This window comes from Falco biarmicus, chromosome 11, assembly GCF_023638135.1.
Source record: "Falco biarmicus isolate bFalBia1 chromosome 11, bFalBia1.pri, whole genome shotgun sequence".
In the NCBI taxonomy this organism is placed as follows: Eukaryota; Metazoa; Chordata; class Aves; order Falconiformes; family Falconidae; genus Falco; species Falco biarmicus.
Window position 1 is genome coordinate 27,960,453 of NC_079298.1, and position 124,345 is coordinate 28,084,797.

Here is a 124,345-nt window from a genome sequence, read left to right on the forward strand (position 1 = left end):
AGAGCACTGGGACTCTGGCCAGCTGGGAATTTGGGAGTCACGTAAGTCCCGCGTCCCAGCTGCAGAGCCACCGAGTTCCTCGACCCTGAGCATGAGGCCTGAGAACAGCCGGTGCTGGGACACGGTGCTGCTCCTCATGCCTGCTCAGTGCCAGCAGCAGGGACCTGCTCCCCTTCCAGCACCTGGGCAGCACAGGGCAGGGACAAGCCCACGCCGACACGTGCATGGGGCTGGCCTCACCGCTGGCACACACTGAGCACCCTTGGGAACACAGGGCCAAGCTCGGTTTACTTGTATCCGTAAGGAAAGCCCAGAGGAGCCTGTGGGGACAGGCATTTTCAAGTCAACGCAAGTATTTGCATGGTGTTTATGCTACTTAAGTGATAGCCCAGGACTGAACACCAGCACCCCCACAGTGGCCCCTCTGCACCCAGAGCAGATTGGTGAGGGCAGGCTGTGTGTTTGCAGCCACCTACTGCAGGCAGAGCCACCACCCTGGGCACCTCAGCAACTGCTGCTGAGCTTCCCGGAGCTCCACTATCCATGTGGCACTGGTGCCAGCAAGTGCTCTGGGGGGTGCAGCCTCAGCGTGGGCAGCCATGTGCTGTCCCTGCTTCCCCATGTCCATCTACAGCATGGCCCCTTGCCCACGTGCATGCCCTGAAGTGTCTCCAAAAGACATGATCTGTGAACAGATGCGGTTGGGCTGGCAGTGTGCAGGTGACAGACACAATTTCAGCACAAAGTTAACACAAACAGAACAGTTATAGGACTTTATTTAAGCCCTGAATTCAAGAAATTGCCTGGATTACACCATTTTACCTGGATTCACATGCTGGATCCAAGTAGCAGAGCACATTGTTTCTCCTCACCCACCAGCCAGCACCCACATTTTTGGTCGCTTGACAGTATCAGCTGCCGTGCAAAGAAGTGCACCTCTACCTCCACATTAACACAAGCACCACGCTCCCCTCCCATGCGTGCGTTAGTTCTTGGCCCAGAGGAGCATCTGAGCAGTGAGTCAAGCTCTTTCCTGCCCATCCTTTTTGCCCTACGTGCCCTGCTGTGGCACTGCCTTTCCCAGCTCGTGGATGGCCCTGTTCTCCAGCACCTCCACCTTCCCCTTGCCTGGCTGCAGCACGCTGGCCACCATAGCCCTGGCCACCGTTTCCACAGGCACTGAGTAAGCGGTGGGGAAGACCCAAGCCACGACACCCAGAAACTGCTGGGCTATCCACTCCGCGGGCCGGGACTCCTGACGCTTGCACAGCAGCACCCTGCAGAGCAAGGAGGTAAGGTGGGTCAGGCTGAAACCATTCCCTGGGGAAAAGCTAGAGACTGGGTTCTCCAGCTGCACTAGGGGCAGCTTGCTAAACCCACATGGAGGCTGTGCGGCTGTAGCAGGGCCCTAAAACACGACTGAGCTGAGCCCAGGGACACTAAGCTCCTTTCCCTGCAGTGCTGCACAACCAGGATGCTAGTTCTCCCGGGCAGCAAGAGCACAGTACAGCTGAAGGGATACAGGTGAGTATCCTCACTGCATGAGGTCAAGGTCTGTGCGGAGAGAAGCTCTGGCCTATGTCCCCCAACCTCTGCTTTCAACCCAAGCCTCTTCCTGCATGGCGTGTGACGCTAGGACTGGGACTGGCTGTGGGAAACTGCTGTGCATGCTCCCTGCAGCATTGGGAAGCAGTGCGCTCATCCAGGAGCTGCATTTGCAGCTGGTGGCTTTTTCCACTCCCCCGCCGCCTCCCAGCCCTAACCTTATGCATCCTTTCTCTCTCTCTCCATTTCCCAGCCCCCTGCCCTGGCAAACCCTCCGCTCAAGCCCTCCTCCACCGCTACTCACGCTGGCCGGAGAATGGTACAGCGATCAAAACCAACAGCCTGGACCAGGTTCTCCACTTCTCCCTGTGAGAGCGGTTAGGCAGGATGAAAGGAGATGAGGGTGACTGCAAGCACCATCCCCGCCGCCCCATGAACTGGCAGGAGAGCGCTGCTCAGCCGCGAGCAGGATGGCATTAATGCCCATGCAAAGCAGGTACAGGCCAGCCAGCCAGCAGCTCTCCAGGGAAAGGCAGGACTGGGTGAGGGTCTGGACCACTGACTGTGGGTCACCAGCGCACCCTTGCAACCATCATGCTAATTGCAACTGCCTGCTCCGGAGAGGTGGCATCAGGACATGGTGTCCAGCCCTAGGGATCCTGGCAGAAGGCACTGGCAGACAGCGCTGAGCCCAGCAGGTGTTGGGAGCTGCAGCACATGATATACGGGGAAAAAGAACATTTGCAGTAGGTATGGTGCCCCTCGGGGAGCCTGTGGGCTCCCCATCCCCGGACACTTCATGTTTCCCCTGGACATTCCCCACCTGGCTGTGAAGCTATCCCAGCTTGGGGCTGGGCTGGAGACCCCAGAGGGTGGTTTGAAGCGGGAGACAGAAGCCGCACGTGGGTGTTGTGCCGTTTTGGGCAAAGCCATTCGCGTGGCTGCCCAGCCAAACCCCTGCCCTTGTCCCTCAGCACCAGCAGGACCCCCCGAGCCACTTGCATCCCTTGAACCCTCATCTCCTGCTTCGATCCAGAGCATCCCCGCGTTCTGTGACTCCTGCAGAAGCACCGGGAGCCCCCCCACAGCTGCCCCCTCACCTTCACACGGAGGTAGAGGAAGCGGCTGTGCTGGTTTGCCCCCCGGGAGGACTGCAGGACAAAGTGCTTGCAGCCCCCTGCCCGCGCCAGCTCCGCTGCCTGCGCAACATAGTCCCGGTCCACGCGGACGAAGCCGTCCTGCAGGCAGAGGGGAGACGGAGGGTCAGCATGGCAGGGGAGGGCAGGCAGCCCCCCGCCCCCCCCAAGGGGGTCCCACTCACCGCCCCAGCCTTGGCCCTGGTGGTGCCCAGGCAGCAGAAGCCGACGTCGTGCCCCTGGAAGGCGGCGGAGTGCTCACTCAGACGCTCGAAGTCCACCACCGCCTGCTCCTGCGGGGAGGCCGAGGCTCAGCGCGCCCGCCGCCGCCGCCCCCCGCCGCCCCGGGACCCCCGGCCCCACGCACCACGGCCGCCTCCGTCTCCTCATCCAGGCTCAGCCGGCGCCGGCTGACCAGCGTCACCCGGGCAAAGAGCCGCCGGGCCAGCAGCTCCCGCAGCAGTGCCCGGCCAGTCGCCCCCGAGGCGCCCAGCACGAAGCAGGCCCTGCCGCCATCTGCCGCCATGATGGGGGAGCGGAAGCAGGCCCGGGCGGGGAGGTGTGCCTCCGGTCTGCCTCCGGTCTGCCTGCCGCCTGCCTCCGGTCTGCCTGCGGCCTGCCTGCGGCCTGCCTGCCGCCTGCCTGCCGCCTGCCTGCCGCCTGCCCACAGGAGAGCCGCCAGGCAGGCACAGCAGCCCTTTCTCAGGGACTGGGGGAGGCTGCAGGGTCTCTGTGTCCCCCCACGCCTAAGCAAAGGGCTGCCCCGGGGGACCCCCCTCTACCTCACTGCTGCTGGTGTCCCCTCTCCCGTCCCTGCGGGGCAGAGCCCATGCAGAAAGTGTCCCCGGGGGGATCTCCGTGCCCCTCAGGCCAGGTGGAGGGGCTGTGTGCCGGGGGTGGCTCAGAGGGTCTGTGACCTGCCAGGCAGACCCTCCCTGAAAAGCACCGGGCTCAGTGCCACGGGGCGCCCTATAGCTGTGTCCTCCAGGCAGGGGGTGAGTCACCCCCCCTGCCACCCGCGCTGGACCTGCCACAGCCGTGGCAGCTTCCCTGGTGACTCCAGTGTGAAGCAGCTGCTGGTGCCTGAAGAGCAAGGAGATGGAGCCCACTCCCCAGGGGACCCTCGCTGAGCAGGTCCTGGGGTGTGCTGTTAGGCACAGAGGCCCTGCTCCAGATGCCCGCCCGGTGGGGATGACTGCCATCGTCCCCGGGGCAGGCCGGGTCCCACTGGGGCATAGCTCGAGCGGGCATGTGGGCACCCGGGCGCTCGGTGCAGCTGCTCCCATGAGTAGCATCAAGGAGCCCCATGGCACCCCAATCCTGTTTGTCCTGATTCCTGAGGAGGGAGGTGCAGGGGCCTGAATGGCTGCTTTCGGGATCAGCCAGGCGATTTTCCAGCCTGGCGTGTCTGCCGACAGTTCCCCCTGGCTGAGGATGAATCTCTGATGCACGTGCTACCTGCGGGGCAGGATGCACGTCATGATCATCAGCGGGTTAATGGCCAGCATCCCGCTTCACCTGCCAGTGTGCCGCTGTGCCGCTGGCACCCACTGTCGAGCGCCCCGTCCAGCGGGCTGCACCCCGCAGCCGCAGGGAACACAGGTGGGTGCAGGGGCTGGGAAGAGCCAGGGGTAGCAGGATGAGTGCTTGAGAGTGGGAGGGGAAGCATACGGTACTGGCAGCAATGCCTATAGGGCACGTGGTACGCTATAGGATTCCATGGGGTGGTGGGGATACCCCTGGGGAGGGGTGGGACCAGGATGCGTGGGGGCCACACAGTGCTCCTGCTGCTCATGGTCTGCTTCTCCTCCACAGCAGGGCTCGGTGGGCTGGCCAAGTGCCGGGGCAACCGCTCTCCCGGCAGCATGGAGGTGCAGTGCCAGCGCAGTGCGGCATTTGACTGCACTCCCCAGCCGGCAGCCTGCTGCCCTGACTGGATGGCAGGGCTCCCTGATGCCCTGCCTCTCTCCCGCCTCTCCATTCCTGGCACCCACGACTCCCTCAGCTTGTTTGGTGGCCAGCGCCTGCGGTGCCAGAGCTGGAGCCTGGAGGCCCAGCTGGCGGCCGGCATCCGCTTCCTGGATGTGCGCTGCAAGCTGGCACGGGGCGAGCTCCACGTCTACCACCTCTGCACCTTCCAGCGGGCCAGCCTGCGGGGGGTCCTGCGCCGCACCCTGCGCTTCCTCCGTGCTCACCCCAGCGAGGCCGTGCTCATGCGCATCAAGGAGGAGCTGCCCATCTTCTCCCAGCCTGGCTTTGCTGCCCGGCTGCACCGCTGCTTGCTAGAGGAGGGACAGAGCTGCATGTGGTGCCGGGAAGAGGTGCCAACGCTGGGCCAGGTGCGGGGGAAGATTGTGGTGCTGGAGGCGCTGGCGCGGGAGGTGCTGGGCATTCCCTACGAGCAGCTGAGCATCAGCGACGCCTGGAACGTCCTCTCACTGGAGCGCAAGTGGGCCCGGGCCCGGCGGCACCTGGAGAGGGCAGCCAGTGGGGACCCGGCCACCATGCACCTCACCTTCTGCTCAGGCAATGGGCTCTTCACCTGTCCCGAGGAGGTGGCACGCTTTGTGAACCCCCGCTGCTACCAGCACCTGCGGCGCCGGGGCAGGCAGCCCGTGCGCTGGGGAGTGGTCATCATGGACTTCCCTGGTGCAGGGCTCCTCCAGCTCATTGTGGAGAGCAACAGCCCACAGACCAGTGGCCCCATCACAGCAGCCCCTGGCACCCCCCCAGTACCCTCACGGCACCCCCGTGGCAGAGGGGATGGGCGCCACAGACAGCACAGCTCCACGCGCTGCTCACGCCGGTGCCCATCAGGACGGACACTGCTCCCGGCCTCACACCTCCGCCGAAAGACATCAGCGCCCAGTAGAGCAAAAGCATGTTCCTAGCTCTTGCTGGCACCAGGAAGCCTTCATGTGACAATGGTGTGACAGCGCCAGAGGCAGCAGAGGAGGGTTGGTGGCTTCGGGTGGTCTGGGGAGCTGCCCCCTGCACGCAGCTCTCCCCTGAGGAGCTGGGTACAGTCCTGGCAGGGCCTGGGCTGACTGAGTCCCCAGCAGAGCAGCAGGGAGAGGCAGAGGGAAAAGGTCCTGCCAGGCCTCCTCTTGGGCTGGCGAGTCCACCTGAAATGCCTTTCTGCAAAACAGCCTTTATTCCTTTCAAGGGTAAATAAAATTACTCTAGGAAAGCACTTTCTATATTGCCTTCCCTAGCAGAAAAAAGTGCAGAAAAGACCTTTTGCTTTTGCTGCTCAGATGTGAAAGAGCCCGTACCCCTCTGTCCATGGCTGAAGCACAGTTAAATTGGTGTTTGTAACCATCTCGCTCTTAAAGTAGAGCTGTGAGAGAGGTCAGAGGAGGAGGAATTCACTTCAAAGATGACAGTAAATGGTTAGGAACATCCTTCCCCTCGTTATTTTAGCTTTTGTTTTTTTCTTGCAGGGCCTTGCCCCAAAAGTCAGGACTGTTAGAGAGAGGTGACTTCAGCAAGCGCCGCTGGCCCCGTGCACGGAAAGCTGGATGGCCACAGCTGCGGCAGTTCAGATGGGGCTACCCCCTCCCTGGGGTCACACAGCCGGGGGATGCTGCACAGGACAAAGCCCAGCAGTTTGCAACAGCACAGGCAGCGTGGACAGGAGAGTTTGTAGATCCACAAAACCAAAATGTGCTTAAAATGCACATTGTGCCAGCACCTGCCCTACCTGCAGAAAATAAATCCGCAATTTAAATAGACCGGCGAGCCACAGGACACAGTAGCTCCTTGAAGCAGAAAGATAACTGGGATCCCAGGGGAGAAAGCATCAAACTGCCAGCTGCACTGAAGCAAGGAGGTGAGAAAGAGAAGAGGAAAACTCAGCCCTGTCCTGTCAAAAGGTGAAGAACACCCTCAAAGATGCTTCTGTCTCAGGGGAAAAATGCAGCCTGGCACAGTGCCTGCCAGAGGGCATGCTGCAGGATTTCCTGGCCAGAGGCAAGGACATTGTTTTCTTTGCAGGGCCTGGCCCTGGCTGGAGACACAGCCCTTGGTGCTGAGCATGGTCATCTGCTGGCCCTGGGCGGGCTGCGGCGGCGCTGGGCTGGGCAGGCAGCAGGGGAGGACGGAGCCTGTGCTGCCATGAGCCAGGACGGAGGGGAGTAGGCAATAGCGCGCAGGGGATGTTGGAGGTGACAGACAGAGAAATCTGTTTCTGGACTTGCTTTGTGATAAATCTCTGCATTAAACTGGACATGTGACAAAGCACTGGTGATGTCTGGGGTGCCAGTGGCCTGTTCCGTTGGCTGTCAGACCTCCACTGCCTGGGCCGCCCCTGTGCCCAGCCAGCATGAAAGCTCTAGGTATTGCTCTCATGCCAGGAAGATGGGTGCTATCAAGGGAGGGGCAGTCAGATCGGTGGCCTGTCCCAGCTTTCCAGGGATGCACGGTGCCATGGGGAGCCGGGCAGGGTGCAGGCAGAGCAATCACAGTTCCCAGGAGCATCTCTGCAGGCTGGGTGGTTCTGCTGTCACTGAGGACAAGGGCTGCCTGCATGGCAGCAGGGCTGTGGCACATCCCCGCAGCTGCACCCCAGCAGCCAGTACCCACCCTGTGCCCCAGTTCACTGGCAGGGCAGAGGTGCTGCCTGGGGTTCCATGGGTGGGTAGAGCTGCTTGTTTACTCCTTACCACACAAGCCGTGAGATAACTTCGGCATTATCTACGCCCCCAGCATCCTGTTTGGTGAGCCCTTATCTGTGCCACATGCACGTGTTGCTGCTACCAGGCGCCAGGGATTCAGCAGGCAGCATGGGCAGGAGTACCCAGCTGGTAGCAGTGCACAGTGAAAAGGGTCTCCATCACTGGCGTAGTTGGGGAAAGGCATGAGACAAAAAGCTGTCCTACAGCTGAGATTAAAGAAATGTCTCTGAGAGGGACCAGATGAGGTGGGCAGGAGTGATTTGCCCAAAACTACCTCTGTGTCCCGTAGCCAGGGCTGCTCCAGTGCCATGAGGTCCCTGTGGGTGGGGGGTGCAGGGTGCCACAGCCCCTGGGCTGTCTTGGAAGCAGCCCCATGCTTCTGGTCCTGGCTAATCCTTGAAACCATCTCACACCCTGCAAGCCAGGGTGGCACACAGATAACACACCTTCCTGTGGGCAAACACCCAAATTGTGAGAAAGATTTTATCGGGTGCCACTTTCCTCTGGGGCTGTCACAGGAGGATCCAGCTGCTCAGGCTGCAGGCCAGGCGTCGCCCTGGGAGACATGCCCAAAGGCACCCTGCCGCTCAGGGACACCCTTTGGGTCAAACACCCCTTGGGGGGCACCTGTGGTGAGGGGGAGCCGCCCCCTGCCCACACTCAGGAGGTGCCTCTGAAGCTTCAGAGAGAGCAGCCTCAGTCCCCAGGGTGGAGCAAGGGGATGGCAGCAGCGGGGCTGTATGCTGATGGGATGTGGGTCCTCACCTCCTGCAGGGGCACTGCTTGGGTGCCCCCTTGCCCCGGTAGGCTGCTGAGCCCTCCCCAAGCAGCAGGGGCAAGAGGGGCTCCCCAGGAAGGTGCCCCCTGTATCGCTGGCAGCAGCCAAGCCGGACAGGCTGTGTCAGGGTGACTCGGTTCCTCTGCGGTTTGCAGGGAGACATTGCACAAGGAGGGGAACAGGCTGTGCCAGCGTCGGGTGGGAGCTTCTAGCAAAAACAACACAAGCGTTCCTCTGTATGGGGCAGGGGTTGATGGGGGTGCCCCTTGCACCCCCTGCCCCAAGGGTCTCACTCCACCAGGTCCTGGGCACTCCCCGGGGACACATTGCAAGGCAGAGCCTGGACTTGGCCCTGGGGCATCTGCCCACCTCTGCCAGTGCCCACCTCCCCATGCAGCATGTAGAGCCCCTGGCACCATGGGTCCCATCCACACCTGGGTGATGCCAGCACTGTCAGGATGCTCATGCAAGCATTGCACCCTGCCCTGCACGTGGCACCCTGCCCACAGCACGGCTGAGCACACTGAGAAGGAGCAGAGCACCAGGCTGGGTGGGCAGTGATGGCTGCAGCGGCCAGGCTGCTTTGCCCCAAGGAGCCCTGCAGTCACAGCCTGTGGGTGGGTTGCCCAACGCCACCAGCTGCATGGCACCCTCAGCAGTGGTTTGCAGGTGGGAGTGGAGCACACTGTCCCTTCCCCACAGATACAGCCCATGGGAGGGCTCTCATGGGAGAGAGAGCATCACCTCTGTCTGTGGCTCAGGACCCAGGCACGGCAAAGGAGGCACATTTCCATTGAGATACCTGTAGAGTATAGAGGGACAGTGAGGAGGTGACACAGGAAAGTGTCTTTGTACCTGCTCCCTTGAGCCCACTCCAAGCAAAGCCCTGGCTTGCAGCTTGTGCTGTACCCTTGGAGGGGTGGCTGGGGGGACAGGATGCACCATCCCGCCTGGAAAATGCACCATCCCATGGGAAATCCCTGGGCTGCTCAGCCAGTAAGGCAGGGATGGGCCCTTCCTTGGTAAGCGGTAAAGCAGGAACCCAGCGGGGAGCATGTGCCCTACAGCATCCTGAATCCTTCATGCTGGGCCAGCCTGGAAACCCCCTGAGATGTGGAAGGACTCCTGGTGATTAGCCAGCTCCCCACAGAGCTGCAGAGCTGACTGGGTTCTTCTCTCCCTCCCACCATGTGTACCTTTTTCCACTACCTGCAAAGCAACCCCCAGTAGCTGTCCTGCCTTGCAGGACCCTCTCCCTGAGCCTGGGTACCTGTGGGCATGGGGTACTTGCCCATGTAAAAAAGAGCTTTGAACTTGGCCACATTCTGCCCTTTGCAGCAGCAGCCTCTGGGTCTCAGCCACCTTGCTTCGGTTTTTAAAACAATACCAGAAACTATTTGTAGTTACAAAAATAAAGGTGGGGATTTTTTTTTTTCCTGCTGCTCTGCCCTACCATGTCAGGTTTCAGCAGAAGTGAAACTGGCAGGGGCACAGCCTGCTCCCCCACGAGCACCCCTCTGACCCAGTTGGTCTCCCACCAGCCCAGGTTTGGAGGTGTCTCCTGCCCCAGCAGCTGCCCCTCAGCCTCTCTGCCTGCCTGGCTGCTTCTTCCCTTGCCATAGTTGCACACCCTTTGCACGTGCACTGCTAGAATGCGAGTGCTCCTGAATTACTGGATATGTAGGCTCATCCTCAGCAATTCCATAAAAATAGACAATTGCAGTAAAACATTTTGTAAGGAAGGTATCCAGAGACAGGAACTGAGTTTCATTTACATTGGCAAAGTATAGTCATTGTAGTGGGTTACGGCTTTTGTGGGATGGGTTCCTCCTTTTGTCTAGTGTAAGTCCTCTTGGAGCAGCATCAACTTCTCTGGAACTGGAAAATGCATGTGACCTGCATGGCTCTTGCCTGGCTTTAGCTGGAAGTGAGCAGAGCAATTCCTGCAGAAAGCCCGGCCAAGACAATTTTATTTAGAAGCAGAACAGGGCAAGGAAAATTTATGATGATTCAAGAATGATCCAAGGGGAGGTGGACACAATGAGACATGTCCCTGAAGGATCAGTGGAAGTTCCTAAAGGATATTAACAACTCAGGGAAGTTCCTCTGGCATTTTCATGGCCCTTTCTCATACAGATTTGAAGGCAAAGACAGGAAAATACCTTGTGTAACTTTATTGGTATATGAGGATTCATAGCCAGAGCAAAAAGCCTGCAAGTGAGGAGAGCATCCGGCACAGGAGCCAGGAGGCTGCGAGCCACGCTTCTGCTCAGCCCCTGTGGGAACTCATCACACTTCATCCCTCCTCTGTCCTCTGATTGCTGGTGCAGGCACTGCAACGTGGACATGGTGGGTCAAAGAGGTCTCAGTGCCCTGGGCACCTTGGGCTGGGGCTGGACCCCCCTGGGGGGACCTTCTCCATCTCCTGGGGGGCTCAGGCAAGCTCGGCTCGTTGGCTTGTTGCGAGTTGGCTCCTGTGGCTGTCATGTGCCCATGGCAGCGTGGGGATGCACGCAGGTCCCTCGGCAGGGCTGTGGCCAGGGCTGCCCCTGCTGCTCCCCTCTGGCTCTGGGCTGGGAGCGGGGTCTCTGGGGGTGGGAGAGCCCTTCGGTGGGGAGGCGGGGACGCGGGGCAGGATGCGGGTGGCAGCGGGGCTGGGGCGGGAGGGGAAGAGGCCAAGGGCAGGGAGCGGTGCTGTGCGTGGTTAGAGGAAGTGTGCGCGCTGCTGCCCGCCGACAGCCAGACGCACTGGTGCTGCCGGCAGTCGGGCAAGGTGCGTCTGCAGCACCGACATGGTAGGTCCCACTCCTCTCCTTGGGCACGAGTTGGGGTCTGCCTGGAAAAGGGGGTTACGGGACAGCAGGGCTGCGGGCAGGTGCTGCCAGGAACCAGCAGCGCTGCTGGGGACCCTTGGGACGGACCCAGGCTGCCCCTGAGACTCTGCCCCGAGCAGCGAGGCTGTGCCAGGTGCACAGAGCACTGCCAGGCACACTGCTATGGAGGCAGATACCAGCCCTGGGTGGGTGGGGAGGGGTGGGGGGCACAGGGCATGCCCTGGACTTGGGGGCTCCCCAGGAGTGAACTGCACTGCTGGCACAGCCTCCCTCACTGTCCAGCTGTGCTGCAGGCACAGCCCCCACAAAAGTACCTCGCCGGAGGGGCCCTTTCTGCAGCAGAGCTGTACCCGGCTGGCAGCATTGTGCGTGCCTGCATGTAAGCTGGCACAAGCGACATGCGTTTGTGGCTACCAGGACCACCCGGCAGCGGTGTGGGTGCACTGTGGGGTGTGTGAGCCCCCGTGGAACATGCATGCTCACACCTTCCTCCCTGGCATGCAGGGCACTGCTGCGGGACTGCGATCTGCTGGGAGGACGTGGGCTCTGAGTTCTCATGGCATCTGCTACCTGGGCATCGCTGCCATCACATGGGGTAAGCCACCTGCTGCGGGCGTGGTAAGCCCAGCGGGACCCTGTTGCCGAGGAGCCTGCAGGTCCAGGAAACTGGAGGAGGACAGCAATGTTATTCTGGGGGCTTATCAGTCATACTCCCTGCAGCTGCTAGCCCAGGACTGGCTCCTTCTGGGCTGGGAGGGGGGCCGCATCTCTTGGGGCCAGCTCCCCCCAGCCAGACCTATTGCAGGACCATGCTCCCCCAGGGAGGATCAGGACACATGTGGTGTCCCCACAGGGTTCCCCAAATGCAGTATGGCAGCTGGTGCATTGCACCGTGATCTGGAGAAAGGCAGCAGCAGCTCGGCTCCCTGCCCATGCCCATGCTGCAGAGCTGGGCACAGCCACAGCCACAGGACCCACAGGTGCAAGGGTTGGGAACACACCTGGGGCAGCACCACACAGAGTTAAAGCTGCTAACTAACATCAGGAAAAGACATCAGAGTAGAAACTAATTTGGTTTTACTGCCTGTAGGATATTTCCTTCATTTTGGCATTGTACAGAGCAAAACCTGCCGATGCCTGCTTTGTCCCTAGGGATCCTGCAGTGAGCTGGGTTATTTTCAAAGGACCTTTTGTGATTGAGCTAAGGAACAGAAGTAAATGCAGAAGTTCCAGGGGGAGGCTGAGATTTAGCTCTGAGGGGAAAACAAAAATGCAAAGGCACCCCAAGTGCTGTGGATGCTGAGCACCACCCTGGGCAGGAGACTTTGGGGGCTGCCAGAGAAGCCAAGGGGTCAACACGTAGGCAAACAGCACCCACCATGGGGTTCAACTCCAGGTGGGGCAGGGAGAGGTAATGTAAGGCTGAGGGGAAGGAGTGAGGATGAGCTGTGCTACAGAGTTGCTAGGGGAGCTGGAGGAAAGAGGCAGGAGAGCATATAGAGGATGGGCTCCCTGGGTCCTTTTTGTTTTAGGGATGGGGTGTGTGAGGGCAGCAGGGCAGCTGCTCTGAGCTGTGCTGGGGAGGCAGCGAGGGCCAGAAGGTGGGTGGTGGGAGCTGAGGCCAGGGCAGGCTCCCAGGAGGTGCCCTGAGCTTCTGTTCTGCAGCTCCAAACTCCCAAGGGGTGAAGAGAATGGCTGTTGAAGGCCACATTTTCCTCAGTTTTCTTGAACGAAGTGGATAGTTTGCTCTTTCACAAGGAAAACTAGACAAATTATGGGAACTCTGCTTAGAAAACTGCATAACTACTGACCAAACCAGAGCCCTAATTAGACTTTGGAAGCCCTAGATTTGCATCTAATCTGCAATGCCCAGGCCCTGGCCTGCATGACCACAGTGTGATATGCTCCCCTGAGATGCAGGGTACCCCAGGCCAGTTATTTGGAGCGATCTTTGATCCCCATCTAATTTTCTGCGCAGATAGAGATACAATCCCCATATCACTTTCTGTAGTTGTGGAGATGCATGCTACTGGAGAGGAGGGAGGAAGACTTTTTTGTGGCTTAAACACTTAGATTGCATCAGGTTGTGGTGAGAAATGCTGTAAATAAGAGCAGGAGAACTTCTGGGTGTGGGTTCCAGTTAATCTCTGGCTTTGCCCTGCATGGTGGGCATGGCTAGGATGTGAACTTCAGTGTTGCAAGACAGTTGTTTTGCAACACTGAATTTTATAAGACTCTTTGACCATCTCTGGCTCAGATGAGCAGCTTGGGATACAGATGCTTTTGGGGGTGAGGCCATGCTCGTTCCTCTGCCTTGATCTAAGCTAACTCTCATGTAGAAGCATAAAGCAGGAAAATTGAAGTGGTACACTTCTGTGCTCAAGGAAGGAACCACATTTAAGGAACCATCTTGATGTTGGGTCTTCCCCTTTGGGAAACCTTTCTGGGCAGGGGGGCAGGGCTGTGGGGCTGGGCTTTCACCCCTTGAGCAGGAGGAGGCATCAGCACTTGGGACTCTTCTGCCACCTGTGCTCTGCCCACCCCATTCCATGCTTCCCTCTGTCTCAGCCTTCACCCCGTCTCCTCCACCTTCCTCACCCCCATGCAGTCCCCGCTCTGCCCTGCCCAATCCACCCACATCTCTGTGTACCCTTAGAGCACCATTATTGCCCACTCTTATCCCTTCCTCCTGTCCCCTTGCCCAACTGTTCACTGGCATCTCTTGGCCCTGATGCCAGCCCTAGCCCACCCTCATGTCCCAAGGGACCCCATCCCCAACCTGGCTCCCATCTTTCCGGCATCGACCCTGGACCTCACTCTCTCTCGCAGGTGTGGTGATGCGGATGGAGGTGGGTGCCTGGAAGTACCACTACAGTGACCAAGGGGACTACACGTGGGAGCAGGCCAGGAACTACTGCCAGACCTTCTTCACTGACCTAGTGGCAATCCAGAACAAGCGGGAGATTGAGTACCTCAATGAGAGCCTGCCCTTCCACAACCGCTACTACTGGATTGGCATCCGCAAGCTGAACGGCATCTGGACCTGGGTGGGCACCAAGAAGGCACTGACGAAGGAGGCGGAGAACTGGGCAGCTGGGGAGCCCAACAACCGCCGCTCCAACCAGGACTGCGTGGAGATCTACATCAAGCGGCCACGGGAGTCGGGCAAGTGGAACGATGAGCCCTGCAACCGGAGGAAAAAGGCACTGTGCTACCAGGGTGAGCGGGGGGACTGTGGCACAGGCCCAGATCAGGTGGGCTGGGGACCTCAGAAGGGTGACCAGTGGCTCCTGATGACCATCCTCTGTGTGCACAGCCTCCTGCCCACCCATTCCATGCAGCCAGCGCGGCGAGTGCGTGGAGACCATCGGGAGCTATCATTGCGAGTGCTACCCTGGCTTCTATGGCCCCGAGTGCGAGGCTGGTGAGGCAAACATCCCCATCCCTCCATCCATGCTGGAAAGCCTGAGCCCTGGCATCAAAGCGGGCAATTCTGTTGTGCTCCTAATGGGCTGGCGGTGCCACGTCTCTCCCAGTTGTGCAGTGTGCTGAGCTTGAGCCCAGGGGAGCACGCATGAACTGCAGCCATCCCTACGGAGACTTCAGCTACAACTCCACCTGCGTGTTTGGGTGCCACGAGGGGTTTGAGCGGCAAGGGGCTGGCACGCTGCGGTGCCTGCCTTCCCAGAAGTGGTCAGCAGACATCCCCACGTGCACAGGTAGGGCCTGCCAGGGGGTCTCAGGGATGCAGCATTGATGCTTTGGGGGGGTCAAGCCCCGTGTGCCCAACACTGCTCAGGCAAGTGATGGGCTGCACTTGCTGTGCCCCAGCCCTTTGCAGAAGCGGCTCCCGGTGTTCCGTATGGGGAGCAGTTCCCTGATAAGACTGCAATGGGCAGAGTGGCTGTGAGCTCTGGATGAGCCCCCTGCTTGCCCTGGCTGTCCCAGTGCTCTTGCTTGCTGACCTGAATCCCACCCAGGTGCCAGCACCCTGCATGGTCTGAGCATGAGGGCAGGAGAGTGTCTTGGCATCTCCATCATCCTGGTGGCACCATCTCCATCTCCCCCTGCTCACCCCAATCCACTTTGGGAAGGTGCTTGGCATCTCAGGAATCCTCAGAGAAGATCAAAGGGTGGCTGCTGTTGTGGCCAGGGGAAGGGTGTATCCCAGCGGGGCTGGGCTGCCTTGAGCGGCAGCAAGGGCCTCTGAGATGAGCTTAGGTATAAGCTGGGAGGGACAAAACAGGGCAGGAAGCCACAAAGGAGAGAAAGCTGCGGTACATCATGCTGCAGGGAAAGTCTTCCTGTCAGCGGCTCAAAGGTTCACAGCCAGGTGCCAGGCATCCCAGAGAGGTGCTGGGCTTTTTTGGGGCGTGCGAGAGCCTTGCTCCACCTTCCCTGTGCTGTTGCGTGGTGCATCTGCAGCCTTGCACAAGGGTGGGACAAAGCAAGGACTGGAGCAGACACAGAACACAGCTGGGGACCCTCTGTGTTGGGAGTCCCAGCAGGAGGGGTCGGGGGCAGGCAGGGTCTCTGTATAGATATTTAAAAAATAAAATCCTGCCTTGAAGTTACTGCTGCCAATGATACTTGTTCTGGCTGGGCCTGTGGTCCAGCCCGGGGCTTGCTTTAGGCAGCTGAGACCAGCAAATCTTTCTGTGGTTAAGGGGAACGGGCATGGAGATGTGACTGTCCCGTGGCCAGCAGCCCCCACAGTGGCAGGGTCAGAGGCTGGCTCCCAATTTTGTGGAAGTCCTCCCACACAAGCTGGGCTGAGCCTGCCTGCTCCAGGCTTTCCAAGTTCCCAAAGGTTTGCTTTCCCAGCTCACTGTTTTTTCCTGCTGGCTGTAAGTATGATTTATTTTTCTTTTTCGCAATGAATCAGAAGAGTCAGTCAGCCGCCTTTGCTAATTACGAAGCTGCATTAGCAAACGTTGCCAGTTGGGTTTACTCCAAAAACAAGCAGAGGTTCCTGCTGCAGTGAGGCTGATGCTACTGCAGACACTATAAGGGGCAAGGCTGCCTGCCCTGCCCTCGCACGCGCTGCCGGGTGTCTGCCTGCAGCCCTCACGCCCTCAGCATGCCCTCCCCACGCTGCAAAGGTAGAGCCTGGGCTGCCTGCTGGAAGGTGCATCAGTGCTGGGTTTTGGGGCCCCGATAGACACCTCCAGGGATTCTGTGGGAAACCAGGCTTGCCTGTAAAATAGCTGTGAAAGGAAAAGTCTGCCAAGGAAAGTCTTCGGTGTCAGCCTGAAAGGTGTAGGAAATGGGGTCTGTCTCACCGGGGCTGGGTGCCGGTGATGTTAGGTGTGCTCCTGCCACTAACCTGCGGTGGTCCTGCAGGCAGGCAGAGCCGCTCGCCACAGCAAATGTTGGGTGCTGCCATGGCATGCAGCGAAGCACACCCCAGGCACAGCCTGGAGGGGCTGGCACGCAGCCCCTGTAGCCATCCCATCCCCATCCCCTACAGCCCCAAAGCCACCTGGGTGTCCTTCCCACTGCTACTGTGACAAGAATGGAGGCAGGTCTCTGCTCCAATCCAGGGAGGGAGGCGAGTAGGACTGTAGCAGCCATGGTCCTTCATCCTGGGGGCTGCAACGCCAGGGTAGTGCAGGGGATGAACAGGGCTCTGGCAGAGCAGCAACTTCCACCACCAGGAAATCATTCCTATGGCAGAAAAATCATTGCACCAACTACATTACTACTGTTTTTGAAGAGATGAGACTTGTCTGGGTAGGAAAGGCAAATCAGAGACATATCACCAGAGGTTTGGTTTTGCCTGATCAGGATTCAGCCCTAATCCTTAGATTTAACCTCATCTATCTTGTCTCTGAGACCTGCTCTCCCATTGCAGCCATCACCTGCCCAGAGCTCAGTGCTCCAGACCGGGGAGAGCTGAACTGCTCCCACCTCCACGGGGACTTTGCCTTCGGCTCCACGTGTTCCTTCTCCTGTCAGATGGGGTTTGAGCTGATGGGGTCAGAGAGCCGAGAGTGCACAGCCACAGGGACCTGGACAGGGGATGCCCCACGCTGTGAAGGTAAAGCTGCTTCTAGAGCAGAGATCAGGGTGTCATTGGCCTTGGGGAGACACTAGGATGTTCCCCAGCCTCTTGGTTCCAGCAGTTTAGCCTCCCAGTCCCCAAGATCCGCTTGAAGTGTGCCCCTTTGCCCTGCAGCCATCACCTGCCCTGTGCTCAGCGCTCCAGACTGGGGAGAGTTGAGCTGCTCCCACCTCCACGGGGACTTCACCTTTGGCTCCACGTGTGCCTTCTCCTGCCAGGCAGGGTTTGCACTAATGGGGCCAGAGAGCCGCAAATGCACAGCCACAGGGACCTGGACTGGGGATGCCCCACGCTGTGAAGGTAGAGTTGCTGCTCGAGGTGTCCCAGACCTTGGATTGACCCTGGGATGTTCTCCAGTGTCTTGATCCTCTCATTGCAAGTTGAGCCTCATAGTCTCCAGGCTCCTGCTGAAGTGTATATCTATCCATGCAGCTGTTGCCTGCCCAGTGCTCAGTGCTCCAGACCACGGAGAGCTGAACTGCTCCCACCTGCATGGGGACTTCACCTTTGGCTCCACGTGTGCCTTCTCCTGCCGGCCAGGGTTTGCACTGATGGGGCTGGAAAGCCACGAGTGCACAGCCACAGGGACCTGGACTGGGGATACCCCACGCTGTGAAGGTAGAGCTGCTGCTAGAGCTCAGGGTGTTGCTCCCTTTGGGTGACAATAGGATTTTCCCCAACCTCTTGTCCCCACACTTTAACCCTGTAGTCCCCAGCTCCTTCTTGAAGTGTATGTCTGTCCCTGCAGCCATCACCTGCCCTGTGCTCAGTGCTCCAGACCACGGAGAGCTGAACTGCTCCCACCTCCATGGGGACTTTGCCTTTGGCTCCACGTGTGCCTTCTTCTGTCAGATGGGGTTTGCGTTGATGGGGTTGGAGAGCCGAGAGTGCACGGCCACAGGGACCTGGACCGGGGATGCCCCACGCTGTGAAGGTAGAGCTGCTGCTTGAGGTGTCACAGGCCTTGGAATGACCTTGACATGTTCTCCAGTGTCTTGATCTTCTCATTTCAACAGTTGAGCCTTGTAGTCCCCAGCTCCTGCTTGAAGTGTATCTCTGTCCCTGCAGCCATTGCCTGCCCTGTGCTCAGTGCTCCAGACCACGGAGAGCTGAACTGCTCCCACCTCCATGGGGACTTTGCCTTCGGCTCCACGTGTGCCTTCTCCTGCCAGGCAGGATTTGCGCTGATGGGGCTGGAGAGCCGAGAGTGCACAGCCACAGGGACATGGACTGGGGATGCCCCACAATGCAAAGGTAGAGTTGCTGCTCAGCGTGTCACAGGCCTTGGGATGACCATGGGATGTTCTCTGGTGTCTTGGTCCTCTCATTGCAACAGTTGAGCCTCGTAGTCCCCAGGCTCCTTCTTGAAGTGTATCTCTGTCCCTACAGCCATCACCTGCCCTGTGCTCAGTGCTCCAGACCACGGAGAGCTGAACTGCTCCCACCTCCATGGGGACTTTGCCTTTGGCTCCACGTGTTCCTTCTCCTGTCATACGGGGTTTGCCTTGATGGGGTTGGAGAGCCGAGAGTGCACGGCCACAGGGATCTGGACTGGGGATCCTCCACACTGTGAAGGTAGAGCTGCTGCTTGAGGTGTCACAGGCCTTGGGATGACCTTGAGGTGTTCTCCAGTGTCTTGATCCTCTCATTTCAACAGTTGAGCCTTGTAGTCCCCAGCTCCTGCTTGAAGTGTATCTCTGTCCCTGCAGCCATTGCCTGCCCTGTGCTCAGTGCTCCAGACCACGGAGAGCTGAACTGCTCCCACCTCCATGGGGACTTTGTCTTTGGCTCCACGTGTGCCTTCTCCTGCCAGGCAGGGTTTGCACTGGTAGGGATGGAGAGTCGCGAATGCACAGCCACAGGGGCATGGACTGGGGACACCGCACAATGCAAAGGTAGATCTCATGATCACATGCATGTCTGGAAGTGCTCTGTTGCAGCAGATTGCTTTCCCCAGTGTCCCCTTTCCCTTAACACCCCTGGTCTGTGGCAGCTCATCCCCTGGCTCCCCAGCCCACATGTCCCCACCCCACCACCATCATTCCTGTCCAATTGATGCTGCCCCTGTGCTTTATCTGCAGTCATCAGCTGCCTGGTGCTGGACCCCCCCAGCAGAGGCCAGCTGAGCTGCTCTCACACGCATGGGAACTTCACATACAACTCCACGTGCACTTTTTCCTGCGAGGAGGGGTTTATTCGGAGGGGAGCAGAGGTGCTCCGATGTGCGGCCACAGGGAACTGGACTAGGCATGCCCCTGTCTGCACAGGTACGATGGGACTGCTTGGTCCTCTAGCACGGGGGGGGGGGGGTGTCTAGCTTCCTGCAGCACATCGTGAACATGGCAGGGGGGCAACCCCAGAAACCTGGGTGCTGTGACGTCCTTCTGACAGCTTTCTAACCTGTGGGTCTGTGGATCTGTTTCAGAGGACGGTGCCACCTTCTTAAAGGAAGTCTTGGCTTACAGCAGTGGCACAGCTCTGGCAGTAGCCGGCATTGTGCTCTCTGGGATGCTCATTGCCCTCCTTGCCAAGCGGCTCAGCGACAGAGGTACAGAAACACCTCCCACAGCACACCGTCGCTTTGGCCAGGGGCTCTCAGGCAAGGTGGTTACGGAGTCCCAGAGAAGGGTGGGATGAACAGAAGAGTTTAACAATGTGATTGCCTCAGTCCACATGTCTCCTTTGCTGTGAGTTGCGGGGGTCCTTGGCAGTTCGGCCAGCTCAAAGGGTCGGCAGCCAGGTTTGGAGAGCCAGAAAAACACCTTCATTGCAAAGGGGAAGAAGGCAAATGCTTCAGCCCCCACTCCCCCCTCCATCCCATGCTTGCCAAATGGTTCAATTTCAGATGCCGCTGCTGGGGCTTCCCACACCCTTCCCTAATCAAATCTGGTTATTTCTTTTCTATCTGCTCTGTCCCCATGGATGTTTTGACACTGTTACCAGATGAGAAGAAGCAGCTCCTGAACCCCACCAGGTGAGAGCTGTGCTCTGCGGGAGGGTGGCTCTGCCCGTGCCCATCACAGCCCTGCGGTCACCCCGCTGCCACCCAGACCTGCCTGGGTGAGGCTGCTTTTATAAGTGGGAGCATCTTCAGGGCTGAGCCAACCCCTGCCCTTCACACCCTGCACTCTCCCGCACGGCTGACACCCTTGTGCTTGCCTTCCAGTGACCTCGGATCACCAGGCATCTTCACCAATGCAGCGTACGATGCCAACCTGTAAGGTGAGCGCTGGTGAGATGCTCGCAGCACCTTGCCCTCTCACGGCATGCTGGCAGCGTTCCCCCCTGCGCCTGCTTGGCAGGCACCCGTGGAAAATTCACCTGAGCAGCTGCTCTCCTGGCTGGGGTGCTCCCAGGTGGGGACACCCCTTGGGAGGGGAAGGGGGGGTCCCGCTGCTTTGTACTGCACCGAAGGAGGTGACGGCTCTCCTGTGCTTGCAGCCTGGCCGTGACCAAACCCCACCGCGACCGCCGGTGCCGCAGACCCGGCGGGAGTTACTGCCCGGGCCCGGGGGGCTGCGTGCCCCCGCCAGAGCCCGGGCCGCCGCTGCCAGCGGAGACCGCAGGTGCGCCCCGGCCCCCGAGGAGCGGCGCCGCCTCCCCGCAGCACCCACCCACGCACGAAGCCCTCGGAGGACCCGCCCGGGCCCGCGGGGCGCCCACCCCGGCCCTTCCCCGCAGGGAGCGGCCTCCTGCCCGCGGGCCTCGCCCCGCGGCTCCCCCCACTCGCGCTTGTGGCGACGGGCTTGTGTCAGCGGGGCCGGAATAAACGCCTGTGTGTAACGAGCCGCCTCTGTGAGCTGGGGGGCGGGCGAGGGGTGGGCGGCCCCCTTGAGGGCCCGGGGATGAGCGGCGGGCGGGCGGCCCTCCTGAGGGCCTCCGTGGGCCGGGGGACGCGCGGGGGGGCCCGGGGGTGAGGGCGGCGCAGGAGGCCGCGCCCCGCGCTGTGTCCGCCGGCGGCCGCCGTAGCGGGGCGGGGCGGGGCCCGGAAGGAGACGTGTGTTTCGGGAGGAAGGCGGAAGCGATGGCGGCGGCGGAGGCCGAGTGGGAGCCGGCGGGGCTGCTGTCGGGCCCGGGGACCAGCCTGGACTGGGGTGAGCGGGGGGCCGGGGCCGGGCGGTGGGGAGCGCCCCGGTCGGGCCGGCGCTGAGGCCGCTGTCTCTTCCGCAGAGGCCGTGCTGGGTGAGGAGCTGAGCGAGCTGCTGGGCGCCGCGGAGCCGCGGCGGGCCCCGAGGGACGAGCCCGACGTGAGTACCGGGGAGCACGGCGGGAGGCCGGGCTCCGTGCCCCGCCCCGGGGGCTGGGGGTGCGGGCGGGGGACCCCCGAGGAGCGGCGCTGTGGCTTCACGGCGGAGCCGCCCCCCGGCCGGCGGCTTCGCGGCCTTCACCCGCCCGCCCCGCCTTAGCTGCCGAGGGGCAGAGCTGCCAGTCGCTTAATAAATTGTCGACGTCGAAAGGGATTCGGGCGCCGAGTCTAAAGGGGAAAGTTCAAGGTGAAAGTTTGAGGTGGTGAGCGCAGGGGTAGCTGTGCTGTCGGTGGCCCCGGGAAGGGAAAGCCCCCTGAAGGCAGTGCTGGGGGGGGAGGGGGGCTTCGTTGCATGAGAAGCAGACAATATGTTACCGCTGCACCCACCACCGCTGTGCTTTATCACTTTGCCTATAAGGTGGTTTCTTTTCGTGTCTATTGTAGGATTTTCCCCTAAAATTTTTGCTTGCAACCTTATGCGTTGATCCCCTTGCTTTTCAATGATTGCACGTACTGCTCTTTCTGTCCTGAGACAATTGCCTCCTGGATTCTCTGCTGTGCGTTCTTTCCCTTGCCTTCTCTCTGCTCACCGTGTCGTAACCCACCTCCAGCACAGCCCTTCGGTTGTCCAACATAAACCCCAGGTACTGAGCGTATTCCTACAGGTGTTGTGGAACCAGGCGCTGGAGAAAATGTGGGAACTGCTTGGCTGTACAAGGGGAGGGTATTGCTTGCCAGCAAGTCAGCATTAGTTACCTGCGTGGAGGCTCTTACTACAGAGCTCGGGCAGTGGGTTTTGGTCATTCTTCCTATAAATGCACTCTGATGTGCTTTCTCTTCATCCTAGCTTGCAAGTACTAATATCTGTGCACTCTGCAGACTTTCTGAGCCTCTCTTTATAAGGCAAGTTGAGAATGTCAGGAAAGGTATGTTTGCAGGATAGTTTTTAGCAAGAAAATATTTGCTGTATATTTGTATAAGTCAGGTATGTGATATCTATATTTTTCATGCCAAGTGCTCATAAAATGCCACATTTGAGTAGGGAGCTGAGACTTACAGATGCATCAACAGGAAAAATGGATCAAAAAACCCCTCAACATTGCTGTAAAGGTCATACAGTCAATAAAATGTGTGAAGTGATTTTAGGGGCTTTTTTTCTTGGATTTTTTTTTACAGTTTTGTTGGTGTGTTTGGTTTTTTTTCCTGTCTTCCCCTGCTGGAAAAGGAAACTGGTGCCTCAGGCTTTAGAAGATGATGACATCACTTTATGCAAGTATAGGGAGACCTAATCCATATTGTTCATCAGATCTTGAGCAAATCAGTCCTTGTGTCTCTTTTCCTGCTGGTAAACTGCCCCTGGTGCTGCTTTTGTTTATAAAGTGCTTTGAGATGTGATGATGGAAGGGCATTAAGTAAATCTTTTGGTGCAGATGAGGGAGAAGATGGCAACAAGTTGCTAAAACTTGTGCTTTATATAAGGTGGTTCAATGACTGGACTTAGAACTTTCTTTTTACAAATTACTGATAACAGGGTAATAATTAGTGATGCTCTTAAACTGACATGCTCCTTTCCTACAGGTCTAAGCTTTAAAAGAAGCCTTGTCTTGTGTATTCCAGTTGAGAATTGCTCCCTTAAGGGCATTTATCTCTTGTGTGTCTTAAGGCAACTGAAGTGATCATTGTGTTGGTTTTGTTTTCCAGAGCTGTAAGAATGTGAACATAATGGCTGGTGGCTTCAGTGTATACTGTCTTTTTGTATTGTTTCTTTTTCTGAACTGTCGTTTCAGGAAAATGATCTCTATAACTTTCATTTTGATTTGGATTTGATGTCTTGGGACTCAGACCTTTGGAATATTACGAGCCATGCTTATACAGGTAATTAACCTTCTGCATTTTGCAGGCAGGACTATTCCTCCCCACCACACCTGGTTGAGTTGCCACAACTTAAGGATGGTGGTAACTTAATGAAACTATTTGATGCCTTACAGCATTTAGCTCTGTGATGAGAAGTCATGATGTGTTTCTGTAGGATGGGTGCAGCTGGCGAGGGCTGCCTTACAAGCTGAGCCATTTAGTCTCACTATGTTTTCTGCTATGTCTTGCTTCAGGAATTAAATAGCTGGTGTAGGGCAGTGTATCCTTTACTGATCTCCCATTAACAAAACTTTGTACAGTAAAATTTCATTATCTGTCTCTTGCAGATTCAAGTGTGAAGACAGAACCCTTGTCACCAGCCGCTTCAAATTGTTCGGTCCCTTCTCCGTCATCTGTGGACTCTCCAGTGCAGAATGTGCCTGTACGCAGAAACCTCCGTGTAACAGATAGCTGGCTCTGAGTGACTGCTGTTGTGACAAACAGAAAGCCCAGTGGTTTACTTCTCTGACCAACTTCATGGCATAAGAGGAAACAGCTTATTTTTCCAACCCTTGAAAACCAACTTCCCTTCAGTGATGTTTTCTTTCTTCTCCCGCTGTGATCCAGTCTAAAAAGAGCATGTTCAGTTCTGTTTCCTCAGCTGTGTTTATTAGCCTGGTTGCAAACAAAATGCCTTCTAAAGGCTTCTGAACCTAGCAGTTGCTGGCCTCTGCTTCCCATTGCTCTGCTGATAGGGAGAAGTACTTGTTTGGTTTTCAGTGATTCTGAGCGTTGACCAAAATAAAACTGCAAAACAAAACCTTTCTCCTGTTTGCTGCAGCAGCAACACAGATGTGATGAGAGGCAGTTATAATCTGAACTGCTGGTAGGCACTTTTCTGTGTTTCTGAAGCATTAATTTCATGTACTTTCTGCCTGCAGGATGATGTGGACTTCAGCTGTAGTTCCCAGATGTCTCCCATCTCTCTCTACAGCAAGAGTTGCAGAAGCCCTGCATCCCCCGAAGGAGATGGAGGGAAGAAGCCTGCTGTCAGCATCACTCCTCGGTCTGGTATGAGAGACCGAGTTACTTTGATTCCATAGAAAATATGCATACTGTCTCGCATATGAAAGTTTAACTAACAGACATTAGTATATCCTGTCATTGCTGATTTGAATTTGTAATCAGATGTGTCTGTTCTTAACAAATGCTATAGATGGGTAAAAAAACCCCATACCAAAAGCCATGTTATTACTACCCGAATTCTTCATTTTATATCCTCTGGTCCAACTCTGACTCTTTTTCCTTTCCTAGCGAATAATTCTGCGAAGACCCTGAAGAGGTGTGGTCAGGCAGCGTCCAGGCCTTTGATACAACCCAAACCGCTTTTGCCAGCTGTACCTGAGGCTCAGGCTAACATTGGCATACCAGCTAAAACCATCATTATTCAGACTCTTCCCACACTTGTTCCACTGCCAAAGCATCAGCCAGTTGTTAACATCCAGCCAGCACCTCCTAAAGGTAGATGAACTGTTTTGACTGAGCCAGGTCTCAGGGGTAAACACCGCACCTGTTTGGGATGGTCACTAGAATGAAGTTAGGTTTTGCAGGTGAAATGGGGAGGGGTAGGAGAAAAGAGGGGTTCTACATGCTTTGTCGAAAAAGCTTTAGGCTGAGAAGATGGTTTTATTCCTCTCTCATATAATTATAAGGGAAGCAACACTCACCTGGGCATTATTTACTGGAAGACAGTAAAGCAGAAGAGACTATGCTGAGCACTGGCAGTTGTGGGGATAAAACTGTTGATTTGGAAGGATGTCTGGGAACCCTTAGCTCTGATCTACTTGTGGTGGCAAGTGATGCGTAAGGTGATAATGGTGCTACTCTATGACAACCAAAGGAAGATCCAGCAGGATCAGTTAGGATGGATTGAATGAAACTTGAAAACTTGGGAGGAGTGATAAAAGTGTTTTTTTCCCCATGTGACAATCTGCCACAGGATGGTGGAAATATGAGTTTATGGCTTTTTATCTGGCTAAACAACATTAAATAGGGTGTTGTGAAATCTGCACAGAGAGGCATGTCAGAGGTCAGAAAAGTTGCTTATAGCTGCAAGCTGATGTTAACAAGAGGCAAGTGATTTCCAGTCCACTGATAATTATTCTTTCCTCCTGTTGACCTGTAACAGATACCTGAAGTAGCTTGAGCCTTCGCTTCTGAATCCAAAGCATTGTTTTGCTCTTCAGCTAAGGCAGTAGGGACGTTACTTGCATTGCTGAAATAGTCAGATGCAGTTGCTCGTTTTCACCAGCTGATGGCTGCAGCCTCTTGCCGTTGACTCAGACGTGGAGGCATGGAAGGAAAATGAGACAAATACTTAATGGCATGTATCTAGAAATTATTGCAATAGTGAAATACTTGTCTCCATTACTAATTGCTCTTCCATCAGGCGTTAAGCCATATCTGGAGGCACTGACATTTGTTACAACATGCCTAAGATTGTTAGACCGCTTAAAACAGGTCAGCACAGTCAGCATGACCTAATTTTTACTCCTTCTGATGTTCCAGCTGATAAAATACCATCTGGAATAAGGAATGTTGGCAATATAGATTTTTTGGATATAAGTATAGTGAAATACTGTGAAGATCAACTTCTCTTTTTCCCTGAAGAAAAGTCAGGAGAGTAATTTTTGTGAGGCACTATAGAGAAAACACTTCTGGGAAAGTGTTTCCATGCCATGTATTTACTTTATCTGATAGTGTGTTTAAAAATTCTGTTGTGCTGCTTCCATAACAAGAACCATAAGGATTTTTTTTTTAGTTCATCAAAATCTCCTGCACATGATGAGTTGGAGCTACCAGTTTGAAATATGCCATTATCCTCAAAGGAGCATGAGGAATGATACTTTTACGGTCCTTTTCATAAAAGCTTAAAGAAGGAAGCGTGATCTTTATGCATTAAAAACAATTGTCAAAATCTCAAACTCACCATTTGAGGTTCTTAAATAGGGTTGTACTAACTTCAAGATTATGTCTGCAAAAAAAGGAGATCTAATCTTACACCTCATACATAAAAGATCTTGGCGCTAGGTAAGTTACTTCATTTGTCACTTTCCAGAAGGTTGGGTAGATGCTGTAATACATTGCCGTGCATTTTGGTTGGAATGCTCAGCTGGAACATGCTGTTTCTGAAAGGTGGTGAGGTCATCCTGTTACAAAGGATTGGAGAGATGTTCATGTGTTTTCAGACAACTCAAGCACCTGCTTAAGTTAAATGTCGTTGTTGGACTGAAATTTCTTGGAAGTGATTGTTTTTAATTCCATTTCAGACTGTCAAAATTACCTCATTTTTCCTGCTTGCCTTTTTTTAAGCTCTGTTCAGCTTGTGCATAAAATTTCTTACACGAGACATTTTTCAAAAAGAAATTGGTCTTGTCTTGGTATGAATTGAGGCTTTAACTTACGTTTTGAAAGTGTAACTGGCATTGCTCTTTCTTTTTCATCTTCTTTCTCTATGCTGTTTCTGAATTGGTTTGTATAGTATGAGTCAGTTCAGTGGAAAACTTACCACACAGAATACAGCAATAAAGAAGGGACGGACAAAAGGGAGGAGGAGGATGAGGATTGAGGTAGACCGGTTAAGTTCTTTGAGGAAGTTGCCCAAAGCACATCAAGTGTTAGCAATACTGAAATGAGTAATGTTTCTAACAAGTGTTGACTTTTATTGACTTTGAAGAGCTTTTGGGAGTGAGCTTGATTTATTGGATCCCTTTAATATGTGTGGTTTTGGCTTACAGGGTGGATTAAGACCCCTGCAAACTTTTGAGGGTTTTGGGTTGGGTTTTTTTATTCCTATCCTGTGGAATATACTAGTGCTGTAGAATTGAACTTGAGATATATTGTGCAGGGCAGGAGAGGAAGCAAAAGCTTTCTATGTCCTACCTCAGTATTGCCCTACAAACTGGTCATGTACAAATCCATTTCATACTATACACTGAGCACTCCTGTTTGTTCTTGTGTTCTAGGTCAACTGGTGGTGCTCCCCCAGCCCACTATGGTACAGCTCCAGGCTTCTGGGGTGCTTCCTGCCTCCCAGCCAGTCATTGCCGTCCCTGGAGGGACCACACCACTTCACAGTCATACAGTGAATGCGTTGCCTGCAGCTGCTGCGAATGGCTCAACAAGCGGCAAAATACCAGCGACTAAGCCCCTGCTTCAAAGCACCACACCAGCAATGGGGCTGGATGTAAGTTCTGGCTGTGTGATGATAGCTAATAACTGAAGCTCAGAAAGAGTTTTCAGTTATCTGCGTCTGGGATATGATGGGAGAACCATGTCGCTTTAGAGTCTTCAGGAGGACAGAGCTGCAGTTGGTCTTGTCTAATAGGATTTCTAACAGTAAATGGAGTTTGGCAGCTTGGCAAGGAGTGGGGAGGAACAGGTTGATATCTGCTGGCCTGCCTGGAGTTGCAGACCAGGTGTGCAAGCACTGTGGCAGAAGACAGTGCTGATACATTTTTTTTTTTTTTTAAATTTCCCCCCCCCCTTTGTTTGTCTTCTCAACTGTAGACTCTCAGTGACTGGAGCTCTCTTACATACATGAAGGTTTGATATGTCTGCTTTTTGATCAGTGCTAAACCATTTTTCTAATCCGTGTAATAAAAGCACTGCTTTGGAAGTAGATGAATTGAAGTGTCAGCAGTAGGCCTGATTCTTCCGTGCTGTTTATCTTCCCAGATTTTATTAATGATTTTTAGAAACTTCAGATACCGAGTTTCATATGATCCTGATCTCTTCAGGCTTCCTTTTGATCATATGCTGAATGAGTAGAAAAGGGGTAAGCTCTCGACAGTCACTGCGCAAATAGATATGTTTTTCCACGGTAGTTCACAGTAAGCAGTAAAGAGAAATAACTTTCGAGATGTGCAGGGGTTTTTTCCTCCTTTAGCTTTGACATCTTAACTAGCTAGGAAGCTGGGTGTTAACTTGATTTAGTTCCAAGTAGTCTGGAGCTGCTTTGTTGCATTCTGTTGTCCGAAAGAAGGCATGGTTGGGAAGAATACAGAAGCTTCTTGTTTGTGGCTTTTAAACTCTCAGGGTGTTGTTCTCCAGTGTGGTGTTCCAAGTGCTGCTGTCATGAGCTGAAGGTCCTGTTGCATCCCTCAGTGTGAGGGAGAAAACACTGGTATTCATTCACATGAAATTTTGCCGTGTAGTCACCTGCTTATTAGCAGTGCAGGGCACTGCTTCGCAAAGGCATGTGTCTTCTGGCTTCTTTGGAGGGATGTTGTTGTACGGTTTCCTAGTGTCTGGGAATTGCCACTCATGCTTGATGTTAAGTTTTCCTCACTATTCATGTTTGTGTGTGGGCTGCATTTTTAAATGAAAAATTATTTGCTACAAATAATTCAGCACTCAGACTGCATTGTAAACCCAATCTTGAATTTTCAAGAAGCTGACAAAGGTCTGTTAGACCAGTTAAGAGCACTGCATTTTTAAATGATAGTTGCCTGCTGTACAAAGCCAAACTGAGGAGACCTGTCAGCAGTCACTAGGTTTGTGACTCCCTGTAATCAGGACTAGCATGGCACCTTGCCATTGTCTGAATATAAGGTTTAATTGACAAAACCGCCTAATTGTCAGCACACTTCATATACGCATCTGTTGACAGTCAGTAGTCAAACATGTAGCTGTGGTAATGAATAGCTGTTTGTTTTGAATGATGGTTGTGTGGATATTTCGACCTGAAGCTGTTTTAGGGAGGCAGTTTTTAGACTTGGTATCAGCCTAAATGCTGCGTATCTTACCTGTGCTTATTGAAACATGAAAAAAACAGTTGCAACTGCTCATCAGCACATACTGTGTCATAGCACTTTGAAAAAGAACAAATGTTTCAGGATACAGCTGGTGCCAGTGGGGTTAAAAGATCTTGAGACCGCCTTAGATGCCATATGTGGTGCACAGAGCTGCACAGATGTAGCTGTCATTTGAGCTCTGTAACAAGTTTTATTGTTTGGTAATCTAAGCAGATGTTGCAGGATAAAAAGAAACACTGCAGGACTTTCTTTTGGGTTTAGGAGGGATAAACTGTTAGCTTAACACTCAGCCCTTCCAGTGGCTTAGGCTGAGATCGGCTGACAGCAAGCTGTACGCTGTGAGGCTGTACATTGTGCGTGTCCTGATGGCGCGTGTTTACACAGCTTGCCAGCCCTGGGGAAGTGCTAGGCTTTCAGTGCCGTCACTCTTCGCTAGGAAACTGGTGAAGAACTTCCCACTAGGAAATTGGACAAAAGAAATGCTGCCTAAGCAAGCCACTCTTCCAGATGAAGGAAGGAGGCTCTTAATCAAATAAGCAGATTGCCTTTCCTGTTGCTGTGAAGTGATATGAGGACATAAACAGTAGGTGTGTGTGGGAATCCAGTTTAGGTGTGTCCTTATAGGGCCCTTTTCTCATGTTTCCACTCTGTAGCAAGAAAAGATTTAATTTTGCCTTCCAGTTCTGTTGATAAAAAAGTATTGAAAATTTAGAAAAAATTAGTTCACACTTATGTATGCAAAATTACTTCAACATTTCTATTAAAGAATCCTGTTTTATGTGCTGTACTTTAGGTAATTTTCATATGAAATAAACTCGTTAGTCAAGTTGTGTTCTGTTGAGTTAGAAACAAGAAAACCCAGGTCTTTCATAAGAACAGAAAAAACATTTGCGTAGGTTTTGTGTTCCTGCATTTAAGGTGCATCTTCGAAAACAGCAGCTTTCATAAGTTGAGGCAGGAATCTAGCCAATGTAAAGTTGAAATGGTTTGTACTTTCAGCTTTCTGTTAACTTTCCCAGTGTGTGTACCAAAACCTGCAGTGCGTGGGAGACATTCTTAGTGCCTTGTGCTAGAAATACAGTTAGCGTTGGAATGGAGATTAAATTTTGCTCAGAACTGATTTTTCTTTGGAAGACTGAATTGAGGTAGCGGTGTTTATTTGTAAAGTGTATGACTCTTTGCAAAGACTCTGAAGTTAGAGGACAATCCGAATCTAGTTGGTAGTTAGAAGCAATTTTGCAATGAACCTTTCACCTCTCAATATTTACAACATATTTTTTATGTGTGTGGTGGTGTAGTTTTGAAAGCTGGGTAACAGAAGTTGCAGCACTGATTAATGTTTGATTTTAATGCCGATGTTTTCCCGTTATGGTAGGTGTTTCCTGGGAACCAGAAGTTACTATCTTGAGTGGTAAATTAATACAATACAACCTACAAAGAGGGAGACTGCAACAGAGTTGTTTGCTACGTTGAGTCTTTGTTCAGCACTTGTGTAAAGCAATGTTGGTCAAGCAGTCTGACTTTATATATTATAATGTTCCTCTCTCTCTTCTGATTACCAAAATGCAAAGGGCATGTTTATCTTGATGCCAAGCCAGCTATGTAATGCTTAGTGCCATACTGCTTCCAGGTTCAAGCATTGTTGCACTGTTTCACACACAGAGCTCTATTTCCTGCATCAGATTTAGGTAGGATCAGGTAGTGTGACTTTATTCCCCAAGGAAAGGCAGACAAGTGCTAGAGGGTTGACCAAGGATCTTAAACTGTTTTAGGGATTTTCAATTAAAACAAAGTAACTCAAGGACACAACAGTTGGGTTTCATTTAAGCAAGCTTAAGAAACGAGTCAAAGTGAAAGTGGTGTGGCATAGACTAAAATGCAGTTATTTTGCAGGGTACCTTGAATCGGACTGGAGAGAGCTGACAGCATTTGGAGAACACTGAGTAAAGGAGGACAGTTTAGATAAATGCAGCCTGAAATGTAGCTGGTGGTGTCTGAAACAACGATAGGTGTACCTTAGGATGTACTCTTAGTGTACAAACACTGCACTGGTGCTTTAACTCCCATGTTTTCTCCAGGGCAGTAAGGAGATTTGTCAGAGGTTCCAGATGCTTAGTCAAAACCTCTCCAGTAGTGAGTAGTCCTAAGCAGGTCTGCAAACAAGAATGGCTGTAAACAATTTGGTCTTCTCTGTTTGACTTTGTGATGAAAAACTTCTTTTTAAAAAGAAGAAGAATGTAACTACTTGTTTGGAGTATCACACAGCTGAAGCCAAAGCTGCTGCATGAACTCATTCCTTATTATTTCATCTCAGTTGAAATGATCCTGGCTCCAGAATGGTGTGTTCTATACACTGCGGTCCTTGGCTAGCCTGAATCTTTCTTTTTTTCCCCCCCCCAAAGTTTTTATACGTCTGCAGAAGTTTTCTTATGTTAAGTATTGTAGTACTTAACAAATTCAAGACAAAGCTTAGTGTTAATGAAAGAATGTTAAAATCTTTTCCATCTCCACTCTCTGCTAGAGAGAGAAACTGGATTAAGTACAAACAGCTTCAGAGATTCTTCTTGGTGGCAGCAGACTAGACATATAATAAATGATCTTTACAGAAAGCAATTAGATCAACATGGAGACAGCCCAAAGTGTTAATGCACTGTAATGTTTTTTCTCAGTCTCTGTCACCAGACTGCGGTATCGTGAAGAAGAATGACTTCTTCAAACAGCCTGTAGCCAAATTTTCTTGCAGACACCAAAGCCCTAGAGCTCCATACTGTCTGTGTGTGGGTATATATAGGGAGAGAGTTTAAGCAGCCGGAACTTGACCAGAGCACACTGAGTTCGTTAGTGTTACTATTCTGTGACTTATTTTTTCTATAGACTGATATTTCTAGAATAGTTCTCATCTTTTTTTTTCTTTAGTTTTTATGCTCTAATAGATACAGTTTACACCGGTGCATATGTTGGTAGCTACTGGAGGATATTCAGTTCTGTGTAAGACGTGGCATTTCAGTTCTTTTTCAATGTATACATCATTAAGACACATTCTGTTCTAGCTTAATAATGTGATGGAAGTCTTCTGTTTTTAATAAAAAGAGTTGCTGTTGCTAATCTGTGAGGGAAAGGAAATCAACACAGTAGTATTTAAACTTAGGATTTCAAGTAGCTTTGTATAGCTCTGCAGTATCGATCATCATTATCCTCGTCAGCAGCAAGATGCTTTCAGTCTAGATTGTCCCACTCACTCAGTGCAAACCAAACCACAAAATGAGTAAGTGGTAAAAGATGATAGGCTGTTCCTGCTTGGGGAAAAAAAAATCACGTCATCAGGACTGCTGGAGGATAGGGAAGGGTTACTTTGAACTGTCCTGGTCTGGTCGTGCAGACTGAATGCCTGCTAGTGGTTGGAGTGAATTATGTGCCCTCCTGGAGTTTATTTGCTGGTTTAGCTTCAGCCAGAAGGAATCCAGTTTGTGTGCTCTATCAGAGACTGTTCTGTGATGTGAACCAAAGCATATTCAGTGGGACACTCAGGAAATGTGCATCAAAGCCACACACCTGATCTGAATTAAAATGCTAGCATAGATGCACCCAGAGAGTGCATTTCAACTGCCATGTAAGTGCTTGATACTCAGAATGTGCAGTCTGAGGTCAGCATCAGTATTCAAGATGTCAAAAACTATATAGCTTAGCTGCAAAAGGTACAGACACAGGTGTGATCAGTGTGGAAATGGCTTCCATACAGGACAGACTAAAAAACCATAGAACTTTCCAGGTAAGAAAACAGATGACTGATTGATTGTGGCCTATAAAATATGGTGTATGGTAAAGTCAAGGTGAAAGTCTACCTTGCACACCTGAAGGTAGGTATTATCTGTCTTTGTGATTTGGTTGATCAAATAAAACTGCTGCTCAGGTATATGTTTTGTGTCCCCTACACCTAGGAGGCTAACTCTGGAGAAAACAAGACAGTGTAAGACTTGTTTTTCATTGTTCGTGAGCTATAACTCTTGGAGGTGTACCATGATTCCTAGTTGGCTCTGTGCTGACCATTTCAGCTCATTTGAAGCAGAGTGCAGGAAGCTATCTGTACAAACTTTTGAGAAAATAGAGGAGCAGAAATTATGCATGAAATAGAGACACTTTTAACTTGTGGATCATTAACAGGCCTCCGTATTGTCAATCTAGATCAATGTCTTGAGACGGCAGGAGCGCATGATCAAAAACCGGGAGTCAGCCTTCCAGTCACGTAAGAAAAAGAAAGAATACATGTTGGGACTAGAGACGAGGCTGAAGGCAGCCTTACTGGAGAATGAGAAGCTCAAGAAAGAAAACAGCATGCTGAAGAGGCAGCTGGATGAAGTAGTATTAGAGGTAAGAGATTGTCCCACCTTCTCAGGTGGGAGGCACTTGAACAGAATCATGGAAATGTTGACTGGAAGACCTTTGGGGGTTTCTAGCCCAGGGCTCCTAGTCTGAGCAGGACTTTCACCAGCTCTAGGTCAGGACAGCTGTCACATCTATTTGACTTTCAGTTCTTTATTTCATGGTACTTCTGAAGATTTCACTGAGAAGATAGACTGGATAGAAGCTAAATATAATGCACAAACAAAATAGTTTTAAGTAGTCCTGGCTTGTATTCATACATAATCAGGCAAATACAAATCCAAAGAGCAAGAATAATTTGGTGTGTTCAGCTTCTGACATGACATACCTTTGTATGTCTGTGCCCCTTTTATATTGCACGTCTTCTCTGGTTTTTCCTGTGTAGAACCAGAAGCTCAAAGTATCATCTCCAAAGAGAAGGACCCTGTGTGTGATGGTGATACTGGCTTTCATAATGTTGAATTACGGTCCACTGAGGTAAGCTGCCTAAGAATTCCTCTTTGCATAGCAAGTTTGCTGTCCTGCAATTTTTGTTTGAATCTTTAATACAGGCAGTGTTGTGTTTTAGTCTTGAGCTTGAAACTTGACTTACATCCTTTGCTCTCCTCCTGCATAGGGGAAGACTCATCTGTATAATAGTTCCTCTTTTGGAATCCTTCTGCCCACAAGAGATAGGTTTTGTACTTTTATTTTCTCTTGGCTTGGCACTTTGTTAATCAATACAGCGTACAGCAGTTTGTCTGCTCCATTTATACCTGAAGAGGTTACAGAGCTGTGTTTAGAATCCTTTTAGAAAAAAAGGCGCAGACTTTGAGAGCTCATCTGCTTGTTTATACTTGTGCTAATGTAAGTAGCTGAGTTTAAGCTGCTTCTAGTACCCAGTGCAGGAAATCCCACTGTTTGTTCTAGTGCTTTGCAATCCTGGCCGTTAGGTGTGTCTTGCTGCAGCCTTCCTCATTACAGTGTAAGCCCTGTATTATTTGTCTTCTAGATCTGGTGAAGAGGTGGTTTCCTCTCCTTAATTAGTTGAAGCGGTAATCAGAAACCTCTCTTATTCAAACTGTATCAGTGGGGCACAGGAACCAAGACAGCGGGAAGGAAATGCTGCGTTATTTCCCAGACACTTGATAAAGAAACCTGTGGAAGAGAGGAGACTAAAAAGGGATACTTCTTACACATATCTGTCTATTTAACCTGGCTTTGGAACATAGAGACCTTTTATTTGAATCTGTTCGCTTTTTCAGAAGGGGAGAATATTTCAGTAGATTCCCAGTCAGTGTCTCCATTTGTTCTCAAAACCCCAGTCAAGCTGAAGGAATGGGATGGGATAGATCTGGAGGAAGATGCTGTTTCTGACTCTGATAAGCTTTTACAATGTTGGTGTTTGTACATTTTTAATAAGATTAGAAAAATTGCTAAAGCTGAAATTACTTTTGAAGTATTTGCACTTATTGTAAATATTGTTTATCTCTGGCAGTGAAATACAGCTGATGAACTCATCCATATCAAGGTAAAATTAAGGTAGACTGTTTCTTAGTGCATTTAGGGTTTGTATTGGTATTTTTGACAATCAGGCAGAAAAATCAGCTTCCAGATACTAAATCAGATACTAAGTGATTGATTTGTACGTTTGTGCTAAGCAATCTGCATTTGCAAATGTTACCACACACTTGAGAGACACTTGGTGAGAACTAATAGAACCAGTAACCTTTCTGAAGCTGGCAGAAATTTTAGTTGCCTCCACATTACAGTGAGGAGTTGGAATGCGTGAAGCTCTAGTTGGTTTTGAGAGGCTTGGAAACATACAGAAGATGAGTGGAAAGTCTTTTAGCACAGTGCTTTAAAGTTCCTGTGTCAGCTTTTCTACCCTCAGGAATGAGTAAGGTGTTGAGCTTGATGGCAAGAAACTGCTGTCAAAGTAGGCTGAAAGGTCGGTTTGTGTTCATACCTTTGCAACAATTGGTAACTGTAGAAATGTTACGGGGTTAATGTCGTGACCCATTTGATGTTTATTAAAGTAGATAAAAAGAAATTTCTTGCCGGTGTAGTAGCTGAGCATATCCGTGTGATTGCTGTACCTGAGCTAGGTGGTCTGCATCAGTGCTGGATTTAGGCAGTGAAGAGCAATGTAATTGCAAATTTACAAGTAATTACTCTTTCTGCTTTTTTTTTTTTTTTTTCCCCTAGCAGAGTAAATGCTTGCATTGCAATTAAAATACTAGACTGTATCAAGGTGGTATGAATGTTGATTGTGCAGTACTCTTTGGAAGGCCTAGAATGTGGGATATGCAAACCATGACTTAAGATTTCACTCCTCCCATACGCATTTTCTTCCTTTTATAGAGGTGTCACTGAATAGTAGCTCCACGAACGTGATAGTCATGATTGCTGTTCTGCTTGGTCCTTAACAAACAGGAGCTTCCAGTACACGTGATGTTTTTCCATCCCTGCAACTTCTTACAGAAATAAGTAATCTTTTTTTTTTTTATAATACATGCTAGCTTATAGTTCAGCAGAAGTACTTTTCCCCCTGAGTTAGCTAGCTGTGGAATACCTAATTTCTATGCAGTTGTCAACTACGATTTGAAACTTTGACAGTGTTGCCATTTCTTTTATGTAGGAAACCATTTCACTTGCAAACCTGTATGGAGGTGTGACAGCATTTGGGCATGGGATATTTTGATTCAAATATATTAGCACTGAATGTTTTATTATTTAAAACCAACAAACCATTGCAAAAGGAGAGTTACATCAAAAAAAAGCAAAATCATAGGAAATTTGCCCCCTAAATTAGGTAGCAGACTTTAAAATTCCCTTAGCTGGCCTTATTGTAAGATGCTTCTCAGACTCTTAATTGGAAGGGATAGGATTCTTTGAAGGCTGGAGGTAGAACAAAAGGACAGATATATAGGTTTTCTCTTTAGTTGCCCATTTCCACCAAATCAGAGGAAGCAGGGAAGTGATCTGGTTGTTCTGGGACAGGGATGTGAAGCTGAACAACAGGGAGTTCTGCAAAAAAAAAATCTGAATGGTTGGCTCTGTAGTTAGTTCTGTGTTTGCTGTTGCACTAACACTGGTTCACACGTAATTTTGTTTATTGGTCTTACATCACATTGACTGCGTAGGTAAGTGGTGGGATGTTTGTGATGTTTCATGGAGGACTCTGAGGCTCTGCTGTTCTGTTGCTTTAAGATTATGGGAAGCAGTCCAGGATGTGGCAGCCCTTGGCAAACAAGTTTAGCAGATAAAATTATTCTGCTGACACATTTTTTTCATGCTGACAAATATACTAAGTGTATGGGTAATCTGTAACATTTAATTTGGGAATATGGGAGCGGCACTGAATGTCTGGTAGGGAAGCTGGCATATCAACCCAGGAAACCTGTTAAGAAAACATTGGAGGGAGAGTCTAGTCCAGTCTGCTTAATTGCCATCAAGCTTTTCAGAACATCCTTCAGTCTTGGACATGGCACCATGTTATCTCTGAGAGAAGAACGCAAGTTGAATTAAATATAAATCTAATGTAAATGTGAATTGAATACTTTCTGGTCCTGCAAGTGGCTTGTATAAACGGTAACTCCGCGTTACATGGTACTGTGTTACTAAACTCTTTTGGGTTTGTTGCTATTTTGTATAGAAAACTGCTTTCAATTATTAAAAGCAGAAGTAATTCAGCAGGAATTATATTAGTGTAAGTTTCTATTTTATCTGTTTGTCTTATACCAGAAGAAAGGCGCCCAGATATTTCCCGTCTGTGTGTCAATGAACTATTCTCTAATCTTTGTGAATTATTTGGATTTGGTTTTAACATCTATAAAAACTTCCTTTTATTATTATTTAAGAATGATTGGTGAGGTGTATGAAGGGAGAAGGGTACATTTTGATTCTGTTGCTTGCAGAGGTCACCCCTTTGCCCCAGTCTCACGTACCATGAGGTGTAAGACAGGAATTGGCAGCCCTGCAGTATTTGCACAAAAGGCAGTGAGCCCACAAACCTTGGCATGCAGCAGGGTTGGGAGCTGGAACCATGACATCTGGAGACAGGTATCTGTGGGAGGCAGCATCTCCTGCTTTCACACTTGCCTTTTGCTAGATAGCCAGTGCTGGTCAGCAAGGCTGCGTTCTCAGCTGACACAGCACCCCTGAAAGACTGCTGACTTCTGGCATTAAGAAACATCTAGTTAGCTGTGCTGCTGTTTTTTTTTTTTTTTTTTTTTCCCCGAATTACTTACAACATGAAATCTGAAAATTTTCAAACTATTACGATCCCTAGGTGCCCTCCCCCCCCCCCCTCCCCTCCCCCTTGTTTAATTTTCAAATTTGTGTTAGGCTGGGCCTGGGTAGTAACCAGATCTGAAAATGTGTTAAATAAGCACAAATAATGCTGAAACAAATGGAAACCAAGCACATGTTCTAGTCTAAACAATCCATGCATTTATTTTTTGAATATTTTTCTTGTGTTTCTCTTCCTGGTGCCCAGTTGAATATAGATTGGTTTTATTATTTTTTTGCATTTATTTTTTTGAGTATTTTTCTTTTGTTTCTCTTCCCTGTGCCCATTTGAATATAAATCGGTTTGTGTGTTTGGGTTTTTTTTTTTCATACAAGTCCTACATGTGACGGTAAGATATTTTCCAGAACCTAACCCAATAAATGTGTAAGAAGTAAGAATGGAGAACCATCATGGAAGATGCAAAAGGTGAATTTTTATATCTCTGCTTTTTGAGCCAGCAGCAGCAAAGCATGCAAGCTGGGTACTTGCTAGTGGCCCTAGCATTATTTTCTTGGCTATGAAAAATGTTCAGCTAGTTATTTTTTCCCCCTAATCAGTCTGCTCAAGCTTACTTTGGTGGTCATTGTCTAGAGCATTTATAAAGGTGTCAGCCAGCCAGAATGTGTCCTAACTACCATTTCAGAGATTTAATGATGGAAAACAAAGAAAAATGTGAAGTTAGGGAGGGGAAAGGCAGATCTGCAAAGAGATTGGAACAGGGGGTTTGAGAAAGTGGTGTGATTTTTTTTTTTTTTATTAATTTTATTTTTTATTACAAGTTGGCCACCTCTGTATGGCTGGAACCCCTTTCAAACTGGAAAACAGACTTGATGATGTAACCAAAAATTCTTAAGCCATATTTGTGGTGGAGGATGACTGAGGTGGTGATTGATGGAACTAAGTAAAGCTGCTGCTTCAAAATCTCTTGTGTCCTGTTGACCTACAGCAGCTGCACTAGAATTGCTGGCCTTTTGTAGAAACTTCATTGCAGTTCCTCTCTAGAGTGTCCTGATGGCTTTTCCCCTACTTTCCAGGACTATCCTGGAAACTGAATAATCTATTAAAAATTTAGATCCATTGAGCAATCTGCAAATAAAGACACACCAGCCTTGGTAGCTGAGAAACGTGATTTGGCTGCTGTTGTCATAAACTGCAACAAATGAAGAAGCACTGATTTCTGTCTCCTGATAGACTTACAGGTGTGTCTCATTTCTTAGGTAGTAACACAAACAGTGGGGCAAAAAAAACCCCCAGAAGTGGTTAAGATTAATCCTCTTTTACTAAAAATGAGGAAATAGCTCAGCTGCATGCGATCGCAATTGCTGCTTGTAAGGATGAAGTAAGTAAACACAAGTCTTTCACCAGCACCCAGATTAGCATCCCACCTAGTGTGCAGGCTGCTAGTCAGTACTAATGTTGCCTGCTGAGCTTTTGGAGCACATGTGGTTTGGGCTGCTGAAAGCACCATCCGTGGAGCGCAGCTGTTTTGGTGTCAGTATGGTTTAGAGCCCTTATTCAGGCTGGGTAGTCTTGAGTTGGTATGTGAGAGAGCAGGTTAATTTGGAGGCTTGGTGCATTCAGCAGTGATTTTGTGCAAGTTTGCTGTCGTTTGAGCCTTAATGCCGGACTCTGTGATTAAAGAAGCAGACTTGTCTTACAGCAGGCAGGAGCCTAGGGATTACCTTGGTTGGTGGGATGTTGGAAAGTTAGAGAAATAATTTTGTAGTTCCCTTGAAGTGGACAAAGAAGCTAATCTTGTCACCATAACATCACATGCAGCAAGTGTTGTGCTGCGGCAGAGATGTTTGAGCTGGAAGTTGTGTGCTCAGGTTTGTCGGTGCAGATCCCACCCACAGCAGCCAGTCCTGGACTGAGGTCTCACTATGGTCTGGATCCCATCACTGTGCTGCCCTGGCAGGTGAGCTCGATCATAAGATCAAGCAGCATCATGGCATGTTTGAAAACACTCGAAATGTCCTGATGAATAATGTGGCCTAAAATGAAGGGTAATGACTAGCAACTGAAATGCATTTTTTTCTTCCTGTTGCCTTAAAATTTCTTCCTGATTGTGTGTGTGCTTCTTCCTCCCTCCATTCCAGTGCAAAGTTGGGCAGGTTACTTGAAACCACCCATGGCTTGCAGTGCAGTGGAGGAGGAACTCCCCAGCCAGGCTCCTTGCTTGCCTGTTGCCACCTTCCAGCTCAGCCTGGTTTGGGAGCGGCGCTGAATTGTGACCATTAAACATTGTACCTGTGGCCTGTGATTTCCTTCAAGCTGCAGGTTGGATGGTGTTGTCTAAACACTGACTGATTAAAGCATCTCTAAAAGATGTTCTGAGAACAGAGAACCACTAATTGTGGGCCGTACAACAAGGGTGAGTTTCTTAATCTCAGTTTATCCAATCCTGGGCTTTTTTGCACTTGGTGAAGGATAGAAAAGGATTATTTCTCTGCTTTTTGCAAGCCTCAGTAGCCTTCCATATGTCTTCTGGAGGTTGATAGTCTTAAATGTAATGTGTACCTGAAGTATGCTAGGAAACATACATCCAAATTTTGACAGTCAAAAGGCTATTCATTTCTTACTAGTAGAGAAGAACTGGTGAAATGCGAAAACTATTAGATGAGTGCAAGCGACATGCAATAGTGCCACGTTAGCCAGCTCCTTCTGGCTGCTGAGGAAATACAGAGCCCTCTGAGTGTTTTAGCAAAACCAGCAGAAGCTCTGGAAGATGTTTGTGTTATTAACACTTTTAATACAGGAAACTTACTTTGATGTTTGTGACACTGAAAGAATATGTTTCAGTGCTGAGTTGAGTGTACATTTGTGTTGGAGGTGGCCCAAAGCCAGAAAACTGCTTCCATAGCACACCTTTGGTCGTGTGGTGTAGTTTCTCCTTGAAAAGAGGGAGAAATTGAGAGGAAAAGGGCAGGCTGAGTGATTTGGACTTGGGTTCAGGTTCCAGACCTTCAGAACCTCTCTTGATGGATTGGTGCTTGAATAAAATGGAATACCCTTGATTTTCTTACAAACTACAACTTCAGGAGCAGGAAGTGATTCCTTTCTCTTTCCTTTACTGATCACAGCCACACGTTCATCCTGGCAGAGTTCTGCCGTGGCCTAGCTGTGCTCGCTTGCCTTGGCCTGCTGCCACTGATACGGTTGCAGAGCCTGCGCAGAATGCCAGGTGCACTCACTGATAACTTACCCTTTCCTCCGTGTGTTCATCTGCTGGGTTGGGAGTGAAGCGCAGAAAGTTTTTGCCCTGAATGAACGTTGCAGTTGAGACTGCTTGCATAAGGCCTGCCCAAGCTTTGGCAATAAAAGCCAGCCCACTTCCAGATAACTGTATATCATTTGGAAGGCAAGAATAAATGCTCTGGGTGTCGATACTTGCTTGCTTCCTTTCTTTTCCAAGAGCTTTATTAAAAGTAAATTGTCTTTTAAAGAAAAGAACACAAGAAAAACATGGAGGTTTTGAAAAGAACAAAACACAAAAACCTTCCAGTCTGGGTTGCTTTCCTCATGGTCCTCGGCAGAGGAAAGAAGCTGGGGTGCTCTTGCCAGCCCAGCGCTCGCAGAGGGTAACTCTGGAGCAGCCTGGCAGGAGAAGGTAGCGCCTTGCTGTCAGCAGATGGTGCCCTCATCGGGAATAAGAAAGGAGAAATACTTTCCAGACAGCATTTGGCACTGCAGCAGCCTTGTCTGGAATCAGTTAGGAAGAGGACAAGGTCCTTGGTTGGTGTCTCCTTGCAATGTCAACTTTAGCCCATTGGAAGCATCCCAGCTCATACTCAGAGGTGGTTCTGTCCCCAGAAAACTCTTTGTTATGATATCACTATTGGCTTTCATCTACAAATTACTGTGCAACTTAAATGTCAGTATTCCAAACTTGAAGCACACAGGGTTTGTTCAGCCAGAAGTTCAATTGAAATTTAGTTCGGGCTCCTGGCAAGACTTGCTTTCACAGTTATCAAACTGACGTTCAAACCAAAGAAGTAAAAATACAGCTAAAATATCAGGTGCCATTGAATGCCTGGAGAAACCATGACAGGAGTGTTGCTTTTCTCTCCCTCCTATAATCAGATTGATCTACACTTCTGAACAAACATCTTCATGAAGTATTTAGTGATTCTTTCTTTTTTTCCTCTTGGATCTGGTTTTGCATCTTAAACAAGCTGATAGCTCAGCCAGCTTGGACAGGGTGTTTGTGGCTGTTTGGAAACCCTGTACTGCTCACGATATCTGGGATGTCCAAATGCAGGCTGCAAAGCCATGGTAGGCACCCCAGGTATGTAAAGTGTGGCCAAACAGAAGAGGTTCCAGCTTCTAACTGCTCATCTTGTCCAGTAAAGCCATTTCTCAGCTTCAGTCTTTCTTGACTTCTAATGTAGAGCAGTAACTCCATTCCTGCACGTGGTAGGACTTGCTCAGGGCAGATAAGTGCTCTTTCTTTTCCAAATTCTCATCTTGTAGCCCAACAGAATGAAAAAAAATTTTCCATGTATTTACCACCTGTCATATTAAAATTTTTTTTTGAAGTGACTATTGATATCTTAGCTGAAAATACTGTTTTTCAGAAGCCTTTTTTCCCCTGAATGGGATCACCTACCTTTCTTTTTCACTGTTTGTAATGTCTTCTCCCTGATGCTTCTGATGGTCAATATTGACTCAATCTTTAGTGTCATGCTACTGGGGAGCTGTTCTGTAGACCCTTGCTGTTCTGGCTTGTATTGTTGCTGTTCTGCGTAGCACTTGTAAAGCTCAGTATGCCTCAGGTGGGCAGGTGTTTCCAAATGTAGCTCTGCAGGAGAGGTCTGTCCTTCATCCCAGCTGCTCTCGCTGGTCCTAAATAATGCTTTTCCCCCCATGTTAATTTGAGATGTCCAAGGAGGAATATTTCTGATACCCTGATATCATGCCCTCATGTACCCACTTGGCAAGGAAAGGTCTTTGAGAATGAGGGATCAGAGGGTATGGGCAGTTACCTGCATGTCCTCACCTCTCTGTCACCCGAAGATGGAGCCTTGTTTACAGACAAACTCTACAAGTGACCTCTCATGGGAGGAAGGAAGGAGAAGAAATGATACAACAGAAGGACATCTTCTATTCAGATGGGCAAAAAACTGACAAAACTCCCCAAGTAATTACAAGGTAGAAGCAGGACAGTATTTCAAGTTGCAAGGGTTTTCCTTATCCAAAATGGAAGTTCTTTTGGTTTTGGGTCACTGCCACAAACCAAAGGAGCAAGGAAGGGGAATTATGGGGTTTTTTTTAGACATATTGAAGACTTCCAGAAGGAAGCTTTTTCTCATCTTCAAGGTCCTAAAAAAAGAATGGGAAAGGGGAAGCAAATGTAGCCCATGTAGCTTAGGGCAGAAATTTCTGCTAGCCCTGCTTCCAAGGAAGCATTTTGTGGAAAAAAACTATCCCAATAAGGGAAATGACATTGGAATAAATACTGTAAACAATACCATATTTTGTCGTCATTTGGTGCCCATGTTCTCAGAAGTGAGCACAATGGTTTGTGCCTGTAAGGATGTCAAAACATGCTCTGTTTGCCACCTCTATTGTCTTTTATGGCTGAAGATATCTTCGTTCAGGTTGAAACATCCCATACTTAGCTGGTGCCAAAAGTGAAATTTTAATTTTGATGAAAAGATTAGGATGTTGTAAGCATAAGAGGAGGGAAAATAAATGTCTCCTCTCTACTAAAGCTGATACAATCAAATGAGCAGCTGTGTGTGGTTTTGAGTGGCTGCACAGCTAAAATGACTAAATTACAAAAACTAAGAATTAGTTGTGATTGAAGAGTGGTACTTATCTTTATCCTTGATGTACTTGGTTTGGATTTCACTACTTTTGTTCAGAGCTCAGGGTGAACTGGAGTAGCAATATGTTACATGTGGCACTTCACCTCAAACTAGTCACCGTGCTAACTGGAACCTGAAATAACAAGAACTGCTTTTGCAGAACGAGGCAAATAGGAAGGAAGAATCATCATGGAAAAATGCAGATTTGTTACACTTCTGCTGATTAGGTCTTTGTTAGTTTCTCTGGTTCAACATGTCATTTTGAACAGAGAGAAGTAGGGTAGGATAAAGCGCCAGACCCAGGAGGGCTATGGACACACTGGATGGCTGATATACGTCAGGCTGTGGAGAAATGGTTTGCAGGAGAGCTACAACTTTCAGATCTTCTGATGGATATTCTTGGTTTAATGAATAAACTTCCATATACTTTTAGCTGTCTAGAGTCATGGCTCTAAGTTAGCTAAGAGTAGTGACATTTCACAGATGAGTGACTTCCAGCACTTTAAGCATCAGCCTTAGTTTTGAGCTCTGGTTCTGGGCTTGAGATGCTGCCAGCTGTGCTGATGCTTTCATTGGAAGAGAAAAAACATGATCTCATAAAATACAGTAGATAGTGGGGATTGTTTCAGTAAAATTAGGTAGCCTGCTGTTGCCTGATCTATGAGGTTGTGGATAAACCATCCAACTTTCCATGCTGTGCAGTAGAAGCAATGAGATGTTTGGATGCTAGTGTACGTATACACTAAGGAAACTGTATTTTTTCTGCCCAATGTCACTAGTGAAAACAAAGCCTTTCTTGTAGCATTTCTGCTGCCCTGATTCTGTGCTGCTGCCCGGAAACCTGAAGGAGAGGAGGCAGTCAAAGCGACGTCAGCTGGATCTGGTATTGCCCTGGCTCCAGCGGTTCTGCAGAACGTGACACAATTACTCACAGGGAGACCTGGGTTACTGCTAACAGGAGCACAGATGTATTGGCAAAAGAGAGAGGATTGCTAGGCAACTATGTCTGTGTGCCTTCTGCTTAGTTGTGGAGTATTTAATCTGCCCTCCTTGCTAGGCCTTGCCTTTCTCTGTTATTACCATTTGTATTCCTTGCCCGTTGCAAAATAATGCCATATAACAAATAGGAAAATGAGATCTTCCCCTGCAGAGTTTATGCCCTGCTGCACAGGAGAGGTGGGTGATGAATTAAAATGTACTCTGTAGGTGGTGATCAACATGCATGGCAAAGATCTCACTGGCATGCTGGGGTCTTCTTGTATTTGTGTATTTCCACTGTGTTGCTGCTGGTGATGCTCTGCTGTTGTCAGCTAAGAAGTTAGAACTTGGTTTTGTAAAAACACATCTTTCAGGAAGCAACCATGTTGACAAAAGAGTAAAGCTTGGTCTCTGAAGAGCATGTATTGAAGTATTGCTTTTGTGCTTTCAAGATTTCTCACTTGTAAATCACCCTTCTGAAGTGCTCCTGCCTGGCTCTGCGTGGAGAGCAGCGCAGAGGTTCCTATGCCGCGTGGCTGGCTGGCCGTGCAGCCCCCAGGGGGAGATCCTTTGATCACTGCCAGCCCAGACCAGGGCGACAGGGTATCTGGGACCATGGCCTGCTGCTGCTATGTAAATGGGGGTTGTCAGCCCTGCCAGTGTTTCTAAATCCAAGTAGAATTTAACATGTGTACGTTTGTATATGGTTTTGTTAGATGTCTGGCATAATACTCCAGGCTTGCAGCTGCATGGAATTTGGTAGCTATATTTTTCTTACATATTGTATTCATATAAACTATGTCAATTGCGCTTTGAAGCTGATGAAAGTTAAAGTTCAGGGGTACTTTGATATGAATATAGGTAATCTTCTTATGCCTGCAGATCTAGGTTACAAACAGACTGATCTCAGTTTCATCAGATGAAGCTTATAGGGGAACATGAAAACCAAAGCATCAAAATCCTTCGAAGAATTAAAACTGAGGAAGAGAATGGAATTGCTTTTCTGTCTACTAATGCTTTACACAACAGTAATATGACACAAGACATCACATTTTTACATCGGCTATGACATGAACCTTATCCATGTAACACAGCAGCAGCCAGAAACTTACTCACCTGAGTATTTAACCTTAAGTGTGTTGCAGAGCCTTTATGTATGTGTTATGTTTTGCTATGGTTATTATGTTTTCCAGTGTGTTTGAAAAGGATCCCAATGGAGTTGATTCCACTGGAAGTTCCAGCCACCGGACCAGAAATCTTCTGGAGTTCTCAGCTAGACAGGAATCCAGCACAGCTCAGAAAATACCTGGGGGCATCATTCCTGAGAACAGCAACAGGTGAAATGAAAACGGTTAACATACTTCAGGTGGCAGAGGGCAGTGGTGCTTTTAGACCTCACTGTTTGCTAACCTTTTTGGCCAGTGTTATTGCTGTTCTTGTAGAACAATTGAATTTACAAACACAGTGTTTTGAAAGCTGATCTGTTTTATTTTTCTATTATTTAACAAAATTTGCAATGTTGATTTTTAAATGAGTATGATGTTTTGTCTCCAAGAGCAGCCAATATGCACAGCTTCAGAAGTCTACACATGGCTATGTTGTATGGTTAGGGACAGTGTGGTGGAAGAGAGCATATAAACACATGTATGTCATGGAGATTTTCATGATCTTCTTCAGTTCTTCATCTGTCTGCTTTTTCCCCTGATATTTATTTTCGCTTGCATAGTTACAGTATTTGTCATGTTAACTACATGTTACTTTTCAAGCTGGAGTATTTATTTTTGTAGTTGCTCAAGAGAAGACTTGGGAAGTTTACAATTAAGAACATACTCTGAACTTAGCACTTCATTCTTTTTTAGAAATCTCGGACTCCGTCCTTATGCTTATTATTTAATTATGTAGTTGCTTTCAAGCTTCCTAGATCTCTAGCACTTTCAGTGCATAAGCGAACATATAATTGTCTCCAGATTGAAGTCTGGCTAATCCAGCTCATGTTTTCCCCTTACAGGATTTATCCTCTCAGATTGTCCCTTTCCAGTAGAGTGTTTTGGCTGGTTGAACAAAGCCAGGCACAGATGTGCAGAAAAGACCTAATGTATTTTGCCATGCAGAAAGAAGGCAATAAATCAAGATCGTGTTAAGGCTGTAGCCATGGTGAGGGCTTTGTGTCCTATGTGGCACATTTCAGACCATGACTTAAGTGACGTAGTAGTAGAGTGGCTCTCTTGGGGGGATATGCTAGTGCCTGTACCTCCTCCTTTTCTTACACTCTTTCACCCTGGTTTTTGGCAAGCTGTGAGCTCTTTGCTGCATATTCTCCTTTATCAGTTCTAGATGCAGTAAACAGGAGAAGCAGGCATGAAGATGGAGAGGAAGCTGGGAAAGGGAGGGGAATGTGAATAAGGCTTTCATCAGCTCTTACACCTGGTTCTTCAGGAAGAAAATGAGGTTTAGGAGCTACAGGTCTCTGTCAACGCCAAGAGGAAGGTTGTTATATTGGTACCCTATCAAGAGAGGAACTTGTAATAGGTATTTGGTGTTAAGCAGTTAACTCTTGACGAGGTACAGATAACCAGGAGAAAGGAATATTAGTCTTTGCTTTGTGGCTGAGAGTGCTGTGGACTTTTGTATCGAAATACATGCTCTTTTTCACTTTTTATCAAAGCCAAGCTAGCTTCTGGAGATTGTTGGATACAGTTTGTGGCTGCTCCATTGTCATGTAGCTCACGATCTTTACATCTGCATGATTTTAGTAAATAATAAATTTAGTATTTCTGTAGAAAATCTTGAACAGCTCTGGAATGAAAGAAAAAGCTGCTTCTGCCGAGATCTCATAGTTCACATATTATAAGGAATATTTTATAAGCTATGTTTTTTTTCAATATCTGGCCTGTTTGGGAAGAGATCCAACATATGCTAATGCTTATCTGTCTTCCCTGTGTTGAGTGCTATCAGACCCCTTTGGGGAATTGACTGAGACCATTGGATGTTTGATACAAGTTGTTATTCACCTGCTTCAGAGGTTCCATGGGAGCAGCTGTAACTTTATGGATTTGTCGATGGTAGTGCTTATTCTCTGGTTTTGGTCAAAGATTCATGAAAAACTATTTTAGGGGATTTCTTGATGTCTTTTTCTTTTTTCACAGGTATGATCATTCTGTATCTGATAACAAAGCCCTGATGATAGTCTCAGAAGAACCACTGTTATATATTTCACCCCCTCCACCCCCCTGTCAGCCTTTGATCAACCGGACAGAGTCGCTGAGGTGAGCAAACAACCTTTATTGAGCATTTAAGCTTTTATTAGGATACAAATTGTATGTTGAGTGTGTGCTGCTGTACAGACAACTGTGAATGATGTTATTGCCCATTCATAGTGTTCATCCAGTATGTGACCAGTACCTCTATAAGTGTCTGCGCCATCCGGTCTCTACTGCCATAGAGACAGAAAATCGACTTGGATCTTTGTAACCATTTATGTTTTTAGTAATGATTTTCACTGTTTTCACACTGGTCATCTGCAATAACCTAGTAACAATTTTCTGATTGCCTGGAGGTTGTTCGTGACGTGAAAGAGAAATCACTCCATATGTAGAGATGTTCATGTTCATAATATGGAAATCTAGTCCAGCTAAAAGCCTGTTCCATCTGAAATACATTAAAGATAGTCTCCTACTTTTCAGCTTTTCAGCTTTTCAGCTTCCAATACAAGCAGACTGCACCTGACGTTGCAGATGTGCTTTATTCACTGCTAGAGAACACCTAGCTCCACTTTTTCCAAAGATACAAGTGTGTCACTAACCTTATCTCCATTCTGCTTTGTCCATTCTTTTTCTCAAATTTATTTGTTGTATTTTAGCTTTCTTAACCAATTGAATAGAATCAACTTTTGATTTTAAATTTCAGTAGTCCTTCCAGTGATTTCAGAATTTCTGTTCATTGGGGAAAAAAAAAGTACTCTATCTGCTTTATGTTGAATATCCATGACCCCAGTACTTTACAGATACTTCCTTACGAATTCCATCATAAATTTAATTTTGTAGTTATATTTTCTTATTCTAGCATTAAAAATAAATTATCATAAGGTAAACAAGTAGTAATTTACAGTGTCTTTATAGTGACTAGTTGAAGTGTTCTCTGAAATAAAAACTTCTGCCACTGTTCTTTGAAACATCTGTCAATGCTGTGGGTTTTTCTAGGCTGAATCATGAACTTCGAGGATGGGTTCATAGACATGAAGTGGAACGAACAAGATCTAGAAGGCTGTCAAATAACCAACAGCAGAAGGCACGGGTTATGCAGGTAGGCAGGTTTATACTCGTGAGTCAATAACATGACAAGATAATTTCAGGCAACTTAACAAAATATACTGTCTTACTTGTCTGCACTTGTCATTATAGACAAAAGTAGCAGTGGTGCCTGTAATTAGGGTACCCAACACTTCCCATTTTAAATTGCTGGGTTTGGTTGATTATTATGTTGCTGAAGTTCTGCTTCCATTCCTGCTCTTGGATTCAGGCTAGAAGTTTTTAATTTTTTTAGCAGTCATCAAAATATGTTCAGTGTTTTCTAAAATGAAATCAATAGTTAGTCTTTTTACAGCTTCTCGGTAAGGCTGTGTAAGGATAAGGATAAGCAGTTGGTTAATGGAGAGAAATACACCCTACAACACATTCATCTGGCTCACTGTTAAGGGTCACAGCTGATTGGTTTTGTTGAAATATTTCTATTTCATTTTTTCAGACTTTTGCTGGAGGGTTACATTTTTGGTAAGACTACAGAATTATGAGCTTTGTGCTCATATTTCCAACTTTTTAAAATCCCACTCATCTACATGGCATACTGATAGCGAGGATGAAATTAAGCCCATGAATTTTCAAAGTGTTTCATTTGATTAAGAAGTAGTAACAGCTTTAAAAAGAATTCAGCTTAGCAATGTGGGAAATACCACACTTTTCTGGAGAAAAAATATTGACTATTAAACTTCACATTCTTCTCACTGGTGTCCAAAGGAGAATCGTAGAACATCTAAGTAGGGGCAAGTTCAGGTACTTCTGGTGTTTCAAACACCAGAAGCGTATTGTGGATAGTATGTTTTGGCAGAGGTACAAAGAGAATGTGAAGCCAGAAGAATTCTGCAAATCTGACATTGGTGATAGCAAATTTTGCCATTGGATGACACAATACTGTTGTGTATGGTGCCAGCCTCCCTTCTTTGTCTCTGAATGTGTGACTTCAAATTTGGCTGTATTAAAACACTTGCTTTTTTTGTGGTTCCAGCTTGATTGCTGGCCATTTCAGTTATTCATGTTTCACCAGTGGAAAAATGCACGTTTATTGTGCAGGGCACTGATAAACCTCTGCACTCCATTATATATTCACACTCTGCTACAGGTGTGCATCATATTTTACGTCATGCAAAACCAAGAAAAGGCTTATTGTTTTCACTTTGTGTCTTCTTTCTACTTTCCCCGTTTTTCAGAGCTCCCTCAGTGAGAAGGCAGATTCCCAGCTAATGGCCATGCCTTACACAGACACCCGCCTCAGGTAAGGCAGAACAACTCCTTTGTTACTGCTTTCTACTTAATAACCTAATTTTTTGCCAATAATGGTAGAAACTGCCGGTTTTCACTTTATCAGGATTCTTAAGCCAGGTGCTAGCTACGTTTATTGGCCTGATTTCTGTCCCTTAGCAAATAACTGCTTCTAATGATTTAAACTACTCTTGAAGGGATTCCTGTATCACAGCTGGGGTCTTTCTACCAATGAGAAAACCTTTACTTCACTGTACAGAGTCCCTTCCTAAACAGATTTGAATTTTTAGGGAAAAAAAAGGGGTAATTGTCTTAGGACTGTCTGGGGGAACGTAATTAGTTTATAAGAAGGTTTCAAAGGGCCGTGAGTCCAGTAAGAGGAAGGTTTCTTTCACTATTTCCAAGCACCAAATTGTAATGACAGAGTATCATTACATCTTATTTGTATGGTTTGTCTCCATCTGATTTTCCCTGATGATGATTAGAACACACTAATCCCAACTTTCCTGATGCCCCCAGCCTGCCCCCACCCCTAGCTGTCATGTCCCTCTTCCCTGGCAACAGGACGAACTGGAGAGAAGAGCTTAAGGAAATGGAATTTCTCTCTTCTGAATGCTCTGTGACACAGTTTAAAAGATTCTCTGCTTTGAAGTGCTAAAGAGGAGTATACAAGCAGAATGGAGTATAAAGGGGATTTTTTGCTGAGAACACCTGAAATGTTGCTGTTGGAAGTAAGACAGCTGTGGACCTTCCATTTGCATTGCTGCCTTGAAAGCAGGATCAGCCTGGGAGAAAATAGCAAAAATAGCAAGCTGCAGGCAAACGTTATGGAAACCAGGCTGCCAAATTTTGGTATGTCTTGACTTGCATATCTTGAATGATCTGAATTATTAAAAATAGTCTGCAACATCATGCAGCTCTGCATGGAATAATCTGCTGTGCTCAGAAGGAAGTGAGATTGTATTTTTTTTTTTTCAGATGAATGATGTTTAAATGAACAGGACCAGTGAGTCATGGCAGCTGCATGCTGTGACTGTCCTGAAACTGCCATGAACATAGAACAGATTTCCAGTTCCTCCCAGAGCCATCAGCTATTAGATGCTCTATGCAATCGTAGAACCACAGGGTAGTTTAGGTTGTAAAGAACCTTTGGAGATCTCTAGTCCAACCTCCTACTCACAGTAGGTTTAACTTCAGATTTACTGTGTGTCTCTGTTAGAAGAGACAGTCTCCATCTCTGTCGTGATCTTCATTAGGAGGCTGAGGGCTGCACTTAGAGCCCTCTCAGCCTCTCCAGGCTAAACAAGCCCTGTTCCCTCTGTCTCCTGTCTCTCCTGGTACCTTCTGTGCTCCAGGCCCTGACTGTAATGCAGCCTGGTAAGTTACCCTCCAGGTGCCCCACAGGCTGGCGTTCAGCTTGCCTGCCAGCACCCCAGGTCCTTTCTGCAGCGCTTGTTCCTCATCTCTTGGGCACACAGGAAGGTGCTGTTCATTCAGTTTTGTCGTTGATGCTACCCCTGTGGAGTATACGGTCGAGGTGTTTATTTTTTTAATATTAAAAAAATATTATTAATACTGTGACTGGAAATTGAGTGACCTTTACCTTCTACAATATCCTTGTTGGTGACCTGCATCCATGAACAGGGCCACATTAGCAGGGTCTAGGTTTGTCTTTGTAGCGCTGATGATACCAACATTGTCATGTTGGTCCTGGATTCCAAAAGAAAATTGATGCACTGAAAAGTACTGCAGTGAAGTCAAAGCAGAAGAGGAAGATAAAAATTCAAGATGATTTCAAAGAAAATCATGAGAACCCCTCAGCTCTCTATAGTCTATTTCAGAGCTTTCTTGAGGGGTAATTTTGATGAGGGTTTCTGCAAGTGTGTTTTTAGGGATCCAGATACCAAACTGGGACTCTTCAATTACTTTCCTGTTTCTAGATTTTGCACTATTAAAACTGTGGTTCTTGGTGCATATAAGGCACCCTGTCCATAACCTCATTCCTTCTTAAAACAAGATGTGCAACATCCTAGTGCTCTGCGATGAGTAACAGGGTGCCCTTCGAACTTTTGAAATAAAGACTCCTTGATCTCCCAATAAAGGGCCAGTCTCAGCACCACTGTTTTGGATACGCAATTAAATATGATACTTTCTTGTAATATGGTAAGGTGTTACTAAAACACCTGGTAGCTTCGCACCTGTTTTCAGATCTTAAATTCCTCCCTTCCTTTCATGGAGCAGTCCATTGTGGTTACCCTTAGATGCTCAAAGGTAGGTGCGCTGTAATACCTGTAATCCACTGGTGTCACTTGGAATTTGGGACTAGTGTTAGACTGGTTCTATGGACCAGGAGAGCTTTGTAAAGGCTCAATGCTTTCCAAGTGCTTTGGAACAATTTTATTCCATGGCTGGATTTAGAGTTATAAAAGGCTGTTTTTTAGGTCTAGCTGTGTCTTCTGGAGTGTGGGCGAGCAAACGGATCTGTGGGACCTGTTTTAGTTTTCAGGATGTGTTTTACTGAGCAGTGTGTGGGCGTGATGCCTTTTATCACAGTAAAACTTCAATGCTGAATCTCAGGGGTGGTTTGGTGGGCCTACGTGTTTTTTGGAATGAGTAATCAAGTTCACATTAGCTCCAGTCTTTGTTTCCTGTGTGTGAAGGATGCGATCTGATTCCTCACTTGCGTAGCTGTGCTGAAGAGGACGTACAGGGTAGAGCTGCCTGCTCTTGATCCCCCAGGGCTTACACTCCCAATCCTGTTAAAGGGCAACTGGCTTGGCAGCTGCAGTCCTTCGGTTGCAACGGGACTGTATCAGCAGTAGGAGAGGAGATAATGATGGTCTACTATTACTGCTGCTCGAGAAAATCACTTGATGATAGATTTGTGCCTTGTTTTGGGTGCATGGTTGTGTATATTTTAGAAACATACCAAAATAATCTGAATTAGCCACCATAGTTTAAACACTGTGTCAGCAGAAGACAGCTCGGGAGGGATAGCCTAATCAGTGTGTTTGCCACAAATACTGCAAACAGACGGTATGCTATTAAAGTGGGAAAGAATTAAAATGACTGGTTGAAGGTCCAGCTAATGGTGTGTGTAAGTACAGCTTTCCAGTTTGATTAAATATGTTACTTTTGAATGAGATTGGAGAAGTACACATGATAGCAGTATGTGCAAGGAATTTCTCACCTTTCAGAGATAAACAATGGATAAGTACTAGGATTGTATGACTTGCCAGTGTTCTGGCTTAGGATGATGTCTGATACATGTAAGACAAGAATTGTGGGGAAAAAAAAAAAAAAAGGGAGTGAGAGAGAAGGTGGGGTTCTCACTTGTCAGTAAATGAAAAGCTCTGTTTATACTTTGCACTTATTTCAATTTGAGTGGTTTGGATTCTTAGCAGTAAAAAGAAAATTAATAAATGTTTTGATTTTTTTATTTATTTTGAAATTACATTTCATTCTAAAATTTGCTAAAAAAACTATTTTCAGAAGTCATCACAATTTCTCAGATACTTTAGGTTGACTTGAAACTTTTTTTTTCTCCTGTTGAGCTAGCAAGCAGATTTTTGCCAGCCTGAAAAACATGAATAAAATCAAGGCTGGAAAAGTTTTCCACAGCAAGACCTTTAAAGTACCTTGAACTTTCAAAAAATGCCTAGTAGTTTTACTGTTTTCACCTGTGTTTAATGTTCCTTATGCTTCTCTCAATGGATGAAGAGCTGCTGTTCTTTTGAATATCAGGTCTTTAAAGTCATTGTCTCACTGAAGTTAACTGTCTTGTCTAAAATAATTACCTTCCCCCCCCTCTTTATTTCAGCAGGAACTCAGGGAATGAATTGCAAGTGTATTACGCCTCTCCAAGGAGCTATCAAGATTTTTTTGAAGCTATTCGCAGAAGGGAAGATACATTCTACGTGGTGTCATTTCGCAGAGTAAGTATAGTAGTTGTTCAGTATTGCCTTTTATGTGTATCCATAAGTCTGTTTCTGACGCTGAGTGTCTTTCTTTAGAATACAAAAGATGACCTAGCCAAGGTTGAAGCTAAATGTGTTTCTTCAGAAGTGACACTTCTGTACGTCCTTTACTGTAATATGGCCAGATCATGCATGGTCTTTGCAAAATATGCCCATCACAGTTAGGAATGGGAAGAGGGCTTTGCAGAAAACATTGTAGTGCTGGGACAAGGCAGCACAAAATTGCATGAACCTTGTGGTTAAATACTTGTGCATGGGTAGCAGTCCAATAATCAGAATAGTTAACTGGATATTTATTTTAATGGGTGCATAAACCTTCTGTGCTTCTGGGTATAGGAATAAATGTACCCTATGCACAAATTATTTCTGCTAGCTTAACATAATATTATTTCTGCCTTCCCCTATAACACTTGCATTTGCAGATTTTATGTGTCGCATATTGCAGCTGTACAGGCCTGTGTGCAGTGGCACATTTTTTCTGCTGTTTTGTGACTTCTAAGTCAAGACAGATGAGCAGTGCTGCTGTGGGTGCTGGAATACAGCATAGGCTTGTGCTACAGCTTTGTCAGGCACAGCCTCACATCTGCAGCATAGTTAGTGACAGTACAAGCTGTTTTAAAATGGAATTCCAGGTGTTTGATGGCACTTTCTGTACTGCAAGCCTGGGTGGTGTTGAAGCCAGAACAGCTGCAGCAGTGAGAAGCTGCTTGGGATCTGGTGATAGAAATGATCATGGCAAACAGTGGTTGAAACACCAGCTGGGGGTTGGGAGAGTTTATTCCCTCCCTTTTGCAGAGGTCTTGATGAGTCCTTAGACATGTCTGTAATGCATATTTGTCCCTGGCTTGAACCTGGGGTCTTGGCTTATGAAGCCTCCTGCCTTGCTGTTTTGCAGTTGTGATATTAGATGAGAATTGTTATATGCATGCTCGTGCCCAGCCATGGTTTTCCTAGGACCCTGCAACTCTCCATTTGTTTCCTTATCATAGAGTGTCCTGAGAGGTGTCCCAAGGTGGTGGGGAACAAGCAATTGCTACTAGAACAGCTCATCCAGCTACAACCAATTCAGTGTAAGAGCACACAGATAAGCATAACTAGTTTTAGCTGTTTCTGTGTTGTCATTATTCTGCCAATTTGTAGATGCCATAGGTACATAGGTAACACAACCACGTTCAATATGCTTTGCGGTAGCTTTGTTAATTTGTGAGATACATGTCTTTAGAAAAGGTTCAGGCAAAATAAAAATAACGTTGCTCTTGTTAGGATTAGGGTTTTATGCAGAGTAGAAACATGAAGTTAGTTTCCAGTCTTGGGATTACTGGGTTGTGTCACAAGGCTGGAATTTTGTTATTAAATGTTTGGCATGTTCTGCTGTTCTTTCAGCTAGCAACACAAATAGAGCCGGCATCAGGCTCCACATATCCTGAGGATGAGTAGAAGGGGGTGGAGGATTGATTATAAAAGTTTTTCTGGAAACTCAGAACAAAAAGCAAAATAGCGTTGTCTAGTTCTTCCTTTGCGGCCGTTGCTCTAGTCCACCTGAATGCATGTACTGGTACATGGGCTCTGTTTATGCTGTCGGATTAATGACCTGGAAGTTGTCAGCTCTCATTTCAACTTGCAGAGCTGTCCTTGGAAACAGTGTGTCTTGTGCCGCAGAATCCCTACTGCTTGGCTCTGCTTTATTGCAAGGAGAGGTGCAGGGACTTTAACCATCCATGAAGTTTATTTGGTAGCAAAGCTGTTGGTATTTCTGTTTTATGAATGAAAAATGTCCTCAAATTGAAGGCATTTTACGCATTACCTCATTTATTATTTTAACAGGGCAAACCTGATCTAGTGACAAGCTCTGCCCTGAGGCACTTTTAAATGACTTGCTTGGATTCTTTTGTGAGTGCAGAAGAAAGGACTCCTGCACAGCCCGAGGGAGGGCTGCTATCAGCAGGCCCCCAGCCACGAGGTGCCCTTTCACCTTCTCCTGAGTACCGCTGGCTCATTTTCTTTGGACCACAATTCCCTTTTCACTAATGATTAGGAGCTGAGAGAGGGGACTGGTTTCCTCCTCAGCGTTCACTTGTGTTGCTTGCTTACTTGTCCAAGTTAGGAGGTGGGGTCTGGAGATGATAGACTTTGTTCTCTCTGGCTGTTTGCCATGCAGACGCTCCCAAACACTCAGTAAGCTGTTAACAGCCATATACAAGAGAATAGGCATCATCCAGTTAAGAGTTCTAGGATATGGATGGTTCTGGTATTGGTGATGGTCCTGCTCCAAGTGCGAGGTGGGACTGGATCTCCAGAGATGCCTTCTACCTGATGTCTCTGGGATCCTCTTACCACACGCTATCTGCTCTGTGTGCAGTATCATCTCTCCTGGGTGCATGTGCTGAAACATAATTCCTTTTTTGTGTGTCTTCTGCATGTTCTCACTTGCACTGCAGGAGCTGTGACCTGAGTTCCTTGGATTTTCTAGAAAATGGGATTTGCTGGGGCTGCCCATACCTCTCATGCAGTAAGACTCAGCCAGGGCTTCTGGAGACACAGGGTAGAGAGGAGCAAAGTTCACACGTACTGTGTCATCCTCTGGTACTGCTTGTACCTGTAAGACTGAATTTCTCATGATCTCATCGATTTGATTTTCTTTCCTTGCCTTGGAAGGCTTGCATGTCTGTATGTTTACAGTTGGAATTTGATTTTGTTTTTAAGGAGGAGAGAAGAAAATAAAGTAGTATTTGGTTCAGCTGAGTCCACACAAGAAGCAGGGCTTTCACTCTGGGGAGTCTAGAGAAGTTAATTTTCTCCTAGTGCCAGGGGAATCTGTAATGTCATTTTTAAACAAGAAGAAATGTGTAACTGACAGTGAGTAAAGAATTCTTGAACAGAAGCAGAGTAGTCTCCCAGCTCCGCCAGGCCTCAGCGGCCAACATCCCTCATAGGCAAGACTTGCCACCATTTATTTCTTGGGATGTTAACTTGTTAATTTAATTTTTTCTTGCTGCTTAACTTTTAGGAAACCATTGTTTTCAGCAGTCATTTAGCATTGCCTAAGCTGACACTTGGCAATGTAACAAAATGTGGGTTCCCAGCTGTATATCTTCACAGCTGTGCCTTCTGCTCCAGCACTCAAAACCTATGTCTTTGTAGCGTGCCTCTAATTGTGCTGTGTTGGGTTGGCTTTGGGAGCGTGTTCAGAGCTGAGAGGTCTGTGCAGCGGGTACCAAGAGAAAAGTTGTGCTTCTGTGAAAAGACTGTGGCAATTTGAGCTCTGCTGGAGCACGTTGGAGTCTCCAGCTGGCATTGAACCTTCCTTCCGTTTCCCCCGGGTCTGAGATGCAGGACTGAGAGCCTGTTGCTCTGCCAGCACCTTTGATTTCTGCCCTTTAATGTCTGTGATACCAAGTCTGCTTGATCTGTTCTAAAACCCCAGTGGAGCACAGCTATAAAATTCAAGTTAGTTAGTACAACATGCTGTGTCAGGAGGGAGATAGACACCTGGCTGCTGTTCTCCTGTAAGCCTGGCACCCAAACAGTTCTCTCTCAGAGCTCACATCTGTTTGGCCATGGAGTATTCAGACCTTGAGATTGTTTCTAGAATTACTTGAATAGCTAGGCTTAATTTGAAAGGTAATTAAGTAAATCATGGGAGAAAACAAATCTGTTCCAATTTACTTTGGCTGGTAAATGCCACTACAGATCATTCTGCTCTTCTGTGGTTAGCATCAGAGTCCCCGCAACTTGCGGTGGTTAAGTGGTAGATTTCCCCATCCTGGAAGACTCTGCCAGTGACCCTTTGATGACATCTCTGCAGGCTTATTAAAGACAGTGACTTTTTTAGGGTAAGGATGTAATTACTGTTTTTAAAGAAAGCGTGGCTTAAAGTTGTTTTCACTTGGGAAACTTAGAAGGCTACTAGCATTTCCTCTCACTATTTATTTCAAAGCACAAATCACTCCTGGTAGCAAAGTCGCCAATTACATTTAATGCAGCGTTTATACGCTATTGTACAGTATATTTCAGTAAAAAAATTAGATCTTAAAAGGTGATTCTGGTTATTATTTCTTAGAGCAAGACTGATGCTGGCCTTATGGAAATCAGTGGCAAGCCTTTACCAGCCTCAGTAGGACCAGAATTTCACTTTGTAACTTTCTGCTTCAGTGCCATGGCACTTCAACCATAGAGCTTCAGGGAAGTGTATTATTATGGGTGTGAATTTCTGGACTTACAAGCCAACATCTGCAATGAGCATTTAAGGATTTCTCAAATTCTACAAACAAACTTTCATTTAAGTCATTAAGCCAAATTTAAAGCAGAACTTTTGTTCATTCTTTGTGTGAACGCTCAATGTGCTAGAAATAAAAATATCTAGGTTGTGTTTTGCATTTGTTGGTAATAAGCCTGTGCTTGTGCTGTGTTAATTGAATTTGGGGTGATACTTTCAGACAGGTAAAGATTGTAATGCCTAGCTTTGACGTGCTTGTGTAGCAGTAGTTTGCTGTGCGGCACACACAATTCTGGCAATAGTTTGAATTTGTTCAGAGAGCACGAGTGAGGCAGGTTCCAATTCACTGCACTCTTGATGCCATCTACGTCCTGCAGGCGAAACTGCTTTGTAAGAAGTCGGCTTGAGATGATGTTTTGTAGCCAGAAATTCAGTCCTAACATATAATTTTCTCCTATTTTGTTGCACTTGACAATGGGTGGTTTTTACTGAACAAGAAGTTTTCTGCTGTTGACTTTGTTTGTGCATTTTTGTGGACTGGGATGTATAATTTGCTCTTTCATTCAGATAAAATACATTGATTAGACTCACATAGTCCTGCTGCTCCTAAAGACATGGTAGCTGTTTTATATGTTTGAGTCCTCTCGGTTTGCAACTGCTGCAAGTTAACATGCAGATTTTTGAAAGATTTTACAAAATCCCCTTGCTCTTGGGGAGCCTGAGCTTAGCTATGCAGAGCAAAAAATTACTTTACCCAGGATCCTAGTATTTTAAGGTCTTGTCCTATATTGTATACAGATGCTGAGAATAATACCTGTTGAAAGAATTGAGTCTTGGGGCATAGTATCCATGATAAAATTGCCTGTCTTTTTCAAAGCAGAGGTCACCCTTTAGCCTGTCTTCTCTGTGAGGTCAACCCTTGCCTCCCTGGGAAAATCTGAAAAAGCAAACAGTGTGTGTGATTGTGCTTCAGTATGCCCTGAAGCTCAGTGAGCCGGCCTCTGTCAAATTACAGTTGCATTTGACTTTCAAATTTGAAAATCCATTATGAAAACCTCCTGTTTCCATCTAAGGGTCTTGAGTGAAAATGAAGTCTGGACTGCTGCATTCTTTGTTATAAATTCCCTCTTTTCTGGCTAAACTGTGGATTCTCTCTGTGTCGAGAACTTTCTCCTCCCAAGTCCCAGGTGTCCCTGTGAAAACAGTGAAGCAAGCTTTCTTTTTGGTCTTCCTCAAACTGTCATCTGTTCGAGTGCAGAATATTTCTGGTAGGTGGGGAGCAGGGAGAGCTGACAGCATATCAAAGGGACTAAGAGGTGGTGGGGAAGAGGGTTCGCTGTCATCTTTTGCGTACTCAGCTGGGAAAGATGTTGCTTTTGGTAGCATCTTAGTCTAAAAACCTCCAGAAACAAGTTCAGGAATCTAAAATTAAGTCTAAAAATGTATGTTGGTATATAGAGCATAAATGGCCTTACCTCATTCCTGGAATTATCAAAATACACGTGTACGAGAACAACTCCACTCCCCATTTAGGTAACTGGGAACTCAAAAGAAGTATTTTTAGGTTTACAGCTACAGGCCAGCAGTTCTTTAAAAGCCTTTTCTATCAATGCCTTAGTGTTTTCCAGCAAAACCTCTGATCGCTTCATTATTTCTCACTTGTCACTCTGCAACACCTAGAAGTTGTGTTCCTATGTAAGAACATACTTTAAGGAGTGAAGCAGCGAAGGGCTCTGCGTGTGCTGCAGAGAGCGAGCAGGCTGAGCGGAGAAGGAAGGAAAGGAGCCAGGCAATGAGACATCTTGGATGTGCAGTGGGTGGGAGCCAAAGAGGAGCAGCCAGCAAGTACCAGCTGCAGTGTGGCCTCTTCTGGGCAGCAGCTGTTTGGCTCCGCCAGATGCAAACAGTGGTTAGGACGGACCGAAATGAGAATGCAAAACGCGTTTCTGAGAAGGGAGGTAATGCCTGTCGCATCAGACATCCTTTGGAAATGTCTGTTCTGTTCCCGGCTCTCCAAGACGTTTTGGAAGCAAAGTCTTAGTCACTCTGATTTTTATCTCCTTGGGTCCCTTTGAACCGCACTGTCCTCCAAATAAAATTGAGAATGAATGTGGTGTTGAGGACAAATGTATAAGCAGAGACAGAAAAGTCACTTGAGTCTCTCTGGCATGGAGCAAAAGATACTTTTGGGTTTTGTGTCTATAGTCTTGATTCGTTTGTCTTCTGTATGGTTGCTGGAACTTCATGAATCATATTAATGCCGTCACTGGACTACTTTCAGCGTTATATGTCCCAGGCCTAACTAATACTTTGCTATTTTTAAACTAGTATTTGGAAGGACAACATACACTGTAGATAATTATAGTGAAAATAAAACATACTGCAAAAAATGTCTCCAAAACCCAAACTGGTTGCAGACAGATGTGACCAGTAATAGTATACATGTATTTAAAATGTGCTGCAAGTTTGACAGACAAAGAGTTGTGGGCAAGAAGTAGAGGAAGATTGCTGGTTTTGGAAGGCCTCTGTAAAAGACCCACTGCTTATGAAATTGGTGTGGACATAGGCTAGAGGAGTATAATTGGGAAATGTGGGAGGAAGACGTGATTATAAAGTGGGAATTGCCTCCTTGGTAAAGGAAGTGACAGCAGTATCTCACTTATTAAGAACAGAGAACAGACAGTTGCAGACAACAAAGTCAGCAGGAACACAAGTTTTTCCACAAACAAGGAATGTGCATTCAGTTAGAGCAGGCAGGGGAAATGCAGCTCTGAAGCCGTTCCTTTCCTTCAGGAAATAACCCAAGTTTAATAATGCATTAATAATACTTTAATAATGCCAGATAATAATGTGTTTTTCTTTAATGACAACACAGTATTAATTGAAGAAAAATTGGCTCAGATTATTCTGAATGGTTCCCAGAAGGGAATGATGGGCTTTTGCTTATGATCTGTAGCAGTTTTTAGTTATGGAGTCGATGCTGACCGAGCCCTAACTGTATAAAGACATAAATGATACCTTCAACTCTCGAGCTGCAGTAGCCAGTAAAGCATTGACCTGTGTTTGGTAGGAATGAGCTGCTTCATGTAAAAAATGACCTTCATGATATTTCATTTGCCTTGAATGATAGTATGTGCAGCGAGCACTTTGAAATACCCATGCTTATTTTCTTAGTTGAACTTCATACTTCCACAGCTTCAGACTACTGTTTTTTTCTGTTCCTTTTCAGTTTTTATATCTGACAGCCCAGGCAGAGTCTTTACAAAAGTAAAATGTGTAGAACTGAGATGTTCTTGGTTTCATTTGGTAGTCTTTGTGTCCACAATAGAAATCCTACCTCTTAGTGAATGTTAATCATTACAGCGTTACATTTGAGAGCGTTATTTAAAATTTTAGGCACAGTTCTAGAGTTAATTCTGGTCAGATGAAGTTATTTGCTTCCAGTTTGAATTAATCCTTCTGCCAGATTTCTAGCTGGACAGCACACAAAGCTTATTTTATGAAGTAAGAGCCCAGGTGCTATTATGAGTGTATGCGGATTATCATCACCTCCCACTGGACCAAACAGAACACTTGTGGCTTCCAGGTTTTATTTTTAAATCACTTGTGCTCCTTAGGACAAGAAGTGTGATAAAATAGAAGTAAAATTAACTGTACATTTTTATCTTTCAGCTGGCTTTGAAACTCGTAGCTAGCTTTAAAACTGTTTGAGAGCGGAACATAAAATTTGTTTTCTACTTCTGGGACTCATGGTTGGTTGTGGCCTGTCTACCGGCATGAGTGATATAAAGACAGAGTAGTAGTTGCAGAAATTCACTTGCTCTTATAAAGTGTAGGAGTGTAAGGAGACTCTTTGGCACCTAAATCTTCTCTCTGTGAATACTAGAAAGCAGTAGGGCCTTCTCCCCAGAATGCAATCTATTTTTTCTTCACTGTGCTTTATCAGGATGGATCTGTTGCAGAAGTGTATGCTCTGTGGCTAAACACTCTTTCTTAAGAGTCCTGTATAGGTGTGTCTGCCTATGTCCATAGCAGCTTCTCACCACTTAATTCTTTCAAAATATACTTCCATACCAGCTTCCAGTAGGGTTGACTGGTAGTTAAAGCGGAGAGATGGATCTGAGAATGAGATCCTTTTGCTTCATGCCTGATATGGCTTGCTCCTTACCGCGTAGTTGGATAAACTCCAGTTTCGCCAGCATAGCTAATGGAATCTGTCCGGCTTTGGGTCAGTGATAAAAGAATTTGGAATACCTTGGGCTAAGCCAAGAGATTTTTCATGTTGGAATCCACTGTTCAGGAAATCCTCTTTGTGTTTTGATTGCAAATGTTAAAATGTGCTTACGAATAATTCTGGCCCTAGAAAATACTTTTTTCTCATCAAGAGAAGGCAAAGCTATGCTGGAGGGGCACATGAACAACCCAAACAGCATGTTGCACCACGGTGAGCCGGAGGTGGAAATGGCCTGTCTGTTAAATCCCATGGGCCACTGCCCCTGGAGTTTGGTTAGCAAAGCTCCGCTAAGCGTTGCATTGCATAAGTGATTATTATTGTTCCCTGGTTTTGTGACTATCCAAAATAAGGTTTGAAGTGTCAGCTGTCTCAAACAGAGGTGGTATCCAATATGAGGAAAACAGTCTAAGCTGGGTGCAGACTGAGAGCTCACTGTGTGCAAGGAAGGTACACAGGCTGCCTTCTCTGGATCTAAGTCCGGCAAAGCTTCTGTGTATTACACTGTTAATACTCTCTGAGGCTCCAGAAGTGGACATTCCCAAGCTGTTCCTCACTGAGGGTTCCTTCCTTGAACCTTGGCCAGTGTGGAGGTTCCTGGGTTGAGTCACTTGTTAGCATCTGGGAGGCCCTGGTTTAATATCCTTTCCAGGAAACCAGTACAGAGCTCTCCTGCTGTCTAAGAACAGTCTTAAATGCTTGGACCTGGGGTTTTACATCAGGATCAGGAACTCAGCAGGTAATCACTGGGCAGGTGACTGCTGGAAAATGAGGTTGAAAAGGAACCATTTTGCTGTCTCAGGTAGGTCTGGGGCCAGTGTCTCCAGAAGAGTATCTTCTTGCCATCAGGGAAACACACTGTGGGTTTATCTTTCCTTTCGTAAACCATCTGTTTGGTATTTGCTTACCAGATGTAAGCTGTAACTCCCCAGCAGGCAACCAAGGTGCTGCATACGGTCTAGGCAAGAGGTTTCCTAACTTCACAAGCTCAGTTTCTGAAGGGGCAGCTTAGAGAAATGCGTACAAAAATTAAACAGGACATAAACATGCTGTCATTTGGAGAAAAAGGGACAGATGCAGCAGTGTAACACTCTGCAGTACACATTCTTGGTGTAAAATTTTGACAAAAGCAGTTACTTGTGGCTCTAGGAGAGTAAGAGGAGGTGTGAAGAACTACATTTACACAAGCACAAGGGAACTCTTCAGGTTCAGGCTGAACACAAAGGTGATACTACAAATGCTAAAAAAGGAGCATTAAGCCAGCTGGGTAAACTGTTGCAGTGTTGTGAACAGGGTATTTCTGTTTCAGTGTAAAGCTGGTTAGTGTCCGTTTGGTATGGCAGTCCAGGATGAGGGCTTTACCTACATCGTGTGACTTGTCAAAAGGATGTAACAAATGCATGTAGAAAGTGGTTCGTCTCTACTTCATTCTCATTGTCTTGCACACATGTGTCTGCAAACAGGAGAGTACCGCTGCAGACCTTGTCAGGGAGAGCAGCCTGATGTCCTGTATGTTCTCAAATATTAGCATTTAGTTCCCTACAGCGCTGCTGTTCCTCCTCAGCCATCCTGGCAGTTACAACCGCTACCATCCATTAGCCTCCTGTGGATTAGCACTTCTTCACCTGGATCAAAACTGACAACCCTTAATATAGTCTCTCCAAATCTCGATAGCTGATTTAAGAATTCACCGGTTTGTTTAGAAAAGCCACTCCCAGTAACTTAATTCACATAGGAAAAAGACACCTAAGAACAAGAATGGTCTGTAAAAGAAGGAAAATAAACCCAGAACCCTGTACCTCGGCTACGGCACCTTTTGTTTGATTCTGTTACAGATCACCTTTATCTGCTTGCAGTGCTTTTTCTGTTTGAAAACAGAAATCCTGACAAAGCCTTGATGCAGCTGCTTTGGCTTGTATGAAATTACAGTGTCGAATCTGACCCATCAAACGATGCGTTGCTGTGCTCTTTGTCTGTGTTTCCCTCCCAGTAATGGCATGTGCAGTTGTTACAGGGCTGTGTGCACTTTTGATATCCTTATAAACAGATTTCTGTGTGATCAGAGGGAGAGAGGAAAATGATCTGCAGCTCGGGGACTGCCTGGAGTTCAGGTTGCCTTTGTGCAGGTCAGGGATAGCTCTGCAGAGCCGGGAGAGGTTCAGAGGGCAAGAGGGAATGGAGATGAAAGGGAGCACATCCACCAGGATGAAGTAACCTCAGGCTCTTGCTCTTCTGTATACCCTCACGTTGAGGGTCTGATTAGGTGTTTTCATTGAAGAGTTGGGGTAAAAGAGAACGGAGACTACACATACTGAATTGGTTAATGACAAGCTGAGTGGCCCTCCAGCTGTGCTGGTGGAGAGGATTAGTAGTTAGTGCCTTCAGGGTGCTCAGTACCTTTCTGATGTTTTGCAGTAATTGTGGTGAGTCCAGGATGTTCTAGCTTTTTGTGTAGAATTAAAACCACTACAGTAGTAAGAAGAGGGGAGGGTTCATATGGGAGCGTAGTTCAGATGATTAAAAAAGTGCCGGTGCAATTGATGCTATCCACATAGTGAAATCAGTTATTTTGCCATAGTGTTTGTAGCCTCAGTGTCTAATGATGTACTTACTCGTCTGAAAACCTTCATGCATCATTCTTCACATCCTCCTTCTATGATTAGAATTCCAGTGGAGCCTTTCTTTGACCTGAAAGTCCCCCGTATTTTGGAACAGTTGGAAAAGCTGGAAACTCCACTGGCTTGGTGAAATGTTGTCAATGGGACAGTTCATTTTTAAAACCCACATCTATGAAAACACAGCTTCTGTGGTTCTCTGATATGGTTGCATCATACTTTGCAGGATATTGGCAGAAAATGTTGAAATTAGCTTGAGACTTCTTGTTTCACAAGCAAAATGTATGTAATTAGAGGACTTCAAGGCAAACGCATTTATTGTATTTCTAGGTGTTTAAGTTAGTGGTGCATATCAAGTGAGATATGCACAGATAAATGCGGAGAACTGCACACATTCATTTGTTTGGTATCACTGGCACCATCTCCCTTTACACCAGAGCTTCTCAATAATCCTTAATGAAAAATATTTTGTAAAAATCCGCTTACAGTCTTGTGCAGTATTGCCATTTTGTTTTTCACTTGCTAACAATTGCACTCAAACTGTGAATGTTCACAGAACTGTGGGAGTGTGCTGGAGGGACCTCTGCAGCTCTCTAGTCTGAAGTGAGACTGTTGTCAGCACTAGATCAGATCAGCTCTGGCTTGATCTAGCCAAGTCTTGGGACCCTCCGAAGACAGGGAGACCCTCCACCTCTGCGGCGACCCATTGCAGGGCTGCACCACCTGGCAGGGGAAGAATCTGAATGTCCCAAACCACTGCGCTTGGCGTGTCATCTGGTGCTATGGAATTTGGCTCTGATTTCTCTGTAACTCCCTTCAGGTAGTTGTAGGTAGCTCCTAGGTAGGCCCCCTTGTCTCCTCTCCAGCAGACCACATCCTAGCCCAGCTCCCTTCATCTCTTTTCCCAGACCACGTCCCCCAGACCCTGACCATCTTCATAGCCTCTGCTGGCCCCTCTCCAGTTTCCCCACATCCACCTTTGCCTGGGAGAAGGGGACCCAAAACTTTACATGGTATTCCAGCTATGGTCTCACCAGTGCTGAACAGAAGGTGACAAAACTTTCCTCAATGCCCTGGCTGTGCTGCCTAGATGTGGCCTGGGGTTGCTTGACTTGCAGTGTTCCTCCAGTACTTCTGTTTTTCTTCCTTGATTTCTCTGCATCTGGGTGTTTTTTCTTAAATCATTTTGCAGACTGCTGTTGCTGCTTTATGGACTACCAGGCACCACAAATTCTCGTGCACTGCGTAAGGCTTCTTCTCCACTCAATGGAGGCAAAAAAGCTCCCCTCAATTTTTCCCACCTGTCCCAAACACCTACTATTGCATGGACTGAATTTCCTTCCAGAGGTGCCTCTCTCCTTCTGTAGATTTGGAAGGGAGCCTAGACGACTCTGTCAGACAGCTAAAGCTGGAAAAAATTAATCTCATCCTAAGTGGGGACATGAAAGGCTTCTATTTGCTCAAGCCGTTATGTTTTAAATGTGGTTGAGAGTTGGCAAGTACTGATAGAAGAAAACACATGGGTCTCCAGGAAGAGAGACAGGGCCAGCCTGAAAGCTGTAGCCTGATGTGTCTTTTGAGTAGCAAGCATCTCTCTACATTTCTATCTTCCTGAAGCTGACCTTTCACTTTCTTTAATCTAATCTGGTGCCTGTGATCTTGCTAATTCAATTGCTGTGGCAGACAGGCAGTTACTCACATGGTCAGTCACAAGATGGACAAGGAGTGCGATGTTCTTGCACCACCTGATATCCCTGTTTATCCTTTATCAGTCAGGCATCAGACCAGGACCCAAGTAAATTATTGTTGTCACAAGAGAAAGCTTTTTTTAAGGAAACTGCTGTTTTGGTCACAAAAAGTGCATAGTGCTTTGTCTCCATCACAGGGCTGTAAGGTTAGATGGCTTGTATGAGTTCCTACAGCACTGTAGTGAAAAAAAAAATAAAATGCTGTGCTTTCACACTGTTCGAAGTTGGATGATTTCTTCTCTTTCCTAGCTACATGAGCAGCTTCCAGGATTTTTTAAGGGTAAAGACCAGTGAGTCAATTAAACATTTTGCCATCACCAGAAAGGAGAGTTCCTGTTGTCAGTGTTCCCTTGGTTGTGTGTGCTCTTGTCAGATCCATCCTTGAGCCATTTTATCGTGTGGGCAGAAAAACAGCCTGAAGAGTTCAGGGGACTTGCAGGAGGGTCTGACGATTGCCAGAAGGTTGGCAGGGAAGGTGCAAGGACTGAGGGACGCTGAAGGAACCCTCTGTTTCTGGTGGCCATGGGGGTCTGATTGCTCAGCCCACCTGTAGGCTATGCCCAGCCATTCTAAAGTGCACTTTTGTAAGGTAGGTTGGGGGTGATGAAGGAAGCATCCTCAACATCAGGCACCCAAGATCCTTTTTGCCACCGAGTGTGAGTTAATTGTGTAAGTTATTTATGCCTTTTAAGGCCATTTCCATCAGGTTGTTTTTGTGTTTTGGTTTGAGGTTTTCTTTTTCGGGGAAAAAATGTTAGATATCTGTAGACCCTCTTCCCCCCTTATAAAATTAAGTCTGTTTGTAGAACTGATTTACGTCTTCCTCAGCAACACTAGAAATTCAAACAGAGCAGGCACTTGGCAACAAAACTGGACTCAGAATTGAGATTTAGAAGTGAAACTTAGCTACAAATGTGAAGAGAAGGAAGCTCATCAGACTGGGGTAAATAAGAGTTATGCAAACCAACAGGCAAAATAATGAAAGGAAACTTCATCCTCTAGTTTTAACTGAGATTATTAGTAACAGAGGTGACAGCTTCTTTAATGTTATTATATTGACTATCTCTTTAATTAGAAGAAGCTATGAATAGTTGATATATCCTTAGCCATACAGATGTCCTGGGATCAGCAGAATGAGAAACATCTTCCAGCAAGCATCTCTAATGCAGTACACATTGCACAGATTAAAACGCTGCCGTCAAATTTGGATTCAGCCCACTGCATCTTGATATTAAAACCTTGTTGACTCTGAACCAACATTTGGGGAAAAACAAAAAGCAGCTTGGATCTGGAGCACCAGCCCTGGCCCGAGTGTGCCAGACCACCGTCCAGCCATCAGCAGCCTAGGAACTCTGCCTGTCCCTGCTGCCAAGACGTGCAGAGACGCACCCAAGTCTGGGCTGAAGTCATTACAGAGCTCTGGGTAAATCTAGGGGATTCAGACAAAAATGCAGTCTTCCTGCTGACTGAGAAGAATGTTTGTTTCCTTGTTATCTGGTTGTGTTTCTTTCTGTCTCTCTCGTGTTCCTTTATTCTTGAGCTTTTGACAGTGGCATTTGCACTCTGGGAAGTTTCTATAAAGGCATGCTTTTGTTCAGCTTTGGCAGAATGTGGAACAAGGGGGAAACAGTTTGCCATAGTGAAATCAGAGGATGGAGACGGTAGGTCAGTAGAGAAGGAAGAGCACCCGTTTCTTTGGCTTCCTTAGAGAGATGCTTCTAAAGCCGCTTTGACCGGCAGGAACTGACAGTGCAAATGGGACCTCAATTTTTAAAACCAGGTCAAAGGCAGTTTGCTGAAAGTACTGCCTGTGTTTATAAAACACCTTTCTGCCTGTGATCCAAAACATCATTTCTGCTGGGAGGCGATACCCCTACCTCAGTGAAGAAGAATTACCCTTGGCGAGGTTAAGAGGTATATTCAGGCACCTTGAGCACATGAGGCTAAGGGATGGGGGGCAGGAGGAAATCCCCAGAGGCTTAACTCTCACAATCAGTTGCTTTTCTCAGAAAATTGAGGGATAACAAATATTTTGAACAGATACTTTCCAGTCCTTCTGATGTATGTCTGTGTAGCTGATTCAACTTCCACAATTAGGAAAGGTTTGTTGCTAAATTCCTGTACATCTACTGCACTTTCAGGAGCAGCATCTCTTTGGCTGCAGATGAGAGTCGGGCTGCCACTGTCTGCTCGTGGGCAGTCGAAGGCGAACAGCAGCAAGTGCGGCTGTCCCAGTGGGGAAAACAGAGAGGGGCGTCCTCTGCTACTGCCCTTTGCCTTTCACTGCTTTTGGCCTAGAATTTAATTCAGACTGTTACTTTATTCTCTCCTGTCATTAGCGTTGAAAGCTATTCCTGGTTTTTGCCGCTCATTGCTTTCTGTTTTTTTGTTTCCTCCTCCATATGCATTACCCTCCCCAGTAAGTGTATTGCCAGGAAGTTAGAAGCAGTCACGGATCAGTAGATGGATCGGGAAAGGGAGAAAGTCACAGTAACTGTGATATATAAGTTGCTGTTGGCCAAATGTCATTTTATTCCCTCAGACCAGGTTTGAATCCAGTACTTAATGTCCTGGCTGCAAAGGACGCATATGTTCTTTTTTGCAGGCACTGAAATATGTTCTAAGATAAATCCCATGCTAGGTCTTTAGCTCAAGAATGCATCAGCTCACGTGCAGCATTTGGGCTAATGAACAGTTTTGGTCCTTTTGTAAAGTATGATGGAGCAGGTACCTACTTTTTAGAGTAATTAACAGCTTCTGTAAAATTGAGTTTTGCAGTCTAGCAGTATTTTCATCCAAAACTTTAACTGTGTATTCACCTGTGCACCAGTAATAAATATAATTGTTCTTTTCATGAGAACATCTTTTGGATCCATTTTATAAAAATTGCCCTTGAGACCGAATCCTGCATCTGTGTTGTGGTCTGTTCAGCTCTTTGCCTGAGCTGTCCAAGATGATGAGTCTGCTGCACTGACAACTGCAAGTGATCTACTTCTTGCCTTGCCGCTGTCTTACGTAGTGTGGAGATTCAATGAGAGATGCAAATAAATGATTTCTGTTGCTGAAGAAGGCAGTCATTTCAAACCAGGGCTGGATCTTGTGCCATATGTATTGTAGGACTGAACACACTGTGATCAAATGAATTGCCATGATTTAAAAAAAGGTTGAAGTCTGGACTCTACTTGGCAGTTGTTTCTGGTTAGGATTTTAAAGTTCTCTTGCGTTCCCTACTTACCTGGGGTGGGTGGGTGGTGGTGGTGTATTTTTGCTCTGTAAGAAAGGATGCTTTCTTCTCCTTTGAAGAGAAATTGTTTTGTCAGAAGAGTGTGCAGTCACAGATTGTGTGGCACTTCATGGGATTCTCATGTGTATGTAGCCCCGATTGCGATCAACATCTTCCTCATATGGTCTTTCCATGAGTGGTTTGCGAGTTAGTAAGACAGGGAAAGGGTGAGGTAGAAGTATAATCTTGACAGACTCTTCCAAATCTGAGACAAGGTCCTTACAGATCGTAGAGATGCTGGTTAGAAAGACCCTCTGGTCCAGCCTCCTGTGTGAAGGAAGGCTGTCACTGATGCTGTGTGAGGTTGGCTGTGGCATCATCAAGTGGGCTCTGAAGAGCTCTAAGGATGGAGGTCTCACCACAAAGTGAGATCAAAGTGTTGTGGTACTTCACTGTCCTTTGAACTCAGTCAGAACAGCAAGCAGAGGACAGCCATATTAGCAAATGGATTTTAAACCACAGTGTTATGTTGATCCAGCATTTGGAGAAAGCCTGACATAAATTTCTTTTTACTCATCCAGCTTCTGTTTCATGGGGATTCTGATCTAGAGAGAAATCAGGATTTACAGTCTAGCCCATCCCATGATGCTGGATCCAAGGAGCGTGCCCACGAAACCGCATCGCTTCTGCGCGTTGGTTGGCTCTCTGCTTATGTGGCAGGGCTGCAAAGGCAGCACAGCGGAGAAAAGGTGTTTGTTGATAATAACTTTCCCTGCTTCAGTTTGTGTTGTGTGCGCTCTTTTGGGACTCCAGCTGGGCAATAATTCTGGGAATCCAGAATTTTTCTTATGCAGAAGACCTGAGGTCTTGCAAGCAAATATAGAAACTTTGGGTTAAGGTTTTGTCAGAGAAGCAAAGAATCTGGATTATATCCTTTTTGGTTTTACTGGACCTTATTCACATGCCCTACCTAAATTACATGGTTTTGCAATTACAGATTGCAGTTGCAAAACTAATAGCCTGCAGATGCTATGCAAAAGCAGAACTCTGCTGCAATGAATTAGAGAAGGAGGGGGAATTTCTTTTTATGGGTAGTAGTAATAAAACAATTAATTCCTTTTGAGTCTTACAACTTTGTAAAATCTACAAAGATAATTGACAGGCTGAACTGGGAGTTACGAATGAACTGCATTTCTGTGCTTATATAGCCCGTGGGAAGGACAGAAAATGGCAGAGAAACATAATTTTCAAATAATTTGGAGTAAAATTTTTAAATTTTATGATGCTGGTTTGAATGAGAGAGCCTTTATAAGAAAATTTTATCCTTATCCATCATAATAGGAAGAATTTTTCCACCAGTACAAGCTGGTTGTTTTTTGGTTTTTTTTACTCTTCATGGAAGCTTAGAACTGAGTCAACTCTCCATATAGGCTTATCTTTTCCAGTTTATCTTGAAATTCAACTAATTTCCACAAATAACACACAAATTATCAAAGCATTTTCAAGTCCTTAAAAACCTTCCTATATGATTTTAACCAAACTGTTTACTTAACCATAGAATTCTGTTCTTCACATCCTCTTACTTTGTGTTTAGGAATTTTTTTTTAATCTGCTGCCAAACCAAAATTACATCATAGCAAATGCATGCATTGTTCTTTACTTTCAGGCCTTGCAAAGCCGTTCTGCAGACAAGTTTAATTGGCTGGATTTCTGTCCAGTCTCTGTCCTGTGCCCTCCTTGTTCACATGGCCTTTCTTTTTCTTTCCTGTACGAGGGGGAAAAGACAAAACTACAAGGAAGAGTGTGTTTATGGTAGATATAAAGTCCAAATGGGGTGCCTTCTCATTTTCTGTTGCAGTTGAGTGGCTTTGCTGTGCCTCCTGGTGTGCATAATTAACATCTGTACACACAAGCTTCTACTGACTGCGATTTCCTGGAGGATTTCCTGTTCGCAGGAGGAGGCTGACGATATTTAGTGCTTTTTGTTTAGGATGTGTTGCAAGTCAAAAGTGAGAGTCAAAAAAGCTTGGACAGAAATGAGGCGGGTTCATCTTGGCTAACTCCAGAAAGAGGAATTTGCAGGGGGACAGGGAGCTTGAGAATAGCCAGTCATTTTGCAGCTGGTGTCACTTTGTTAACAAACGAAGATAGCTGTTTCGGTAGGATGGAAGGGTAGTGGGCCTTTCTTCCCAAAGTAGGCTTATATTCTGATTCTTGAAGGGAGACAGGATTCCTTCTCAGAGGCCACTAGGTAGATTCTACAGTTTGACTAATGGATACCTAATTGCTGGCATATTTCAGTGTTATCGTAAGGCATAATTCCTCCTCTTCAGCCTTGGAAGTTGAATAAAGGGATTGTAAACCATGGGAAAAAAAAGAACTGAATAGTATATGAATTTTTTTCACCTTTATATGACATCTGCTTTACAGCTGTCTTTGGTGCATCTAAGTAATACTTTGCATTATAGTCTGTTGTGTATTAGAAACTTCTTGTGTTGGTCTTTTCAAACCTTGATGGAGTAATGAGATCCTCTTGCATTTTTATTCTTGCTTTCTCAATTGTAACTTTGATCTTCTGCATAGAGGGAACAGAGTAGGATACCAGATGAAACAAAGGGCAGCAAATTAAGCAGGAGCATGTGGGTTCAAACCAAGGAAAGGAAGCAATGTGTACAATAGAAGTAGACTTGTGGAACTTCTTGCAGAAATGTATTATAGGTGATCTAAGTTTACATGTATTCAAGGGAGGACTGAGAAAGTTCATGGAAGAGAAATCTATTAATACCTACTAAATACACACAATTCACATCTTTGTTAGAAAATCCCTATAACAGTAATTGAAAACGGTTGGTGGCTGGAAGACAGGTAGGGGAAGTTGTCATATCTGTGCGTGCTGCTTGTTTCCATCTTAGCAAGTTGAGTTGGTTTTCCTTGGAGGCAGAAGAGGTCAGCATCAGCTCTGGGGCAGCAGCAGGAATGCTCAGCCCAGGACAGTCAGGAGGAGGAAATCAGGAACATCTTCAGCAGCGGGAAAGCTTAATTTGTCTCAAGTCGTTGTGGAACTAGGTCCTCTGGTTTTATACCTGGAAATATTTTTTTGTTGTTGTTCTAAAATGGAATCATGGTGATTGCTGTTATGTCTTAGATCTTTTGGGAGTCAAGAGCTGCTGGAGGGATGATGTGAAGAAATGTCGAGACACTTGCTGTCCATTTAAAAATCTAAACTAGGTCTCTTTAATTTGGCCTCTGTTTTTTAGGTTCCTTTTTGTCTTTAAGGCAGTGTAACATAAATTCAACCCAAAAGGAGAAAGGACAAAAAGTAGTTCTTGCTTTACCCATGTTTGCAGTCTCCATTTGTGAACTGCAGAGGAGGACACGGTTCATTCACAGCAGGTCCCCATATCCTTGGTAGTCTCCATAATGTTTTTAGTTCTTAATCCAGAAGAGGTCCTTTGCTGCTGGTTCTCCTTTCCAATAAGAAAATGCTCCATAGTTGAGCCCTGCTTGTAGAGAAGCAGCAGTGCTGCCACTGAAGGGAGTGGAGGAAACTCCTCCGAAGGAAGCTGGTGGCAGAGTGAATTTTCCATTCTGCTGAAGTCTCTGGGATTTTCACAAGGCTCTCTGACTCACAGCGAGGTGCTTTCCAGTTAGTTTAGTTTTGGAGCCCAAGCCACATCACATCTGGCAGTAACACAGTTGACAATAAAAGGCACTAAAGACTTCTTCATTAAAAGGTCTCTCATGTGGGAACTAAACTGGATAGCAACTCCCTTTTCTGCAGGGACAGTGACCAGAAAGAGTTCCAGAGTGCAGTTAGGTGTTATTTATAAAAAATGGTCTGGGAACGTCAGAAAGGTGTAATCTTACACTACAGGACATTTTATTGACTGAGGGATTGAGCTGCTTCTGGTAAAATGCTTAAATAAAAAGCATATCTCATCACTTCATTGCTGTGTGCAAAGTACAGGCTGTAAAAACCACCTGTGCTCAGAAACACTGGGATTGGAACCACATCGGTGTGAATAGGAGTGCTTTGGGCAAAAATAAAATCGGAAAGAGAAGCTCCATTCCCACCACTTCTGGGAGCTTTCCTGTTATGGGACAGTCCCGTCCGCGCTGTGGTGTGTGTGTGGCCCTCCCCACCTCAGATAGGCTTAAAACTTAGAAGACTGAGTAAATTCTATGATTAGGAGTTGGGAGTTGAATTCTCGAATACAAACTGTCTTCTTTAAGTGTGCTGCAAAACCAAACGGTGTTAATATATGCTAGCTAACCTCCAGTTTAATACATGCAGAGCTGGTACTCTTTCAAATTATGTTAAATAGTTATTGTTAAACGCCAAGCAGTAAAGCTACTGGGGCCTCCCAAGGTGGGCTGTCAAGAGTGGGTGCAGAGACTGAGACCTTGTGAATTTTTATTGCGGGTTTTCTGTGGATTCCTTGCAGTCATTATCCCACCTTTCACTCACTCCCATAGTCATCTTTGCATGTCGTGGATTCCCTGTAAGGATCCATGATGGGGTGAGTAAATCTGCTTGGATTTATAAGGTCTACCTTTAAAAAAAAAAAAAAAAAAAAAAAGACACAACTGTAAAAACAAGACAGCTTTACAGTTCACGGTATAATGAGCAAGTATTGTGGCTATGAGTCACAGTTTGTGTAGAGGTTTTAACTGGTTTTCTCTCTTTTTTTTTTTTCTGCTCTTAAAACCATTCCCAAGCTTTTCAGATACAAGGGTCAGACTGAAATGGTAGGATGGTGGTAGTTTCAGAGCACCCCTCCCCCCTACAGCTACTGCCCATTTAATATCCACTGATAGCCAAAGTAACGCTGCAGGAGCTTCTGGTGTTTTCAGATGGACTAGTGCTGTATCCAGTGTGGTGTATCCTCAGGACACCATATGGTTGCCATCACCCAACCAAACCAATGGTGAAATTATACAGCTGTTTCCTCTACAAATTTGTAAACTTTCATACACGTCCTCTTCAAACTCACAGAGGAAACCAGAAACAGATATGCCAAGACCCAGTTCTCATTTACACCGTGATCTGTGCTATGTGCTTTGCAGCACTGGGAACTGCTGGGGTAAATGAGAATCAGCTCCCAGGCCATGAGCGCATTGCAGTAAGTTCTCTTCCCTGGAGAACAGCCTCCTTTTGTGTCCAGAGAGCTGCTGAAGTTCAGCCCTGGATGTCCTGAGAATGAAGTTCCAGCCTCACGGGTACCATTTCACGGTTAGGAGCCGTGTGCCAAAGGCTGCGGTGCTGCTCAGTGCAGGTCCAGTGGCCTGTGGAGGAGGTCAGGATGGAAACATCACATCTCTGGCAACAGCTAGACAGCCTGAAACAATTATTTTGAAATTTTCAAAACGTGTGAAATCTGTGGTTTATGAAAGAAAAGCTGGCTCATTGACTCTGTCAGCACAGGGTTTTAAAAAGTACAGCTCCTCAGAGGACCTGTACAGGGCGGTCTCTGAAGTTGCATACAGCTTTCTGGGCCTGTGAAAGCACATTTTTGTTTCAGACTCTTTCTATGGCCAAAAGCATACCTCTAAAGAAGATCTGGTGTTGTCTTGTTGACCTGAAATCCCTGATGATGTTCACAAAAAACAGGTTTGAAAGACAATACATGGATTTGATGCACAATTTTTTATGGTCAAAAAAGCCGCTTGCTTTCTATCTGCTTCATCTTGAGATCACTAGGTGTAGTCAAATAGTTAATAGATAAGCTTTTAAGCTGTCAGGGTTTGTTGAACAGTACCTAAAGTAATGCCGTTAAAGAAAACTGGTACCCCCAGCAGCTTTGGGAAGCTGCCAGCACTTCAGTGGGATGTGGGAAGCTCCTCAGCATGCATCGGCAGCAGTTGTAACGCAGTCCTAGGATCACAGCGTGAAGATTCAGGCTGGAAGAGATTGAGGCACGATTCCCTGGGAGACCTCTTAGTCATAAACAGAGATGAAAAAATGTCCAGCTACAGCGTTTGTTTACTGTAAGAAGTCTTGTGAAGCTGCCTGGACAGAGTACCCTTTGGCATGCCGAGGCGCCTGGCTTTATTTGCCCACTCTGCTCTGGCAGCTATCGTTAGTTGCAGTATTCTCGTCCATAGCTGGTCTCCAAGGCAATGGTAAAGATCAAATCTCCTCATCAAGGCAAATTACGAGAACAGCGCATTACAAGAACAGCACATGAAGGTCTTCCTTTGGTATTTTAATCCAGTCTCCTTGGAGCTCTTATTCCTGTAAAGTAACAAATGTCATTTGTTTTTTAAAAGATTATCCTTAGCTCATCAGAGATGGATCTCTTAACGAAGAGTGGGTCTCATTCGGACACCTTGGCAAAGTCCTTGTCAGAAGCAAGAGAGTCTGTCTTGCAGGAGTGGAGTCGTGGCTCCCACACGGATCACATCTGTACTTTGCAGGGCACACGCTCCGAACCGCTGGGAAGGGTCAGAGGCATGGCTTGCCCTTCGACAGCGTGACAAACAGTGGTTACGTAGGCAGATGTGCTAAATACACTGCAACAAAGCATGTTTAAATCAAGTTATGTTCATTATTTTCTAGTAGGTAATGTTTTTCCTCAAGACAGTAGAAAAGGCTTTTGAAAGATACTTATCCCTACCTAAGCACAGCAGGTAAGAAAAATGTAGGGGAATTAATTTGATAGATAAGTAACCTTAGGGATGGGAGGAAAGACAGCTCATGCTGGGAGTGCAGACCCTTGGCTGGTTTGGAAATCCGTTCCTTTGTGTCCCCTGTCACTTGGGCATCCCTCAAATGCGTGCACATCTCTAAACATTCTGCATAGCACTGGTAATATTTTCCTTCTCAAAAGCATGCTGCAAGGATTAATTCGTTCGTGTTTCTTTCAAACACACAGAAATGGAGGAGGAGCTCCACAAATTGCCTGTAGTGAGGGGGCAAACTGCTCCCCAGGGAGGTGGCTGCTGCTGGGTGCATGTTGCTGACGGGACATGCATTGCAAAAAACAAACCAAGCAATATTGCCAAGTCTAATAATTTAAAAGCTAAGAATCCAACTTCCAAAATGATGACAGTTAAAAAAAAAAAATACCAAAAAGACCCTTTGAGCATGTTTTCTCTGTTTAATGAAACTTCATGGTATGCAGCGATGAGGTTTTCTTTATGTCTGTTAGCTATGAGAGTTAGAAACAATTGTTTTATTTTTTTTAAATGAAAGCCAAGATGCCCACAAGTTTTCATGTATCTAGGTAGTGGGAACTTTGGGAACCAAACCACATGTCATAAGACTCAGGCTGAAGCTGCAGAGGCAGTGGGTTTTGGAATATTCTAGCACAGTGGAACAGGATTTCTATTGCCAGTTGACTGTGGGGGTTAGAAATACATGAGGCTCCAAAGCTTAATCCCTGTTAGAGCCCTGACAACACTGATCTTATGTAAGAAGCCTTAAAAACTTTATTTTCAGTTCCATGTGTTGTTGAGTTCAGAAGCAGATCAGCAGGCACTGAATTAGCCAGCAGAGTAAAAAGAATTAATTAATTCTATAGAGGTGCCTAATTTCTAAGCGTTTACAACTCTGGTTAATTGTATTCTAATAATAGTGTCCTGAATGTTTTGTGGTGGGAAGGACTTAATAAACGTGGTTATTAATCAGAAATTTAACAAGTAACAGCTTCAGACCTTATCCCCTGGAAAAAATGTGTTTCTGTATTCCAACTTATTAAATTAAGGTAATACATTTGTGGCTAGTTTTTTAGTATCTATATCTATATTTATCTGTCTGTCCGTCTCATCTGGCTTCAATATCACTGGATTGTAGAGGTGATCAAAAGCAAAATGAGAATGCTGAAGCTAGGGTTGTGTTTGAAATACTGTCTTTCCAGGCTGATATTTTTCCAGTCATTCTGCCAGCAGTCTCAGGTCTGCATCGTCTGTTTAAATTGTCATCTCATCTAAGTGCAGATCTTGGCCCAAGCCAGGGCCATCTGTTGCTGGGTAATAGTTGTGATTTATTCTGCCTCTGGTTGACGTTCATGCTTGCGGGCCAGATGCTGACTTGCAGGATTTGCTTTTATTCATTTTCAGTTTTATACCATGTGTTAATATCACAAACCAGCATTTTAATTTTAGATAGGGTTTTTTTTTGTCTAGTGTTTAAAATTAGGGGTGAGTAATAACATCACACACCCCTCTGGGATGCAATTCAGCATATTTCAGAACAGGATAGGACAGGATAGGAGAAGATAGTTAATGTTTCAGATATGTGTTCAAACAGTGTTTCTAAATGCCTAATATCTTCCCAGTCACTAACCCATCCACTCATTTATGTTGCATATAAATAATCAGGTATTGCTTTTAAATAAAAGTTGTGGACTATATGAAGACATTTGGGCTTGAGAATGTTGGAGGTTCCTAAACTGTAGGCAGAATATTTATGATGCTCTGCAGCGTACCGGCTGCTACCTTTGCCTTCAGCGTAGAATGAGGGTAGTTATGAAATGTTGCAAATTAGGACTAGTCGTCAGAGGGACACTCCTGCATATAAAAGATAAAGGTTATTAGGGAGATGGATAAATTTCCCTAATTCCAGATTTTAAAAAACGGCTGGCTTTAGTAGAGGTAGGCAGTATCTAATCCATGTGTCTTGCACGTTAGCTCCCAGTAGCAGTTTGGACTTCTAGCTGACTGGTTTCTTACATGACTGGCTTCTCCAAAGGTGGCGTTGAAACACTGAGGAGTTGTGCAGCAACTCCAGAGCACATTTGGATACACAAACACGAGTGGAAATTACTTTGTTGTCTCGCTGTCTGCTGTGGGAGAGAAGGCCCTGGGTCTTCCCTCCTACCGCTCAAACTGGTCCGGTAAAACAGCAGCAGGTGAATGGATACGTGAACGTACCACTTTGCTGTGTAGGTTTGGGAGACATTTCAGAGTCTGGAAGCTAACGGGAAGTTAGTTTTAATGCCTTCAGCTGCATTGAAAATGGTTCCCTGTGGACTTTATATCAGATCTGGTGAGTTGATCTTGTCAGGTTGTGTGCGGAGGGGTTACTGCCAATGGTGTACAGATAATAGGCAGCAAAATTTTTATCTTATCTGTTTCTGTCTAACAGGATTTTGTGTGGCTGAGCAGGATGTGTTGGGCCTGCCATGTGTAAAATAGGTTCACTAGGTTAGACTGATTTAGAATATTGACATTTTGTGTATCTGTCCTCCTTAACAGTCCTTTGGTTTTGAATGTCTGTAATTGTCTAGAAAACAACACTCCTTTGGTTCTCCTGAGGCAGGGAAAGGAGGACAGCTGGGTGGGATTCACTTCATACAGCTTCAGGCGTTTGGATGTTGGTTGACTGGTCTGAACTAGACCTCATTCTCATGGGAGTCACTGGAGAGCATCAGGCTTCTCTGGAGCTCCTGTTGTCTCCAGTGCTGTCTTAGTGTAGAGCAAAATACCTGCCTGCTTTAGTTGACTGATGTAACAGAAAATTACTCACCGTTTTTGTTTTAATCCAGATCATGACGAAAGAATGCAGATAGTAGTGAATTGCTTGTTTCTTCTTTGCAGCTCTTGAAACATCATTCACAGAAGTCTAAAATTAGTTGAGATTAAATCTAACTCCTGCCTCACCTAGAAACTATTTTTTTTTTTAATACCAGAACTAAGAAATGTGAATTTTACATCTCATTTTCAATGCAAGGTTTAAAGTATTGTTTTCCAGCAAATCAGTTTAGTGGAATCTGAACCTGCCCAGCAGTATTATTGCATAGCTTGGCTGTGTTGTAGTCATGGTGTACAATTTGTTACTTGCAGGTGAGTCTGAGCCAAGTCTTTGAATTTAACCATGATGGAGGAGATGCAGAGCTTGTAAAAGGCCAAGTCTGAGGTGTTTGCGCTGCCCCTGTGGTTACCATAGGACTGTTAGGAGAAGCTGGTACTGCCAGCATCTGTCCTGTGGACTGCAGAAAGAGAATCGTAAGATCATCAAAATGGGTAGAGAAGACCTCTGGTGGTGCCTGGCCCAACTTTCTCCCTTGAAGCAGAACTGTTGCTGACAGTAGATAAGGGCAGCCGTGGCTCTGGGGCTTGGAAAACTCCAAGATCCCCTAGCTCTCTTGCTGACCTGTTCCGGGATTGCACCATGCTCTGAGTGAAAAACTGTTTCTGAACATCCAGCCTGAACCTTTCATGGTGCAGCCAAGAAAGGTAATCGTACAGGAGGTGCCAGAGGAATTTCCCTTATTTTGTTGCTATCCAGGAGTTTGGCATTTCTGTCATGACACTTTTCAGTGGTGCCCAGCGACAGGACGAGGGGCAGCGGGCACAAACTGCAACACAGGTGGTTCCATCTGAACGTGAGGAAGAACTTTACCTTGAGGGTGACGGAGCCCTTGCACTGGCTGCCCAGAGAGGCCATGGGGTCTCCTCTGGAGACGCTCAAACCTGCCTGGACGTGACTCTGCAGCCTGCTGGAGGAGACCCTGCTTTAGCGGGGGGTTGGACTAGATGGTCTCCATAGGTGCCTTCCAACCCTGACCATCCTGTGGTTCTGTGTGACACTGATGTTACTTCTGTAGAGGTACTCCAGTTATTAAGTCTTTGTGATAATTCTTAATACAATTTATACTTACAGTAAATAAAGGTGTCATTATAAACAAAACTAAGCCAGCATCGATTAATGTACCTATCTTCAGATACGTTAGCGAAAAAATAGTAGTTACTTGTAATCTGCAGTACTTGCATTTTGCTAGGTAATGATGTTGTGGGCTCTCAGAAGCACTGAAAAAGAAAAAAAAAAGAACAGGATAAGCATTTTTTTAAAGTGATTTTAAAAATCGTCATCAAATCACAGCGAGGACGTTGTTGCAAAATGTAGTTTTAATGGACGTCTTATCTTTGGCCTCTTCCCTCGGGAACGCTGAATTTCAAGAACAGTTTTTCTGTAAAGTTCATTGTCTTCCTGAGTGTTGTCTTAATCTCAGTGGATCAGAAACGAGATGGGAATTACATATGTAGTCTGAGAATTATGCCAGAGTGGTTTTATAATTTTGGTACCAAGATGGTTTTAATTACAGTCGTTTATTGAAGTAATGTTTTCTTCTCATGGTCAGTCATTTGGTTTTGGGTTTGGGTTTTTTTGGTGGGGAAAAAAAAAAGTGGTATTTCTGCAATGTATCTGCAGACTACCTTGACTTATTTAATACCTAACCTCCTGTGTAACTCAGTTCCCTGCATCTTAGACATGACAGTGTAGTGTTTAGGTACTGAAATGGGGAAAATACAGTTACCCTGGCATTAAGAAGTTAACTGTGTCCTGATGGAAGTCTTATTCTGTCTGCCAAAAAGATAACCTTGCCTAAAAGCATGAGGTGTTTGCGTGCCTGTTCTTACCCTTAAGCAGGGAGCTGAAAAGCTGCATGTAAAGTTTCTTGAATGCTGGGTTTGTAAAATATCGTGGGAGTTTTACAAATGGGAAAGCATGAAATGAGATGAGAGCATCAAACTTGCTTCTGCTTTTTAGCCATGTGAGGTAGATGCTGGCTCTTGTAAAGTGAACGACAGATGTTTAGATCTGGTTGCAAAGGACAGTTGCAAAGACTTCTTAATGAGTTGGTCTCCGCCTGTTTAACATGGTGACAACTGCTGGCTTTCATCCTTTTCAGAGGTACTGGGAGTGAGTTTGGCATTGCTGGGATTGGGAGGGGGCAAACACAGGGGCTGGGAAAATAAACCTTTCTGTTAATTCTTTGGGACCTGGAAGAGATACTTAGTGACTGGCAGGTTTTCATTTCACTTAGAGCCAGAGTCAGAAATTTAAACTCAATTTGTCAATTGTCTAAACAGTCTTTTGTTCCTAATTACTAAGAGAGAGCAAATACATTTCCCTTGCAACGCCCACTGCATACTGAGGCGGTGCAGTGAAGCAACCTTCTGTGAGGGAAGCTAAGCTTTGCAAGGCATGCGATGCTTCCCCTGTCCTTAGCGGTCTTTTTTTGGTCTGTCTACATCAGCATAGCACAATAATATGGGAGATGCTTGGACTGGCGCTTTACGTTCTATTACTTCTGTTGGTAAGGGCAGAACCATATTTTCCCAGGCTGCAAGTTGAGCAACTTGAGTTCAGCAACAGCTAAAAAACTGCAGAAAAGCTGCATTTTTCCTGGCAAGTCAGGTCCACATCCAGAGCATCTCCTGCAGATGCAGGTTGCACTGCCAAAACCCGGGGTAGTTAGTTTGAACACTGCTGTCTTATAGCAGCATCCAGCCACCTCAAAGCTGAGATAAGCTACTAAAGCACAGCTTTGCCGTTGAACTTCTCTGGTACGTTTTGTCAGCAGAGCTCCTATTTCACACCCCGTCACAACCCTGACTGATACAGTCCTATTGCACGAGGCATGCGGTGTAGGGCTTGACATAGATACAGCAAGATGACATTTATTTATAAAGCAGACAGCGCTGCAAGTAAAGGCTCCAGTTCAGCAAAGCCCTTAACCACATGTTTAAATATCATTGAAGTCAAGTTGAATTACTTTAATCATATACATAAGTACTCTGTTGAACAAGGGCCTAATAGTAGTTTCCATCTCTTTCCACATGATCAAGGCTTTTTCATATTCTGCTGCATGCGATAGGGATTTCTTCTCTGTTACACAGCATGAACAATTGCTGTGACTGTTGGAAGACTCCCTCAACAATTTGAGTTTGCTAAGCTGTCATAAATAGTTTTATGTGGAATGCCTGTAAGACAGAATGGAAAGGAATTTTCCCAGCTCTGTACTTCCAGGGTAGATTTAACACATCTTTTCCCCTATTTTCCAGGACCACCTGTTATTGCCAGCCACCACACATAACAAGACCAGAAGACCAAAGATGTCTATAGTTTTGCCAGCTGTAAACATCAATGGTAAGTCCAAAACATGAGAGAGAACGATAATTTCAGAGATGTGCCTAACTTGTATGTGGAAACCAAACTTAGACCAAATGTCTGTCTTTGTAGATTTGAAAAAGAAGTCAGGCTGGTCATTTTAGTTGCTGGGGTGCTGGCAAATCACCAGAGCCTGGTCACCGGGACTGTAATGAGAGGTTGCATGGCCTGGCCAGCAGTTCTGCAGTATCTCATTCTAGCTCCTGCGAGGACGGGGGCGGTGCCATCCAGTCCCAGTGATTTATGCACAGCTGATTAAGGGTTACTTGAATGTGATCTAGTTTCTCTAACTTGGTGGCTGCAAAGATCCTGTCGAGTGTGGAGACTGTCCTCATCCTCTCCTTTGGGTTTTTCCTGCGCCTGCTTAGCAGGGTAAATTCCTTGGCCTTCCTGGTTTGTTAGGATGCTGACTGCCTTCCATCAGCTTCCTCAGCTGTTTACCGCTCTGTTATACAACACTCAGCGTGAGTGGGACCTCTCAGCACGGCATGGTCAGGATTAATAATAATCATGTTACAGTGCTGCAGGATGGCAGAGAAAACAGCTTTGCACTAGGAGCACAGGCTTATTAGTGAAATATTCTTGATCTGCATCTTAGTCCCACGTGAAAGACAGGACATGAACTGTATAAATATATCATTAATTCATATGGTGAGGAGCTGCCAAGTTAGGACATGTTTGGGGCACAGGGTCACTGTCACAGTCATCAAAACACATCGTGAATCCTGTAGTAGTATAAACTTTACTTTCTGAATATCTGTGGACGTAATGCTTTTTAAAACTTAAGTGTTTAACAGTACAAGTGAATCATAAACTCAAATGTTTTTGTTAAATTCAGGCATGCCGAGAACATTATCTGATGATGCAAATTTCCATAAACTAAGAAAAAAAATACCAGTTGAGGCTTTCAGCATTTTGATAATTAAATTTTCCCATGCCATACAGTAAGTAGGGTGTGATAGTCTATAACCAGCTATCTTAGGGGAATTTTTATTAGATGTATCAGAATTATTTTTGGCATTTATCTGCCTGAAATTCCCTTTTCATGTCCTTTACAAAAATCCTTTTCTTGCCGAGCTGAATTATCACATGCAAATGGGCACTTTATCACTTGAAGAACAAGCACTCTTTCAAGATTGCAAAGTATTTCTTCTTACATGTTACTGAGTCTTGTATCACTTGAAATAACTTTTCAGTTGTTGGAGGAAATAGAATTTGGAAAATACACATCAGAATCCAGTGACAAATCTTATCCTTCGTTAATAATGAAACATTGTGAAATTCTAGTTACTTGAGTTCTTCAGAACATCAGCATAATCCAGGAAATAAAAAAAAACACGTCCAGGGATTTGGGCAGAGATGTTGAAACAGATGAGACACAAGGATAGCATTAAGTAAACAACAGCATCAAACACTGTTTCCTCTGTGACACTCAGCCAGGTATTAGGAAAAAAATCACAAGATACACAGAAGCCAGTAGGTAACTTGTCTTGATTTTTAATTTGATTATTAGTAGATTACCTGGAGATGATTCACTAAAAATTCTGCCTGGAGAAGAACCCATTTCTCTCCTTTGAGAACGTTGCTTCTCCACCCTATTCTGCCTCCGTGGGGACTGAGCACGTCCTGAACAAGCATCTGGAAGTTAGCTGACAGCAAAGCTTTCCTCCCAGCTGTCTGCTGTTCTTTAAGCCCACCTTAATTCTTTGTCCACCTGCAGAGAGTTGGCTGCTAGAAGAGGACAGGTCTCCCTGGGAGGAACTGGCAAAACTTTCAGAGAAAGAACTTGTCCCCTCCTGCCTTTTCTTGTGCCTCAGCTAGATCTCTGTGGAGGAAGGGAAACCTTTTCCACTGCCACTTCCTTGCTCTTCCTTTTTGCTGCCACCAGCCTGGCAGAGGAGATAAAGGGAATGAAAGTGGTCTGTGCTTTGGAACTTTTTCAGGACTTCCGTCACTTGCTTTCTTCTGCAGGATCTTTATTTGTCTGTGTATTACAGTTTAGCCGTGACACTTTCCAAACACGAAACAGCTTACTGCTCATCCAAGAACCCTTCGAACTACTTGGACAGTCTTTTCCTAGTAGGACCATCATCCTTTTCTGATTGCATTTTGGTTGCTTGAGTGCCTTCTGAGCTTCGCTAGAGACTCTGCCTTCAGTTGGCTTGAGCCATTCCTACCACCAGCTGCAGAGACAGAGAACAGGTATGGGCAAAGATTAGGAAGTAAAAGGAGTTGTCAGTCACTGTCCTGCATGACTCTGCATGGAGGTTGTGTGAGATCGGTCTGGCAGTTTTCACCAGTGTACGAAGCAAAATCAGGTTTACAGTTCGGAGAGTTTTTCTTGGAGGGAAGAACTGGGGTAAGCCTGGCCAGTGGCAGTCCCAGTGCTGTGCAGCTAATGGCAAAAATTTTGTAGTAGACTGATGCGTGTATGTGCACACGCATGCATTCAATAAGGTGGAAATAAGAGAACAATATTGTACAAAGCAATAACAGTATGTTACTCGTTTTCAAGTTAAAAACTTGATAAAAACTATTCAGTTGTTGCATATTGGAAAAAAGTAAAAATGGCCATTACCATGTAACTTTTTCCTATGTGCTTCTTCTCCTGGTCAGCCTGAATCGCCCATGCCCCTTTGCAAGCATGGTAAGCCAGCGAAATCCCCTTCTGTGGGCTTCTGTGCAGGTACACAGCAGTATGTTTAAATATTTAAATGTTTCATATGTTAACATGTTAAATACATTTAAGTATTAATCATTTTTTTAAAAGTATAGTAATTCATTACATGCCAGTACCTGTTAGTTCTCCCCCTCTTACCCTCTTCTCCTCCTTCCCCGCCCTGTTCCAAACCCCTTTCCAAGCCTGCTGGGCCACCCCCAGTTCACAGCCAGTACTTGCTGTCAGCTCCTCCCTTTCTGCCTCCTCAGATGCTCTCGCGAGCCCTTTACCCTTCTGCCATTCCCCTGCTGGCTGCTCTCCCTGGGTACAGCTCTCCCCTTGGCCCCTGCAGCCAGCCATGTCCACGTTTTGACCTCCTCTGCCCAACGGCAAAGCCCCGGCATTTGTGGACACAAGCAGTGCCGCAGAATATCTGCCTGATGGTACATAAGGACGTTAGGGGTGGTAAGCCTGGAAGGAAAAAGGCAGGACTGGGTAGTCCTTGTCCTGATGTACATGGGTTTGCGGGCACCATTGGTGTGCCTTTACTGAGAAATCATTCCAAAAAGAAATATCTTGCAGTTTCTCATGGGAATGAAAGCCAACTGCAATGTACAATTAAACTCTGGCTTTTGTTTTTAAGCAAGTCATGTTTGTTATGCTGGATCGCAGCTATTATTTTAGAAATCTAACTATGCACTTGAGACCAGTTAAGTCTCCAGTAGATTTCATTCCTAAATTTGCTTTTATTGTAATTCAGAGTCTTGTTGGCTCATTACACCAATTCCAGATTGACATATAGGCGGTGCCTTTCTTGAAGTTTAAATGAAAACATCTGCGATTAGCTTTCTATTTACTTAACTTCTGTAAAAAATGCAGTGGGTTATAAGATCGATCTTTGGATCAAAATAATCTATAGAGTACAGCATAGCTAAGCCACTCTTCCTGCCCGAAGCTCAAGCCTTTGTCTCTGCAGAATGCCTGCAGCTTTGCAGCACCACACACGCCACCAGTAGTCCTCTCCTTGCAGCACACTAAAGTGCTAACGTGTGCACAGCCGTTCAGCGTAGGAGACAGCATTCAGCATTTAGCCCATTCTGTTAATGCATTTCTCCCTAGGGTGAGGTTAGGCACTCTCACAGCTTGCACGTCCTCTTGGTAGGAGCAGCTGTGTATGTCTGTGCAGGTGTGTGCTCACCGTGAGTACTGGTGGCCTTAGCAGCACTAAGGCTAAGGCGGCCTTTTTCACTAGGATCCCCGTGCAGAACAGTTGCCCTTACTTGAAAGTCCTTCCGTTGTTTGCTGTCTCTAAACTGAAGGCTGGTGTCTGCACTCACAGCCAAACAAAAGTGAAAGACCTGATGAGAAAGCCCCTGGTGAGGTCTGAGGCTCATTTTCTGGGAATTGGCAGCCATGACAGAGAGAGTTTTGAATTTTTTACAAAGACTCTGGATAGATGTCACAGTCTGCCTTTGAGAGGGCTGTTTGTGTGCCTGACCCTCTGTAGCTTGTATGTTTCAGGGTTCTTAAGGAGCCCTGCTCCTTTTTTTTTTTGTCGTGACACACAACAGCAAAGTAGTCTCCTAAGGGCAGAAATGTACTGCGAATGGGATGGTGAGTTTTGCAAAGTCCGTGTGCTCTGTTGTGCTGGCCAGCTTGTGATTGCAACCAGTTTCCTCAGCCTTCTTTCCTAGCATCCATCATCATACTGATGTTACAGACTTCAAAAGTGCTCTGAAATAACACCCATTCTAATGAAAAAGGTCAATAACAATCTAGTGGTAAGGCTTTTTGATCAAAGCTAGACCTGTTTCTGCCATCAAGCAGCATGATTATTTGCATGCAGCTACAAAGAACCTTCTTTTCAACTTGCAGCCATGTGCAGGCCACTCACAGATGTCCAAGGCTGGTAGCAAACTGTCTGTGAAAAATCCATAAGGCAAACAGAACCCACACAGGCTGAGAAGGAAAATAAAAACAAAAGCTCTTTGGGAAGTGACAATGTTCTGTAAGTTCCCATGTCTTGGGGTTAAATAAATAAAGTCTCCAACTTCCTCTGCCTTTCAGGGTCAAGCAAACAAAAGATGCCATTTCCGTCTTTCAGAGCAAGAAGTAAAATTCTCAGTCAGTCATTGAATGAGGAAGATCTAAAACAATACGTACCGCTCAACAGCAGCTGCTTCCCTGAAGGTTGCTGCTTAACGTTTTGGGTATCCTTCTCTCTCACTCGGGATGGCTTGGGAATGGTTTCCAGGAGGCTGATGGCCCCAGCTATCTCTAGCTGTTGGTTCATTCTTCTCATCACGCTTAGAAGCCACAACTCAGTCTGTGTGGCTCCATCTCCCAGCTGCTGTCCTTGGCCCCAGGCTGAGAAGCTCAGCCACTCTAGTAGGTACAGAGAGCACATCTCTTGGCCACACCAGCATGATCTGTAGAGATACTTCCCTCATTGTTTCTGCTTTTATATCTGGCTTTAGCAAAAAGTGCTGAGAACTCAGCACAGCCTTATAAGCTATAGTGTGTGAGCAGAAGGCTCTGGAAGTTGTGTATGTAGGATTGCAACCTATCTGTGAGATGAAAGAAGGGCGACGGCTAAGGTTTTTCAGGAAGGTCACTGAGAATCCTTCAAAGCATCAAGATCTCTAAACCAGGATGCAGGGAAATATATCTGAGAATGTCTCCATGCCGTAAACCTACGGGCTATTTTGAAAACGCCACCCTTCTGCTTCTTGGGCTGCCAGTTGCGGGATAAAAGTAGTTTGGTGAAGCCTGACTAGGGAGGAATCTGAGCTGTGGTTAGCTCTGGGTTAGACCTCACTGCAATAACCGATTACTGAACCTGGATTGAGAAACGGGGAGATTCTGCCACCCCTTGTGTGCAGTTGTGGGCAAGTATCAGGTCAGGTCGCTATGGTTCTGCTGTAATTAGGATGGTTTGCTAATGTCACAGCTGTACTTCAGCTCTCGTGCTCAGGTAAAGCTGTGCTGTAGAGGTCAGGATTGGAATCGTGGCAGAACATACTTTATCAAGGAATTTTAATGACAGGTTTTAGTCATGTTGTAAGATGCTGCTGTTCTCACTCCCATTCTCTGTTCAAAGCGATGTAAAAGCACAGTTTATCGAAACATAATACCTCCCCCAAACTTTCCTACATTTCTTTGAACATCAGAATCGATCATTGCCTAGATTCAACCTTAAAGAGAAGTTTTCAACAGATTTTGCTGTCTTTGAGAGACTTTGCTCTCCCCAACCATTGTCTGTTAATATATGTTGTCTTTGACAGAAAGGAGATTAAATTATTCAGAAAAGTATGAAAGACATCATTCAGGAATCTGCGCACAAGAGTAATGGAATCTGTGTCACTTGAGTTCATGTTTATTTAGTTAGACAGGAAACAATCAAGAAATGAAATCATAATATCTTATTCCCCAATGACTTTTCATAACGAGCTGTTTACCTAAATTGCTAAATGAGTAACCTATTTTTGTGTATTCAAAAGAACAGGAAGATGATTTCAGAGGATCTTCTGTGCCTTTTTGCCCCTTCATTAATACAAAAAAAGACTATCTCTTGGGGTTTGTGTGGTGGAGCAGGCCAAGCTCCAGTGTGACTGGTCTTCCCTGTATAGGCAGGATAAATGCTGCAGATGGCATTTTCTTGGGAACATGTTGTTCACGAAGGGGGTAGAGAATGAGTCATAAATTAATTGGACTTCGTACTTAGTATTTCCAACGCCAGTGTTCGAGTTATTACACCAGATTGTTTTTTCCATATAAAAGACACACTTCTATAAAATCTGCGAAGTAGAAGAAAAAAGAAACCCGTGACATTAGCTGCCAGTATGGATGCCAGTATGGAGTTGCAGAAGGAGCCAAATTCAGTTTAGAACCGAATGTTTATGCTTCTCGCTGCAGAGACCCTGTCTTCTAGGTGTCCGTTAACCCTGGATGCCCATACTGCCATGTAGGTATGCTCTCCCACCGAGCGTCGCAGAAGGCCCTGTGCCGAGAGCTGTGCTGCAAAGCGAAGAGAAGATTTGCTTCCCAATCCGTCAGATTACCGTTGCCATCTCTGCTACGCTGAACTGTGTTTGGGCAGCACATCGTAATTCTAGCCCTGAGCCCAGCTGATCTGCCTTAATACATTTTAAAATGTTGTAAATTCAGGATTACATAATTCCTTTTAGTGTTAAAACAGTTTTATGTTTGCGATACACAGGCCAACTCTGGTAGCTCTTTATTTCTGCAATGATCTGAAACATAATTATCCATAATGAGCTCGCCCTGTAAAAACATAAAAATCTGCAACAGACCTGGTAGAGGAGGTTCATATTTATGAGTACTGTCTTGAGAACATCACTGGAGTAAACCTAGAGATCAGTAAAAACACAGCCATCTGAGACGGTCTTTTTCAGCGTTTGGACTGCAATCTCTAAGGAGACTGCCACCAGCGGGGCTGGGAGAGGCTTTTGCTTTCCTCTCATATCCCAGGTCTGTCCTCCATGCTACAGCTTTCCTCAACTTCTTCATACTGTCCACCTTACCTCTGGCACTTCATGGTGTGCTTCCTGGGCATCCTCTGGGCTTGATCCTCTGTAGCGGGGTTGCTGTAGGAAAGCACTTGAGAAATACATCTTGAGCATCTGAAGAACATTTCTGGTCATCCAGCACTTCATTGCAAACCACCTACCTCCATCCTGTCTGTAGTAGCCCCAGATGAAGAGACGAAGAGTCCGTGTACAGCACAAATGCTTTCTGGGTGATTGTGGATGAAGAAAAAGGCTGCCAGCCCGAGCTGCCCCTCACCATGAGAAAGGATGCACTCTGTTTCAGAGCAGGACTCACATTAAAGGTGTGAATCTCCTGCTGTTGTAGCTGGGAGACAGAAATCTTTGAATCAGATGTCTCGCTTTTATTAGTGTGCAGCATTCAGATAGGTGCTCTGCAACGTGTGTGTATGATTTCTTTTTAATTAACTGGTGAATGCATTGAATCAGAGAAGCTCATGTGGAGGAAGGTGCTTACCCCACACAGACAGAATCTTCACAGAGGTGGTGTTAAAAATATTCTTCTATAAGCAAGAGCTGATCACAGTATCTAAATAAATGAGGTAATTTTACGTGTCCAAGTGAGACAGGTGGAAAATTCAGCTCATGCTTTGGATACCATCCAACCTATAAAGCCATTTCAACTAGAAGTGAATACAGGCTTTCACCAGCCTTCGCTCTTAAATCAGTGAGACTCTTTAGGACTAGGATACAAATGATATTGGGTGATAGAGAAGGTCCATGTCAATGGAAAAGTGATGCTGCCTCTTGGAAAAAAATAATGAACTCAAATTGTAGACACTTACTGATAGAATTAGTTTAACTAAGTGAAATGATGAAGTACATACTACAGTTCAAAGGTAAAGGCTAAAAAAGAATAGGAAAACATATTAAAAGAATAACCGTTAGGGTAAAATGCTGGCAAATGTTATGAAGATTGATTAAAGATTAAAAGTTCACTGCAAAAGTCTTTAAAAGGACCCTAAAAAATCCAGCGGGCTTAAGTAACGCATTAATGTCGATTCATAGAAGTAAGAAGATATCTTTTAAACAATAGACATTGTAGCCAAGTGAGGGAATAGAAAAGAGGACAATTTCTGGCAAACTAAATGTCAAACCATAAGAAGTCAAGCCAGAAAAAGATACTGAGGAACAGTGTGCCTGAGGCAAAAAAAAAAAAACAAAAAAAACCCAAAACATTTTTCAGAGGAAGCCTGCCAGGGAATCTCTAGTGCCTGTGGAGGACCAAGGTGTAAAAGAGCACTTGAAGTTGAAATCAGCACTGTCAAAGGGAAGAGCAAAAAGTTCTTGTGCTGATGTTAACCACTGAGGCTGTGTAAGTGTCAGGAGAATTGCAAGTGACAAATAAGGTGAACTGTTTTAAAATAGCCTCAGCAACTGTGAAAAATCAAGTCTGGCTTCTGCACAAGCTGGCTGAACCTGTGAGAGTCGAGCATGCCCTGGTACATACGATAGATTGGGAAGAGTTGGCACAGCTTGCTGCAGGGGAAGGTCCTGCCTCAGTGCTCCATCAGAGGCCTCAGAGGGATAACAATTGTGAAGATAAGGGTGGCCTCTTCAGCACAATAACATACCTGAGCGTTTGAAAAACTTGGGAAAAGGTAGTTCTTCAGCGACTGCTAAAGGAAACCAAGCTGTTGTGAGACAACAGGGAAGGCTGCCTTGTGGATTAGTATCCCTCTACAAGGTGTAAATAAAAGGTGGAAACAGATGTTCCCCCAATAAAGGGGGTGTTACCAGGAGACTCCCACGCAGGTCTGTGCTGGGGAGATGCCTGTACATCTCCAGTCACAGGCTGGAAGATCTTGGGAGGGAGCAAAACTGTTCAGTAGTTGAAACTCGGTGGGAAAAAAATGCAAAAGGATTTGCATGGGAAAAATGTTCCTGACCAAACATACAATGGCAGGTTCTAACCAAGCTGCTGCTGCTCAGAGGAGGCACTGTGCATCCTCCCCTGGAGCACTGGCTTAGCCAAGGAGGAAGAGCACTGTGATTTATTAGAGAGGAAGTAGAAAACAAAACATGAACCATCTTTACAGCCCTGCTGAATCCCCATCTTCTGTGCTATACATATTTTGTCATAGATGTTTATAGATGTTATAAAACAATGAAAGATGCAGGGAAAAAGCAACAGTGATGAACATCAAGTGCAACAGCTCCCTTAGCACAGCGACTGTTGAGTTTGACAGCGATGGCTGAGGGAAGGGTTATAACAAGACCTGAAGAACCATGAACGGCGTAGATGAGGTAGCTAGGAAGCAGTTATTTACTGTTTCACATATCGCCAAAAAGTACACGCTTGCCCTGACTTTTGCTGGTCCTACTGGTCAGTGTTAGAGGCAGAACGTTGGATGGGACTTTGCTGCTGGGACTTTGCTCTCCTGCCTGTGCAGAACACGCCGTCCTTAGGCAGCACCAAGGCTGGAAAAGGAGAGCAGCCCGTTTACCAGCACAGTGGGAAAAAGAGGAGCTCTCTGGCCTTTAAAACTAAAGGTAGCATTGGGCCAGAAGGGTTTTCCAGCAATAACAGCATTTGTAGGATGCTATGGCTGTGGTAGGAACCAAAGGGGCTGTGCCCATGCCTCCCAGTCCCTCCCTGCCACTCTCAAAGGGAGCAGTCCCCTGGGTGATGGGACAAGCCCTCCAGCCCTTGTTCTTGAAAGAAGCCTTTACTGGAATTGCTCTCTGGTCTGCTCTCCTGTGTACAGTGATTTGTCATGTAAGTGGGTATGTCTGGGTTTGCAGGCTGTGTGGGGAGCTTGTTTATACTTTTTGTGCCTCCCAAGCAGGCACGGGATGGTTCTGCCTAACAGAGCTGCTCTTTCTCCAGCCTCTTTCCTTCACTCCCAACAGAGTTTCCTGCACAGCAGAACTGCTTTGCGTCTTGTCTTATTTTCCTCTTCTGTTTTTTCCCCTTGTCATTAGCGTTGCCACAGCTGGTTAGGTTTCAAGTATGGCCATCCTGCAGCAATGATACTCTGCCAACAACACACATATGCACAGCCAGTGCTCTCAAAAATATCTCAGTATTTATGAGAAATACTCTACCTGAGGGAGCTTTAAATGGCGGGCCCTCTCCTCTGTAGTTCCTGCTCTTTCTCTTAGAGGGAAGTGACTGTGCAGCATGAAAGAAGATTGGAATGGGAGGAGATCAGGTGGGCAGTGGTCCCTGGGAAGAGCCAACTTTCCTTCCCCCTCCCCAAGATCTCCCATTCTGGACCAGGTGCTGCAGGTCACCGTCTGGCACAAACCTGCCACTGACCATGTGCCCACAGGCACTGGCCTTTTCCAAAAATAACATAGTGGCGCAACCTCAGGGCATGTTCTGGTCCTCATCCACAGCCAGTGCCAATCTCTCCTGCAGCTCCATTATTTACTTAGGAGGTCACAGAGAGCTTGTTTCCTCCAGGTTTCTTGTTTTACCTCTCATGCCTGTATGTATCCCCCTTGGATAGCCCCTGGCACCAGTGCTCCAACAGCTTAGACATGGAGACAGCCCCTGTCTCCTTGCTAGCATCTTGTGGCTTGTCAAAGTGACTTTGTGCAGATCCAGTGGTTCTGACTGCGACCCCTGCTCCTGTATGCATGTAGACCCAGCAGCCTGGCTCGCTGATGGAGGGGTGCTAGGACACCTGAAGACCTGCAATGCCCAGGGTCTCACTTAACCTGTGTCAGGGACTGAGAGGGGACACCATTGCATCTGGTTTGTTTGCAAACAGTTCTAAGCGGGAGTTTACATTTAAAAAGAGAAGTTATTTTGGTCACAGTATAACTTTCTCCTTTGCCTCAAATAATCCCGTATAGCAAGTAAATCTGTAAATGTTTTAGGAGCCCTGCTGCGTTGTTGCAGTGAGTGTATTTTTAGTCTGCGTAGCTGTTAGAGTAACACTGCTTCATTTATATACTTATTTGGTAGTGTATACCAACCCTTCAGATGGAAACATCGTCCAGATGTGCTGGGTAGGACAGTCAGGGCTGCTCAGCAGAGATGGGGTGGAGGATTGCAGAGGTGACAGTGCGGAGGAAGCCCCCTGCGTTATGGCTGGGGACAGCTGCAGCCCTCCAGGAGGCCAGCCCCAGAGCTGCCTGCAGCTGGTGCCCTCGCCTTCTCCTGAAGCCTGCGCTTTCTGAACCCTCTGCTGCCTTGAACATTGGCTCTGTTTTGGGCCAGGGCAGGTTGCAGTATAAATCATTTGGGTAATTTGGTGCTAAATCATTCTTTAAACCAAACTTTAGCGTCATCATCTTGGCGCAGCTAGCACAAAGCAACCAGGTACTGGAACACGTCTGGTGGCTCTTTGAAAGCTGCATTGGCTGCTGGTGAGGTAGATGGGGCTGCGGAAGGAGCTCCAAGTGTAAATTAACACTGGAACAGACTGTCTTTGGAATCTGGTGTGGCAAAGCAAACTTTCTCATTAGAAGGAAATGTGGAAAGTATAAAGGGCATGAGTAGCTGTTCAGCAAAAGTGGTTTTAAAAGAGCTGGTGGTTTTGTATCACCTTACGCAGAGATAATTCCCTGGCACCTACTTCGACATCAACTAAACTAGTCCCATGGATAGCAAAATCACTCTACATTATTATCCACAAGGAGGGGATGATCCTCTAGCCTTACCGACAAAGACAGGTAGTTAAATTAAAGACGGGGCAAGCGATTTCCCTTCCTTGTCTTACTGGAAGAGCTAAGGACATGTTTAACATCCATGTGGTTGACACTAGCTTAGCTGTGTACTCAGTGAGCACAGTGGGAGTAGAGCTGGGCAGGTTCTGACCACTTTTAGAAGTCACTGACTAAGGAAGCAGCCAGTAGGTGTGTGGGCTATCTGCTGCAAAGGCAGCTGGGGCCTTGGAGAAGAGTCTGAGAATCGGTGATGTCAACTCGGTGGTCCAGGCCCTGAATTGTTGTAGTGGTCTGTCAGAATGATTTTTAGGTAGCCCACTGTGGGGCTGCCCAGAATAAGGTAAAATTCATAGTTGATCTGGTAGAACAAGGCTTTATCCATGTACCTAAGGCATGAGCACACCTTCAGAAAGCCAAGGAGCTCTTCCATGGTGTTTGGTTACAGCCTTGGAACTCTCCAGCAGGGTCAGGCAGCGTTTCAGAGGAGTTCTGTTTCAGCCTCTCCTCAAACCGTGCAGTTCTCAAGACAAGCATTTTCCTGCAGCAAAGCTTTTTAGGGAAGAAGGTGCATATAGGTGGGAAAGGGTAAATTACCAGAATAACGTGTCCCTGTTCTATGGCTGCATCCGTAGGGCCAAACAGCCCACTGACATGTGTAGAGTTTAACTCTAGAGAGACAACTGACATCACCGTCTGTTCTGACTTACTCCAGAACAGACACTAAGATTTTCATTGCATGCCTGTCAAAGCTCTCCACCTGCCTTCTGCTTTTCTCTAAGAGAGCATCTCTTGTAGAAGTAGGTGCCTAATACCAAGAAGATGGACTTCTGAACATTCAGCTGATTAATATGTGTCAGTACCGTTAAGGGGAGAAGAAGGATTTTGATTTTACGGTCTTTCTAATAAGCCCATTTTGAAAATCTAGTGCTTCCAGTATGAAGACAATCTTCCATCATCTTCGGTAATTTGTAACAGTAGTTATTACCCTCAGCCTTATTTGCTAAATGTTTTTGGTTTGGACTGCAGACTTCAGCTTTCATCAGTTGGATCTTGCAACATGTTTGTTTTTAAGAGGAGCTGCCTTAAACCCTAGAGAGCAGCACTGGGGAATTAGATTTCTGTTCCCTAGACCAAGCTCGTGCTGGGAATTCGGTGCTGCCTGTGCGAGCCAGTGAGCCTCGTTGGGAAGGTGCAGTCAGGGAACAGCAACACTTGGCACGGTTACCTTTGCTGTTAATTTGAAATAGTCTATCATCTGAAGCACGGCTTTTAAACCTGTTAAAAAATAATTAACTGCAACACAGCCTTTTGGCCTGGGAAGGATAGCTTCTTAAGCCCGAGGCTGTACCATGTGAGAGGCCGTATGTTCTGAACTTCAAAGAGGAGCAGTAAATCTATTTATAAATCCAGACACCTCTACAGGAGATCCGCTCCTGTGTTTTCACTTAGGTAATCCCCAAAAATACCAGTCATAGGTAATTCAAGACAATAAAATTTAGAAATAATTCAGTGTCAGTGTTGCCCTGGGCGATTAGGCGGCACAGTGTAAGGCACGTTAGCAGTGCCGACCTTCCAGCCAGCGGTGGAGCAGCACCTTGGGGCTGTCACCCTGCCTGCACAGACACCCCTGCCTGCTGTGCCTCAGGCAGGGCAGTACTTGCTGACCTGAGCGCTGAGAGAAAGCTCTGGTTACCTACACTGACCCCTCCAGAGATCGGCCACGTGCAACTGGTGAGCTCAGCACTCGCCAGGGCCTCTCTGTGCTCCGCTGGTGTCTCCAGATGTTGGTGCTGCTGGGTGACCTCATGGGAGGGGAAGGGAAGAAAGCTGGACTGGGCTATTTTTAAAAGATCTGATGCAGGAATCACCAGGCAAAATTGTTGGCCTATTCTGTGGATGAGGTCAGACTGAGGGTCCCATGGAGAACCCACAGCTCTACTCCATCCAGATAGTGCCCACTTGCTGACAAGGGATTAGGAATAGCGCAGCTGAACATGGCCACTGGGTTTAAGCTGGGCCTCAAGGCAACAGGGCACAGTTCTCACTGCCGTCTGAGCCATGGGCGCTGCAGGTGTGTGCCCCTACCCTGTGGCAAACATCAGCTCGAGTCTCACTGAAAGGCCTTTGCCCAAGTTGCACTGCCTTGTCTGTCATGAGCAAAGAGGAGCTCCGTTGACATGTGTTGGCTGCCTTGTGGACCTCAGCTCTTTAGTGAGGGGTCGCAGTCTACCCTAAGGCGCTGCAGTCATGAACAGGCACCTGCAGCTCACAGAAAGGCAGGGCCAGAGGGACCACGAGTGGCTGCGAGTGCCTCTGCAGAGCGAGGGTCAAGTACCCTGGGTCTTGTCCGACAGGCGGTCACCCAGCCTGTGCTTCAAAACTGCCAGTCACGGAGATGCTGTGGTCTCCTGAGGTAGCTTCACACAGGGCTTGTGTTTCCTTGTCATTAGAAACTTGGTCAAAGATAAACCTGTTTCTCTTGAACTCGAGTTGGTCATTTCTAGTCCTGCCTTGCTGTTGGCTTATCCACAGTGATCCTCTGCAGTCCTCAGGCTTTTTCTGCAGTGCTTCTGCCCAGCCCCATTTTGTACTCGTGTTTTCCAATTCTCCTGAGCATTGTACTTCGCTCTCGCCTTGGTTGAAATGCATCCTGAAGATTTTGGACAGCTTCTCTGTTTTATCGAAACTGCAGTCTAATCCAATACTCCAAGGTGGTTGAAATCTCTCCAGTTTTGCATCTTCCAGAAATCCTATAAGTATGCTCTCTGTTCCTCATCCAGGTCATGAAACAGTTTAATGGCATCAAGCTCAGGATGGAGCCATGTGGAATCATTTTTGCAATGCCTGCCCCTTTGACAGTGAGCTAGTCTTTCCAAACAGCGGATCGTGCCGGCTGCATTCAGGTCACGTTTGCCTGTTGTTTTGCTGAGAGCATCACGTGGGCTTAGGCAGAGCATCAGCCCCTCCACCTTCTGGGCCAGGGTGGGCCGGGCAGGGCTGTCCCGTGGTGGCCAGCTGTCCCAGGGCCGGCACGGCGTTCAGACTGCGCCTTGCGATGCAGCTGGTCCAGGTGCCCAGCAGCATCACCAAGCAGTAACTGCTGTCTTTGTGGGAAATCCCACCTCCTCTTTTAGGTCACTTCGGTGCTAATGGTAATGGGAAAGGCTGCTAGAAACGTCTGTAGTGGGAACTGAGCCATTCCTGCTACTGTCCTCATCCCTGTGAGGTGAGACCCTCTGCAGAAGCTCCCTGCAGCAGTTCTTCATAGACAACACCTTCAACCCGAAAGGGGAAAGAATCAGATACCTGTCTTTAAACCTGAGCGTACAGACACCGGGCAGGATTCAGGCACTCTGTGGATGTCCGAGTTGGGTGTGTGAGCCCCCTCCGTGCCTGCTGGCCAGAGGTTCGTTGTGAGCATGATCCCTCCCAGCTATCATCTCAGCTGTGGTGGCCTCGGAAGACACAGCACCTCTTGCAGCGGGTAGCAGAGCTGTGGCTTACTGCATCGTGGTTCACTTAGTCGCAGGGGGAGCCTGTGTCAGCGCGGGGAGAAGTGGGATCCCAGCCGGCCGAGATGGGCCGGTGTTTCCCATGCTGGGCGCCGCCACCCACACAGCACAGCTCCCTCCCTCGCACGGGCTGCTCCCTGGGATTGCTGCTCTCCTCCGTGTTGTGTAATGCCAGGGACCCTAATGATACCCCGCCGCGCTGGCTGCTGCGGGCAGATGTGGGAAAGCCTTACTGCTTTACCGAGAGGTTTTCCTGGCCCTGGCCGCTGTCCCATCCCACCTCACCCACTTGTGGCTTTGGAGCACGTTTTCTCACATAGCCAGGGTCCTATCAAGCTGTCGTATGCAATGTGAGAGCTGAGGAGCGGTGTTTTCAGCTTGCTGTGTCGCAGGGAGCCAGTCTGCTCCCATTTGCTGCCTCCAGGCTCTTTGCCCCTCACAGCTGCCCCTCTGCTGCCCCATGCAACCTCCTGTCCTGAGCAGCACCACCAACCAGCCCAGCCCCCTCCACCATCTTCTCCTGAGCCTGTCGGGTGGGAACCAAGAGCACATCCAAAGGATGAGGGAAAGGGTGACCTGGAGGAACAGCCTCTAAAAGGGTCCCAGCTGGGCATACGGCACCCCGAGCCATGGTAGGGCTTTAGCAGCAGCACTGTGCCTGGAAGGGATGAGGTGCTTGTCAGGGTGTTGGGGTCAGCAGCGCAGACATGCACAGCTGCTCCTGGCCTCGGTCGCTCGGTGGCACATACGGAGCTTTTTCCATTTCATTTCTGCAGGTGGGAGCTTTGATTTCCCTTGCAGGCTCTCAGCCCCCTTAGCAAGGGTTTGCTCCTGCTTTTCATTACTACACCAGACATACTTGATCTAATGGCTTCTACAGGTGGCGTGGGGTACAAGCAGGTCCAGCCCCGGTTGTCAGCTGTCATCCAGAGTCAGATTTAATCCAGGAAAACAGTAAAAATCAGTAATGTATATTGCATTCCTCCAATCCATACGCTTTCCATTAGGTGATCTTCCATCCTCCTTAGCACAGAAAGAAAACCCTGCCGATGGCAGTCTTCTGACTCTGAAAGGCGAGGATTGGTCGTGCCTGGAAATCCAATCTCAGCTCTCACATTCCTGGACATACTGTCTATGCAGGGAATAGTCTCCCACCTTTAAATCCAGGCAGCAGATGCTAGCCATGTGCACAGCCCCTGCCTGTAAGCCCAGCAGCTTCTGCAGCAGCAGATGTGCCCAGCCTGGGGCCGCGCTGGGGTGATGCAGCCCGGCATGCCCCTGTGCTAGGGTCCCATGCACTAGCCTGGGTCTCCCTGTGTCTGGAGGTCTTGGGGTAATAATGGCCTTGGCCAGTGCCACCACAATGTCATGCAAGTACAATAGGATGGTAATTAGGGACAGTTAATTCTTTCCAGAAATTGCATTTTAACTTTTTTTTTATTAATAAGCTGGTGAAGAGATTCCTCTAGATCCTCAGTGTCAAGGGGGTTACATACCTTTTTTTAAGAATACATACGTATTCTTAAACCAATAAAAAGAAAGCGAAACGTTCAGCTTGCTTAAGTAAGCCCTATCTTCAATCACCCCTATACTTTAGTGGCTCAAGAACAACAGTTCAGTATTAAAAGTTACACAACGCCAACTCCGTTGGTAATTATGTGCAGATGAAGAAGGGCAGAAAAAAAAGGACAGGAATTTCTACGTGTGACTGCACATGCTAAGCGTGGCCTGGGCCCTTTGAGTTTGGGGCTGCACTGCCTGAGATGGAGCTCCATGTGTTGAGCTGCAAAAAGAAAGGGGGCTGCCGTCCTCTACCAGACAGAAGAAGGTCCAGAAAGCTCTCTTCTTGGTTCTGTTGGGTCACTAGACTACAGGACTAACTCAAACTTTTTTTTTTTTTTTTTTTTTGTCCTTACTTTTGCAGAGAATGTTATCAATGGGCAGGACTATGAGGTGATGATGCAGATCGACTGTGAAGTGATGGACACCAGGATCCTCCACATCAAAAGTTCTTCTGTGCCTCCGTACCTCCGAGAGCAGCGCAGAAACCACACCGACACCTTCTACAGCTCGTCTCCCTCCGTCCCAGAGACGCCCCATGCCCTGAGAGCCATTGTCAAATCCCTGCAGTAGCTCCTGCGGCATAGCGGCATGGCCTGTGCACCCGGCGTGCAGCAGGTCCTGCTGCCGGGCTAAGCCTCTCTGCTAGCAGGTCCCTGGGGCTCCTGGCCCTTCGGCACAGCAAGGGCAGGCCCACTTAGCCCATTCCTGCGCCTGACCCTATCCGGTGGCCGCATCCTGCCCATGGATTATACAGCTCAGCTGGCCCCTTGCCAGGAACAGAGCCACGCAGCGTGCAGTGCCTGGTGACAGAGGTGCGGGTGAGGCATGCTGCTGCAGTCTTGGGCTCTGCATCAGCTGCAGGTGCCCAGGGCTGGCGTCGGGGGGCACGTGGGCCATCCTTGATACTTATGCACTGTGTAAAATTGTTGGGTTTGCTGGTTCTTTTGTTTTGTCCCTGTTAAACCACCTCTGGAGGTGGGGCGCTGAGCACTGGGGCCCTGGCCCAGAGACACCGCTGAAGGGCCCGTGCTCGGGATGAGGCTTCCCTCCCCGCAGGGCGCTCGGGGCAGCAGGAGGAAGCGGTGTCCAGCTCCCAGCTGTGGGTGTGGGGACAGCCGCAGGCCTGCACCCCAGCCCCGGCCCTGTGCCCCAGGAGCAGGAGCAGGGGCATCCCTTCTCTGCCAGAGTGGCTGTGCCGAGCCTGGCCAGGCAGCCCCGCTCCTCGGCAGCCCCGCATGCCCGCCCAGATCCCTGCCCGAGCAGCCTCCCTCGCCGGGACGCCCCGGGCTGCTTCCCAGGGCTGCAGCAGTGCTGTGGGGCAGCCCAGCCCCAGCAGCCGGTGGGGTGGTGGGGAGCTGCGCTTACAGTCAGAACACTACAAGCGGAGCAGCCTGCGCTGCCAGCGGGGCGGGGTACACATCCCTCCCTCACCTGCCGGAGCCCTCCTGTGCCCGGTTGCTGCCGTCCCCAGCCCGCGCAGCAGCGTGGTGAGCTGGCAGGCAGCTGGGGCTTTGCCCAAGGGTGGTGATGTACTGCAGTGTTTCTAAAGATTGTACTTTCGTTTGGATTTTTCGTTGGTGTCCCCCCCACCCTTCCCGTTTTGTTTGGGATTTGGTGCTTTGTTGTTTTCGGGGGGCAGGGGAAGGGTGTAATATTTGATGCTTTTTGCTGCTAACAGCCTACAGAGCAGTGCTGGCCCTGCTGGGGCAGAAGAGCTGCTTCATTTCAGCGGGACGCAGCTACAGCACCTTCTTCCTGAAACCCAGCCCCAGAGACACGCACACACACCCCCACGCCACCCCTCCTCTGCCCTGCCAGCACTGACAGCTGCCCGTCACGCAGCAGGGGAGCATGCCATTTGTCCCCAAGCACTGAACTACTAGACATGGCTCTTGCTGCAGTCGCCTGCTGCTGTTACAGAGCCTACTGCAGAGCTCTGTTTAATGGTCCCAATTTTGTCAGCCAAGCCCTGGGCCAGAGCTGGGCTGAGGGGTCCGGTGCACGGTGCACTGCGGTGCTCAGCTGGGATGAGGCGCCAGCAGAGCATCGGCCTTTTGTAATGACTTCAGCATGTTACTTTTTTTTCCCCCCTTTGCATTTAGCACAGATGACGGGCTTCAGTTTGACAGCCAGCTGCCTTTCCTTCATTGTCTGAACCACTGACCGATGTGGATTTTTTATTACTGTTGATAATTATTATTATTTGTGTGTGGCACTGTTAGGAAATAAAGGTTGCTCCTCCAGCAAGACAAACAGCTCAGCGGAGGTGAGGAGGAGAGCGAGGAGTAATACACCCCTGTGAAGTATGTGCCTTGCAACACTATGGAAAAGCTTTGCCCTTTGCCACGTAGTCAGCGTGAGCTGCACAGGCCCCCGTCCCCTCGGCGCTCGCGCTGCTGGGAAGCAGCCGGGCTCGGCGAGGGGTTTGGCTGCGCTCCTTGCACCAGTTCCTTTTCCTGGCCCTCGGCCCCACCTGACCGTGGGCCAGCTCACACAATAGGCAAAACCCAAAACCCCAGCGGTGCCCCAGCCGGAGGCGCGCAGCTCCACCACAGCCCTGGGCAGAGGCTGCTCCGGGAGGGTGTTTGCCGCAGGGGAGCTGGGGTGGTGGGCGCACAGCCTGGCACGGTGCAAGGGGCTACTGTGGGGGGCCAGGGGCTTGGGGGCAACTGCGGCACTGCATCCTCAGTCAGCACCCGTGGGCTCCAGGGGTGGAGAGCACCTCTCGTCCCGTGTAGCTCTGTTTGTGTCCCTAGCACTGAAGGCAATAAAACGGTTCTTTTATTTATTATTATTTTGCTTGTTAATACTGGCTTACTTAAGCAAATGACTAGAAGGGCAGCGCTGTCTCCCACTGTCTCTTGGGCCGCAGCGCGGCTCTGCTCAGCACGGTGCTGGCACTGCCCAAGGTGTGTGCACCCAAACTCCGCTCCTGGGGAGGGGGCATCTCACCCAGAGCCCAGGGAAGAGGAGGCGGTGAGGGGTCTCAGCGCAGCCCGAGGGTGACTGCAGGCACGAGAGAGCCAAGCCCTTCGCAGGGCTGGCCCCAGCCACGCCACCCTGCCCCAGGGCCAGGGCCCAGCAGCCTCCAGCCACCCCGAGGCCCCCTCCAGCACCGCCCCTTGGTGTGTCAAGCAGCACTCCCCCAACCGAAACCCACCCCAAAGCCCCTGTGTATTCCTTCTGGGCGCCCAGAGGGTGAGCCAGACCCAAAGAAAGTCCCGAACAGCTGCAAAGGTACTTGATGTTTTATTACTGACAGCAGGTAAATACAAGGTGCTGCCGGGCAGAGGGGCGGGGGCTGGGTCTCCATGAGGGGCTCCCGATGGCCAGCAGCCAGGACCAGGGCGAGCACGGCAGCAAGAGGGCACGTGGGAGACGGAGTGGCAGTGGGATGGGGAGCAAGGGCTCCCCTTGCCCCGAGGGGTCCCCCCAGCCCCCCAGCCCAGCGCCTGGCCGAGCAGAGCCTTCGCCCAGCAAATGCCAAAAGGGGACTATTTTGGGTTACAAAATGAACAAATAAAAGCCATCTACACGTATTTACAGTGTCCCCCTCCCACCGCCAGCTCGCTCCAGACGTGAGTCAGGGCTCAGAGTGCACCCGGCCCCCCCAGAGCATTGCAAAGGGCAGAGCCCTGGCCGGAGGGGACAGTCCTCGGCATAAGTGCCAGCACCAGGGGCTGTCAGAGCTGAGCTCACAGCCCCATCGTACAGCAGGATCTCCAAAGGGCCTGCTGGCAAGGTGGTCCCGAGAGATGGGACTTTCCCACGGGACACACACATCCTCCACCAGGACAGACAGGCACGGGCGTCCCGCTGGGACCCAGTGCCTGCAGCAGAAAGGCCAGCTTTGCACTAGTTCTGGGTCTCTTGCTGATCATCTTTAGCTAAAAAAAAACAAACCAAAAAAACCCCACCCTCATCAGGAGGACCATGTCTGGGCCACCTCCTCCTCCTCCCAGGGCAGGAGAGCTGGGTCTGAGCTCCTGAAGGAGGACCTCCTCCCTGCAGGAAGGGAAGAATCCAGAAGCAAAATTACAGCAAACACAGAGAGGGTGGCTCTGGCCGGGGGATTGATCTACAATCCACCATAAAAAAAAAAAAAAAAAACCAGATTGAAACAAAACCCATCATTTACTCTTTGATTTGTACAAAATAACAATAATAACAATAAAAATAATAATAAAAGGTGCTGGTGGCCCCTGACTCGCAGTGCCCCACTGTGGGGGGTCGGGTCTCAGTAGGCAAAGATGACATGGTAGGTGACTTGGTGCCCATTGTCCCAGGCGTAGAGCAGGCGGTCCTTGGGATTATAGTCTATCTGCGTGGTGTAGGCGTACTCGTTCTCAAAGAGCAGCCGGGGGATGATCTGTGTGTTGGTGTGTGTGTCAAAGGCGTAGGAGATGTTGGCGTTCCTCTTGTTGTAGCTGTCAACCGCGTACAGGACCCCACAGATGACAAAGCAGTTCCCGTAGAAGTTCTTCCGCAGCCCTGTCCGCCACGTGGTCTCCTTCTGTGTGCTGAGGTCGGCTGCATTCAGCTTGCTCAGCACAATCACCTCCTGGTTGAAGCCCTCATAGCTGATGGCCGGATAGATGACCCACAGGCCATTCTCATCCACGGCAAAGTCCACATCCGAGTGGCCTCGCCACCGCCATGGGGTGGACTCCTCGTAGGCCACGTCGTGCAGCATGGCCCAGGCGGCCACATACCGCTGCTTCAGGTCATATTTGATGATGTTGCGCGTGAAGGCCCGGTTGTAGTAGAAGGAGCCGTTGTAGACAACGTGCCCTGTCCCAATCCAGCTGTACGGGAGCTTGTAGGAGTTGCTCCAGCGACCTGCGGGGCAGAGACACCTTGCTGGCAAGACCCTCCCTTTGCTTTGGGGTTGGTGGCCCTGCCACCAGCACGCTCCGCCCTCCGCACTGCCTGCACTCTCTCCCCAGCCACCAGCCCCAGCCTGGCACGGTGACAAGAAAGTCCAGAGCCACCGCAGGAGCCTGACCAGCCCCATGCTCCAAACCCCACACGCTGGGCACTGGCCCCCAGGAGGGAAGGCAGGGCATCCCCGCACGGTGCAGCATCCCAGGGAACAGGGACACTACTTGGACCAGCAGATCAGTGGATGGTGCAAGCCTACCTTGCTTGAAGTTGTCAAGGTTCCTAAACTCCACCAGCGTGTTCCCATAGTAGTAGTTGGTGACATAGATCCGCTCCTCCCGGGCCAGGGGGTCCTTCATCCAGGCCCCCTCATTGCGCCCATAGGTGTTCTGGGTGGTGGGCCCCGAGATGGTGGACAGGGTGTCCTTGCAGCGACCTGCGTGGACAGAGAAAGGCTCGTGAGGCTCGAGGCATGTAGCCATGCTCTCCCTGCTCCTGCTGGGGGACATCACCCCCCGCCCAGCCCCTTACCCACCCAGCAGGTACCCCCACTGCCGCAGCCTCAAGAAGCCCAGCAGTGCCCGCCAGACCCTGCAAAGAGCTCCCCACGTCCTCAGCAGTGTCCCTGCCCCAGTGGAGGCTGCCGCCTGTCTCGGGTCCATCCCCAGGGAGGCCTCGTTCCGCCCTGCCCAGCCCCTCAAACTGGAGGAGACTACAGGAGGTTCCAGAGTTAACAAGCAAGTAAACCTGGTGCCCCAGTAAAGTGCTGTCCAGCCTCGATCTCCAGGACACCTCCCACCCATGAGCAAAGCCAGGTGTGCTGCGCCTAGCAGGACAGGCTGTGGGCAGGAGCCAGCCCCCACGCACACAGCTGGATCAGTGCAGGACCTGCAGGCACTCACCGATGATGTTCCTGATGTCCTCCTCTTCCAGGGCCTGCTTCGGGGTGGCGGGGATGCTGGGGCTCACTGGCATCGCAGGGGTGCTCGCCTGTCCCCAGGCTCCTGAGCTGCTCTCTGGGGCAGGGCTTGTCCCCACGTCCCTCGGGGTCCCAGCAGTGGTGGGAATGGCAGGGCTGGGGACAGCGGTGGTGGGGACAGCGGTGGTGGGGACAGCGGTGGTGGGGACAGCGGTGGTGGGGACAGCGGTGGTGGGGACAGCGGTGGTGGCTGCAGACAGGCTCACTGTGGCTGTGGCCACCACTGTGCTGGCCAAGGTTGCCAGTAGCTGCGGGGTCGCCTCCTCTGCCAGCCCCACCGAGGCAGTTGTGGTCTCCGGGGTGGGGGTCAACCTGCTGACAGCAGTGGGGTCTGGCGTGGGCCCCAGGGACGTGGCAGGGGACAGGGGCACTGTGGCCGTTGCAGCAGTGTCGGCGGCTGGCGGGGTGGTGGGGTCGCTGCCGGGGGTGGGTGGCCATCCCACCGGGGAGGGCTTCCTCACGCCCTCACCTGCCCTGCTGCTGGGCCTCAGGAGCTGGTCCTCGATCAGCAGGTCCACGGTGTTGTCCCCACTGAACAGCTCATCCGCTGCCAAACACAGGCACGGGTGTCAGCCCCACAGCGAGCAGGAGCAACTCCCCCACAGCCCCTCTGCACTTGCCCCACCGCTCTGGCTCCTCCGCCTGCTCCTCCAGCCTGTCCTGGACTAAATCCGCCGCTTAAATTCCAGCCAGAGAAGGGCCGCATGACCTGCGGGGGCTGACGATGCCCACGTTAGGAGGTCAGCGAGACCCCATCACAGCCACATCCACCGCTGCAGGCTGGGCAGAGCAGGAGGTGACAGAGAGCGATTCCGTCCTGTCAGCTCCCAGAGACGGGGCAGGATGGGGACACAGCCATGGCGCCCAGCCGGCTCCCATCCACCCAACCCAGGCTGGAAACCAGGGCACAGGGACCACCTGGGCCCCCCGGCCACCCTTTGCTCCTTCATACCTCAGGAGCCCACGCGTGGCTGTGCTGGCCCACCTCACCGCTGAGCTGGCTTTGCAGAGAAAGGGCACTTGCCCTGCTGGCCCGTGCTGCCAGGCACCGACGGTGCTGGGGGGCTGAGCCCCAGGGCTCTTGCCATGGCCAGAGCCACGAGCAGCAGCCAGCAGGAGCTCAGAGCTGCCTCCCACCACCTGGACCACTGCACAAACCTCCCTGGGTGCCATCAGACAGGTGGATCTGCAGGACTAACACACATCAACTTTTTGGAAAGGTGCTGGGTGTTTTAAACCAAAGCAGTGAGCCGTTTCCTTAGCTAGCAGGGATCTGCCACCAAATAACGATGCTGCCCTGCTCCCCCCCGCAGGGCACAAAGGCTGCACAGTGGTGAGGTACCAGCCATCCCACCTCCTCCTGCCTCCGAGCCCTCCCTGCTGCCGTGACCCCACGCGCTTTGCCCAGATGTTCCCAGGGGATGAGAAAGGACTTGAGGGCAGACGCTGGTTTTGCTGTGGGACGCAGCTGCAAACCTGACTCACGTTGCTCCTCGATGTCATTCTCTGACTCCGTGGACTGGGCTTTGTAGTAGGTGACCCCTCGGATGATGGTGGGCTTGGAAGGAGGCCGGCTCCTCACGTGCAGTTTCCTCTGCAAGAGCTGCTTGGGTTTGTCGTCCTCCGGAGAGAGGTGCAGCTCTGCAAGGGACTCAACAGAGTTGATCTGCTGGGAGATGGTTTCATCTTTCAGGAATTTTTCTTCATATTTTCCCTGGAAGAGATACAGGAGGTTGTTATGGGACGGGTCAGAACAGCAGCGTTTTGGGGGATGGGGCAGGTCAGGCTGGCTAGCCAAGCGCAGGTAGGATGCTCGGTCCTCCCTCCTTTCTCAGGGTCACCTTCTGTCCCTGCTGCTGCAGGAAACCCTCCAGGAGACAGCAGGGGTGGCTGGCCAGCATTGCCTCTGCATGACCCCAATGCCTCCCTGCAAACCCGGGACCCTGTGCTCCGTAAGGCTGCGGGACACGGGGGCAGCATGCAGGGGTCCACCCACACCACCACCACTCGCCCACGCACCCGACGCACACCCCCTCGCGCAGCGGGGACCAGTGCCAGCAGCCCATCTGCAGGAGCGTGCGACGTGACCCAGCTCCAGCAGAGCAGAGAGGCCGAAGGCACCGTCCCAGCAGAACTGGAAAACCCCCTGCGGGGCAGGGACCAGGAGCTCCATGCTGAGGCAGCCACCTCATGCCTGAAGGATTTCATCTCATTAAAGGAAATCGGAAAGACAGCCCCAGGGTTGACACGGTGCCCATTTGGCTGAGAAGATGGACCCAGGGTTCCTTCACAACCCTGCTGCAATTAACAGCGAGTGAAGGGGAACATTGGGAAATGAGGTCACTCGGGGTAATAAAAGCCCGGCGCTTCGCTCTCCTGCCTGGCCAGGGCTGGCTCCTCTCCAGTGGGCAGTGGAGCCTCAGCTCAGGTTATGGGGAGCAGAGGGAGAGGGGCCAGGCACCCCCCCGCCACATGCCATTCCCCCACATGCTGACCCCCAGTGCCTGCGTGGGAGCCCACCCCTGTCCCCACCAGGGCTCGGGGAGCCCACCCCAGCGTAGGGCCCACAACCCCCGCTCTCAGTGCTGGGGGGTCGCACGTGCAGGCTGTCCTCGCTCCCAGGAGCTGAGCACCCCTGTTTGGAGCTGGAAACGATGTGGCACTTCTTCCCCCCTCCCCAGACACCTCCTTTTGCCCTGCAGAGGGGACCCTGGGGTGAAGGCAGGACGCTCCAGGAGCCACCCAGCATGGCTCAGAGCAGCACGATGCCAGGCTAGATTGCACCACCGAAGCAGCCAGGGGGTCAGGACCCTCTGGGCAGGCGTTTTCCCAAAACACCTCTCTCTGGGGCTGCAGAGAAACCACTGCCTCAGGCAGGGGATGTCCCTGCACTGGGACCCCCTGCAATCTGGGGCTGGGTGTTGGAGCCAGTGGGATGCCCAAGGCTCTGCCCGGAGCCTGCCAGGCACAGGGGCTGCCTTGGGAGGGGTAATTGCCCAGGAAGGTGGGCGACAGGCTGTCCCTCCACCGAGCCCCCAAGCCCTGCTAATCAAAGGCTCCACGTTTCCCAGTGCTTCCCAGCCGGCCCCGCAATGACATCACGCTTCCCGAGCAGCGCAGCCGCTGCTGACCTCGAAAACCAACAGCCCCGTGGGAAGGGGGGAGGCCAGGAGCGCAGCCTGCTCCTGCTCCTGCTCCCTCCCACCGCCCGGCGCAGCTGGGCTCTGCCGAAAGAAGCAGGCTGGAGCCAGAGGCACAGAAATGGGGTCAGCTGTGCCAAGAAGAGAATAACCTGGGGCTGGTGGCCTGCCAGGGGCCACATCCAGGAGACACCCTCTGGGCTGCTTTGCGCGGCAGCAGTGACCTCGAGACATGCAACGCGCTTGGGGGTCGCACCTCTGTGTGCGTGTAGGCAGCCTCGGCATCCCGCTGCAGCGAGCTCTCGATGTCAGCAAGGCTGTTGGTGATGAGGCTGGAGCAGTTCTCCCTGTCCCTGTGGTGGGGATCCTGCAGATGCTCGTCCACGTTGGCTCCTGCCCGGTGGCCTTCCTGCATGAAGTTCCTGGATATGCCCTAGAAAAGGGAGAGAGGAGACTTCACCGCGTGTAAAGGGATGTTTTACCCACAGGGGATGCTCCACAGTCCCCAAACCACAGCCCAGGAGCCAGCAAGCTCTGTGCTCCCACCCTGGGCTCACAGCTGGGCTTCTCCATAGAGCTGGGCACTTCAGATGCTAAGAAGGTGCCCCTGACCCCAGTGGGATCCAGAAACCCCATCACTGGTGTGCACATCCCAGATCTGCTCTGCCACAGGGCCCCATGGAGCAGGAGAGTGGCCTTGAGGTTCTTCAACATCCATCTTCAGCCATGCTCGCTGGCTTACGGAAGGAAGAGGAAAAGACAAGCTAAAACATCTAGAGTCCCAGCTTCACCTCCTTTCCCTATGGCAGCCAGTTTATCTCCCATTTATTAAACCCACTTTCCTAGCAGGGTCCCGTCCTGGCTGGCTGCTGCCTGCCTGACCCCTGAGACAAGTCCTTGGGGTGGGCATCCCACTTTTCTGGTTTCTGTTCCCCCGGTCCTGCCCTGCCGCCTGGCCACCCATGCTTAGCACTGCTCCTCCCCACTGCTCTCCACTCCCACAGAAGAGAGGAAGTATTTGGGGAGAGGAAGAAAGCCAGTGACCCTCAGAGAGCTGTACTGGGACCAGGAGGGAGCTGGGGCTGGCTGCAGCTCATCAGGCAGCCCAGGGCAGGCAATCCCCTTCGCCCTTCTCAGTCCCCCAACCACAGGCGCACCTTGTATCCAAGGGGTTGTTGCGGTCTCTGCTTATCACTCCTTGGTCTTTTACATCTTAAATGGTGACAGTTTTGAATAGATGGCACATCCATCAAAGCAATTCTGCACAGAGACCGGGGCCAGTTCCCCCAATCCTTCATTTTCAATCTGCCCTGCCATTAATTTCTGCTAAAAAGCACTGTGACCTCCACCTGCGACCTCAGAATCGCAGCTGATGCAACAGCTGCAAGCTAAAGACAAAGCAGAGGAGCTGCCTCGCTAGCCAAGGCACTAGCCCTGCGGACCAAGTATTTGGGGGTTCCTTCCCTTTACCAACACCGTTGGTGTAAAATACCTCATTATACTGGAAACAAGTCGCAATACGTTCTCATCTCTACAAAAATACCATCCTGAGCTCAGTTAACCCCCAACCCCCTCCACGGGCATCTGAGTTCCCAGCCTTTACTCAGGAACTGAGAGCCACAGATTTGTCATGCAAGTTTTGAGGCTGAGCCCAATCACACAGGGACCCTGCAGCAAGCGTTTTGCTGTAGAAGGAAAAGGAACAGGGAATCTCATGATGCTCTTCTAGGAGCAGCGCAGAAGCAGCTTCGACACCAGCCTCCTTTTGGGAGGAGAACAGATTCCGACAGCCTTGTGTCCTTATCGTTTATTCTGTGTAACGGTTGTTTTATGGCCTGCTTCGGGATAAAATCTGCTCCCCCTTGAGTGGGGGGGCACCACCAAAGCCTGGCCTGTGACGCTGCTCAAGGCTGCTCAGCTGCTTCACTGGGGAGCAGCTGCTAAACGCGCACCCGCCTGGGAGGCTGATGCTTATAGAAGCCATGCCAGGCTCTTCTTCAGCATCTCAGCTGCCCATTGTATCAGATCCCACGGCCGATGCCGGGTGCAATCCTCCTCCTCCTCCTCTCAACAGGAATTTACGTGCTAACCCAGTGTTTCACACCTGCTGTCTCCATCAGCTTTGCCCTGCCCCAGCGGCACTGGGGAATCTCCATCGAACCCGGACCCCTCCTGCCCTTCTCCATCCTGCTGAGTGCCCGCAGGCAGCTTCAGCTGCTTGTTACACAATCCAGCAGCCCCGCTTCTGGGAAATTAAAGACCCAAACCTGTGAATTCCCCCATCCTATGCCTTCACTGCTCCATCCCTAGTCACCCTACTTCAGCCAGACCGAGCTTTCTGCCTGCCTGCCTCTCTGCGACGGGCTGCGAGCAGCACAGCCACACAGCAAGGTCACCCCAACACACCCAGACACACAAGTGCCACCAGCACTGCTCGTGCTGAGACCCCTGTGCAGGAACCAGCTAGGAGACAGGGCCGCTTTGGTACCGAAGAAGCGATACCCTCACGTGAAGTAATGCCTTACGCCATTTGTCAACACCCAAACTTCTAACCCTTACCTTAGCCTCTGACTCAGCCACCAGCAAGGTCTTTGAGGAACTCACTGGGCTGACATGCTGCATCAGTCTGGTCTGACCAGTTTAAAGGTGACAATGTCTAACAGCACCGTTTTCACTCAGCTAGTTTCAGGGCGAGACCAATTCATGGGCCACAGATCCATAAACGATACCCCAAAAAAAAGGCTCCTCCCCACCATCATCCCTAACCCAGCCGACTGTGGGTGCTAACCCTGATGGGGCCCTTTGCGTTCAGTGCAGCATCCCCTGCTCCAGGCGAGCCCAGCTTGCCATGCTGGGGGACAGGGCTCGCTCTGCCACCAGACCTGTGGCCACCAGTGCCGCAGCAGTGAAGCTCCACAGTGGGGACGCGCGGCATGGGGCTGGCGGCATGGTTCCACTTCCCCTGCTCCTCACCCCTAATCAGCAAAGACTCAGCGGCAAACCCAACGAAAACTGGAGAATACACTAAACCACAGAGGAAGAGGGTGGGATTCAAACAAAAACATTGGGGCTTTGTTATTTTTAGACCTCAAACCCCCTTTTTCCCCCTTGTGGGTCAACCATCGTGCTTGGAAACCCAGAGCCCCCAGGCAGGCATGCTCCTCTCGGCTGTCTCCTTCCTGACCCCGGGATGGAGCACGCTGTGCCTTCCCGAAACACTTTGCAAGTGGAATTTTGGCTTTATAAATCATCGCCTCTCAGCTCCTGGCTGCAGACGAACAGGACTGCTCCGCTCCGACAAGAATGTAGAATTACTGTCCCAGATACGGACCACGGGAGAAAACTCCAGTATTTAATCTGGCAACCTGTTCCTACATAGCTGAGCACAGCTTAACAGACTGCAAACCCTACGCTGGGCTAGCCAAAGAAATATTAAACTGTATGGAAGTGAAAATTATTTCACTGGAAGTCTGCACTAAGAAAAAAAAAAAAATTGAAGGTACGTTATATATCTTTTTAGGAGTGTTGAGGGTTCAGCTCTTTTTTAATGCAGACCATCTTGGTCCTTAAGGAATGTGACCTCCTTAGCTACCAGCAGCGCTGGGGAGCATGCCCCAGCACCAGCCCTGAGCCTCCTGCCCCCACATCACACAGCGCAAAAGCAGCCGGTTCAGAGCAACCGGCACAGGCAGAAAACAGAGACAAGGAAAAACTGAGCAGCAGGCTCTTCTGCCCCCGGGGAGGTGCTGGTCCTGGCGAGACCACAGCTGGGACCCCACACCCAGTTTGGGCCAGGAGGGATGGGGGGAACTGGAGAGGGTCGGGGAGGCTGACAGGGGAGGCACTGGGCACTGCCCACCAGGAACCATGGAGGGTCTAGTCTGGACAGTCTAGTCTAGTTTAGTTTCAGCCAAACAGTTAATTAACATTTCCTCCAAAAGGAACGAGGCTCTGAATGCACCAAAGGCACGAAGGACTCTATTTGAGGCCAGTCCCACCTAAGGCAATAACCTCGAAGGAAAGCAGGACTCATCTTACCTCCTCCAGCTTCTCCACCCGACCCACCAGCTTGGTTGTGACCGAGTGCAGCTTCAGAAGGTCTAAGCCATAAAAGGCACTTTCCAGCATCTCAACGATGGAAGACAGCTGCAAGGCAAAGGGAGCGCACCATCAGACAGAGACACTTGCTGCAAAACACCCTGCATGGTTTCTACAGCCAAAAAGTCAAGGGAAAGGCACCCGTCTGAGTGCAAGAAGTTTACTAAAAAGCAAGTTTTTCTTCAGGCAGCCCTGCGGCATTGCTGCTGCGGTCAGTGCACAGCATGCACAGCAACACACACCACCTCTGCAGGGCTTCAGGAGCACGTTTTGGGTGCTGGGGATTTGTAAGCACAGCAAGGAGCAGCACTGTCCTTGCCAGCTCAAGGCAGGCTCTCTCACAAGCCCAAAGGCTTAGCAACTCCATCAGTGACATGACTAGCAGCAAAAGAGGCAACAAAAGAACAGCATCTCAAATAAAAGTGAGTTTGAGATCAGACTCAGTTTGTGCCGTCCCGTGCTTTTTTCCCCCTGGAACAAGAAGAAACTTGTTAAAAAATTTTAAAATATTCACAAACACAAGAGTGAAGCAACTGAAACACAGTGCCAGCCTGGTAATAACAGTTTGCTTCCCTGGTGAACAGCTTTGTCAGAGGGGTGCTGCTTTCTTTTCGGCCACCCATTTCAGAGACACCCTGTATTTAACTCACCCCCTTCCCGCAGCGGGAAGGGTCACATCCCTGTGTCCTGTCCTGCATCAGCCCCTGCTCACCGATCCCGGGGATCCAGACAGCAATACCCTTGGTCTGCATTTCACAGGGTTCTCAGTGCTCACTCCACAGAGGACAGTGCTGAGGGAGGCACAGGATGGTGAGAAGGACTCCGGTACCATTCCCTGCCTCAGCTCCCACACACTCCTGCTTCCCCCAGTCCCACGTGTCCAGCGTGGTGCTGCAGAACTTAAAGCCCTGATGGCTGAGAAGTATTTTCAATGCATGGGAATCACTACAAGGTGACATTTTCTCCCAGCAGCTACAAACTGGTTGACAGAGCTCCATAAACATGGGAGAAGTACAGGCAGCACTGCTGGCAGCACTCTGAGTTTCCAGCCCAGCCTCTGCAGTCTCCCTGTGGAGCTGACAGCAAAGGAAAGATTTTTTGGGCCAGATAAAATGGCAGCATGTAAGAGACAAGGACTGTTTTATGGCTGTGCATCCACTTTCCACTGAGAACTGGACGGAGACGACCGATACAATGCGCGCAACCTGCCAGACAGCCACTGGAGACATACGCTTTCCCTCCAGGCTGGATAACTTCCATCAGCGCACAAAGGCTGCAGACTTTATTAACCACCTTCCAAATCTTCCTGAGCACAGGCTCCTTGCCCAGACTCTGCACCCAAGACCCCCAAAACGCACCCTGTGCCTACAAAGCAGAGGAGCAGCACGTTGCGATTTCACAAAAAACAGATCTTAGATTTCACTACCCCCCACCAACACTAAGGTGACCCTCCCTGAACACATCAGCTCGATGGTTCCTTCCCTTCACCCAGCGCAGACTTCGGCTCTCACTGCTCTAACGGTCCATGAATTCCCATGGGACCTTACTAAAGGCACAGATGGGACTGACCCTTCAGCTGGGATGCCCAGCACAGCCATTTGACTGAGTCAGGGTGTCCCAAGGGTACGTTCCTGTTGCCTGGGATTCTCTACTCCCTTCCTCGCTGTTCCCTCGGGGATGCATCCCCCCAGCCCACCCACCATAAGGAAGGGCTCCCACTTGGGGGAACTTCCCACGGCTCTCCCACACATGGGTCCCCAGAGTTTTTGTCTTGGAGCATAAGAAAGCCCAGTAGAACACAACAGACGTAAAGCACAACTCCATGTGCTTCCCACTGCTGGAGCGGGCAAGAACGATGCTGATCAGACCAGCACGGGCAGCAAAGCCCCTGGGGCCGTTAGGAGCAATGAGGTGAGGCGGCCTGGCTCATCCTTCCCAGCTCCAGCTCCCCCTCTGCCATGAGCACGGGAGCTGCTCCTCATGAGTCACGTAGGAACTGGAGCTGCATCCTCTCCTGCTTCCCAGCTTCTCCTACAAGAAGTGGCCGTTCCCAGCATGCTCGACCCCAGGAGGGGCTCTGTGCTCGGCGAGAGAGCCAGCCTGTTTTCACAGCTCCTTGGGTTTGACTTGCAGCAAAGAAAAACCCCACATGTGTATATTTGGATAAACCTTGTGAAATCGTTTGGCCGCAGATCCCTGCAAAACGAGCGAAGGAGCCTGGGCCAGTTCCTAGAGGACAAGCTTTCACACCACAGCTGGCTGTGAGCAGCTCCCCGGTGGGAAGAGGCAGCCGGAGCCAAGGGCCCAGCTCGCCACGCTGCTCGGCTCCTCCTGGAGGCTGCCCGGCTCTGGAGAGCACAGGGAGAGAGGTGTGAGCTGCTGGTGGAGCAGCTCTGCCTGCCGCCCGGCAAGGGACTACAGGGCTGGCTCGGTCACTTCGGAGGCTGTCCGCTCCCCTAGCCACTGAGGGCCCACCGCTCCTCATCTAAGGCTAAGCAGGACATCCTGGCTTCTCCTGCAGATGAGGGACCACCAAACAACTCCAGGCTGCGACTCCTCCTTCCCTGAAATGATGGATTGCCTGCCTGTGCCTGTTTATCTTCCCTAGCTGCAGGGGAGCTTGGACAAGAAGCTTCTAACTGTCTGCAGTCGGACAAGATGAAACACATCCTTGAGCTCCAAATTAATTAGAAGAAACCCATCGTGGTGGCCCCAGCGGCAGGCTGCCCCACACACCCCACCTCGCATGCTGCCTGCCTTCCCGCCTGAGCCAGGGCTAGCAGCACGGCCTAGGGGTATGTCCCATCACCTTGCACACGAGTGCTACCAGCACTCAGCCTTCTACTCCGGGCACTCCCCAGGGCTGGACCAAGCCAGTGGCCCTTCAGGGAGGGTTTCTGCTGCCCCGTACAGGTAACACACTGGAAAATGCAGCAGGGTCTGCTGCCAGCGGGTAGACCAGCAAAGTCAGCATCCCGTAAAAGTCACAAGTACTTAGAACAAACACTGTCACATTTGGAAAAGAGGTACATGTTACTAAAGAGATAACATACTGAACGGTATAGAAGCTTCATCACTGTAAAACAACAAACCCCATCCTGCCATCAGCCAGCTGTGTAACACACCCTCACGCTGACGCATCAGTGGCTCTCGGCCCTTGCAAGCCAGAGCAGCTTTTTGCGTGGGTCCTTGGGAGCCCCTCTCTGCGACAGGAAAAAGACCTGGCAGCTGGTGAGCGGAGCAGAGCCGTCCCCTAGGGACACTTCGACTGGACAAAGGGCAGGGAGCAGCCTAGTCCCTCCTGGGCTTCCAGCAGAGGCAGCCACCGGGGACCCCAAGAAGCACGGGATGAATCAAATGAATCATCGACTGCAGCTGCTGAAATCAATCCCTTAAGCTGAGCTTGATTTTTACATCAAACACGCAGATATAAAAGTAACTAAGAGATGGTTTAGAGACAAAAAAGTTTAGGAAAAAAGGGTTTTAGACAAAACCTCTGAAAGAAGAGGCTTCAGAAGATCCCCCCCTCCCCAGAGAGCCCTGTATTCAAGCTGCTCTCCTACCTTCAGGTCGCTGCTCTCTGCCTCCCGCAGCTTCTTCAGCCTGAAGTCCCCCTCGCAAGGGTTGAGCGCTGAGGGGGGGGCCACGCACGCACACTTGCAGCTGGGTCCTGACGTGATGGTTTCCACCGTGTAAAAATCCTCCGCTTTGTAAGTGCCCTCGTTAATCCTTTGGCAGGCACCGCGGCCCAGGGGTCTGACCAGGCATTTGCACCGACAGTCGGAGCCTTCGGACACCGCCTTCACCTTGTCGTAGTCACCTAACAACTGAGCACAGGGCACCGGCAGTGAGCAAGGGTCTCCTCTGCCACCCGCCCAGCAAGGGACAAGGACACTCTGTGCCTCCAGAGCCAAACAAGGACACTTTGGACACCCTGAGCCTCGAGGAAACTGGCCAGCTCTTCCCAAAAATTCACTGACCGGGAGGTTTTCTAGAGAGCACAGAGCTTTCCCATCCCTGCCTACACGGGGAATAAAACCTGCCTTCTTCCAACAGGGTATTTTTTTATTCCACTTCGTGCAAATCGGACCAAGCCGCTCTGGTTTGCAAACAGGAGGGTTTAACACACAAACCCTCCCTGCTGGATTTTACCACTCCGTGTCCACCAGACCCCAGTAAGTCACCTGCTGCGCTGAGCAAGGTGGGTTTACACGGTCGAAGAGCACGAGTGTGCGCCGGCTGGGCGACCCACAGCCACCCGTTAGGCAGCTTAACTGGTGGCAAAGCAGCATTTCTGATTAGCCCCGTACAATGCCAGGAATTTCCTTCACGGAGCTTTGCAGGCAGCGCTTCGGGAAGCCCAGGCACACAGACAGCCCCCACTGACCCCCGCCAGCCGCCTCCGAGGGCTGGGGGCAGCGCACAGCGCGGCCCCACCGCGTCCCGCCGGCGGGGGAAGACCCTCTGCACACAAAGAGGCTCCACCCGGGGGGCTCCCCCTGCCCCGATCCTCCCCCCCGCAGGCTGCAGGACGGAGGCTGGGAGCTGCCCCCCCCCCCCCGGGCCGTCCCCCCGGGCCATAAGGGTCCCCGCAGCCCACCCCCAGCACCGTCCGGCCGGTACCTGAGAGAGGATGTTCTCCTGGTTGTCCGCCTCGTCCTGCAGCGGCTGGGGGGGGGGGCCCGGCCGTGCCGCCGGGGGGGGACCCCGCCCGGCAGCCGGCGCCCAGCGCGGCCAGGCACAGCAGCAGCGGCAGCGGCCGAGCCATGGGCGGGCGGCGGAGGGGCCGGGGCCGGCGCGGAGCCGCCGCTGCTCGCTCAGGTGCGGCGCGGCGGGCGCGGGCGGGGCCGGGCTCCCCCCCCCACGCCGGGCCGCCCTCCCCGCTCCTCCCTCCGGTCCTCCTCCCCCCGCGGCGGGGGGGCCGGGGCGGGCGGCGGGGCGGGACCGGGGCCGCCCCGGGCGGTGCTTCCCACCTGCGGCGGGGGCCCCCCGGCGGCTCCCCCCCAGCCCCGGGGCTGCCTCCGTGGCACAGGGCGAGCCCGGCTCCGGGGACGGGGGGACTCGGACACAGTCTGCCCGCGGCAGGTCCCGCACGTGGGGCTGCCCCGGGGGGCTGCGACCCACCTTCCCGGAGCGGGCGCACCGCAGCGAGCCGGCCTGCGCATCCCTGCGGCTCGCCCCGGGCTGCTGCGGGGTGGAAAGGCACCGCAGCCCGCCCGGCTCCTGTCCATCCCCTGCCGAAGCCTGGCTCCCTCCTCCATGTGCTTGGGGTCACATGCCTCGATGGCATGGCACAGCAAGGCATGTCAAAGCACGGCATGGCATGGCACGGCACGGCGTGGCACGGCACGGCGTGGCACACAGCGCCTGTGGCTCTCCATTAACCCGGCGTGCGCTGGGAACATGCCGCAGTTCGTGTCTCAGAAGCCAGGCTCCCAGCCATGAGCGCAGACCTCCATGCACTCACTCAAATCCCAGCTGACGCCATCGGGAAGCAGCCGTGCTCTGGCAGCCCCGCATCCTTCTGCACCTCTTGCCAAAGGGAAACGTCCTGGACGTGCTGTTCCCGGGGAAAGCATGGGCACAGCATCCTCCGCCATGTAGGTGTCTACAACAGGCCTCGCTGACACATGAAGCAACATGAGATACTCTTACAAACGCACCTATGCAATCAAAGACACACCAGCACTGCGCGCCCAGGTGTGACACAGGTTCACGTTTTCCTCCAAACCTGCCCCCAGGTCGGAGGGAGAAGCCTCAGGCACAGTGGGTGGCACAGGAGGCCACACCAACGCTTGCTGAAGCACGGCTGTGCACAAGCGAAGCACCCCCAGACCTTAATGCACAGGCATCCCAAAACCACCAAAAAGCTGTGCCTGCAGCCCTGGGACTGGGGGGGCTCCAGCTCTCCCATCCCATATCACTCTCTCCCAGGGACAGTCTGCAGGGATGGAGCTGGCAGACACAAGGAAAACATCTACCGTGAGAGAGGAAGCGGCTGTGGCACTGAGGCCAGCAGAAGCTGCTGACTCCAGGGCCAGGACCGCAGGCTTTGTGTGGCATGGTGCTGTGCCTCCCTCTCCTCCAGCCTCCCTGGGAAATGAAGCTTGTGGAGAAGGGGGAAGGGATGTACAGATCCCTGCAGCAAGGCTGAGCAGAACAGAGCGGAAGGGCAAGCAGCCAGGGAGAATGGGAGGACAAGGACATCCAGCCTTTGGGTATCTGGAGAGCAGTAGGAGGGGGAAGTCATTCCTAAAAGCCTCCCCCCACCAACCTCTCTCAAGGATGAAACATCCCTTGGGCATCAGCTCCTTCACTTCTGTTTCCATTGCTCCGTGCTGACAGCAGCCGAGCTTCCTTGGGGGCAGCTGCTCCATCTGTCAGCACAGGCTGCCCTGGGGCTGCGAGACAGGGGCTCCCTGAGCCCCCAGCTCCGGGGTCCCCAGCTGGCTCAGGGCGCCAGACCCCCAGACAGTCACATCACTGTCCGGGCTGGCAGCTGAGAGCAGCCCCGAGAGGTCCCATGGCAAACAGCACCTAAAACTCTTTAAGCCTTTTCCTAAGTCACTTCCAAAGGCTGGGAAAAGAAGGAAAACAAATCGACCACAGTATTTCAAAACGAAAAGGAAGGATTTCACATATTACTGACATCCTTTGTTGAGGGGAAGAAAGCCTTTCTGGTGGTATTTAGCTTGGCTTAAGGCAAGTTTCAGCTGGTCCTTTGGGGACAAGAGGACACAGTGACAGGCACTTTGGATCCACCGTGATCATCTGGAAAGGCTGAGCATTCCCCCTTCAAGACAAGAGCAAGACAAACCCACAAACAGAGGAGGACAGTGGAGCAAGCAAGTGTCGCTCTGGCTTTTCGGTCTTGCTGAAGAAGACTGGCCCAAACCTTGGCCCAAGCAGGGGGCCCCAGTGTCCCCATGCCTGACCCCATCCCATGTGACTGGTCTTGTGCAAAGCTGGGCTTTGCCCAAAGAAGCAGGCACATGGTGCTCTTCAAGTGCCACAAGTGAGGACATCGCCAGCTCTGGGAAAAAGGGAATCTAACAGCCCCATGACAAGCAACACAGCATCTCTGTGTCTGAAGCTGTGAGTGCAAAAAACCTGCCCCCAGCTCCAACTCCCCCCCTGGAAAGCATGTCCTTGGGCACCTTCTACCTCCCTGCCTCCCCCATGAGGTCTGGGCAGCACTTTGTGAGAGGCATCAGCAACAGGGAGACTGTGACACTGTGGGTCAAGTCAGGTCATATGATGGTGGGAAGCTTAAGATCTGGGCTGACCCCGACGCTAGTGCCATCATGAGCTATTAATTTTGATGCAAGGGGATGCTGAGCTTGGCAGGACGGAGGGAGACAGCACATACAGTGGCAGAGCACCCAACCGCTGCCATCCTCAGCACTGGAATGGCTGCCCGGGCACTGCTGCCCTGCAATGACCGGTGCCCTGGGATGCCTGTTGCCCAGGGATGCCTGCTGCCCTGGGATACCCGGTACCCCAGGATGTCCGCTGCCTTGTTGCCCACGATGCCCAGTACCCTGGGTTGCCTGGTACCCTGGGATGCCTGCTGCCTCAGGATGCACGCTGCCCTGGGATGCCTAGTCCCCGGGATGCCTGGTGCTCCGGGATGCCTGCTGACCTGGATGCCCAGTACCCTGGGATGCCGGGTGCCACGGGATGCCTGCTTCCCAGGATGCCTGCTGCCCCGGGATGCCCGCTGCGCTGGATGCCCACTGCCCGGGATGCTGGGTGCCCCGGGATGCCCGGTGCTCGGGATGCCCGGTGTCCCGGGATGCCCCCTGCCCGGGATGCCCGGTACCGAGGCGGGCGGTCCCGGCGCTGCCGGTCCGTGCCCGCCGCCGGCCGCATCCCGCTGCGCGGGGCCGCAGCACCCCCGCGTGGCACCGCCGCACGGCCCGGCCCGGGTCCTCGGGGCTGTCGCTCGGTAAAATTCTTTGCAATTAAAATGCTCCCTGCTGGGGGCAGGGGGCAGCGCTGCCTGCCCGAGCCACCCCCCCACCCCCCCCACCCCCCCGGGCCTTCTGCAGGCTGAGCAGCCCAACTGGCTCAGCTTGTCCTGGCAGGAGGGATGCTCCGGTCCCTCCATCAGCTTCGTGGCCCTTCGCTGGACCCTCTCCAGTACACCCATGTCTCTCTTGTACTGGGCAGCCCAGAACTGGACACAGCACCCCGGTGCTGAGCAGGAGGGAAGGATCCCCTCCCTCAACTTCCGACAGCACTCCCCCATGGCACCCCCAGACACCACTCATCACCGCAGAGGCAGGGTGCTAGCTCAGCTGCAGCTTGGTGCCCACCAGCACCCTCGGGGCCTTTTCCGACGGGCTTCTCTCCAACTGGGTGGCCCCCAGCATGTGGGGATGGGGGGGGGGGGGGGGGGGGGGCTGTTCCTCCCCAAGCACAGGCCTTTGCACCGAACTGCATGAGGTCCCTGTCAGCCCATTTCTCCCGCCTGTCTCTGGATGGCAGCCTGACCCTCTGTTGTGTCAGCCACTCCTGCCAGGCTGGTATTGATGGCGGGGGCGAGAAGGACACACACCTGCAGAGCACACACCCCAGCTCACTTAGGGCCAAAATCTGAGTGATGCTTAGCATCGCCAGTGGTGCACGTCATCTTCCTTGTTGTGTGGCCCAGAGGTGAGCAAGGTGAGCTAGAGGCTGTGGCTGATCCCCGCACGCTCCTTGTGCGTGCTGTTGCTCTTCCCAGCACCTCCCTGTGGCCTCAGCTCCTGTGGCTTTTGGTCCCGTGGCCTCAGGTGCCAGCACCACATCCTGTTGATGTTGCAGGAGGTAGGTCTCCTTGTCAGCATTCCCAGGCTGGATTTTGCCAGGCACTAGCTAGTCCAGCTGTGCCTTCCAGAGGTCACGTACAGAGAGGCTGGCGGGACATGCCACCATGGCCCTGGGCTCTGCAGCTCAGTGCCTGCTGCCAACAGGCAATGCTTCTGTAGCTGCCAAGGGCCAGCGGAGAGATAGCTGAGCATGTGAAGTGAGAGGTGGACTCAACAGATGCCACTCACTTGGGGACAGCACAGGGCTGGATGGCAGGAGAACAGGCAGCCTGGCGAGGAGCTGCAGCAAGCAGTCTCTCAGGCATCAGCTCCACCACACAGCTTTGCTGCAGGTGCCCAGGGGGAGGGAAGCTCCCTCCTACCTTCATCTGCTGAAGGAGGAAATCCATCTCCATAAGCAAATTGACTAGACAGGAAAGCCCATCACATGGCCCTGAGTTGCACAGCAATTTGAGAGGTTTCCCTACAGACCTCGGCGGTGACACCTGTGTTTATGCCTGCAAGTCAAACAAGACCTGGGTCAACAGGCACACGGCCCAGCAGCCAGCCTTTGGGAGGCTGTCCAAGCCATGTCACCTGCGGGAGGCACGACTGCATCGAGCCTGACCTTTCAGCATCCCTCCTTCAGCAAGCCCTGGGCAGACAGAGGAGGTCTGTCCAAGCCAGAATAGGAGATGTATTTAAAAATATGCTAATAATAATAACAACAACAACTTTAAAATAGTGTTTTCTCACACCTGGGCCAGGCCAGGAGAGTTGCGCTGTGTCAGAAGGGGTAGCTGGCTGGGATGAGCCTCAGGCTTCCCAGGCAGGTCTGTTTGAGCTGGTAAGAGCTTATGAGAGCAGCCGAAAGCTGGATTTAGGAGAACTTGCACCAAGCTGAGTGGCACAGGCACCAAGTACAAAGCTCAGGACAGCTTACTGTAATATGAGAAAAGTGGGACTTCATAAAAGTTCTGCCTTAAAACCATATTATGCTGAAATTCATGGCTTCCTATTCCCGCTCACCAAGCAGTGCAAGACTCTGGGGCCTGTCTGACACCGTCAGTGTCAGAGGCTTTTTGGACTCGCCTGGGCCTTCCTGCACACGAGGGTGCCTGCCCTGTGCCGGCACCGGTACCTGCGGGCTGCAGGCAGCACAGCTCCCAGGGTAGCCTTGGAGACCCTTGCAGCCCTGCTCTTCATCCATGGAAACTTCTGCTCTGTGGCTACCCCACAATTGGCATGGCCAGGAAAACAGGTCTGGCTAGGAACCCAGCTTTGAGCAGCACCAAAGGTGACAAAAAAAGCCAGAGGGTAATGGGAGGGAGTGTCCTCACCCCTGACCTCCAGCTCATACCCACCGTCGCCTTCCCCGGTGCAGGGATGCAGCTATACACATCCTGCTTCCCTGAGATGCCAGTTGTTTGTACCCGGCCCCACTGCACGCTGTAATTAAACCTGGCTGAGCCCCTGTGATCAAGGCAAGGTTCCACCTTGCTATGTTTCAAAATACAAATACCCTCGAGCACGCACATCACAGTAGCACAATGTGCCCTCTCCACTGCGTGGGGCTGTGCAAGACCATCCCTGGGTTTTGAGGCCACGTAGTCAATGCCAATGCCCTGCCGCATCAGCACGCTTCCAGCACACCCACACGCTGCCGTGGCTGCTCCATCAACACTCGTACACACATGGGTATGTGAGCTGCCCGTTGGCTTTGTGGTGTCCAGGACACTGTGGCTGGACCCACAGCTCACATACCGGTGCCCTGCTAAACACCACAAAGGCCAACCTTTGTCCTGCAGCAGCTGCGTCACTGCTGAGCACCTCAGAGAGGGACACGTGGGCACAGTCAAGAGGAAAAGGTGGGGAGAAAATGGGGATTAGCAAGGGCTGATAAAGACATGACCTCTCCCTGTCAGAGGTCTGGGTCACAAGGAGTATTGGCAGGTCAAGCTGTAACTAATTACTAAGTTCAGCTAGTCAGGCAGTGAGCAGCAAGTATCAACCCAATCTGCAGCACTCAGGGCAGGTGATTGAACAGGTGGATGCGCCAGGGCAGGTCACTCTGGGACACAGCACCACGTGCCAGCAGCACCTGCTGGTGAGATGCCCCTGGCAGGACATCTGGAGATGGAACCAGCCCCACCATCACCAAACCTGTCCCAATGTGCTCCCTCTTTGCCCTGGGATAGCAGCAGCAGCTCACCCTGCTGCGCTCGGTGTCCACGCCTCACTGAGGATCCTGAAGGCTCATGGGGGAACCAAGGGATATTTGGGAAGACACCATCAGCTTCTAATCCCACCACCCAGACTGTGTGCTCACCCTTTTCCCCTATAACCTCTCCAACACTATGGCTCTACATCCCAACAGCATTGTCCTCACATTTGGGGAAAGAAAGGAAAGCAGAGGCTGGACCTGGCTTTCAGCCTCTGCGGTCAGAGGACAACTGTGCACACCAAGGAGTGACATCACCTGCAGGAGCTTTCCCACACTCACGGTCCCTTCTCATTAAATGCCATGCCCGGGACCCCAACAGCCCCGACGCGAGCCATCAAACTTGCCAAGGGCTTTGTTGGTGAAGGAAGCGCCAAGGGCCATCACCACGTGGGTGGGAGGAAGCCACTGATGCCCACGGTGCTGAGGCAGGTCTCTGGCATCCCATGAGAGCTGCCTGCCAGGTGGTTCACCAGCCCA

The 124,345-nt window shown here is 49.1% G+C and overlaps 5 protein-coding genes across 10 annotated transcripts; 3 read left to right on the plus strand and 2 right to left on the minus strand.

Moving 5' to 3' along the window:
* Positions 1-758: 758 nt before the first annotated feature.
* Positions 759-3,336, minus strand: HTATIP2 (HIV-1 Tat interactive protein 2). The gene is made up of 5 exons (XM_056356412.1): positions 3,049-3,336; positions 2,867-2,974; positions 2,646-2,783; positions 1,850-1,911; positions 759-1,277 (listed from the first exon to the last, which is right to left on the minus strand). The coding sequence occupies exons 1-5, from the start codon at positions 3,205-3,207 to the stop codon at positions 1,052-1,054; spliced, it is 693 nt and encodes a 230-aa protein (XP_056212387.1). The 5' UTR covers positions 3,208-3,336; the 3' UTR covers positions 759-1,051.
* A 365-nt stretch (positions 3,337-3,701) lies between these two features.
* LOC130157150 (1-phosphatidylinositol phosphodiesterase-like) lies at positions 3,702-7,138 on the plus strand. Of its 2 annotated transcripts, none has more exons than XM_056356410.1 (2): positions 3,702-4,283; positions 4,497-7,138. In XM_056356410.1, exons 1-2 carry the CDS (start codon positions 4,127-4,129, stop codon positions 5,570-5,572), a joined length of 1,233 nt encoding a protein of 410 aa, XP_056212385.1. In that variant the 5' UTR covers positions 3,702-4,126; the 3' UTR covers positions 5,573-7,138. The 2 variants fall into 2 exon arrangements, with proteins under 2 accessions (XP_056212385.1, XP_056212386.1); XM_056356411.1 differs by having other exon boundaries at positions 4,500-7,138.
* Positions 7,139-10,376: 3,238 nt separating this feature from the next.
* On the plus strand, positions 10,377-20,816 carry SELP (selectin P). Of its 4 annotated transcripts, none has more exons than XM_056355560.1 (17): positions 10,377-10,484; positions 11,474-11,564; positions 13,799-14,188; positions 14,286-14,393; positions 14,506-14,688; positions 16,824-17,009; positions 17,148-17,333; positions 17,466-17,651; positions 17,782-17,967; positions 18,102-18,287; positions 18,423-18,608; positions 18,743-18,928; positions 19,115-19,300; positions 19,459-19,581; positions 19,977-20,007; positions 20,200-20,255; positions 20,475-20,816. In XM_056355560.1, the coding sequence occupies exons 1-16, from the start codon at positions 10,482-10,484 to the stop codon at positions 20,252-20,254; spliced, it is 2,472 nt and encodes an 823-aa protein (XP_056211535.1). In that variant the 5' UTR covers positions 10,377-10,481; the 3' UTR covers position 20,255; positions 20,475-20,816. The 4 variants fall into 4 exon arrangements, with proteins under 4 accessions (XP_056211535.1, XP_056211534.1, XP_056211536.1 ...); XM_056355559.1 differs by lacking the exon at positions 10,377-10,484 and adding an exon at positions 10,820-10,930; XM_056355561.1 differs by lacking the exons at positions 10,377-10,484; positions 18,102-18,287 and adding an exon at positions 10,820-10,930.
* A 91-nt stretch (positions 20,817-20,907) lies between these two features.
* On the plus strand, positions 20,908-102,548 carry ATF6 (activating transcription factor 6). 2 transcript variants are annotated; one of them, XM_056355566.1, is made up of 16 exons: positions 20,908-21,127; positions 21,204-21,280; positions 23,067-23,154; positions 23,481-23,575; positions 24,075-24,204; positions 24,448-24,654; positions 27,159-27,379; positions 33,132-33,317; positions 33,715-33,806; positions 45,584-45,727; positions 47,537-47,656; positions 48,590-48,692; positions 49,873-49,937; positions 53,748-53,859; positions 82,727-82,811; positions 100,116-102,548. In XM_056355566.1, the coding sequence occupies exons 1-16, from the start codon at positions 21,058-21,060 to the stop codon at positions 100,322-100,324; spliced, it is 2,004 nt and encodes a 667-aa protein (XP_056211541.1). In that variant the 5' UTR covers positions 20,908-21,057; the 3' UTR covers positions 100,325-102,548. The 2 variants fall into 2 exon arrangements, with proteins under 2 accessions (XP_056211541.1, XP_056211540.1); XM_056355565.1 differs by having other exon boundaries at positions 20,910-21,127; positions 53,745-53,859.
* A 445-nt stretch (positions 102,549-102,993) lies between these two features.
* Positions 102,994-117,708, minus strand: OLFML2B (olfactomedin like 2B). The gene is given in 9 exon segments (XM_056355564.1): positions 102,994-104,593; positions 104,895-105,071; positions 105,538-106,161; positions 107,100-107,328; positions 109,011-109,187; positions 112,793-112,900; positions 116,416-116,679; positions 117,476-117,524; positions 117,526-117,708. Coding segments are annotated over 9 exon segments (2,325 nt in total). The 5' UTR covers positions 117,621-117,708; the 3' UTR covers positions 102,994-103,991.
* Positions 117,709-124,345: the final 6,637 nt, after the last annotated feature.

What these genes read in the sequence shown, in the direction of transcription:
- HTATIP2 (XM_056356412.1), bottom strand. Translation starts at nt 3,207, where the DNA reads ATGGCGGCAGATGGCGGCAGGGCCTGCTTCGTGCTGGGCGCCTCGGGG. An exon ending in AGGAGACGGAGGCGGCCGTG is followed by an intron (nt 2,975 to 3,048) that starts GTGCGTGGGGCC and finishes GCCTCCCCGCAG; the next exon opens with GAGCAGGCGGTGGTGGACTT. An exon ending in TCCTCTACCTCCGTGTGAAG is followed by an intron (nt 1,912 to 2,645) that starts GTGAGGGGGCAG and finishes CCGCTCTCACAG; the next exon opens with GGAGAAGTGGAGAACCTGGT.
- ATF6 (XM_056355565.1), top strand. Translation starts at nt 21,058, where the DNA reads ATGGCGGCGGCGGAGGCCGAGTGGGAGCCGGCGGGGCTGCTGTCGGGC. An exon ending in GGGGACCAGCCTGGACTGGG is followed by an intron (nt 21,128 to 21,203) that starts GTGAGCGGGGGG and finishes TCTCTTCCGCAG; the next exon opens with AGGCCGTGCTGGGTGAGGAG. An exon ending in TTGAATTACGGTCCACTGAG is followed by an intron (nt 33,807 to 45,583) that starts GTAAGCTGCCTA and finishes TATGTTTTCCAG; the next exon opens with TGTGTTTGAAAAGGATCCCA.
- LOC130157150 (XM_056356410.1), top strand. Translation starts at nt 4,127, where the DNA reads ATGCACGTGCTACCTGCGGGGCAGGATGCACGTCATGATCATCAGCGG. An exon ending in CGCAGCCGCAGGGAACACAG is followed by an intron (nt 4,284 to 4,496) that starts GTGGGTGCAGGG and finishes TCTCCTCCACAG; the next exon opens with CAGGGCTCGGTGGGCTGGCC.
- SELP (XM_056355560.1), top strand. An exon ending in GGATACCCCACGCTGTGAAG is followed by an intron (nt 17,652 to 17,781) that starts GTAGAGCTGCTG and finishes CTGTCCCTGCAG; the next exon opens with CCATCACCTGCCCTGTGCTC. An exon ending in GGATGCCCCACGCTGTGAAG is followed by an intron (nt 17,968 to 18,101) that starts GTAGAGCTGCTG and finishes CTGTCCCTGCAG; the next exon opens with CCATTGCCTGCCCTGTGCTC.